Raw genomic sequence first — 144,179 nt, 5'->3', positions numbered from 1 at the left:
GGGAATCCTGAGGGACAGGATTTACATTTATTTGGAAAGGCAAGGACTGATTAGGGATAGTCAACATGGCTTTGTGCATGGGAAATCATGTCTCACAAACTTGATTGAGTTTTCTAAAAAAGGAACAAAGAGGATTGATGAGGGCAGAGCAGTAGATGTGATCTATATGGACTTCAGTAAGACATTCGACAAGGTTGCTCATGGGAGACTGGATAGCAAGGTTAGATCTCATGGAATACAGAGAGAACTCACCTTTGGATACAGAACTAACTCAAAGGTAGAAGTCAGAGTGTGGTGGTGGAGGGTTGTTTTTCAGGCTGGAGGCCTGTGACCAGTGGAGTGCCACAATGATCGGTGCTGGGTTCACTACTTTTCCTCATTTACATAAATGGTTTGGATGCGAGCCTAAGAGTTATAGTTAATAAGTTTGCAGATGACACCAAAATTGGAGGTATAATGGACCGTGAAGAAGGTTATCTCAGCGTACAATGGGATCTTCATCAGATGGACCAATAGGCTGAGGAGTGGCAGATGGAGTTTAATTCAGATAAATACGAGGTGCTGCATTTTGGGAAAGCAAATCTTAGCAGGACTTATACACTTAATGGTAAGGTCCTAGGGAGTGTTGCTGAACAAAGAGATGTTGAAGTGCAGGTGCATAATTTCTTGAAAGTGGAGTCACAGGTAGATACGATAGTGAAGAACTTGTTTGGTATGCTTTCCTTTATTGGTTTGAGTATTGAGTACAGGAATTGGGAGGTCATGTTGCAGCTGCAGAGCACATTGGATAGGCATTTTTGGAATATTGTGTGCAATTCTGGTCTCCTTCCTATAGGAAGGATGTTGTGAAACTTAAAAGGGTTCAGAAAAGATTGACAAGGATGTTGCCAGGGTTGGAGGATTTGGGCTACAGGGAGAGGTTGAATAGGCTGGGGCTGTTTTCCATGGAGAATCGGAGGCTGAGAGGTAACCTTACAGAGGTTTATAAAATCATAAGGAGCTTAGATAGGATAAATAGACAGAATCTATTTCCCTTGGATGTGAGAGTTCAGAACTGGAGGCTATTCACCGCACCAAGTCTGCTTTAGCTTAGATCAGAGCTGATATAAAAGAGACCTAAAGGCCAACTTTTTAACACAGAGGGTGTATGGAATGAGCTACCAGAGGAAGTGGTGGAGGGTAGTCAAATGCAACATTTAAATGGCATCTGGATGGATATATGAATAGGAAGGGTCTAGAGGGATATGGGCTGGGTGCTGGCAGTGGGGCTAGATTAGGTTGGCATATCTGATCAGCATGGACGAGTTGGAAGAAAGGGTCTGTTTCCTGTACATCTCTATGACTTCATGACACTCCCACAGACATCCAAGCCCTTTCTCTTACCCAAGTCACTGTTGAAATGCAATGCCACATAGTTTACTTGGCACTAGCAACATCCCCTCCATCTACAGTCCAGTAGGAGAACGTTACGTATAGAAAGACAATTCCAAAGATAAGTTTTTATTTACCTTCAGGAAAAGTAAATAAACATGAAATCAATAGAGTCAGAAGTTTGATACCCACAATACAAACAAAATGTTGGCAAGATAAGCAACATCCATTTTATAATCTATGGCTGCCAGCTGCAGTCTGCTCTCACCCAATGGGTTAGGGGTCAATCAGATTCTTTCTGGCTCAATGCAGCTGAGATCTGACATTCAGAAGGATAACTTCTTCCTCCATGATGTGTTTATTCTCCTTCTCGGAAGACAATTCCTCAGCATCTGTTCCTCAATTCCTCAGCATCTATCACATTGTTTTGTTGCCTGCAGATCACACCTCATTTTATTGATGCAGCACACTCTGTTTGGACAATATTGTGGTACCTCAAACCGCCCCAGACTTCTCCAAGCAGTGGAACACTGTCATCAGCAGCTTTATCATCTGCCTCACTGTGACTTTCAAGGCATATGCAGCATTAGACTTGTGCTTCGCTTCAGTCAGGGAATTACACAATGGTGTCATTACAGTGGATAGCCCTTGTCCCCCAATAACCAGCTTCACAAGCCACCTGGGCCTTTAAGCACATCAGAATGTTCCAGGATTTAGGAGTCATCGCAACTGCCAGGGTACAGGGCACACATTCTCAGGAAATGGTAATGGTGATCATAGATACATTAAGGAATTGGAACCTCTTCTTGTTGAATTCTGCAGTGTTCTGACAGAGCCCTCTCACTGGCACATGTGAGCAGTTGATAGATCATAAGATACAGGAGCAGAATTAGGCTGTTCACCCCATCAAGTCTGCACTGGCTTTGATCAGAGCTGATATGTTTCTCAGTTACATTCTGCTGCCTTCTCTCTGTAAACCTTGATCCCCTTGCCAATCAAGAATCTATCTGCTCTGTCTTAAAGATACTCAATGACTTCTCAATAGTCTTTTGTGGCAATGAGTTCCACAGATTCACCATTCTCTGGCTGAAGAAATTTATCCTCATCTCACTCTGAGGCTGTGCCCTCAGGTGCTAGTGGGAACACCTTCTCCACTTCCACTCTATCAAGGCATCTCAATATTCTGTAAGTTTCAACAAGATTCCACCCCCCCCCCCCCCCCCCCCCCCACCTTATCCTCCTCAACTCCATCAAATAATGACACAGAGTCCACCACCACTCCTCATATGGCAAGACCTTCATCCTTGAGATAATTCCTGTAAACCACCTCTGGACCCCCTCCAACACCAGCACAACCTTCCTTAGATGTAAAACCCAAAACTGTTCACAATATTCCAAATGTCATCTGACCAGAGCCTTATTCAGCCTCAGAATTCCATCTCTGCTCTTGTGTTCTAGCCCTTTCAAAATGTACACTAACATCGCATTTTCCTTCCTAACAGCCAACTGAATCTGTATGTTTACCCTAAGAAAATCCTAAACTAGGAAGTCCAAGTTCCTTTGTGCTACAGATTTTCAAAGCCTTTGCTGATTTAGAAAATAATCTATGCATCTTTTCTTCCTATCAAAGTGCATTACCTCACACTTTGCCATTTTTCATTCCATCTGCTACTTTTTTCACCACTCTCTTGATTTGTCCAAGTTCTTCTGCAATCTCACTAATTCATCAACACTATCTGCCCCCTTCACTTGTCTTTGTGTCATCTGCAAACTTAGTAACAATGCCTTCAGTTCCTTCATCCAGCTCATAATTGTATAGCATGAATAGTTGCTGCCTCAGCACTGACTCCTGCAAAAACCCCACTAGTCACTGGCTGTCATCCTGAAAAAGACCCCTCTAATCCCACTGCCAGTCAGCGAATTCTCTCTTCATGTCAGTACCTTGAACCTGACACCATGAGATCTTATCTTTTTTAGTCGCCTCCTGTGCAGCACCTGGTCAAGGCCTTCTGGAAATCCAAATAGATCACTTCCAGTGACTCTCCTTTCTTTAATTTGCTTGTTTCCCCCTCAAAACATTCTAGCAGATTTGTCAGGCACGACTTCCCCTTGATGAAGCCATGCTGACTCACCCCAATTTACCATGCACTTCCAAGAATTCTGTAATCTCATCCTCAATAATACTCTAAACATTTATCAACGATGGAGCTCAGTCTAACTGGCCTGGAATATCCTACCTTTTGCCTCTTCTCTTCTTAAACAGGGGTGTTACATTAGCTATTTTCCAGTCATCTGGGACCAGTGATTCCTGAAAGATCACCTCTACAGTTTCCTCAGCCATCTCCTTCAGAACTCTGTGGTGTGGTCCATCTGGACCAGGTTTTTTATCCACCTTCAGAATTTTCAACATTCCCAGCACCCCTGTCATTGTGATAGCCATTACATTCACCTCTGCCATCTGACTCTCTTAAAGTTATCATATCCTCCTCATATCTTCCGTGGAAGACTAATGCAAAGTACTTCTTCAGCCTCATTTTTCAGCAATTCAGTGTCCACTCTTGTCTCTCTCCTTTTTATATGTTTGGAAAACCTTTGCAATCTTAGAATCATTGAGTCATAAAGACGTACAGCATGGAAACAGACCTTTCAAGCCGACTCTAGATATCCTAAATCAATCTGGTCCCATTTGTCAGTAATTGGCTCATATCACTAAACCCTTCCTCTTCATATACCCATCCAGATGCATTTTAAATGCTGTTATTATACCAGACTCCATCACTTCCTCTGGCAGCTTATTCCTTACACTCACCATCCTCTGCATAAAAAAGTTACCCAATATGTATCTTTTCAAACCTTCCCCTCTTACTTTAAACCTATTCCCTCTAGTTTTGGACTCCCCAACTCTTGGGAAAGGATCTTGTCTATTTACCAAATCATGCCCCTTATGATTTCATAAACCTCAATAAAGTAACTCCTCAGCCTCTGACATTCCAGGGTAAACAGCCCTAGTCTATTCAGCCTCTCCCTATAGCTCAAACCCTCCAACCCTGGCAACATCCATGTAAATATTTTCTGAACCCTTTCAAGTTTCCTATTGTGGGAGAAACCAAAATTGCACACAGTATTTCAAAAGTGACCAAACCAATGTCCTGTACAGCTGCAACATAACCTCCCAACTTCTATACACAAAGTACTGACCAAAGTGTACCAAATGCCTCCTTCACTACCCTGTCTCCTTGTGATTATGCTTTCATGGAATTATGAACCTGCACTCCAAGGTCTCTTCTTTCAGCAACATTCATCGGGATCTTTCCATTAAATGTATAAATTATTTTATACTATTAACTAGCTTACTTTCTTATTTCATATTCTCTGCCCCTTTTGCATTTTTTTTAGTTATATACTGCTGCTGCCGAAAGACTTCCCAATTCTCTGGCTTTACACTAATCTTCACCACATTGTATGCTTTCTCTTTTGCTTTTCTGCTGTCCCCTGTCTTCCTTAGTCAGCCATAGTTGCTTCATCCTCCCTTTCATATATTTCTTCTTCCTTGGGATGAATTTCTGCTGTATCTCCTGAATTGTCTCCAGAAACTCCTGTTAATGCTGCTCCACTGTCTTCCCTGTTAGGCTCCACTTCCAATCAACTCTGGCCCAACTCCTCCTGAATAGTTACTTTTATGCTATTTTTATTCAGCTGTCATTGAGCAGGAAACAAAAATCAAGGCTTACACATTTACCTGGGAGCCCAGAGACAGAGAGAGCGAGATCAGCCAGTGGGAAAGGAGAATCAGGGATCAGAACCAATGAAATAAAAACAGATTGGCTTCTTGGGAAAGCTGTAAGCTGATTGCTTGCTTATTTTAATATCTATTATAAATTGCTTTCACATTAAAGGTAAATTGGAGAAATATTTCACAGGCTAAAACTAAAGACTAATAGGAAATGTAAAAGTGATTAATTAACTAACATGGGGATGTCAGATCAGACAATGTGTTATATCTGCATGATGTGGAAGCTGGTAGACCCCACTGTGGTTCATAGTAAACACATCTGTAGTAGGTGCTGATTGCTTTACCAACTCTGGCTCAGAGTTGATGAGCTGGAGTCTGAGCTTCAAACACCACAATATATCAGGGAGGGGAGAGTTATCTTGAAGCTGTCTTTCAGGAGGTGGTCACCCCTGTAGGATAAATACTTCAAATTTGGCTAGTGATCGGGGACAGGAAGGTATGACTACAAATGAGGCAGATAAAGGGATCCTGAATTCAGCTTTGAAGGAACCTCAGCTTTTGACATTGTCCAACAGATATGAAATATTTGTTTTCTTTGTGGATGAGGAACAGGACTGTAAAGAGGATTGGCATTCTGTACCACTGTGCAGTGATCAGTTTGCCTTTCCAGTATGCAAAAAGAACAGTGGTATCAGTAGAGGATTCTATAATTAGATATAATTTGGAGATGCTGGTGTTGGACTGGGGTGTACAAAGTTAAAAATCACACAATACCAGGTTATAGTCCAATAGGTTTAATTGGAAGCACGCTAGCTTTTGGAGCAACGCTCCTTCATCAGGTGATGAAGGAGCGTCGCTCCGAAAACTAGTGTGCTTCCAATTAAACCTGTTGGACTATAACCTGGTGCTGTGTGATTTTTAACTCTATAATTAGAGGTACAGATAATATCCTTCGAAGGAGGTTTGAGAGTCCCACATTGTGTGTTGCCTGCCTGGTGCTAAAGTAAGGGACATCACAAGCCAACTTGATAGGATATTGGAGGGGAATTAAATAAGAAAGCTAAATTGTATCTATTTTTAGGAACCTGACTGTTAAGGCAGATGAACTCAGGGCATTGATCAGCATGTGGGAATATGACAATGTTGCAGTTGTTGAGACATGGTTGGAGGAAGGGCAGGACAGTCAGCTTAACATCCCATGGCAGGTTGGGGGATATAAAACAGGTGAGGCATGGTATTATTGATAAACCATTACTGAAATGGTTAAAGATCACACAACATCAGGTGAGAGTCCAACATGTTTATTGGATTATAACCTGGTGTTGTGTGATTTTTAACTATGCCCACTCCAGTCCAACACTGTCTCCTCCACTTCATCACTGAAATAAATATATATGAGGGTCTTCGTGAGGTCATCTGTGCAGAGATCAAAATTTTAAAAAGTGATAATCTTGCTGGGATTATACTGCAGGCCTCCCAACAGTCAGTGGGAGCAAGTAAGAAGGCATATCACAGAAAGGTATAAGAGAAACAGCACTGTAGATGTAGGGGACTTCAACTTTCCTAACTGGGATTGCCTTTGTGGATTTTTTAATGAGCATCCAGGAGAGCTTTTTGTGCCAATATGTAGACAGTCCATGAGAGATTAGAAGTGTTAGACCTAATCATAACGAATGAAGCAAGCCAAGAGGTTGAAGTTTCAGTGGGCAGGCAGTTTGGGGATAGTGACCATAATTCTGTAAGTTTCAATGTCACTATGGAAAGGGATGCAGAAGTTGTGCCTGAGCTGGAGTAAGCCAATTTCAATGTCATTAGACTGAATCGGGCAAACATAAACTGGGATCAGCTACTTGTCTACATTTAGAAAGTGGATGTCTTTTAAAAGTAGCATAGTGAGAATTCAGGGCCAGTGTGTTACTCTAAGAGTGAAGGGTAAGGACAGCAGGTTCAGGGAACCCTGGATGTCAAAGGATACTGTGAGTTTAATAAAGAAAAAGAAGGAAGCATATGTCAGATACAGTGCATTAAAAACATGTCGGCCTTTCATAAGTACAGAGAATACAGGAGATTACTTAGAAAGGAAATCCGGAGGGCAAAATATCTTTGGCAGGTGGGACGAGTAAAAACCCCTAGGCCTTTTATAGGTAAAGCCTTTAATAACGACTTTGACAAGGTCCCTCATGACAGACTAGTATAAAAGATGAAGTCACATGGTATTGGAATGAGCTGGTAAGATGAATACAGATCTGGCTTAAACATAGGAGACAGAGGGTAGTGGTGGAAGGATGCTTTTCAGAATGGAGGGCTGTGACTTGTGGTGTTCCACATGAATAACTGCTGGGACCTCTACATAAATGATTTGGAGGGTAACATAGCTGGTCTAATTATTAAGTTTGCAGACAATATAAAGATTGGCGGAGTTGCAGATAGCGAGAAGGATTGTCAAAGGACACAGCAGCATGTAGACCAGTTGGATGCATGGGCATAAAATGGCAGATAGAGTTTAATCTGAACAAATGTGAGGTGATGCATTTTGGAAGGTTAAGTACAATTGGAAATTATACAGTGAATGGCAGAACCTTTAGAAGTATTGATATGCCGAGGGATGTGGGTGTGCAGGTCCACAGATCACTGAAGGTGACAGTGCCGGTAGATAAGGTAGTTTAAAAAAAGCCTATGGCATGCTTGCCTTCATTGGAAGGGGCATTGTGGAGAAGGATAGACAAGTTATGCTGCAGCTTTATTGAATTTTTGTTAGGCCAACTTGGAATATTGCATGCAGTTCTGGTCACCACATTACCAAAAGGATGTTTTGGGGAGGGTACGGAAAAGGTTTACCAGGATGTTGCCTGGTATGGGGGAGTTTAGCTATGAAGAAAGTTTGAATAGACTGGGTTTGGAATGCACAAGGTTGAGGGGTGAACTAATAGAGGTTCATAAGATTGGGAATGATTTGGATAGAGTGGAAAGTAGTGGGTTTTTTTCCCAAGGTGAAGGGTCAGTTATTAGGAGACACAGGTTCAAGGTTGGGAGTTGGGGGTTGAGATTTATAAAAGAAATGTACAAAGCAAGTTTTGCACACAAAGGGTAATGAGTGCCTGGAACATGCTGCCAGAGGAGATGGTGGAAACAGACACAATAGCAGCATTCAGGAAGGACCTGGATGAAAACATGAATAGCAAGGGAATAGAGGGATATAGATCCTGTAAGTGAAGACAGTTTTAGTATGGAAGGGCACAATGTGATGGCATAGGCTTGGAGGGCCGAACGACCTGTTCTTGTGCTGTTCTTTGTTCTTTGTATATTTATTCAAAGCTTGGGAAAAGATTTGTAGCTCGGGTGCTCGTTGTTGTGGTTCTGTTCGCCGAGCTGGGAATTTGTGTTGCAGACGTTTCGTCCCCTGTCTAGGTGATATCTGCAATGCTTGGGAGCCTCCTTTGAAGCGCTTCTGTGATCTTTCCTCTGGCATTTGTAGTGGTTTGAATCTGCCGCTTCCGGTTGTCAGTTCCAGCTGTCCACTGCAGTGGTCGGTATATTTGGTCCAGGTCGATATACTTATTGATTGAATCTGTGGATGAGTGCCATGCCTCTAAGAATTCCCTGGCTGATCTCTATTTGGCTTGTCCTATAACAGTCATGTTGTCCCAGTCGAATTCATGTTGCTTGTCATCTGCGTGTGTGGCTACTAAGGATAGCTGGTCATGTCGTTTGTGGCTAGTTGGTGTTCATGAATGCAGATCGTTAACTGTCTTCCTGTTTATCCTATGTAGTGTTTTGTGCAGTCCTTGCATGGGATTTTGTACACTAAGTTGGTTTTGCTAGCCAACTAGCCACGAAACGACATGACCAGCTATCCTCAGTAGCCACACATGCAGATGACAAGCAACATGAATTCGACTGGGACAACACGACTGTTATAGGACAAGCCAAACAGAGAACAGCCAGGGAATTCCTAGAGGCATGGCACTCATCCACAGATTCAATCAATAAGCACATCGACCTGGACCCAACATGCCGATCACTGCAACGGGCAGCTGGAACTGGCAACCGGAAGCAGCAGATTAAAACCACTACAAATGCCAGAGGAAAGATCACAGAAGCACTTCACAGGAGGCTCCCAAGCACTGAGGATGTCACCTAAATAGGGGACGAAACGTCTGCAACACAAATTTGTATATTTATATCAAGAGTAGGAGGGTTACCAGGTGAAGGGTGGGGCTTATTACAGACAAAAGGAGCAACCAGTGCATGGAGCCAAATGACGTGGATTTGAAATGTTTTAAATGAATGTTTCTCATCTGTATTCACAAAACAGAAATATATTGTAGTAGGAGATAATGAGGTTCTAGAACACATTAAGATTAATGAGGAGAAGATATTAGATGTTTAATAGCTTACAGGTGCACAAATCCCCAGGGCCTGATGAGGTGTATCCAAGGCTGCTATTGGAGGCAAGGGAGAAAATTGCTGGAGACCTGACAGAGATATTCAATACTTCGCTGACCAGAGGTAACCAGATGACTGGAGAATAGCTAATGTGGTTCCTCTGTTCAAGATGGACAGTAGGGATAGGCCAGGTAATTACAGACCAGTTAGTCTGATGTCAGTGGTAGGGAATTTATTGGAAATAATTCTGAAGGACAGGATTAATCAATGTTTGGAAAGGCAGGGATTGATCAGGGACAGCTTGGATTTGTTAAGGGTAGATCTTGTCTGAATAATTTAATTAAGCTTTTTGAAAAGGTGAAAAAATATATTGATGAAGGTAGTACAGTTGATGTGATTTACATGAATTTCAGTAAGGTTTTATCTGCTTGAGAGACATAGATGGAGTAGATCGTGAGAATTTATTCTCCGTAGCAGACATAGAGTCATGGAGTCAGGGAGATGTACAGCACAGAAACGGACCCTTCGGCCCAACTCATCCACGCTGACCAGATATCCCAACTCAATCTACTCCCACCTGCCAGCACTCAGCCCACATCCCTCCAAACCCTTCCTATGTCCAAGACCAGAGGATATAAGATGAGGAGTAAGTGATTTCAAGGGGATATAAGGAAAAAATATTCACCCAATATATGGAAAGTGCTGCCTGAGAGGGTGGTGAGGCAAATACTCTCGCAAAATTTAAGAAGCCAGGGCACGGTAGGCTACGGACCAAGTGCAGGTTAATGGGATTAGTGTAGTTTGGCATTTGTTGGTTGGCATAGATATGGTGGACTGAAGGGCCTGTTTCTATGCTGTATGACTCTATGCACACTCTATGCATTCAGTGCCAACAAAACAAGGGGCAAATGTCCCTTAAACTTTCATGGTTTGCCCCTTAGAAAACAGAGGTGTTTGTTGGGGGTGGAGGTAGTGGGTAGCTGTAGGACTTGGTAGAGGCAGAGTAAATGGATCCTGATACAATGGTCCAGCTAGGAGTGTTTTGGGAGGGTATTAATTGGACTGTATATAATGCTAAGTGGCAAATTAGATGTCAAGCCAGCATTAGCAGCCATTTAGCCTCACAGTTCATTCACGTTCCTTTCTTCTGCTGCAAATACAACATGCCTGTGCTCGCACCTTTACAGTCAGAATGTACAGACTGGGACATGCCAGATGAGTTTCAGATTTTTATCATACCAGCACAGTGTGAGGTAACCGCACTTCATGGCCCTTATCTATTGAATCTAAACACAGCCCACTCCAACTTGCTCAATATCTCTGCTGCCCAACAGTCACCTCAATAAAAGCTATGTGCATGAACACACAATCAAAATAAACTGCTTCTCAACTAACGTGCTTTAACTAGAGTATATCAAGTGAAAGGTTAAATAATAGATTAAACGATTTTTGTATTAGTGCCCAAATTTCTCTTTATTCTGTTTAATTACCATTTGTTAAGTTGTCCTTAGAAGTAGAACCTGTAACGATTGCATCCGTTTATTTTACTTTATTTTTGATCATGGACTGAACTTTGAAAAGGATTTTTTTTACAACAGAAGGACAAAGGAAAAAATTGCCTTACTTTTAAAAAGCCAGTAACTGAAACTCAGTGGGTAATGTTTACATCGTTGCTTTGCTAGTAGCTGGTGGAAAGTGCAAGAGGAAATGGCTGAGCATCAGGGTGTGTACATGAAGTGAGATTTGGGCAACAACAAGTAGTTAATTTGTTTGTGCAATTGTGACCAGTTGTAGATATCAAAAGTCATCAGCCTGCCAACAACTCTGATTGGTTTCCAGGTAGCCAAACAGTTTGTGGACATGAACAATAACAGGGAGAAGCTTCTGGAAGGAGAGCTCATGACACCTCTCTCCTACTCCTCCCACTACCTCCCACTACCTCCCCACCCCCCATCGCAGTCTGAAACAAAACGAGCTATTTTCTTCATTAGGTACTTTAATTTGTAGCCTTTAGCAGTAAGAGACTTTGCATAGTACTCCAATTGCTAGTACCTCCTGCGAAGAAGTGAAAAGAAACCAAACAGAAGAACAGGAAGTCCTGGCAAGCAAAAAGGATCATCTCAGTGTACGTTGTGGACTGATGTCATCCAACAGGTTCCAGCCTTTTTTACCCCTCCACTCATAAAATCAATGTTTTGTTTTCTTTGTCTGATGAGTGACTAGGAGGGTTTAGAAGACAGTTAGAGATTTAACCAGTAAAGCCATATATTGATAGTTCATGACTGTTTCCTTCTGATTGGAATTTATTCATTTGTGACATATAAATTGGGAACTTTGCATACTGTAATAACATGTTTAACCTCTGTGAAAAGTGGGGTTCAATTTCCAACATGAAATGTAGTGAGGCAATAACATTTCTTTGGGAGCTTTTATATTAAATTTCTCAAGACATTAGCAGAATATTTCAGTAGTTGCTATGTAAACTTGTATATTTACTGAGAAAAATATAAACTTGACAACAATTCAGACTTCCAAGTCCTCCTCAAGGAACTCAAAGGAAGAGGCACAGACCCCCGGGAATGGTGAATCAAATCCTCCAGAAAAGGTAGCCAATGTACAGTACAACCTGTACATTATTATCTGAACATTGATTATCCGAATTTCAGATTACCCAAACAAGATCTCAAGGCCCCGATGCTTGGGTAAACTGTATTATCCCAACACTTGATTATCCAAACATTCGATTGTTCAAACCATATACTCCCTGCCCGTGTTGTTTGGATAATTGAGGTTGCTCTGTAAACCCAATTGTTTGCAGGGTACGGAGGAGCCAGGGAAGTAGGAAGTGGCTGTGAAAGTGTTCATTCCCAGTTAAGGTGGAAAAACAAATTATGCCTTATCTGGAAACTATGAGCTCTCATCTAAGAAGGATAATTGAAGAACTAGTTAAACTATTTAACACAGTGATAAATAATTATTCAATGATACTTCAGAACTTGAAAACATAATTAGTTAAATAGCATACAATAAAGATGACAGGGCAGGCGATATCTCACAACTGCAGCATATGGCTGGTGTAGTCCGCAGTAACTACATCTGCAGTAAATAAATAGAGTTCAAAGAACTTCAGTGCAGAGCTGATAGCTTCAAGAATTAGAACATAGAACATAGAACATAGAACATAGAACAGTACAGCACAGAACAGACCCTTCAGCCCACGATGCTGTGCTGACCATTGATCCTCATGTATGCACCTTCAAATTTCTGTGACCATATGCATGTCCAGCAGTCTCTTAAATGTCCCCAATGATTTTGCTTCCACAACTGCTGCTGGCAACACATTCCATGCTCTCACAACTCTCTATGTAAAGAACCCGCCTCTGACATCCCCTCTATAATTTCCTCCAACCAGCTTAAAACCATGACCCCTCGTGTTAGTCATTTCTGCCCTGGGAAATAGTCTCTGGCTATCGACTCTATCTATGCCTCTCATTATCTTGTAAACCTCAATTAGGTCCCCTCTTCTCCTCCTTTTCTCCAATGAAAAAAGTCCAAGCTCAGTCAACTTCTCTTCATAAGATAAGCCCTCCAATCTAGACAACATCCTGGTAACCTTCTCTGGACCCTCTCCAAAGCATCCACATCATTCCTATAATAGAGCGACCAGAACTGGACGCAGTATTCCAAGTGCAGTCTAACCAAAGTTTTATAGAGCTGCAACAAAATTTCACGACTCTTAAACTCAATCCCTCTGTTAATGAAAGCCGAAACACCCAATGCTTTCCTAACAACCCTGTCCACTTGGGTGGCCATTTTAAGGGATCTGTGTACCTGTACACCAAGATCCCTCTGTTTCTCCACACTGCCAAGGATCCTATCCTTAATCTTGTACTCAGCTTTCAAATTCAACCTTTCAAAATGCATCACCTTGCATTTATCCAGGTTGAACTCCATCTGCCACCTCTCAGCCCATCTCTGCATCCTGTCAATGTCCCACTGCAGCCTGCAACAGCCCTCTATACTGTCAATGACACCTCCAACATTTGTGTCGTCTGCAAACTTGCTGACCCATCCTTCAATCCCCTCATCCAAGTCAGTAATAAAAATTACAAACAGTAGAGGCCCAAGGACACAGCCCTGTGGAACACCAGGCAGAATATTTTCCTTCTACCATTCGCTGTCTTCTGTTGGCCAGCCAATTCTGTATCCAGACAGCTAAGTTCCCCTGTATCCCATTCCTCCTGACCTTCTGAATGAACCTACCATGGGGACCCTTATCAAATGCCTTGCTAAAATCCATATACACCACATCCACAGCTCGATCCTCATCAACTTTTCTCGTTACATCCTCAAAGAACTCGATAAGGTTTGTGAGGCATGACCAGCCCCTCACAAAGCCGTGTTGACTGTATTTAATTAAGCCATGCTCTTCCAGATGGTCATAAATCCTATCCCTCAGAATCCTTTTTAAGACCTTGCAGACGACAAACATGAGACTTTGTTCCATGGACACTTTGTCCTGGGAGACATTCATAGTCCTGAGGTTAGGGAGGAACAAATTACTACAGATGCTGGAATCTACTCTGAAAACAACAAATACTGGAGATCACAGCTCTCTCCATCAATGGAGAGAGACAGCAAGCTAACATTTCAAATCTAGATGACTCTCCATCAGAGCTGAAGTGAAGCTTGGAAAGGATTTTGATAAGGTTCCACATGGTAGGCTCCTCTGGAAGGTTAGATCACATGGAATCCAGGGTGAGCTGGCAAATTGGATACAAAATTGGCTTGATGGTAGGAAGCAGAGAGCAATAGTGGAAGGATGCTTGTCGAACTGGAAGTCTGTGATTAGTGGAGTTCCTCAGGGGTCAGTGCTGGGCCCTTGACTGTTTGTTATCTATATTAATGATTTGGATGAGAATGTGCAAGGCTTAATTAGTAAGATGGCTGAAGACACTAAAATAGGCAGTATTGTGAACAGTGAGGAAGGTTAACAAAAATTGCAGCAGGACCTTGATCAGCTGGGGAAGTGGACCAAGAAATGACAAATAGAGTTTAATATACATTTGGAAAGCCAAATCAAGATAGGAGTTTCATGCCTTAAGGAGTGTAGTTCTCTGAAAGTGGAGTCACAGGTAGACAGGACAGAAAAGAAGGCTTTTGGCACACTGACCTTCACCAGTCAAGGCACTGAGTATAGAAACTGGGAAGCTATGTTGCAATGGTACAGGGCATTGGTGAGGTGGCTTTGTTCAGTATTGTGTTCAGTTATACCTTGTTATTGGAAGGATGTTATTAAACTGAAAAGAGTGCAGAAGAAACTTACAAGGATGTTGCCTGGACTCAATAGTCTGGATTATAGAATGAGGTTGGACAAGTTACAACTTTTTTTCTTTACAGCATAGGAGTTTGAGGGTGGAATTTATAAAGATGGATAAGATCATGCATAGGATTCTAGGTAATCCAAGATGGAGCACAGGAAAAAGATCAAAGCAATGGCACTTTGAAAAGGAGGAAGACAAACAAAGCCAGAGACCATATGGTCAGAGACAAAAACCAATGCTGCTGTCTGACACAGCAGCAAATCTACACAGTTACTGCCTTTGCTGTTTAAGTTCAAGTACCTCTGGACATTGAAGTGCATCGAGGAAAGATGAATAAACAACGAAAATCATAGTTGACCTTGGAGGAACCCATGTGCTAAATCTGTAATAGTGAGTAGAATGGGTCCTTTTTTGATTATATGTTTTATTGAGATCTGGTTCTTGGTTAAATTTTAAAAATATAAAACATAAGTACTAAGCCTGGAGCAGCGTTTTTTAGAGCAAAGTGACAGTGCTATTTTCTGGGTCTTGAGATTGTTAAGAAGCGAAGAAGGCCTTTAGTAGAGCAATGTGCTCTCCCTGTCGGATGTGGAAGATTAGAGAGAGTTTCCATGTTGTTGATGATTATGTCTGCAGGAAGTGTGTTTGGTTGCGAATCTTATCAGATCCAATGCATTGGTTGGAGCAAGAGTTAGAGGCAATGAAGAATTTACAAGAATGAGGGAGTGTGAAGGATGGCAGTTATAGGAAGGGAAAAAAGCCGCAGACACAATCAGATAGATGGGTTATCTCCAAGAAAGGTAGGAGGGGTAGGCGGGTAGTGCAGGAGTCTCCTGTGGCTATCTTCATCTCGAACAAGTATCCTGTTTTGGAAAATGGTGGGTGATGGACTCTCAGGGGAATGTAGCATTAACAGCCAAGTTTCTAGTACTAAGAATGGCTCTAATGTAATGAGGGGTACATCAGGTTCCAAGTGATCTATTGTAATAGGGGTCTCTCTAGAAAGAGGCACAGACAGACGTTTCTGAAGCTGGCAACTAGAAATCAATCCCTGATGACTGGACCCAGGATTTCTCGGACAGGCTACAAAATGTTCTCAAAGGGGAAATGGACCAGTATGAGGCTGTTCGACACATTGGAACTATCAACATAGGAAGAGAAGAGGCTGAGATTCTGAAGGAACAATGGAGAAAATTAGGCAGAAATTTAAAAAGGAGGCCCTTGAGGGGTGTAAAGGCTAGATTGCTCCTGATGCCACGAGCTAGTGAGTGTAGGAATAGGAGGATAGAGCAGATTAATGCATGGCTGAGAAGCTGGTGCAGGGGAGAAGGATTCATTGGAATCTCTTCTAGGATAGAAGTGACCTGTACAAGAAGTTTGGATTGTACCTGAATTGGAAGGGGACTAATATACTGGCATGGAGGTTTGCTAGAGCTGCTAAGGAGGATTTAAACTAGTAAAACCAGAGGGTTCGACCCAGGAATATATTGAGGAAAGAGATCAATCTGAGACTGGTACAGTTGGGAAAAGGAGTGAGTTAAGCAGTTAGGACAAGCAAGAACAAAGCAGAGAACAAGATAGGACTAATCAATTAAATTGCATTTATTGCAGTGCAAGAGGCCTAACTGGGAAGGCAGATTAATTCAGGACATGGTTAGGAACATGGACTGGGATATCATAGCAATTACAGAAACGTGGTTCAGGATGGACAGGACTGGCAGTTTAATGTTCCAGAATACAAAAGTTACAGGGAGGATAGAAAAGGGTGTGGAGGGCAGGGGGCAGTGGGATGGGGGTGCAAGAGAGGAGGGTGAGTGACATTTTTAATAAAGGATAGCATTATGACTATACTTAGGGAGGATATTCCTGACAATACATCCAGAGAAGTTATTTGGGTGGAACCGAGAAATACAAAAAGGGTGATCATCTTGTTTGGATTGTATTATAGACCCCCCAATAGTCAGCAGGAAATTGAGAAACAAATTTGTAAGGAGATCTCAACTATCTGTAAGAATAATAGGGTGGTTATGGCAGGGGATGTTACTTTCCAAACATAGACTGGGACTGCCATACTGTTAAGGGTTTAGATGGAGAAATATTTATTAAGTATGTACAAGAACACTTTCTGATTCAATATGTGGATGCACCCATGAGAGAAAGTATAAAACTTGACCTCCTCTTGGGGAAATAAGGCAGGACAAGTGACTGAGGTGTCAGTGGGGGAGCATTTTGGGACCAGAGACCATAATTCTATTAGATTTAAAATAGTGATGGAAAAGGATAGACCAGATCTAAAAATTGAAGTTCTAAGTTGGAGGAAGGTAAATTTTGTTGGTATTCGGCAAGAACATTCAAAAGTTGATTGGGAGTGGATGTTCACAGGCAGAGGGATGGCTGGAAAATGGGAAGCCTTCAAAAATTAGATAACAAGTGTCCAGAGACAGTTTATTCCTGTTAAGGTGAAAGAAAAGGCTGGTAGGTACAGGGAATGCTGGATGACTAGAGAAATTGAGGTTTTTGTTAAGAAAAAGAAGGAAGCATATTTAAGGTATAGACAGGATAGATCGAGTGAATCCTTAGAAGAGTATAAAGGAAGTAGGAGTATACTTAAGAGGGAAATCAGGAGGGCAAAAAGGGGACATGAGATAGCTTTGGCAAATAGGATTAAGAAGAATGCAAAGGCATTCTATAAGTACATTAAAGACAAAAGTGTAACTAAGGAGAGAAATGGGCCATTCAAAAATCAGGAAGGCAGTCTATGTGTGGAACTGCAGGAGAAGGGGAGATACTAAATGAGTATTTTGCATCAATGTTTACTGTAGAGAAGGAAATGGAAGATATAGAATATGGGAAGTAAATGGTGACATCTTGAAAAATATCAATATTACAGAGGAGGATGTGCTGGATGTCTTAAAATGCTTAAAAGTGGGACCTCAAGTATACACTTGAACTTTGTGGAAAGCTAGGGAAGTGATTGCTGGGTCCCTTGCTGAGATATTTGTATCAACGATAGTCACATGTGAGGTGCTGGAAAGACTGGAAGTTGGCTAAAATGGTACCACTATTTTAAAAAGGTGGTAAGGACAAACCAGGGAACTATAGACTGGTGAGCCTGACATTGGTGGTGGGCAAGTTGTTGGAGGGAATCCTAAGGGACAATATTTACATGTCTTTGGAAAGGCAAGGTCTGATTAGGGATAGTCAATGTGGCTTCGTGCTTCAGAAATCATGTCTCACAAACTTGGTTGAGTTTTTTGAAGAACTAACAAAGAGGACTGATGACGACAGAGCAGTGGACTTGATCCAAATGGACTTCAGTAAGATGTTCGACAAGGTTTTTCATGGTAGACTGGTTAGCAAGGTTAGATCTCATGGAATACAGAGAGAACTAGCCATTTGGATACAGAACTGGCTCAAATGTAGAAGACAGAGGGTGGTGGTGGTGGAGGGTTGTTACTCAGACTGGAGATCTGTGACCAGTGGTGTGCCACAAGGATCAGTGCTGGGTCCACTGATTTTCCTCATTTATATAAATGATTTGGATTTGAACATAGGAGGTATAGTTAATAAGTTTGCAGATGACACCAAAATTGGAGGTGTATTGGACAGTGAAGAAGGTTAACTCAGAGTGCATTGGGATCTTGATCAGATGGGCCAAAGATTGGTTGACCAAGTTTAATTCAGATAAATGTGAAGTGCTGCATTTTGGAAAGGCAAATCAGGGCCTATACACTTAATGGCAAGGTCCTGGAGAGTGGTGCTGTACAAAGAGACCTTGGAGTACAGGTTCATTGATCCTTGAAAGTGGAGTCACAGGTAGATAGGATACTGAAGAAGGCGTTTGATTGTTTTTTTTTGATGGTCAGTGCATTGAGTATAGGAGTTGGGAGGTCATGTTGCGGCTGTAGACCACGTTGGTTAGGCTACTTTTGGAATATTGTGTGCAATTGTGTCTCCCTCCTTTTAGAAGGATGTTGTGAAACTTGAAAGGGTTCAGAAAAGATTTACAAGTAAGTTGCTGGGTTGGAGGGTTTGAGCTATAAGGAGAGGCTGAATAGACTGGGGCTGTTTTCCCTGGAGCATCAGACACTGAGGGGTGAGCTTACAGAGGTTTATAAAATCATGAGGGGCATGGATAGGATAGCTCGACAAAGTCTTTTCCATGGGGTGGGTGAGTCCAAAACTAGAGATCATAGGTTTAGGGTGAGAGGGGAAAGATATAAAAGAGACCTAGGGAGCAATCTTTTCATGCGAAGTGTGATGTGTGAATGGAATGAGCTGCCAGTGGAAGTGGTAGAGGCTGGTACAAATTACAGCATTTAAAAGGCATCTGGATGGGTATTGGAATAGGAAGGGTTTACAGGGATATGAGCCAAGTGATAGCAAATGGGACTGGATTACATTAGGATATCTGGTTGGCATGGACGAGTGGATCAAAGAGTCTATTTCCATGCTGTACATTTCTATGACTCTATCAGAGTCATGGATAGGATGAATGCACTCAGATGTTTTCAAAGTGTTGGGGAATCGAAGACTGGAGGGAATCAGTTTTAAGATTGGAGTGGAAAGAATGAAAGGGAACCTGAGGGACAACTTTTATCACAGAGGATGGTATGCTGTCAGCGGAAATGTTTGAAGCAGGTACAGAAACAACTTTTAAAAGGCATTTGGACAAATACTTGGATAGGAAATGATTAGAAGGATATGTGCTAAGTGCAGGGAAATGGGATTCGTGCAGAAGGACATTTTGGTCAGCATGGACCAGTTTGGGCCAAAGGACCTGTTTCCGTGCTGTAGGGCTCTATGGCACTATGACAGGATTTATGATATAGTTTTGGGAAGGGGGTGGGGAGTGCGGGTTGTGGCTGTCGAGTGCTGGTGTAGAGAAAAATGTTGATAGTTAAGTGATTGAAATGTGAGAATGGCAGAACAATGGTGTATTTACCTGCTAGACTAGAAAGGATAGACAGTCTCACTGGCTGGGGGGAGGGGAGAGAGGACATAATAACAGAATGTAACAAGCTAATAGAAAGAGCAGAAATGGGAGTTGGTTCACAATTTGAAAGTGTTAGTTTCTTTAGATGACACCCATGGTTAGGAGCAGAGGTGGGTGTGTGATTATGTACAACGTTAAAATGTGTATCTTGAAGGTAGCAGTGGAAAAGCCCCTGCCTTTTCATTTGTCCAGCAGCTTCTCCTGTGGACAAGTGCAGGACAGTTGGGAAATGAGTAAAGTTACCACAGCATCATGGTACAGGAGACCATTCACAATGAGCACATTACAAGAAATGCAGTGATCATAAGGAACACTATAACAAGAGCAATAGATATGTTCTCTGGAGTTAAGAGCATGAGTCCTAGTGGTTGTGTTGCTTGTATCGTGGCAAAATTAAGAACGGAGGATGATCTTAAAGTGGAAGGGAAGGATGTAATTAGTATCACCCACGTGGTGACCATTGAAATGAATAGAATAAAAAAGAGATCTGCTAAGGAAAAAGGAGCAGCTAAGGGTCTAAGCTAAAATGTAAAACAAAGACAACAATCTCTGAATTACTAATCAACCCATAAGCAAATTGGCTTAGGGGAAATAAGATCAGAGCGAGGCTAAAATATTGGTGTGACAGAAATGAGAGTCAACTAATGGGACAGTCACTGAGGAATTGCAAGGAGTTTTAACAAGTATATTGTCTTGATGTAGAAGACATGAAAACCATTCCAAAATTATCAGAAAAGAAAGGGACAAAGTGAAGGAAGGAACTTAAAACAATCAATATCACCCAACAAAAACGCGAGAAAAAACTAATGGAACTAAAGGCTGACATGTCCCATGGACGTGACTGCCACACCCTCGGTTCTTAATAGAAGTAGTGACAGAGATAGTGAATACATTGTTGTAATCTTCCAAATTTCTTCACCTTCTGGATAGGCTCTGGTGGATTAGAAAGCTGCAAATGTAACACCAGTATTCAAGAAAAGGACACAAAAAGCAGGAAGCTATAAACCAGGCAGTTTAAAATATGTCACATAGGAAAGTTAGGGAATCCATTACTACAGCAATAGTAGCAAAACATTGAGAAAATCATAGTAAACCCAATCAGGGAGAGCCAGATAAATGATTGCAAGACAAATGTTATGGTACTCGGATGATATATTACCGTGGACAGAGAATCTAGACAAATGGGTCATTTTCAGGTTGGCAAACTGTATCTAAATGGGTGTCACAGGGAATCAATGATACAGCCTCAACTATTTACAAATTCAATTAAAGGAGTTGGATGAAGAAACTGAGCATATTGTAGCTAAACTTACTGATTATATAAAGATAAGTGGAAAAGTTAGTTTGAGGAGGACTGAGAGACTGCAAAGGGATATATAGACACATTACGTGAATCGGCAAAAAATTGGTAAATAAAGAATAATGTTAGGAATTGAGGTTGTTCATGAAGGAAGAATATAAAATCACAATATTTTTTAAATGGAGAGAGACTGTTGATTGCTGCCATACAGATGGATTAGGTGTCCTTTTAAACAATCGAAAAATGTTGGTAGGCATATACAGGTATAGCATGTAACTGGAAAGAAATGGAATATTGGCCTTTCTTGGAAGGTGGATGGAGTACAAAAGTAGGGAGATCTTTCAACAACTGTGTAAGGGGATGAGAAAGTACAAGTGTGGCAGTTTTAGTCTTGTTACAACACAGGGTGAAGCCCTCTGTGAATTTAAACCAGTCACACAGAAAACGTTCACCTCACATCATAATCTGTTAAAATTTGAGAGCCAAAGAACCATCCCAGAGGTCATTATTTAAAGTAAGAATTAACAATTTTATTCTTTAAGACCAACAGAGAATATTAAAACCAACAACTATTTACAACTACTTTCTCTTAAACCTATGTTTTACCGCCCACTCTACAATACTGGTCTGATATAAAAAAATCCTGATTAAGATTTACAAAAAACAGCTTTTAAAACCAGTCAGCTTTGTCGATTCTTCTTTGTAGATTTTCCCCTGTAGATTTTCTCTAGGTCAGTTTTGATGTTCTGATGCGCAAACTTCTTATAGACAGGTACCTTCTAGAGAGCTGTTCTGCTGGCAGTCTGTTCAAGGTGTCCAGTTTTATACCCCAAAACATTGGTTTGTTTCATTGGTTTTAATATTACCAAAATACTAAATTCAAATTTGATTGGATTTTGGTATCTTAGGGCATAATTAAACTGATTGGCCAAACTTGAATTTGTTTTTGTTTCATGGCAACTCATCTGCAGCTATTTGATTCCCAAGTGTTACATTCTTACTTTGTTCAGGACTCTCTGTGCTTTGTCAGTCCTTGCTAGTTTCTCAACTCTCTTAAAGGTACAGTACATCTCTACATCTTCACAACAGTCTCCTAATTTTAAGGGGGATATATTTGCACAGAAACCATTTCACTCAACACACTCTGACTTTGGCAGAAAGAATCAGCTAGTGGGACTATTGCTGTGTTTGAGATTAGAAGAATAACAGGGGAAATATACAAGATTCTGAGGGGGTTCTGACATGAATAATACAGAGATATTTCTCCTCATTTTAAGGAATGGAGATACATAATAAGAAATTAAAAGAATTGTTTGGAATTCTTCACTTTAGAGAGCAAAATATTTATGCATGAGTTAAATGGGCTTTATGTAAAAGGGAGCATATGGTTGTGGGTGGCAGGCCTCAAAGTGAGGTTGAAGCTACAATCAACTCAGCCATGATTTTAATAAATAGCAGCAGATCAGAATTAAAGGCACCAAAGGCCTATTCCATTTTTTAATTTCAAATGTTCCTATGTTGTTTTCCTATAAAGATTACAATTCTTTTTGAATTTAGGAAAAACTAGGAAAGATATAAGTATGGAATTTGCAGTCTTATAGAGAAGGGGCCAGGCTTTTGTTTGCAACTCAAAGCTCATAAGTAAATGGTGTGATGTTCACTTATGGTTCCACAGATCATCTAACTTCAAGGAGCTTGATTTGATACTTTTGTAAGGCTAGCTTGCACCAGGTGCTTTTAAATTAACAAGGTGCCTAGCAATGGCCTTGACTTTAGGTTATAAGGTCAATTTGTCAAAGACCTGAGAAGGGGCAGTTGACCTCAAACCTCCAGAAAGCCTGCAAGCAAAGACAGACCTCTCTGTATATCGTCCTCTGTGAGTAGAAAAAAAAGCAAGACTCTGAAAATAACGTCATCCAGCCTAACCAAAGAGTTAGCTCCAACTTACCAATTAAGAAATTAAAGGATCTTCTCTCGCTCTGCAGTGAGCAACATGATATCATTGCCAAAAACCAAAAAGTATTGTCACAAAGTTTCCTCACTCCACCTTTGGAGTTTGGACTCTGGAGCCACAGAATTTATACTTTATTGCTTACAGTTTCCACTCATGATATTCCTGCAGAGTTGTCTGTCTTGTCTGACCTATTGTGACTAAGTGTGTCCATATCTGAAAGCAAATGGGGCATGAATTTTAATTTTCAAAGTGGTCATTAATATTCCATTGTTTCACTTGTTAAAGGATACATTTGCTTATAATTTTAAAAAAATTGTTTGACGAAACTTGGTCTGAATTTCTAATATCCGAGACAGCAGTCCAAGTCAGGTAAATTAAACAGTTTGGTTGTTTATATATTTGGGACAGTTCATGGAGCAAATTTGGGCTTCATTACCAGTGTAATCCTCCCATCATGGTTACGAAAATGCTTATAGCAAAAGCTATAGGAATGCAAAGAGAATAGGAGTTGAGGGAACACAGTAATAAGAAGAGACATCATTAAGCAAAGAAAAATTGAATAAAGGTGAAGGAGAATAATATGCGTGGGAAGAACACAAACGATGGACATTCATGCTCCACATTAAAAATACATTCAGACTGCCAAGCAGGGGAAATCTCTCAGTGTTCAGCTAATTTGAAAATGTAACTAAACATTTTCTAGTATGGCTACCAGATTCTAGTGAAAATGCAATCGGCATCTGAATTGTGCAGCATCTCCTCCTAGGTACACCATTTTTAGTTGCAAATATTGAAGCACCCTGGCTATTTCTGTTTTCAAGGCATTTGATGTATAGTGGATGTAATTAACATAAACAACCGTAGAAAGATAAGACAAGAATAGAGTTAAAAGCTAATAGATGTAAAAAGTAGCAACTGTTGGGAGAAAAATGCAAATCATCAGAGAATAGAAGAAACAAGGGAGAGGAAAGAAAATGGCACAACATGTCTGTGAAAAGAGAAAACCACATATTTCATTGCTTGTAAGTCATGAAAGTAAACCTGCATCATTGCCTTTTTATTGAAGACAATTAAAGGAATACACAATAGAGTCCATTAAAATGCTAAGAAGCAGTATCAAAGCTATTAATGTCAAAGCTAGAAGTGGCAAATCGTCTCGGGCTGGAGGCACTGAACTAAATAAGTTTGAAGTGAAGCACTGGATTTGTACAAACATTTCCACCCCCACCCCCAAGATTGGTTTAAAACATAGAGCAGAGTTTTAGCAAAAGCTACTGAATCTGAGTAGATTGACCCTTTAAAATGAAACCTAGGTAAATGCTTTGTTGCAATCAGAGGATTTTGGAATAGGTTATACTGAAGTGGCTAATTGTTTCATGTAGCATGATGGCTCACTGCTACCGAGGATGGGAATACAAATATTCTCAGAGGATTAAGGCTGAATATTATAGTTCTGAGCATCAATTAATATTTTGGACAATTACTTAATCATCATTCAAGATCATGGGCTCTTTCTGATTTAGTCTGTAAGTGTTTGAAGAAATGTATAAGACCTAAAGATGGGACATAATCTGAAGCTGTCCATTACAGGCTTTTCCTCTTTCCAGCCTGCCATGTTCTTAAGCTAGAATGAAGAAGAAAATAACTTCATCAGCAAAGCAGAAAGTGACAGCAACTGAAGAGAATGTGCTGAAGAGTACTTTTGTTACAGATGCATTAATCAGCTAAGCAAGCCAGAGAGCAGGTTCTTTGTCACCACCCAAGAGAGATTCAGCTATTTCTATCTTTCCCTTCATTTGTCATTCAATCAAAAGATGTCATAAAAATTTACATCAATGTCACTAAGTAGATAAAATAAATATTGAAAGAACATGTTCCTGTGCTATAAGTTTTCATTGCTCATTGACATTGAGCAGCATTAAAATATTATTCTTATTGAGAATTAATTTCATTACTATATTTGGGATAATTTACTAATCACACCTGGAGTTATGACACTATAATTAAACTTGATTTTCAAAATATATTTCAATTTCATTGTTAAATAGTATTAGTAAACAATGATGGCTCTTAATGCAGAATATCAACTAGATGAAAGACACTTAAAAGAATTAGGAAGATCACGATGTAGTGATTCAGTAATTTTGGAACTTTGGGGGAAGAAAGATCAAAACAATGGCACTTTTAAAGGGAGGAAGGGAGACAAAGACAGTGACCACATGGGAAATGATTCAAACAGAGAAAGAGACCTAAACTGCTGTCTGACCCTGCAGTAACCTGCACAACTACTGCCTTTGCTGTTTAGTGTCAAGTATCTCTAGAATTCATTCAAAGAAAAACAAACGAGCCGCGATATTCCCAGCTGACCATGGAGAAACCTGTGTGATACAGCTCACAGCAGCAGATCAGTTCAGTGGCTAGTTTTAAAGTGTAACCTAACTTGCTTTTGTAAATTGACAGTACTGAGTAGAGTAGATCCTTTTTTGTTTCTGTTTTTATTGAGATCAGTCTCTTGATTAAACTTTAGAAGTATAAAAACATAGGTACTAAGCCAGCCTGGAGCAGTGTTTTTAGATACTATAGTAAGACGATACTATTTTCTATAGATTGTTAAGATGCAAAGATGGCCTTCAGTAGAGTGATGTGCTCTTCCTGTTGGATATGGGAAATTAGGGAGAATTTCCATGTCTGCAGGAAGTGTGTTTGGTTACTAATCCTATTGGATCATATGGATCGGTTGGACCATCAGTTAGAGGCAATGAGAAATTTACAGGAGCTATGGGGTGTGATGGATGGCAGTTTCAGGAAGGGAGATAAACCAAATGTACAGTACTCAGATGGTTGAGCCCCAGGAATGGAAAAGAGAGCATCAGAATGTGCAGGAGTCTCCTGTCGCTATCCCCATCTCAAACAAGTATACTGTCTTAGAAAATGTAGGGGATGGTGGACTCTCAAAGGAATGTAGCACGAACAGCCAAGTTTCTGTTACTGAGACTGGCTCTAATGCGATGAGGGGGTCACCAGGTCCAAAGCGATCAATTGTGATAAAGGACTCTCTAGTCAGAGGCACAGACAGACAATTCTGCAGCCAACAGCGATACGTCAGAATGGTGTGTTGCCTGCCTGGAGCCAGGATTAAGGATTTATCGGAGAGAATTTAGAAAATTCTCAAAGGGAAGAGGGACCAGCAGGAGGTCATTGGAACTAATGACATATTAAAAGAAAAAGACAAGATTCTGAGAAGAGAATATAGGAAGTTAAGCAGGAATATAAAAAGTGGTCCTCAAAGATAGTAATATCTGGATTACTCCCAGCGCTACAAGCTAGTGAGGGTAGGAAGAAGAGGATAGAATAGATTAATGTGTGTCTGAGGAGAAGGATTCACATTTTTGGATCACTGAAATCTCTATTGAAGTAGAAGTAACCTGTATGAGAAGGACGAATCAGATTGCACCTTAATTAGTAGGGGACTAATATATTGGCGGGGAGTTTTACTAGAGTTGTTTGAGAGGATTTCAACTGGTAAAGTGGTGGGGTACCCAGGAAGATAGTGAGAAAAGAGATAAGACTGAGACTGGTACAGTTGGAAAAAGTAGTAAGGCAAATAGACAGGGCCGGGAGGGACAAAGCAGAGAACAAGGTAGGACTGATAAATTAAACTGCATTTACTTCAATGCAAGAGGCTTAACAGCTAAGGCAGATGAACTCAGAGCATGATTGGAAACAAGAGTTTGGGATATCATAGCAATTATAGAGACATGGCTCAGGGATGGGCAGAGTATTCTTGGGAATAGGACCAGGGAAGTTATTTGGGTGGAACTGAGAAATAAGAAAGGGATGATAACCTTATTGGGATTGTACCATAGACCACCCCCACCCACCCCCCAATAGTCAGAGGGAAATTGAGAAACAAACTTGTAAGGAGATCTCAGTTATCTGTAAGAATAATAGGGTAGTTATGGTAGGGAATTTTAACTTTCCAAACATAGACTGGGACTGCCATAGTGTTAAAGGTTTAGATGGAGAGGAATTTCTTACGTGTGTACAAGACAATTTTCTGATTCAGTATGTGGATGTACCTACTAGAGAAGGTGCAAAACCCGACCTACTCTTGGGAAATAAGGCAGGGCAGGTGACTGAGGTGTCAGTGGGGGAGTACTTTAGGCCAGCGATCATAATTCTATTAGATTCAAAATAGTGTTGGAAAAGGATAGACCAGATCTAAAAATTGAAGTTCTAAATTGGAGGAAGGCCAATTTTGACGGTATTAGGCAAACACTTTCAAAAGTTGATTAGGGCGGATTTTCTCAGGTAAAGGGTCAGCTGGAAAATAGGAAGTCTTTTATACACCTTTTAGAAAAATGAGATACAGAGAATCCAGTGACAATATGTTTCTGTTAGGGTGAAGGGCAAGGGTAGATATAGGGAATTCTGGATGCCTCAAGAAATTGAGGTTTTGGTTAAGAAAGTGAAGGAATTATATGTCAGGTATAGACAGCAGAGATTGAGTGAATCCCCAGAGTACAAAAGCAGCATGAATGTACATAAGAGGGAAATCGGGGGGGGCAAAAAGGAGCCATAAAAAAGCTTTGCCAAATAGGGTTAAGGGGAATCCAAAGGTGTTTTACAAATACATTCAGGACAAAAGGGTAACTAAGGAGAGAATAAGACCCCTCAAAGATCAGCAACACCACCTATGTGTGCAACCACAGGAGATGGTAGAGATACTAAACAAGTTTCTTAATCAGTGTTTACTGTGGCAAAAGGTACAGAAGATAGAGAGCATGGGGAAATAAATAGTGACATCTTGAAAAATGCCCATACTACAGAGGAGCAGGTGCTGAATGCATCAAGGTGGATAATTCCCAACAATCTGATCAGGTGTACCCCAGAACTCCGTGGGAAGCTGGAGAAGTGATTTCTAGGCCTCTTGCTGAGATATTTGGATCATCAATAGTCACATGTAAGGTGCTAGAAAAGTGGAGGCTGGCCAACGTGGTACCACAGTTTAAAAAAGGTGGTAAGGAAAAGCCAGGGAACTATAGACCAGTGAGCCTGACATCAGTGGTGGGCACGTTGTCGGAGGGGCTCATGAGGGACAGGATTTACATGTATTTGGAAAGGCAATGATTGATTAAGGATAGTCAACATGGCTTTTTGTCTGGGAAATCATGTCTCATGAACTTGATTGAGTGTTTTTCTGGAGAAGTAACAAAGAGGATTGTTGAGGGCAGGGCAGTGTATGTGATCCATGTGGATTTCAGTAAGGTCTTCAACAATGTTGCTCATGGTTGACTGGTTTGCAAGTTTAGATCACACGGTATACAAGGAGAACCAAACATTTGGATACAGAATTGGCTCAAAGGTAGAAGAGAGAGGGTGGAGGTGAAGGATTGCTTTTCAGCCTGAGGCCAGTGACCAGCAGTGTGTCACAAGGATTGGTGCTGAGTCCACTGCTTTTCATCATTTATATAAAGGATTTGGATGTGAATATTGGAGGTATGGTTAGCAAATTTAAAGATGATACCAAAATTGAAGGTGTAGCGGGCAGCGAAGAAGGTTTTCTCAGAGCACAATGGGATCTTGATTAGATGGACCAATGGGCCATGTATGGGTAGATGGAGTTTAATTTAGATAAATATTCTGCAGTTTGGAAAAGCAAATTAGGGCAGGATGTATACACTTAATGTGTTGCTGGTTAAAGCACAGCAGGTCAGGCAGCATCCAAGGAACAGGAAATTCGATGTTTCGGGCCAGAGCCCTTCATCAGGAATGAAGGGCTCTGGCCCGAAACGTCGAATTTCCTGTTCCTTGGATGCTGCCTGACCTGCTGTGCTTTAACCAGCAACACATTTTCAGATCTGATCTCCAGCATCTGCAGACCTCACTTTTTACTTGTATACACTTAATGGTAAGCTCCTCAGGACTGTTGCTGAACAAATATACTTTTGAGTGCAGGTTCATAGTTCCTTGAAAGGGGAGTTCAGTTAGATAGCATTGTGAATAAGGTGTTTAGTATGCTTGGCATTATTGGTCAGTGTATTGAGTATAGGAGTTGGGAGGTCATGTTGCAGCTGTACAGGATATAGGTTAGGCTACTACTGGAGGAAGGATGTGAAATTTTAAAGGGTTCAGAAGATTTACAAGGATGTTGCCAGTGTTGGAGGGTTTGAGCTATTGGGAGAGGCTGAATAGACTGGAGCTATTTTCCCTGGAGTGTCAGTGTGTGGGGGGAGGGGCGGGGAGAGGGTGGTGACCTTATAGAGGCTATAAAATTATGACGGGCATGGATAGGGTAAATAATCAAGGCATTTTCCCAGCAGTAGGGAGTCCAAAACTAGAGGGCATAGGTTTAAGGTGAGATGGGGAAATTTTTAAATGGATCTAAGGGGCAACTTTTTCACACAGAGGGTGGTGCGTGGAATGAGCTGCCAGAGAAAGTGGTGGAGGCTGGTATAATTATAACATTTAAAAGGCATCTGAACATGTATATGAATTGGAATGGTTTAGAGGGATATGGGTCAAATGATGCCACTTGGGACTAGATTTTTTTGGTTATCTGGTCGGTATGGATAAATTGGACCAAAGGGTCTGTTTCCATGCTGTACACCTTTATGACTCTGAATAGAAGAAGCAGAAAAATTAAGGTGCGTTGAGTACAACCTTGAGATTCTGAGAAAGAACAAACTAGAGGAGGCATCATAATGAGCTTTGATTTTAACACAGTGAAGATAGGACCTTTTGGAGTGAAAAAGTTTTGAAGGAACCTAGTTTAGATTAAAGAAGCACTGACCACAATGTCAGGTAAAATAACAATCAAGAACAACATTGCAGATTGGAAGCAAGAGATAAATGTTCTATCGGGTCACAATCTTTTATTCATACATTATCCAGGAGTTTTCAAATTTTGTTAGATGAGTCAACAATGTTGGGGAAATCTTCAAATCTCAAAAAAGAATTGGGTCTATATTTCATTTTATAGAAGCTTCCCTAAGACAATTTTATGCGCATGATAGCGGTATGAATTTTATTTGAAGTTAAATGGAGGTAGTGAGAGTAATAATCATAACAGATTTTTAAAAATACTTTTAATGGAAATAGTCAACTCAGCAGTCAAAATGGATTAGATTTTTGGGGAGATGGGAGCATAGTGATAGTCTCACTTGATAGTAATCCAGAAACCCAGGTTGCCCTGAAGACACAGGTTTAAATCCCACATTGGTAATTGGTGGAATTTAAATACAATTCAAAATCTGGGATTGAAAACTAGCCTGAGTAGTGGACGCAGTGAAATTATCAATTGCTATAAAGCCAAATCTGGTTATTATTGCTCTTTAAGAAAATAAATCTAATTTCTTTACCTGGTCAGTCCTACATGTGACTTCAGAGCTATGCAATACCCAGAAAATCACTCAGGTCAAGGACAAATAAGGATTGGCCATGTTCTGTGAAGGATTGAAGAGATAGATTGCAGGCAAATAGAAATCAGTGCATGATATGGCAATTGGAAGTAACTCTCATACCATCTTCCTTTCCAAGGACATCTGGTCTAAAGTACAAAAGAAAGAATTGTGACAGGTGACAGCTCTTCAATCATCCAACTTTCAACTCAAGCAAGGTAAAAGTATTTCAAAACCATTCAGAATGTCTGAACAAGCAGGAAGAGGTACGTGTACCAGCTGTAAGCTCAAGATAAATTTCTGCTCATCTTTCTTCTCATTCTGTTGTATTTTATTAATTATAAATAAGACCCTCTTCTGTAATAAATGAATCCTGCTCATCTGAACATCACTGTAGCCTCAGTTCTTCTCTTCCACGTTCACACCACCTCAGTCTGTCACTCACTATCCCAAACTTTCCAAGCACCATAACAGAGATAATCTCCTCAGAGGAGTTGGAATGTGTGCCAGAAGGCTTTGGACTAGATGAAAATGATCACAAAAGATACTTCTAAATGACATATAATTTGGGAGCTACTTATGGAAGAAAAGGAAGTAATGTAAAATAAGTAATCACGTAATATCATCTAATATGTTTTAGAAGTATTGCAAAAAGTTCTATATGAATCAGTCTGAGGTGCAATGACATTTGTGTAAGGTAGCATGGTAGTCATTTTTGCCCCAAATAATTCCACAAACAGCAGGGAGATGAGAACCAATTTTTTCTTTGTGTGTGGTGCTCATGAAGGGAATTATTGGCGAAGATGCTTCCTGTGAGATTAGCTCTCCACTGGGAGCACATTACATATGCTGGGAGTTCACAATTAAAGTCAGCCCTTTTTGCACTGTTTCACTTTAAAAGTCACTATGTTTTTATGAGACAATGGCTATAGCAGTAATATCACTGAACTAGTCATCCAGAGGTCAATCAGATGCTCTGAGAGACATTGGTTCAAATCCCACCATGACATCTAGTGGACTTTAGATTCAACTGGTTTTTGGGAATAATCTGTTATAGTGCCATGAAACTAAAAATGATTATTCTAAAGACCTATCTGGTTTATTAGTGTCTTGTGGGGAAAGAAATCTGTCATGCTTACCTGATCTGACCGAGAACCACACAAATGTGGTAAATTTTCAAATGCCCTTGGAGACACCTATTCAGTTCCACGACAGTTATGGATGAAAAGCAAATTCTGGTCTTCCAGTGGTTAGCACTACTGCCTTGCAGTGCCAGAGGCCAGGGTTCAATTCCCGCCTCAGGCGACTGACTGTGTGGAGTTTGCACATTCTCCCCGTGTCTGCTTGGGTTTCCTCCGGGTGCTCCGGTTTCCTCCCACAGTCCAAAAGTGTGCAGATTAGGTGAATTGGCCATGCTAAATTGCCCGTAGTGTTAGGTGATGGGGTAAATGTAGGGGAATGGGTCTAGGTGGGTTACGCTTCAGCGGGTCGTGTGGACTTGTTGGGCCAAAGGGCCTGTTTCCAAACAGTAAGTAATCTAATCTAATCTAAAGTGATCCCATCCTCCATACAACAATAAAGAAAGGAAAAGGAACCAAACATCAATCAGGCAAATTGCAGATGGTGTCCTTTATCATAATCTACTCAAAGGTTTATAGGTTCCAGATCTTAAAGTTAGAAATAATCAGCTGTCAATTCAGCACATCAATACTTGTGATTTTGTGTAAAAGGCGACATCAGTATAATTTGTGGCATTCTCACATAGACAACTGGATAATAAACTTATATTCCAGAGTTTCATGGGAGATTAATACTGTTTCAAACACTACATTTAAAATACGTCTTTGTCATCTCTACATAAAACATGCTATTTTAATAAATTTGTTGCTGCTTTTGTTCCTTATAGATCTAAGCACTATCAATTTCAGCAGCTTCATCAGTATCCTCTGACCATCATTAGGTTTTAAGTGGGGATATTTGTTCATGATTGTGCCATGAAACAAGTGCTAGGCAATTACTATCTCCAACAAGAAAGCATTACCATTACTAAATTCCCCGTTATCAACATTCAGGGGGTTTACCATTTACCAGAAGCAGAACTGGACTACCTGTATAAATATTGTCACTTACCAGAGTAGGTCAGAGGCTAACCATTCTGTGCTAGGTAACTGACTTTCTGATTCCCCAAAACCTTTCCGCCATCTGCAAGGTACATCAGGGTGTGATGGAGTACACCCACTTGCCTGGATGAGTGCAGCTTCAATAATACTCAAGAAACATGACACCATCCGGAGAAAGCAGTCTGCTTGATTGGCACCACATCCACAAACATCCACTCTCTTTACCATCGATGTTCAGTAGCAGTAGTATGTACAAGACACATTGCAGAAATTCACCAAGGCTCCTTAGATAGCACCTTCAACACCCGCGATCACTAGAAGGACAAGAGCTGCACATGGGAATACCACCACCTGCATGTTCCTCCTCCAAATCACACACAGTCCTGACTTGGAAATATATCACTGTTCCTGATCAAAATTCCGGAACTGATTACCCAGTGTGACACCAAGTAATCTTGAAGGCAGCTCATCAGCATCTTCTCGAAGACAACTAGAGATGGGCAATAAGTACTTTCCTTGCCAGCAATCCCAATGTTCCATGAATGAATAAAAATTCTTAACAGTGTCCTTTATTATGTATGATGCACTGTTACAGGACAATAGATTACTTTCTTTCTAAATCAAGTTATTATGTAAACAAAAACAATGTTTACTCATACTCTCCCTGTCCAAGGGAAATCAAACTAAATGATAACCAATTCTTTGAATCAGGAATGACAGTGATTTTTAATAAACTGAACATTGTAAGGACTAATAATAGAAATGCGGGTTGACAGGCTTACCAGATTTTCTGATGAGACCACTATCTGATGAGATCATTAAACAAATTTTCCTTCTTAGTTCCTGTTACTATGTCAGCTTTCCTTGATTTTGGTAAGTACTGGGCACTACAAGGCCTAGCATTCGGAATTTCCCAGAGGAAGTGTGGAAAACTATCTGTGAACAAACTATTAAAGACTAGCTTTGAAGGTAGTGACTAAATTTAAAGCTGTTCAAGCCTCATAAATAAGAAGAAATGGTGACCATTAAAGAAGTGTCTTATATTCTTTATTAAATTCCAGCAATTCCTTCCCTACCTGCTTAGTGGGTCTATCTACAGTACATGGACAGCAGTATTTCAAGAAGGCCACTTGTTACCATCTTCTCAAGGGCAACTAGCAATGAATGCTGTTCCACCCACATCCCACTTGTAAATAAAAAAGCTTTTTAAAAGGCTGATTATGTAGCACAAATGGCTAGCCAAAACACATTTATTAATAGAAAGAATCTGAGTACAGGAAACTGAGTCTGAAACCAAGTATTTGAGCTAGTTAACACTCTATTTTCCATTCAATGAATGAAATAGGATGAAATGAATGAAGGATTACAACCTTGCTTAGTGTGGCAGAGCATCCTTCCTATATTAAATATTATATGGAGGTGTAGGCAAAGTACATGGGATTGAAACAACTGTAGTGTCAATACAGTTGTGCTCTGAAATAATCTAGGTATAGGTATCATTTAGCTTATTGAATATGTCTGAATAATACTGACTTGAAGCCTTGTGGTCTATTTTTAATGGTCTTTACTCGATGGATAAAATGTTACTTGTATACATAGATGTGAAGATTATTTCTGTTTCAGTCTTGTCTGTTCTGTTAGGACTCTATTCATTCTCCTTTCTATTAAATCAGGAAAATAAATGTAAAACAGTATTCCCAATTAGAAACCCAATCTCCCATCAGATGGAAGTGCCAGAGTACTAGCTCAAAGCCCCATGGCCATCTGAATGGTCAAAGCAACAAAAAAAAATCTTAAATGTTACTGCAAATCTTACTCCAGGACTCTTTCGATGTAGTTCTACTTAGAAGTAGTCACCAACAATCAGAACATGTATTGTTTATGACTGGCCAGACGCTTGAGTTTTATACTGCAAACATGAGGAAATTGTGCAGATATCTACATGCTGTTACTGAGTTTATTCCTCATACAACTTACTGCAAACTTGGGTGTTTCTAACATCAGTACAAATCCAGGCTGGAAAATCAAACTGGGCTCTACTGGTAATATAAGCCAAAATAAATCTTTGCCTATTTTCTACTCATTTGTGCACACCCTCACCTACTAATTGGATGTAAACATTTTGAAAATCAATTATCTTGGCTTTCTGGCTAAATTACTGTTTCAAAAAAACCCATGTCTTTTGAAACATTCCTAAGAGACAAGCATAAGGTTTTCTTTCTCACGATCAGTAAGGCAGTCTCTTTTTATATAGAGTTGTAGATTATCACTGCAATAGCTCAGCAGATTTTGATTAACAGACGCAACACAACAGAGACAGATTACTGGGCCGTTGAGCCCAATTTCCAAATGTGGCTTAAATAGCTCCAGAGGCAATGCACTGTTGTGAGGATTAGTTTAAAAAGTGTCAGCTGTGATGCACATGAGATAACTGACTGTTAGTGTGGTTTCCAATCCGCTTTATCAGACTGTAGAGCTGCAATCTGTATTTTAGATAGAATTAATTCACAGATAGACCTTTAAAAGACTTTGCAAAACATTACTGGCATACATAGTTCAACATATTGCATGGGCCAAAAATAACGATTAAGGGATTAGGACTATAAAACAACTACATTTGATCCACCTATATCCTACTTGCCACTGTGAGAATTTGATCACATCTTAATAGTTTCAAAGACTTGCAAAAAATTTTGTACATTTAAAATAAAAATCAACATACCCACTGAGTCCAGAAAGAGAGAGGTAGTGAGATTGAGAACATCAGGGAGCTCATAATATATGCTAAAAAGAGAATTTCCATTCTCATTTGAATTTATGAGAACAGTTCTTACACACAAAAAAAGTCCAAATGCACAATTCTCTTAACTTGATTCTACCATTCTATCTTTTGGATCAGGTCAATTGGATGCAGGCACAATGCTGCAATCAATCATTTAAACTATATATTTCAATGCATAGTGAACCATTGCGTTGGGATTCAAATGTGTTTCTTGTGGCCAATTTCCTCATGAGCAAACTGAAATAGAGACACTACATCACTTTGTACTCAGAACATTCCTACTAACTCACAAAGCCCTGAATTTTTAGACACATATGTCAGCACTTTGTAATAGAATCAGATGTAAGTGTTCATAACTAGTTTCCAAAAAGTCCTTTCAAAACCTTACACATTTTATTAAGTTTTATTGCAAAATATAAAATAGCAAAGCTGGCCTACATAAATTAAACCAGCTACAGCATAATGGGCATCCAGTGAAAGTCATTTTTCCAAATATAACTGTAAATTACTTTGCAGAATATCCAAGATTTTGTGGAACTAACCACCCATGATGTGCCAGTCAGTTCAAAAAGGATGTGTGGTAGTAAATATCCAACAGCCAGCAAGTGAAGTACAAAGTGAGACAACCTTAGCCTTACTTATAATAATAGGCTCCATCAGTGTTATAGCAGGCAAAGCCTGCTCAGCTATTTATATTTCATGGAGTAGAGTGGTGCTGGAAAAAGGCTTTTGACCGAAATGTCGATTTTACTGCTCCTCGGATGCTGCCTGAACTGCTGTGCTTTTCCAGCACCACTCTATCCAGAATCTGGTTTCCAGCATTTGCAGTCATTATTTTTTCCTATTTATATTTCATGCTGGTTAGTTTAGTAGAATTCAACTGGTCTTTAGTTCCTAAAAGCAGTATAGAAGTTAGTGCATTGATAATTTAATCCTGGTGATGCTGTTTGTGCAATCATTTTTCTTTTCAGCACTTGCAATAGGTTTGTATTTCTACAGCAGAACACAAAACCAGTGAGATATAAACCTCCACCTGCCTGATGAGCATTGGCCACAGTTGTTTTGCTTTGCCAGACTACTATCACTCAATTGTCTACGTGCTTCAGAGTGAAAGCCCCACCTCCAATACAACTTCATTAGTGGTGAGGCTCTTAAGATCTTAATAATTTGTGGGCGGCACGGTGGCACAGTGGTTAGCACTGCTGCCTCACAGCGCCTGTAGACCCGGGTTCAATACCCGACTCAGGCGACTGACTGTGTGGAGTTTGCACGTTCTCCCCGTGTCTGCGTGGGTTTCCTCCGGGTGCTCCGGTTTCCTCCCACAGTCCAAAGATGTGCGGGTCAGGTGAATTGGCCAAGCTAAATTGCCCGTAGTGTTAGGTAAGGGGTAAATGTAGGGGTATGGGTGGGTTGCGCTTCGGCGGGTCGGTGTGGACTTGTTGGGCCGAAGGGCCTGTTTCCACACTGTAAGTCTAATCTAATCTAATCTAAACTTGTGGGCGGCACGGTGGCACAGTGGTTAGCACCGCTGTCTCACAGCGCCTGAGACCCGGGTTCAATTCCCGACTCAGGCGACTGACTGTGTGGAGTTTGCACGTTCTCCCCGTGTCTGCGTGGATTTCCTCCGGTTTCCTCCCACAGTCACAAAGATGTGCAGGTCAGGTGAATTGGCCATGCTAAATTGCCTGTAGTGTTAGGTAAGGGGTAAATGTAGGGTATGGGTGGGTCGCGCTTCGGCAGGTCGGTGTGGACTTGTTGGGCCGAAGGGCCTGTTTCCACACTGTAAATAATCTAAAAAAAACTGTTGATTTTTATTCTACAACATCAGCACCATTTACACCCCAATCAGTGCATTAAGTAAATCATTAATATATTACTTTTCTTGCTCAAAGACAGGCACCATACATATTTTAGAAGAAAGTTTAGAAGAGGGATAACAACCTGGTGAACCATCAGACACAAGTACATAAAAATAATGCAGTGTGAGTCTTATGGTGCAGTGGCTTTGTGCGTAAATCTGAGTCATGAGACCCCAGGTTTAAATCCCATTTGCACTATATGTAACAATATCGCTTAACACGTTGATAAATTATATCTAGAAATAGGGCAGGAGAACCAGGATGTCACAACAATAAGATTGCCCAACAACAGGATAACAATTTAGCAAGAGAAGGGCAGGTGTTGAGTCTACTTTGTAATTCAATAAAATCATGGCAACCTTGCATTTTACTCACCCCTTCCCCATAACCCAATGTACCACTGTCATTGAGGATTCAGATGCTGACTCTAGGGGCCTAGATTATCAAACCAGGGTCATAGGAGCAAACCAAACATTTTAGGTGCACTGAGTATTCTCGCAGCAAACCTGTTCGCAATGGTTCAGAGCTGGTAAAGTCCAACCCAAACCTATGTTGGGGTTTTGCATCAAGCATGTAGACTATTATGTTCAATGTCATATTAGTGCTCAACTCCATTAACATGACAGTGGAGCCTATATTGCAGCCTATGCCAGTAGATATGACAACTGCCATTGCAGTTTACTATTGTAGAAACAAAATTAAATTTTTACTTATATTAGGAAAACTTTTTTTGTACAAAGAAATGTTCACACATTCAAGAATCTTCCAGTAGCTTCAGGTTACTAATTACTTTCAGTGCTTTGTAAGATACAAAATCTAATTTTATATTCAGCTCAGGGCTGCAGAAAGGTGAGGATTTTATGGGGGTGACAGTCAGAGTTGTATTTCAGAAAATATTGCTATTTAATAATTTATATTAACAGTAATTTCAGTTTTACCTCATTTGAAGTGTGCTAAAAGTGGATCTTCTAACAATTTTGGTTATTAACATGGTCTTATTAACGTGAAATTACACAATGTTTCACATTGTCAGTTTCTTCATTCCATAGTACCCTTGTTATGAGCATTATATTCACATTTGACTATTGGACACTCAACTTAGATTGAAAATCATTCTTTATATTTTGTCCATTGTCCACTATTTAAAACTATGAAGAAGCAGATAATATTTTTATTAGCTAACAGGTTTTTTTTAAACATAACTAAATTTGCTGTTTGGGGGTCTGGAGCTCAGTGTAGTGACATACCACAGGGATCCACAATACTGGGTCTCTTATTATTTGTGAGATTCATAAATACTGTAGATAAGAATGTAGGGGTGGTGATGAGTAAGTTTACAAAATTAAAAATCACACAACACCAGGTTATAGTCCAACAGATTTATTTGGAAGCAACAGCTTTCGGAGCACTGCTCCTTCATCAGGTGGTTGTGGAGTATAAGACCCTAAGACACAGAATTTCTAGCAAAAGTTTAGTTTGGTGTAACTGAAATTATTTATTGAAAAAGACCTGGATTGTTTGTTAAGTCTCTCATCTTTTAGAATGAACAGGTTGTTTTCAGTTCTTTCATATTTGAGTCGCAGAATATTTAAAAGTTACATTCTCAAGTGAACATATTGTTGAAGTTCACTTGAGAATGTAATTTTCAAATGTTCTGCAATTTACATATGAAAGAAGTGAAACCAACACGTTCATTCTAAAAGATGAGAGACTTAACAAACAATCCAATATATAATTACAATATATAATTTCAGTTACATCACATTAAACTTTTGCTATAAATTCTGTGTCTTATGATCTTATACTCCATAACCACCTGAAGGATCAGCGCTCTGAAAGCTAGTGTATCCAAATAAATCTGTTGGACTGTAACCTGGTGTTGTGTGAGTTTTAACATTGTACCCCAGGCCAACACCGATATCTCCAAAGTTTATGGATGATAAAAAGATCGGGCAGGTGGTGAACAGTGAGGAGGAAAGTGTCAGATCAGTGGCAGGTGGAATTTAACCTTGATAAATCAGAGGTAATGCAGTCTGAAAGAAGGAACAACAGAAGTCATTACTCAATAAATGGAAGGACAGTAGGAAACTAAGAGGAATAGAGGGATTTTGGGAGCATTTTTCTTTGGTATAGAGAAGGTTGAGGGAAGATCTGATATAGGTGAATAAGATTAAGAGGTCATGGACAGGATGAATAGAAAGCAGTTGTTCCCTTTACTGAAAGGTCAATTAACTAAGGGGCATAATTTTAAAATGAAAGACAGAAGATTTAGAGGAGATTTGTGGAAAAAAGGTTTTCATCCAGACGGTGATGGAGGTTTGGAATGCACTGCCAAGGAAGGTAGTTGAGGCGGGAGACCTCACAACATTGGACGAGTACTTGGATGAGCACTTGAAGTATCATAACATTTGAGTCTGTGATTCCACTATGGGAAAGTGGGACGACTGTAGTAGGAGATTTTTGCTGGTACAGATTCCATGAGCCAAAGGGCCTCTTCTGTTTGAATCTGTGCTGTATGATTCTATGAAACTTAAACTTTTCAAATCCGCATGTAGAGAGTCAACTGTAATGAGAAACTTGACTGAGTGGATGTCAAGAGGATGCTTCCTCTAATGGAAGAACTTGGAACTAGAGGTCATAGTTTAAAATGAAAGAGGCACCCATTTAGACAGACATGAGAAGTAATTTTTCTTTACAAGGGTTATGAGTCTCAAAAGGCACTGGTTACAAAATCTTTAAATATATTTGTAGGACAGAGGTAGATACATTCTTGATTATCAAAGGGATGAAAGATTATCCAGGAATCAGATAAATGTGATTTTATTGACTGGGGGGAACAGGTTCAAAGGGCTGTGTGGCCTGTTGTTGTTCCTTGTTTCTATATTCATATTTAAATGCAAATAATTTAAAAATCTGAAGCCATCAATATTCTGATCTGAGAATCACTTCATGAAATATCATTTCTTCAGATAAATCTGGTGTTTTATCAGGTTAAAAGTAGTCAATGATATTATCTTCAAAGTTGGCCCTGACAATGCCTTGCTTTCTGGCCTCCTGACATGTACCATATGGAAATGCCACCACTTCAAAAACCATTTCACCTGTAAGCACATCATCCTGCCATCAATGAAATAAAACAAATAACAGTGGGTGCTGAAGATATGAAACTGATATCCACGACAAACTCATCGATTCCTGCAGTTACCTGAACTGCACATCCTCACACCCTATTTCCTGGAAGGAATTCATTACATTCCTCCAGTTTCTTTGTCTCTGTTGCATCTGTTCTGATGATGCCACTTTCTGCAGGGGGCATCAAAAATGTCAGTTTTTACCTCAACTGAGGGTTCCCCATCACTGTGGTTGATAAGTCCCCCTTAGCTGTATCCTTCCTCTTTCCAGCACTTCTACCCTCAGCTCTTCTCTTCCCTCCTACATCAAGGATATGGTTCACTTGGTCCTCACTTTCCACCCCACTAGCCTCCACCTCCAAAGGAGCATAAAATGCCATTTACGTCACCTGTGGGGGAATGCCACCACAGGACACAAAATCCCCTTCCCTCCCTAATCAGCATTCCAAAGGGACCAACCCTCCAGGACACTTTGATTCACTTCTCCTCCACTCCCAACACCTCCACACACCCCGGTGACACCTTCCTATGAATCACAGAAGGTGCCACACTTGCCCATTTACTTCCTCCCTTCTCAATATTCAAAGACTCAGGCACATCTTCCAGGTGAAAAAGCGACTTATTTGCACTTCACTCAAACTAGTCTATTGCATTCACTGCTCACGTTGTGGTCTCCATAGTGGGGAGATGAAACACAGACTGGGTGACTGCTTTGTGGAGTACCGTGTTCTGTAAAATGATCCTGAGCTTCCAATTGCCTCCACTTCAGTTTCTACAAACATGTTCTCAGGCCTGCTGCATGTGCCCCAGCAAGGCTCAGCACAAGCTGGAAAAACAGCAACTCATTCTCCTCTTAGGGGCCCTGCAGCCTTCAGGACTCAATATTGTGTTCAATAATTTAGAGTCTGCACATCTCATTCCATCTCTATTACCCACCCACGCACACCAGATCCCATCATGAAATGGTTTGCTTTCAGCACTGCAATTCTTTTCAAATTACTCACAGTCCATTATCACATATGTAGCTTCTCTTCTCCCCTTACGTACTATCAACTGTTCTTTTGTCTGCCTATCTCTTCTCTCTCTGGGACCATCTCCATCTATCCATTCATTCTATCACCATCCCTCCCAACCATCAGCATAAAAAAACACCTTTTTCTAGTTGCTATGAGTTCTGAAGAAGGGTCACTGGTCTCAAAACATCAACTCTGTTTTCGCTGCATGGATGACCTTCACTGGCTGCACTTCTCTAGTGCAGCAAGTCCCAAACAAATTTTCATTTACAGATGCAAATATTGTCCCAGTCTAAATCTGCAACCTCTTCAAACTCTATTTCCTAGTCCATTTACCTGTCTTTTCTTTCAAACCGCCTTCAGTCTGTTCATTAGATTGTACTCTCTGGAACTTATTCTCTAATCCTGTTTGTTTGCTGTTTTTCTTACCACCTTTAAAGCTTGCAAAACCAATCTACTTCATCATGCATCAAGCCATATCTACATATTGTTTCTACTATTATTTCTACATGGTACTGTTTCTTCAGGTATTTATTATGTATCAATACTTTGGAAATTTGTTCTTACCAGATGACAGAAATAGGAAACTGAGGATAGCACCTTGTACATTTCTGGGTTAGAAACATTCAGCAATTAGTGTAAAATGTAACCACCTTAATATAGCACAGATCGGAGAATTGGGGCTGCAATGGTGTAGCTTCAACTCTAACTCTGTTAGAAGTGCAGGATTGTGAAATATCTCCATAGGGTAAATCTCCTTCTCTGACATCATCAGCAGTCCTACAAAGTCAGGAGAATGCTTGCCAAGGAGAAAGCTCCCTCTAAACTGAGTCTTAAAGCACTCTTTCTAGATGAAATGTTCATTTACTACCTATGTTATCAAACAATTATTTGCATGACTTCTCCAAAGGAAACAAAGGGCCTCAATACGATGTACCTCTATTCATTAATTCCCGAGAGATGAACTTGATAGCCTTTCTAGATAAATGCCTCATCTCTTTTGTTACTGAGGTTTGTAGGTGTGTTGAAATGTAAGCAATCCCAGCAGTTTAAACAGACAAGATTCAATAATGTTCACAGCCTGAAATGTTGTATTTATTTATTTCTCTTAATCAGAAAAATCAAAAAGAGTGCATAGCAACAAAAAACAGTGCTACACTCACTCAGCCAGGTGTGTTTCCATGGGGGTCAGTGTTGAACGGTTACCACTATATTGTCAGGTTTAATATTGGCATTTACCCAACAACGTGCTAAATTGTCATCACCATCCTATCATGTTATACTTAATCATCAGCAAATTCATGGAAGGTATCATCAACAGTACGATCAAGTGATACATACTTAGCAATAGCCTACTCACTGATGCCTATTTTGGGTTCTACCAGGACCACTCAGCTCCTGACATTATTACATTTTTGATCCTCACATGGGCAAAAGGCTGATTTCCAGAGGTGAGGTGAGAATGGTTGCCCTTGACATCAAGGAATCATTTGATGAGTATGGTATCAAGGAGCTACAGCAAAACTGGGGTCAATGAGAATCAGGAGAAAACTCTCCACTAGTTTGAATGATAGCTTGCAGAAAGGAAGTTGGTCTTGATTGATAGATGTCAATCTCCTCACTTCTAGAACATCATTGGAGGAATCCCTCAAAACAGATTTAACCAACTTCAGCTGCTTTGTCCGTGATTTTCCCTGCATCATTCGGTCTGAAGTGGCATTGCTCACTAATGAATGAATGATGTTTAGCACTATTTGCTCCTCCTCAGATCCTGAAGTAATTTGGAATCGTATGGATCAAGATCTGGACAATATTTGTACTTGGGTTGATCAGTGACAATAACATTTATACCACACAAGTGCCAAGCAATGTGCATCTCCAAAAAGGGAGAATCTAACCATCTCACATTTACATTCAACAGCATTACCATTGTTAAAATCACTCAATCAATATCCTGGGAGTTACCATTGATGCCATTCCAAAATTGAACATGGCCCATTAAGTAAGCATTATGGCTACAACAAAGGCTTGGAATTCTGCAGTGAGTAACTTACCTGTTGTGGTTCTGTTCGCCGAGCTGGAAGTTTTTGTTGCAAACGTTTCGACCCCTGGCTAGGCGACATCATCAGTGCTTTGGAGCCTTCTGCGAAGCGCTTCTTTGATGTTTCTTCCAGTATTTATAGTGGTCTGTCCTTGCCACTTCCGGGTGTCAGTTTCAGCTGTCTGCTGTAGTGGTTGGTATATTGGGTCCAGGTCGATGTGTTTGTTGATGGAGTTTGTGGATGAATGCCATGCCTCTAGGAATTCCCTGGCTGTTCTCTGTCTGGCTTGCCCTATGATAGTAGTGTTTTCCCAGTCGAATTCATGTTGCTTGTTGTCTGCGTGTGTGGCTACTAGGGATAGCTGGTCGTGTCGTTTCGTGGCTAGTTGATGTTCATGTATGCGGATTGTTAGCTGTCTTCCTGTTTGTCCTATATAGTGTTTTGTGCAGTCCTTGCATGGTATTTTGTAAACTACATTAGTTTTGCTCATGTTGGGTATCGGGTCCTTTGTTCTAGTGAGTTGTTGTCTGAGCGTGGCTGTTGGTTTGTGTGCCGTTGTGAGTCCTAATGGTCGCAGTAGTCTGGCTGTCAGTTCTGAAATGCTCCTGATGTATGGTAGTGTGGCTAGTCCTTTTGGTTGTGGCATGCCCTCATTCCGTGGTCTGTCTCTTAGGCATCTGTTGATAAAGTTGCGGGTATCCATTTTTGGTGAATACCTTGTATAGGTGTTCCTCTTCCTCTTTTTGCAGTTCTGGTGTACTGCAGTGTGTTGTGGCCATTTTGAATAGTGTCCTGATGCAGCTTCGTTTGTGTGTGTTGGGGTGGTTACTTTCATAGTTTAGGACTTGGTCTGTGTGTGTTGTTTTCCTGTGTACCCTTGTGGTGAATTCTCCTTTCGGTGTTCTCTGTACTATCACGTCTAGGAATGGGAGTTGGCTATCCTTTTCTTCTTCTCTCGTGAATCGGATTCCTGTGAGTGTGGCGTTGATGATCCGGTGTGTACTTTCTATTTCCGTGTTTTTGATGATTACATGAGAACTAGCCACACTACCATACATCAGGAGCGTTTCAGAACTGACAGCCAGACTACTGCGACCCTTAGGACTCACAACGGCACACAAACCAACAGCCACGCTCAGACAACAACTCACTAGAACAAAGGACCCGATACCCAACATGAGCAAAACTAATGTAGTTTACAAAATACCATGCAAGGACTGCACAAAACACTATATAGGACAAACAGGAAGACAGCTAACAATCCGCATACATGAACATCAACTAGCCACGAAACGACACGACCAGCTATCCCTAGTAGCCACACAAGCAGACAACAAGCAACATGAATTCGACTGGGAAAACACTACTATCATAGGGCAAGCCAGACAGAGAACAGCCAGGGAATTCCTAGAGGCATTCATCCACAAACTCCATCAACAAACATATCGACCTGGACCCAATATACCAACCACTACAGCGGACAGCTGAAACTGACACCCGGAAGCGGCAAGGACAGACCACTATAAATACCGGAAGAAACATCAAAGAAGCGCTTTGCAGGAGGCTCCAAAGCACTGATGATGTTGCCTAGCCAGGGGACGAAACGTTTGCAACAAAAACTTCCAGCTCGGCGAACAGAATCACAACAACGAGCACCCGAGCTACAAATCTTCGCACAAACCTTGAACAGTAATTTACCTCTTACCTATTGATTTGCCAAGTCCTGTTCATGATCTATGAGTCACAAGTAAGGGGTGTGATGTAATACTCTGGATGAGTGCAGCGTGAACAACATTCAAGAATCATGACAAGATTCAGAAGCCGATTTGATTGGCACTTCATCCCTTATATTAAACATTCACTCCTTTCGCTATTGATACACTGTGGCAATAGCGTGCAGCAACTCACCAAAGCTCTTTGACAGGTCCTTCCAAACCTGCAATCTCTACGGTTTAGAAGAACACAGATAGCAGGTAAATGGGAACACACCACCTGCAAATTCCTCTTGAAGCAATGCCCCATCCTGACTTATCATATAATCATAGAGATGTACAGCACAGAAATAGACCTTTCGGTCCAACTCATCCATGCAAACCAGATATCCTCACTTAATCTAGTTCCATTTGCCAGCATTTGGCCCCTATCCCTCTAAATCCGTCCTATTCACATTCCCATCCAGATGCCTTTTAAATGTTGTTATTGTACCAGCCTCCACCACTTTCTCTGGCAGCTCACTCCATACATGCAGCACCCTCTGCGTGAAAAGATTGCCCCTGGGGTCCATTTTATATCTTTGCCCTCTCACCCTAAACTTATGCCCTCTACTTCTGGATTCCCCCACTCCAGAGAAAATACCTTGTCTATTTTAACCATTCCTTCACTGTCACTGGGTCAAACTTCTGGATCTCCCTTCTTAACAGCACTGTAGGGATACCAAAGCACATGAACTTCAAACATGTAAGAAGGTGGTTCACCACCATCTTCTTAATAGCAATTAGCAATTGGAATTTAATGCTGGCCTAGTTGACATCACCCATATCTCATGTAAAGAAGAAATGAAAAATATTTTCTAGGCAGAATACAGAATGGCTTCTAACCTATGCTGCACCTGGGTTTTGTTGAATAAACAGAAAAACATATTTCAGTTACCAGATCTAACTTCTTTTTCTGTTGACTAGAGGCAAGTGCAGAAAGAAAATGTCATTTTAAAAGAAATATTTACAAATTTTAGTTGAATATAAATGAATGCTTCTTCCTTTCCTATTCAGAGGCGTCCTTTGGAATTCATTGCAAGGAAGGCAGCATCTGCGTGGTACCAGGCAGGAGGATTAATCTGTGAGAAACAGCTTGGAAATCTAATCCTTAACAAAATAATATTGTGTCTGCGCTACGTCAGGTTGGAACAGATCAATATATGAACAGTTAGAAACCTATTTGATTTTTTTGTGGCTGTTATCAGGGGTTTCTCTGGCAACAGAAAGGCTTGGGGCTGCAGCTGAAATCCGATTATCGTTATTGCATTCTCGGGGGAGACACAGGAAATGTTATTGTCTGACATGGAGGAGAACTGCTTGACATCACCTACTGTGATGAAGCTCATCAATTTTATTAGAGAAATGTTTAAGAATAACAAACATTATTTAATATATACATTTATTTTTGTTTGCTACATATAAACTACTGTCATTATGTGGAGCAGATCAGAAATTAAAAATCCATCCTTTTTAATACTGTAGAAGAAATTCACCCAGGTACAGACTATTTTTTACTTTTCTCATCCATTATGTACTCACTTTTGGACTTTGAAAATGAAAGATTTTTAAAAATATTTTCCTGATGTTTCAATTTAATTGCAATCAATTGGCATCTTTGTTTGACAAAGCATTTCAATCAGTTCCACCATTCACAAATATCCTATCAGAAATTCCTGTAATGTACATCTGGTCAATTCAAAAACTGCTTCCGCATATAAATCAACAAGGCACAAAGGCCTAGATGTGTGGAATTCAACATCCCTGGATATATAAGCCAGTTCAAGAAAACTTCTATTTAAGTCGAAAGTGAAAAAAACATTTCCAGATAGACATTCTTCATCATAATTACAATAGCAAATGCTGAACCATTGGGTCCTTACATAATGCTTCATAATGTAATGAACCTGTGAATGGAATTAAATGCTGCAGAATAAAAGGTGCAGTTGCACTGCTGAGAGTGTTCTTTAGGCTCCCAAATAGTCTGGCAGCAATACAGAAGCAGATATATAGTCAATTCATCGAGGTATGGAAAATAATGAGTATTAGGGATTTCAACTTTCTCAGCATGAATTGGGATAGTCATGTGTGGGGATGGGATAGTTTAGATGGAAGCAGATTTCTTGAAATGTATTCAAAAAAGCTTTTCATGTCAATATATAGAAGGTACAATAAAGAAAGGTGCCATGCTGGACTTGATTTTAGGGAACAATCCAGACAGGTGTTTGAGGTGGCAAGGGGAAAGCATTTTAATTATTGTGACCACAGCACCATATGATTTAGGTTTGATACGGAAAGGGAAAAGATGATAAAGAAGGTAAAAACACATGAGATCCAGGTTAATTTGGCAAGCTGGTAGCAAAATTAGCTTAGAGTAGGAGACAGAGGGTGATGGCAAAACTGCGCTACTGGAGTCTGGTGTCCAGCTGTGTACAACAGGTATCAGTGCTGGGCCCCTTATTATTCATGATACATGGAAAAATGGAAGACAATGTGCTGGGATGATAAGTGAGTTTGCTGTTGTCACAAAGACTGGTTAAGTTACTGACAGTGAAGAAGAAGGTCTTGAGTTACATAAGCATATAGATTGATTGATCAGTTGGCAGTTCAGTTGAAGATGGAATTTAATCTTTAAAAATGTTATGAAGTTGAAGGCATGTACTGTACTTTTAAGAGAGAGTGAATGCTGTTCAGCACGAAGAGCTTACAATAGCAGTCTCATGTGTACTAAAAAATGAAAATATGTAACATTTGGCTGTGAAATAGATACCTGAGTTGGTTGCCATTTTGACAACAATTCAAATTTAACCAATCAGTTTAAATTATCCCCCAGGATACTAAAACCCAATCGAGTTTGAATTTATTGTTTTGCCAACATTGAACATCTCCGATGTTGGGGATATAAAAAAAAGGCATTCATTTTACAAATCAAACAGAGCAACTACCATCGAGAAAGAGAGCCAAGACATTGAAACACTCTCTATCAAAGGTAGCTTTTCACATGAAACATCTTCACAGTAAAAAGAAAGAAGATGACCCAGGGAGATCTTCACCCAGAAGAACACACACCAAAGATGATACCGCTATATGGTTTTGAAATTAAGTTGATGTAATTTTAATAAGTGTCTTACTTGAACAACATTTTGTTAATAAATTGGAGGCAGGTAACAAGCAATTAAGAGAAAGGGGGGGGCTTAGAGTTGTGAATTGTTGTTATGTAAGAGTTTACTTTTAGAGTTAAACAATAAATTGATGTTATTTTCTTTAAAGAGTGGAATTTGGGGAGTTCTCTTTCACTCATACTTTAACAGATTATGAGGTGAGGTGAGCTTTTCTTGGTGTTTTGTTTATTTAACAGAAGGATTCACTGCTATGTCGTAACAGTTTGGGGGCTCATCAGGGAGGTGATGCATGTTGGAATAAGTAACAAGATAAGAGAATACTCAATAAATGCGAGGTTACTATGAAACTCAGAGGAACTGAAGTTTTTGGGGTGCGTATTCACAGATCCCTGAAAGCAGCAGGACAGGTTAATAGGGTAGTCAAGAAGGCATATGCGACACTTATTAATCTTTATCAGTCATGGTATAGATTATAACAGGTGGAGACCATGTTGGAGCTGTACAAAAATTTGGTTCGACCCCAACTGGATTACTGTACTATATGAAGGATGGACTGTTGGAAGGGGTGCAAAGGATATTCACCAGGATTTTGGCTAGGAGGGAGCAGTTTAGCTTTGAACAGAGGCTGGAAAAGTTCACACTGATTTCTTTAAGCAGAGAAGACTGAGATGGGACTTGATTGAAATGTATAAGATTATGAGAATCTTGGATAGGTGGATAGAAAGTAGCTGATTCCTTTAATTGAAGGGTCAATAATAAGGGAATATAATTTTAAGGTGAAAAGCAGTAAGTTTAAAATGGATTTGAGGAAAACTTTTTTTTACATCTAGAGGGTAGTGAGAATCTGGAATGCACGACTTGGAAGGATAGTTGAGGCAGCAAACCCCATCCTTATTGTGCCCCTTTCACCTGATTCTAATTCCACCTTTCCACTCATCATACCGGGAAAAACTCGCCTCTGTCAGAATATCTGAATTGACTAATATCCCCTGCACCGGTGCTGTTTTTAAAGGGATGTTGTGCACCCAGACAAGCTCTGTCAGTCTGCAATTGTCCTGCACTGTCCCTTTATATGGCAGAGAATCGAATATTGGCACCCTTCTTTGCAGGCAGGGACTTAGAGGTCCTATTGGGGAGGATGGTACAAATGCAGATGTTCTCTTCTTCCATCAACAGTGGAGGTCATGACACTAAACCATGCCAGCCCAGTCTGACATTGCCCCTCAGATCAGTGCAGTTTCAACTGTTTGAAGGGATATACAGCAATGTAGAAAGAAGGTCATTGATCTTCTCTACTCCACTAATATAAGTGCCCCATTATCTATCTGATAGCTTGGAATTATTCTATTTCTACTGTACCAATCTTGCACCAAGGTTCTTGCCCTATCACTCACTACTGTCTGCAACATTTACTTTGCTTGCTTTCACTCACCCCAATACATGACAGCATTAAACCTCACACATTTGAGGCAGTAAACTTGCACCAGCACTGTCAGTTTGCTACCCACTTAGTCACCCTTAATTCTTGTTCCTCTCTCATTCCAGGAGGAAAACAGTTCATAATAGGGCAGAAGGAGTCAAGACTGTGAATAGGATGCCTGATATTTGGCCCTTCACCCCTTACAAGGAGACAATCCTGATCCTGGCCTCCCGAGCAACTAACTGACGAGCCTTGTACTGATATCAGAAGCCAGCTTTCACTTACTGTGCTTGGATCTACTGAGCAACATCTATTTCATATATCTTGACTGAAGACTGCTGACAAACATGACAAGCCAGCTGGCTTTGTGTCTGCACTATGTGCCTGTCTTTGGTCTCCTTATTTAAGGAAGGAAGTAAATGCTTTTAGGACAGTTCAGAGGAGCTTCACTCAGTTGACACCTGGAATGAGTGGGTTTCTTATGAGGAAAGGTTGGACAGACTAGTCTTGTTTTCACTGGAATTTAGAAGAGATGGAGATGATTTGGCTAAAGTATATAAGATCCTGAGTGGTGTTGAAAAGGTGGATACGCAGAAGTACCTGGTAACTTTGGCTGGCAGGCAAAATGCAAAAAGGTAAGTCAATCAGGGATGCTGTGAGTGTCCAGGTAGGGTCAGAGTGAGTGAGCACTAAGAATGTAAAAATCCCGAGATGCAGCCTGCTCGAATCCAAGACGTCCCTGAGCTAATAGTATCTTTGCTGCAGCATTCCAATGGTAGTTGCTGTTTTATCCTGAGGTGCAGCATTAAAGTACAGAGCATACTGACAGTACATCAGACAGGCTGGCATATTGGACGCCAATGTTCATGGAAGTGGGATGCATGTGATTGGTGTCCAAGGATTTCACCCTGAGATGTTGGTACCTGGTATCCAACTTGGACGTCTTTTGGACCAAGTAGCAAGCTGAAGTTAGCAGGTACTACTTTGTTTTCTTCACTTGTTCCATAACTGCTGCCTTTGACCATATACCCCCAACTCTTTTGTCAATTAATTGCTCCTGTTTTCTGCCAAGTCACAGATGTTCTTCTTTGTCCACCACAAATTCAGCTGCTTAAAGTCTATTTCATTTCTAGCTTTTCCCAGTTCTGAAGTCTAAAAAAGTCCAGTATCATTGGTACAGAGGCAATGGGGTGAAGGAAAGGTTGTGCCAGATGATAGAGGGGCATAGGGTAGCATGGATGGAAATGAGATAGTATGATAGGGCATGTGAAGTGTCAGTGTGGAGGGGACATGAGAGGTGAGGACTGAAGGGATGTTGTTGGTTTCACTCTTTTTAAAAAATGCAACACATTTCTTGAATAGGCTTTGTGCCCTTCTGCATTCTTATCCAACAGTCCCCACTCACTTTCTAGGATCACCCAGCCCCAAAGATTACTAGAATAGAAATTGGACTTTCCAGGCACAGTTTTTTCTTGGTCAGGAGGTAGAGCTGCAAAATGCCCTGTCTCTGCACTCCCAACCTGTAAATAAAAATCAAGGCCTACGTCTCAAGGCTGATATTCCAATACCGTCGTGATGCTGTGCTCCCAAACACTTTTGGATGGGTGTTAATCAGTGATCTAGTCTGCCTTCTCAACTGCATATAAAGATCCACTGGCAGTATTTTGAAGAACAGAGAGTTATCCAACCACAGTGTCCTGACCATCATATATTCTCATTCACCATCATAGAAACAAGTTATCTAGTCACGACGACATTGCTGTTTATGGGAGATAGTGAAAATTGGTTTCCAGAAGTCTTACAACAGTGACACTTCAAGAAATATTTCGTTGACTGTAAGACAATTCAAAATATCCTGTAATCATGTAAAGTGGTATAAAAATGCATCTATAACACAAAAATGTAGAAAGTGGTAAAAATTTGTGGTAAACCAGAAGATTGGGAAAGTTTCATAAATCAAGAAAAGATGACAAAAAATGATAAAGAAGAAGATAATCTTTGAAGGTAAGCTTGTGAGTAACATCAAGACTGACAGCAAGAGCTTCTATAAATATATGAAAAGGAAAACAAATTCCAAACTGACATAACGAGGAAATAATAATGCTGAACCAGGAAAGGGCAAAGAGGTTATTCAATACGTTGCACTAGTCTTCACAGTAGTATGGATGTAATATATTTCTCAATTTTTGTTTGGCATGGACTGGTTGGACTGAAGGGTCTGTTTCCATGCTGTATGACTCTATGCTGCTATCCTTACCTTCCCTTGATTAATCATGGTTTGCTTATCCGCTTCCTAGAATCCCTCTTTCTCACTGGGATATATCTTTCCTGTGAATCATGAACTATTTTCTTAAATGTCTACCATTTTTCCTTAACTGTCTTTTCTGCAAAACTCTCTTCCTAGTCTACTCCAGCCTGTTCTGCCTTCAGTTCTTTGTAATTGTCCTTATTTGTGTTTAGCACTGTTGTTTCCGATCCGAGATTTTCCCTATCAAGTTGAATGCGGAATTCTATCATATTACGGGGTGGCTTTCCTGTATACCTTCGTTATGAATTCTCCGTTCGGTGTTCTTTGTACCATCATGTCTAGAAATGGGAGCTGGTTGTCCTTTTCTTCCTCTCTCGTGAATCGGATTCCTGTGAGTGCGGCGTTGATGATCCGGTGTGTGTTCTCTATTTCTGCACGCACTGCAGCGCACCTGAACTACAAAAAGAGGAAGAAGAGCACCTATACAAGGTATTCACCAAGAAACGACACGACCAGCTATCCCTAGTAGCCATACACTCAGATGACAAACAACACGAATTCGTTTGGGACAACACCACTATTATAGGGCAGGCCAAACAGAGAACAGCCAGGGAATTCCTAGAGGCATGGCACTCATCCACAAATTCTATCAACAGACACATCGACCTAGACCCTATATACCGGCCACTGCAGCGGACAGCAACTGACAACCGGAAACGGCAGATTCAAACCAGTATAAATGCTGGAGGAATCAGCACAGAAGCGCTTCACAGGAGACTCCCAAGCACTGAAGATGTCACCTAGAAAGGGGATGAAACGTTTGCAACAAAAACTCCCAGCTCGGCGAACAGAACCACAACAACCATGTATCTGTAATGACCATAACATCACATCAACTAATGTCTATTTCTGTCATTAATTCATTTATTTCATTCTGAATAGTACATACATTTAAATAAGGAGCAATAAATTTTACAATTTTCTTCCTCTTTGCTATTCTTTAATGTTTGTATACTCTATCCTTTCTTGGCTCACTCTGAATAGTTATAAGTCCATAAGACATAGGAGTGGAAGCAAGGCCATTCGGACCATCAAGTCCACTCCACCATTTAATCATGGCTGATGGGCGTTTCAATTCCACTTACACACATTCTCCCCATAGCCTTAATTATTTGTGAGATTCATAGACGTTTGTAGAAGGAAACAGGCCCTTTGTCCCAACTTGTCAGGGCCACCCTGTTTTCGTAATTATTGTCGTCCCTTCATACCTGTCCCACCCATGTTTAAGTCTTTCTTAAATAACAAAATTGTACTCACCTCCACCATTACCTTTGGCAGCCAATGCCAGACATTCACCACCCTCTGTGTGAAAACAAAACCCCTCTGGACCCTTCTGTATCTCTTTTTTCTCACCTCAAACATGTACTTTCTAGTTTTAAACTTGCCGGCCAAGGGGAAAAACTGTTGGCTATGTATCTTATCTGTGCTTCTCATGACTTTATAGATCTTTATTAGGTCATCCCTTAATCTATCAGGGGAAAAATGTCCCAGCCTCTCCTAATAACTCAGCTACCAGGTATGACTGCAAACAGTGGAGAGTTTTCCTTACAATTCCCATTCACTCTGGTTTTGTTAGAGCTTCTTGATGTCATGCTCTATCAGATGCTGCCTTGATACCAAGAGCAGTTACTTTCACCTCATTTGTGAAGGTCAACTGCTTCATGCATTGACCACAGCTCTAAGGAGATCAGGAGCCAAGTGACCCCGCACCCAATGAGTAGGTTGTTCCTTGTTTAATATCAATGTAAGCAATCTCTTCTTTCATTGCATGGTAGGCTGATAATTTGCTGACTGGATTTGTATAGCAGCTCAAAACTAGGCATGAGATATTATATAGTCCAGTCCCTTTGAAATAAAAGCCAACATTCCATTTGCATTCGCTATTACCTGCTGAACCTGAAGATCTGTACCCCGTGGGGTGGGGTGGGGTCTCTCGGTTCCACGATCAGTTAACAAGCACTCACAATTGGTCTGGCTGTTTAAGATGTTGTTCTTTATTTCTTCATACGGCTTGGTACAGAGCATCCGGAAACAGAGAAGAACAGTTGAGCACTTCAGAGGAACTGCACACAATGGCTTAATACAAAGGCATTTTTATACTTTCCTTAAAGCAGGGTAGAGGGTGTGATCACATAGTACATTGGAACAATTACCAATCAATACACGATATTGTTTCATTGACAGTTACTTGGTCCTATGATATTTCCTGAGAACCAACTTGTGTTCTAATGCTTAGGTCACTTTTATCTCACAAACCAAATCACTACACCTGAATCTGAAGGCCAGCCAGAATGGCTAGTAGTTTTTTATCTTGTCGAGTTACTTCTATACTTTACAGAACTGATTGTCCACTAATCTCTTTTTGCAGCAGTCTGTGGTTAGTCATTTATGCAACTCTAGCCGAATTAGCAATTAGCAGCCTAGAAGCCATTTTGTTGTAATACTTACATCGAGAAGCCATTTTGTTGCCACCTAAGTTACCAAGAGCATCCGTTAGGCAGTTGCCCCTGACTGCAACTAGTCACATTAGCTCAACCTGTATTCAAGTTTCAGATTCTCATCTCCCCCCTTTGGTCATTTCATAACCACACCATAGAGCGGGAGGCCATAAGTTAGATCAGTCCAATTGAATGGAAGCCAGAGCTTGCCATTCTTCCTCCTCCTCCAAGGAAGAGACAGGGGTGGGCAACTGCTTCTCCCCATCCTCATTGGGGGCACCATCAGGACGGAGAAGGTACATTTTCTGAGGGAAACCGATGTTGTCAACAGAACTCATGAGCTTAGCAATAATATATTTAATGATAGCAACGCCAGCAAAGAGACAAATTAAAATAATACCATTATACTTTGCCAGATGTATAACGGCACAGCCTCAACAGCCCTCTATGGCAAAGAATTCAGGACTTCACTGACCTTTGACAGAAAAGAAATCCTCTTCACCTCTGTCTTAAATGAATGGTCCCCATACTGACATTATGCCCTCTTGTTCTAAACTCTCTCACAAAAGGAATCAACTCTCCACAACCACTGTGTCAAAGCCAGTAAAAATATTTCATGTTTTTAAAAGGTCACCCTCTCATTCTTCTAAATTCCCATGAATACATTCCAAATTTCTCCATACCCAATCAGCATGGCAACCAGTTGTACCATGAGCCAAAACCCCAATCTCACCATCCATTACCTTCCATCAGTTTATTGACGAAGGCGTGGATTTTATCCATATACTTGGTAATATTCTCAATGAGGTCAGTAACACCCATCAAACACTTGCCCTTCCCTACGACGCAAACCCCACCCTCTTTGACGCATAGGTAGTGGAGGGCGTACCGGTTTTGCTGGGAAAACAGATGTAGTTCCGACAGCATGTCTTTAACTCTTGCCAAGGCAGAGGCTGTCTTGTGCCCAAGCAGGTGAGACTGCAAATAAGATCATTTCGGTTTTGATGGCTAATAATTCCTGCAGATCCACCTAAGGAAAAATCACTAAGAAATACGTAGCCCCAAAAATGGGCTTTACCGTTGCCCAAAGCCTTAGCATCCTTCCAATGCGCACAGAATTTGGTTGGGAAACACCAGCCCCTTTTCCAGGTTGATGGACAGGGAGAAGTAGTCAGAAAAAGTGTCCCTACAGCTACAGTACAGGGAGTACCTATTTTATCAAGAACAAAGAAGTTAGACACTTTTCCTTGGCTGAAAAAATAATAAGCAGAAAATGTGTTGCTGGAAAAGCGCAGCAGGTCAGGCAGCATCCAAGGAACAGGAGAATTGACGTTTCGGGCGTGAGCCCTTCTTCAGGAATGAGGAAAGTGTGCCAAGAAGGCTAAGATAAAAGGTAGGGAGGAGGGACTTGGGGGAGGGAGCATTGGAAATGCGATAGGTGGAAGGAGGTTAAGGTGAGGGTGATAGGCCGGAGTGGGGGGTGGGGGCGGAGAGATCAGGAAGAAGATTGCAGGTTAGGAAGGTGGTGCTGAGTTCGAGGGTTGGGACTGAGACAAGGTGTGGGGAGGGGAACCTTACCCTCACCTTAACCTCCTTCTACGTATTGCATTTCCAACGCTCCTCCCCCAAGTCCCTCCTCCCTACCTTTTATCTTAGCCTGCTTGGCACACTTTCTTCATTCCTGAAGAAGGGCTCATGCCCAAAATGTCGATTCTCCTGCTCCTTGGATGCTGCCTGACCTGCTGCGCTTTTCCAGCAACACATTTTCAGCTCTGATCTCCAGCATCTACAGTCCTCACTTTCTCTCTGAAAAAATAATAACCGGGTTTAGTAAAAAATGATGCAGGGGGCGTGCCAATATGAGGCAGGCATATCTTTGTGACCACCCTGGACGAACGGGTAATCCATAGTTGACTGTGACAATCAAAGGCAGCAAAATTGTATTCAACCAAAACCTGCAACCTCATGGCCTAGCATTTCTTTCACTCTACCATTAGCAAATTATCAAGACTGATCATGAACAAGCTTGATCCTTGAAGTACCTGGTCACAGCCTGCCACTTTGAGAATGACCTGTTTGTTCCTATTCTGCTTTCTTGAAAGCCTATATTCTCTGGAGTTTAGAGGAATAAAAGGAAATTGCAGAACAACTGACAAAAGTCTTAAAGTGATAGATGGAGTAAGTGCTGAAAGGATGCTTCTCCTAGTTGTGGAGTCTCAAACCAGGGTACCAAGTCTCAAAATAAAAGGCATGCCATTTAAATCTGAAATGAGGATGAGCTTCTTCACACAGAGGTGGAGAATATTTGGAATTCTCTACCCCAGAGAGCTGGGAAAGTTCAGTCATTAAGTTCAAGACAGAGCTTGGCAGATTTTCAATTACTTATCAACATCAAAGAATATGGATATAGCACCGGAAGTGGTTTTGGGGTAGATGATCAACCTTTATCTTGAATGGTGGGAGCAGGCTTTAGGGGCTGAATCATCTATTCCTGTCCTTATGTTCCTAAAACACACCTAACGTGGCTGTCAAGGTAATAAGGAGAAACATTACCAGTCTCAGATGGGCAATGGGCCATGACAAGACAAATAACAGAATTGGGCAAGATGTTCAGCGAGGCCCATTTCAACAGCAGCATCATCTTGCTGCATCTTTCTTCAAGCTGTGTGGCAAAATTCTCTCCAAGTTCCCAACTGTTGCAGATTATTGCTTGTTAACCAACTTGCTAACAGGCCAATTTGACACAATTTGTAATCTTATTAAACTCTCCATACAGACTAGGCATAGGGTAAACTTGAGGTGGAAAACAGAATACATTCTTAGTAGCTTCAACTTGCCACTTATTCCAAAATATTTGGACACAGACACCAACATCTCAGATACGCTGCATGAACATCAGCTGCATGCACACCACATTAACAGACAATGGTATCCAATATGTGCCAGCCTCTAAGACCCATCACAGCACATATCTGATCCACTTCTTTATGTCGATGATGCACCTTCAGCTGCATTCTCTGGCTCTATTCACTAGTCTCTTACCAGGTAAACATAAAGTCGCCATAATCCTAGTGGAAAATCGGCTGCTCTTTCTCTCATTAGAGAGAGAGAGACTACTGGTGATGGTTTAATCTGAGGGTCACCACACCTCAGGCGAGGGGCAAGGTTGAGAAGGTGGGACCTTCATGGTAACCTTAACAGGTATGAGAATTGAACCCATACTGTTGACATCACTCTACAATGCATACCAGCCATTTAGGCAAGTGTGTGGACCTTTCTGAAGGCCTTTTCTAAATCCAGATAAACTACATCAATTTCATTAACATTTCCTACTCTATGTTTGCTCCTCAAAAATTCAGTAAATTTGTTCAAGCAGGAATTTCTCTCTTAAAATCCATTTCTTCCTTTTCATCTTGTGATGGAAAATGGAAACTCTGAATACGCACTATGGATCAGTATTCACCAGGAATGACCCAAACGTGGTTCCAGAAATAGATACACTACCCACTCGCACCGATATTGCGAGAGCATTAGAATTTCTAAATGAACTAGATCAACACAAAATGTGTGGTCCTAATTAAATATCTGTGTACATATCAAAGGAATGTGAAAAACTAGTGTCAGCATTTACTGAAAGACACCATCTGTCAATAAAGTGAAGAGGGGTTCCTAGAAGATTGGTTAACTGCTAACATCTGCCACATCTTTTAAAAAAATTGTAAAGTAGCCAGAAGTTCTAATAAATCTGAGTGAGGATTGAGAAGTTTTTATAATACAGAAAAGGAGAACCAAGAAACTGTTAAGGAAATGAATAGAACACAAATGCAATCCAGCAAAAGCCATAAAAGTAAAACTGTAAAAACTTTCAGAAGAATGTTAAAAGGAAACATTTGGCTCAGATAAATATGGGCCCATAAAAACAGTCAATGCAATTTATAGTGGGGAATACAGGAATGGCAGAGAAGCTAAGTAATTTCTTTGTGTCTGTGTTCACTGAGAAAGATACAAGAATTATCCCAGAATTAAAGATCTCAGTGACTGGGGAGAATGATGAGTTGAAGGAAATTAACATTATAAGAAGGCTCAACTGGAGAAATTAATAGAGCTAAAAGATCCAGAACCTGATAGTCTACATCCTAGAATTTGAAGGAAGTGACAATAGAGATAATTGAGGCATTGGTAACCATCTATTAAAATCCCATACATTCTATCATGATTATTGCAGATTGGAAGCTTGCAAATGTCACCCCACTATTTATGTAAGAAGTAGGGGAAGAACAGAGAACAACAGACCTAACAGCCTTACGTATGTAGTACGGACAATGCTTGACTCTATCACAAAGGATGTAATAAATGGACACTTGAATAAAACTTAATGTGTTCCTGGGGCTTAGCAAAGCCCTTGTGTAAAATCAAACAATACAGAATAAAATATGAATCCCTCCACTAAATATAAACTTAGCTAACCAAGAAAATTAGATACGGTAAAAGCAAAGTAATTTGGATGGTGAAGATCTGAAATAAAACAGAATGTGCTGAAGAAACTCAGCACATCTAGCAGGATCTGAGAAGAGAGAACAAGGACCAAGTGCATGTAAATTGTATTAATGTAGTTTGGTGTTTGTTGGTCTGCATAGACATGATGGGCCATGTTTCTATACTACATAACTCTATGATTCTAATTTAAAACAAATTCTCAAAGATCCATCCCACCCTGGCAATATTTTTCCACAACCTCTACCATTGGGGAGAAGGTACAGAAGCCTGAACACACGCGAAACAGTTTCTACACTCCTGTTGTTAGAATACTGAATGGACTCAAACTCTTAACATTCGCCTGTACCTGTGGTTTTGTTTTTGCCGCTGTTTATCTATTATTTACTTACCTTAGAATTTTTTTTAGAATTAGAATCCCTACAGTGTGGATTCCTACAGCCTTTGGTCCAACATGTCCACACAGACCCTCCGAAGAGCAACCCACCCAGACCCATTCCCCTACACTATATTTACCCCTGACTAATGCGCCTAACTTACACATCCCTGAACACTATGGGCATTTGACCATGGCCAACTCACTGAACCTACACATTTTTGGATTGTGGGAGGAAACCCACGCAGAGACCGGAGAATGTGCAAACTCCACACAGACTGTTACCCGAAGCTGGAAGTGAACCTGGGTTCCTGGTGCTGTGAGGCAGCAGTGCTAACTACTGAGGCACATGCTATCTATGCTACTTAATTCTGATCTGCCTGTATTGCTCGCAAGACAAAACTTTTCACTGAGCTTCAGTACACGTGACAATAAATTCAGTTCAATTCCAATATTTTGAGCCTCAAAATGCATTTTATTCATTCCAAAATGGAGTAATGTCAAACACAAAATGTTCACTCTTCTCAGAACAGCCAAACATGCTGAGTTCTGAAGCACTTTCTGTTTTGGAGCACTGTAGCATTGAAAATAGGAAAACATTTCACTCAATACCAGTAACCTCGAATGTTCACTCATATTCTTAATATGCATAATTGACATAGGATCTAGGAGACTAGAAAATGCAGCAACAATCGAGAACCTCCACAAAGTGTATTTTATACATACATTGACAATGGCTCATACATGTGCAATATGGTTTGTCTTCAATAACTATGCAAGAACATGTACTATTATATCTGTGCTGCACTTGCTAGACTGGCCTACACTGCAAGAGCAAAGGCAGCTCAGTAAGTTCACTTGATTCTACAATGCAGTTCACCAACCACTCACTAACAACATCCCAAAAATAAGCAAACAGTCCATGCAAGAGAGAAAACAACAGTCAATCTCTGCATCTTCATTGTTCCAAACAGGTAAACTTTTTCTCTTACTCCCTTTCAGGGTACATGAGGATCACTGACGACAGTAACATCTGTTGTCTATTCTTAGATATTAAATAAAATAAAATCTAAAAAATAAATAAAATGGGCTTAATAAGGAATATGGAATCCATTTGTAAGATTTAGTTCAATTGCAGAACAGCTTCAATGATTTGAATGGCTCCATTTATTCCCAAATACACCAAAAAGCCTGCACAATGAATCAACAACACTACCGTGTGTTTGCGTGACATGTCGACCAGATGAGATAAGGAGGACAGATTGCTAGGTGAAGCAGATTCTTACAACTGATAGCACAGTTTCACAGGCATCAGTTTTATTTTCCAGATTTTATAAACGTTTCATAACTCCCACTAGCTGTTTTGGTGAAATTTGAATACCTGTTCCCAGGGAATTAATCTGGTCACAGCATGCCAGCATCGCCCCCAGACCTGATAGAGTCTGGGAAAGTAAATTCCTCCCAGAGGGAGTCCAGAACTAGAGGGTAGAGGTTTATGGTGAAAGGGGAAAGATACAAAAGAAACCTAAGGGATGCCTAGGTATGGAATGAGCTGCCAGAGGAAGGGGTGGAGGCTGGTACATTTGCAACATTTAAAAGCATCTGGATGGGTATATGAATAGGAAGGGTTTGGAGGGATATGGGCCGGGTGCTGGCAGGTGGGACTAGATTGGGTTGCATTATATCTGGTCGGTGTGGACAATTTGGACCAAAGGGTCTGTTTCCATGCTGTACATCTCTACGACTCTAAGTAACTAACCTAATCACTCTGGGTGAGGGGGGCGAATTAGTGTAATTCCGGGAAGGGGAAAACCGTGCAGATCCAGCAGCAGGAGGATTGCAAAACACTTGAAGGATGCTGCTGCACCAGGTGAGCAGCGCTCAGAAAGCTAGTGCTTCCAATTAAACCTGGTGATGAGTGATTTTTAACTTTGACCACCCCAGTCCAACACCAGCATCGCCAAATCATGAGCACCGAGATTTTCCACAATTCCAGGAAATTCTCTCATCCTTTCATCACTGTTCACTCCTTCTCTGACTCTCTGCACAAGTGTGACTTTAGAGACCGGAAGTTACTGCTGCGACGGCGCGGCTGGGCGGACCGGAAGTTTCGTCAACGTTGGTGTCACACTAATACCTTTCCCAGGGTGTGGGTCTCCTTTCCCGTTCCCCACAGGCAGTCGCTGACCGCGACCTGTTAAGCAGCCGCTAGCAGTGAAAGACAGCCAGACAGAGAGAGAGGAGAAGGAGGAGGAGGTGGAGAGGCCGCCTGCTGAATTAAAAGATGTCGGATGCCAACTACAACGTCATCTGGGCCATCAAGAACGGAGATGTCGAGGCTGTAAAGAACTTCGTGGAACAGGTGCGAGTTCAGGGCGTGAGGGCGGCGGCACCGACAGGCCTGCAAGGCGGGGGCGGAAAATAACGGCTCTGGGCCAAGGGGAGCTGAGGGCCGGCCTGCAGGAGGAGGCGGAAAATCACCAACTAATTCCTATGAAAGGTCCTCCGTAGCAGGCCGTAGATATAACTGTTAAGATAGGAACGCTTGTTAACGTTTAATTGCTAATTATGCTGACCAGGATCTCCGCTATAAACTTGTCAGTTGGGTTTACACAAGTTTAGCCTGATTTGTGAGATTGTGTAACGTACTTGGGAGTGAAAGTGGCTTCAATCTGCAACTTGACTGCTATGCTTGGTCACGTTTAAGTATTTTGCCAGTTATATAAAAATTGAGACGGTAGGATAATTTATAAACAGTATACAGATATAAGTATTGTATAGCAACGATGTATTCTTATTTTAGAAGTATGGAGAGAAATGGCACTATTAAAACAACTGATCACGTATGGTGGGATGACAATGTCCCCCGTCTTATGCATTACATTATAACTCTGACTTTTTTATTTTACAATTGAGTTTACATACACTATATACAGCTAAAATATATGTATATGTAACATGCTTTGCATATATATACCCACTTCTGCAAAAGATTAATGTAATCCCAATAGTGCAAGAACCTTAATGTACTGGGCTAGAATTTCTGCTTTTGTATAGACATGAACAGAATAAGCGGGTTCCACTTCCTCTCTTCCCCCCCCCATGAAGTTAATCATGCAGTTTCTAGGATCAGTAAAATTTCAATGAACATTGAGTTCATGATTATGTCTAACTGAAAAACTGATTAGTCAAGTTTTATGGAAACTTGAATGCGATTGTCATGGGCCTATAAGTTTGACAATTTAAGTTTCTTTCAGTTCTAGAAGAATGAAAGTTTTGGTTGAGAAATGATTAAATTGTTTCAGGCAGATGGGGCAATCATAAGTCCTCTTCATCTATCGCCACTCTGCTTGATTGTCAACATTACCTCCCAGTAAAGCAATGCCTTAATTTTAAAACACTCCTTATCCCACCAAATCACATGTTTTTAAAATCCTTGGCATATTTTTCTAATCAACGAGTCCAGAGATGTTATTACACACCTCTGAGGCAGAGGCACATGAACTCTTGATTCTGGGGAAGGGATGCAATCCCTGCACCACAAGAGGACCCCAGATCACCTTTTGAATTTCCACAATTGCTTTCAGCTGCATAGCCTTCAGATATCTAAGCTCATATTCCCAATTTTAATTACACCACCTCCGTGAAGGTGCCTTCAGCTCCCAATCCCTAAACTGTAAAATTCCCCCTCTTACACCCTGACCCTGCCAACCTCATTTCTGATTTGGAGATGCTGGTGTTGGACTGGGGCGTACAAAGCCAAAAATCTCTCAACACCAGGTTATAGCCCAACAGGTTTATTTGGAAGCACTAGCTTTCGGAGTGCTGCTTCTTCATCAGGTGATTGTAGAGAATATGATTGTAAGACACAGAATTTATAGCGAAGTAACTGTAAACTCCACAATCACCTGATGAAGGAGCAGCACTCCAAAAGCTAGTGCTTCCAAATAAACCTGTTGGGCTATAACATGGTGTTGAGATTTTTGGCTTTATAAATCCCATTCCTAGTTGCCTTTTTAATTTGTTTCCCTTCTTTTGAGACATTCTTTTAAAACCTGACCTGTCAACTGCCCTGAAAGTTTATAGTGCTATTTCTTGCTTGTCGTGCTTTGTGAAGTGCCTTGTGACCTTTGTTTTATTCAAAGTGCTATATAAGTGTATTTTTAGATTATCAAAGGATAATTTGTTTGCTTACTAGTAATTTTCAAATTTTAAATTGAGACAAAACACAATAACAGTGATTTAGAATTCACCAATCATGAGAATTAGTCAGGCCAGAGTGCCCATGGATAACCACTACCCTTCTCGTATTAGTTTGATTATCATTGCAGGGAGTGAAGAAGAAGTCAGCAGCATCTTTCAAGGTGTTCTGTGCTAACTCAGCAATGCTCAAAGATCTTGAATTTCTTTCTATCATTAACCCAGAGACCACTTGTTACTTTAATCCTCTCTTCAGTTAGCCTTTTTAAATTCATGGTCTTGCTTGCATCAACTTCCCTCCAATTGTAGTAATAATGGTTTGAGAAAGTAATGGATTTTGAGAATGTTTAGAAACTGTTGGGAATTAAAAACAAATAAGTTGGAAGAGATTAATTTTCTGTGGCCAATAAATGTGTAGTACCTTGGCAGGTCTGGCAGCATCTGTGGAGAGAAACAGCATTTTGGTTCTGATAAAACTGTTCTTAAAAACTGAAAGGAGTTGGAAAATGTACTGTTATGCTCTAGACAGAGGAGGAGCAAGGAAACAGATTTTATGAAGATCCAGTATAAACCAAAAGGGTTGTTGGTTGGGGTGAAGAAGGTTAGAGATGTAAAATGGGAAGAACACAACAATACTGATTAGTAAATTTAGTTGAAATAGCACTGGCATCCACTGAATACAAAAGGGTTTGAATATGGTTTGAGATCAAATTGCAAAGACCACCTTGTTTGGTCTGAGGGTTTGCTGTTACTTGAAGCATTCTAATGTAGACTTAGTTTTGTAATAGCATTTTGAGTCCTATCTCTTAATGAAACATTACCTTGTAAAGTTTTTGTACTTGGAGTTATTTTTATTACCCTACTTATTTTATTTTATAATAAAGTTATAAAGTGATACAGCATGGAAGCAGACCCATTAGTCCAAATTCTGTATGCCAAGAGCAGGAAGAAGTTTGTACAAAATCTTTCAAGGAGTAGGCATCTGTGGCTGGAATATTTAGAGTTAGGAAAGCTATGTTTATGTCGGAGGTGATCCTACAGTGAGAATGTTAGTAATCTAGAGATGGGTTTGAAAGCAATATCAGTGATGACCATCAATTATCAGAAAAACCCACCTGGTTCACTGATTTTCCTTAATACAAAGAAATTTGCCGTCTTTATCTGTCTTGGCCCTTACATGTGACTTCAGAATCTCAACAAAGTTTGCATATTAATTACCCTCTGAAATGACCTAGAAAGCCACTCAGTTTGAGGTAGTTAGGGATAAAGGGCAAATTTTGCTCATATCAGTGACACCCACATCCCATAAAAGGATAGACTGAAGAAAACTAACGTGGTTGCCATGAGTGTTTTGTCTTAAAGCATTATAAAATCAAACTGCTGAATACATATCCAAAAAGGCTTAATTTCAGATGGTTCCCAGAGCTGCTTGAGCCACATATTGAGGATCTTGTAACAGTGGTACCTACTTCTTGGCTAGAAAGTCTAGATGTAAGCCCCACCCATCTCAGACATGTCGCATAATATGTCCAAATATGTTGGGTTGTTTTTCATGTTTTCAAAACTGACAGATTTTTACTTGTATAGTTGAGGTGTTTAATTGCTGTAAGATGAGGCCCAGGCTCTCTGCATCATTAAAAGTATTCAGCATATTAATGTAATGGAAACAGGAGTCCTCCTGTATTTCACACCAGTCTAAAAACCTGTTGCTTATCTTTTATTGCGAACTTAACTAAGAGATGTCCCAATCTGAAAGCTATTTTCTCAGATGGCAAAGCTGCAAGTGGAAGAAAGAAAATCCATATCTGTTGCCATTCATTTTACTTCCTGCTTCAAACAGATTGTTCCCTACTTCCATTTGGTGCCTAAACATATTTCTCAACCAGTGGTGTAATGTGATTTTTTTTTTGAGTGCAAGGGATGTATTATTCTGATGGTATTTGCAATGTTGGATATTTGAATTTCTGCATGTCAAGATTATATTGTAGTTAACTTTCTTTATTTCTATGGGTTTTGGGTTTGGTTAATTTGCATGGCAGATTGTTGTAGGCAATTCTTGGGAGAAATTGTTTCCCTGGCCTGGGAATCTGGAACAAGGGTTGAAAATGTGTTGCTGGAAAAGCGCAGCAGGTCAGGCAGCATCCAAGGAGCAGGAGAATTGACGTTTTGGGCATGAGCCCTTCTTTAGGAATGAGGAAAGTGTGTCCAGCAGGCTAAGATAAAAGATAGGGAGGAGGGACTTGAGCGAGGGATGTTGGAAATGCGATAGCTGGAAGGAGGTTATGGTGAGGGTGATAGGCCGGAGTGGGGGTGGGGGCGGAGAGGTCAGAAGAAGATTGCAGGTTAGGAAGGCAGTGCTGAGTTTGAGGGATTTGACTGAGACAAGGTGGGGGGGGAGGGGAAATGAGGAAACTGGAGAAATCTGAGTTCATCTCTTGTGGTTGGAGGGTTCCTAGGCGGAAGATGAGGCGCTCCAATCTAAAACAAGGGGCTCACATCTCAGGACGAGAGGCTGAACATTTACAACTGAGATGATGAGAAATTTCTTTCCTCAAATCTTTAGATCTTCTGTTTCAGAATGTTGTGGATATGATATCATTGATTATACTTAGAGTTGAGATTTTTAATCTTTTGGAGAATTAGGAATATGGGAAATGAATGAGAAAGCTGAAACTCGAGATTTGCTCTTATTTCTTGTATCAGTGCTTGAATGGTGAAAGGGTTGGTTGACTGCAGCCGAATGTATCTGTTGACTGTGCGAAACGAGGATACTGATAGGTTAGTTGGTGTGTTGTCAAACCTTTACCTAATCCCTAATTAGACTATGGTTTGGAGATGCCGGTGTTGGACTGGAGTGTGCAAGGTTAAAAGTTTAAAAATGTCTTACAATTGTGTACTACAACCACCTGATGAAGGAGCAGCACTCCAAAAGTTAGTGCTTCCAAATAAACCTGTTGGACTATAACCTGGTGTGATTTTTAACTAACTACTTAGCAAACTGGTGCTGCATTTTTATAGTGCCATTTTGTCCAGTGTTGTTATATTGGTTTTTGATTTGATAGAGGCTTTGGTGCATCACATATGTGTTTTTCTATAGGGCATTTTTGAAATGCAAAAGCAACTTAAATGGAACAGAAAGTAAAAGATGTTTTTAAAATCTCAGTAATCCTGCTGGTCTTTTATGATTTTGTTCTAGAAACGAAGGTTGCTACTATTTTAGGTCCTTTAACTTTTTTTAAAAATTCAGTGTCTGGATAGAGATATGAATAAGAAGGGTTTAAAAGGAAATGGGATGAGATGAATTTAGGATATCTGGTCAGCATGGACGAGTTGGACCAAAGGGTCTGTTTCTATACTGTATATTTCTATGACTCTTCTGGAGCTGCTGTCTTTCCGTGTTTTTTTTTGTAGGCTCAATATTTGGCATATGTAACAAAGCAAAAAGTACAGAGTAGGTTCTGTATTGGTTAAGCTATGTACTCTTAGCTCCATTAAACGTTGGTATTTTTCTGGCGGCAGGTTTGCTTTTATCAAGCCACCTAACAAAGGAATCCTTCCAGTTCGAAGGTTTAATGTTCACTTCTTCTGATCTATCGTTTTTGGTGATAAAGTTGTTTCTGTTACATGGATGGTACTCCGATCGGGTGGAGTGCAGTTAAACAAATCTAGTCTCCTAGAGGCAACCAAGGTCTTGCAAAGAGAGCTTCATGTGCTAAATACTGGGATGAACGGTCAGAAAAGAAATTCAGTGTGGGCAAATGCAAACTACTGCATCTAAGTAAACAAGCCTTGTGTTGAGTGGAATAATTTACCAGGGGAATTTGTTAGTTTATTTGGTGTTTGCCTATGTCCAAACAGTTACTTCGGAGATAAAAACAATCAGAATATTATGCTACAGTGCCAAATTAGTTGAACTCAAATCTGTAGAGGTCACATTGTTTTGATCAGACTGTATAAAGAGTGCTGCATGCAGCTGGGACTGCTACAAAATAAGAGACTTGTGAAACCCTAATGGCGTTGCAGAGAAAATATATTTGATCTATATTAGAGAAAATTTGAGGAACAATTTGAGTAGAAGCTTAATTACACATAGAAAATACACAACAGTACACTTAGTTCACAGAGTAGTTTAGAAAGGCATGATTTCAGACTTGAGGGTAGAACAGATTTTCCAATCGGCTGTAATTGCTTGCTCAGAAGGATTGTTTCCAGCCAGGACTCTGGCTTCAATCTAATTAAGAACTAGATACAGTTTTGGTCAGCAATAGGAAAAGCTAAGGTTGCCATTGCTTACCAGACTTGAGGGCTTTGCTTTCATTAGAGAGAGACAACTCGAGTTTAACTTGAGGGCCACCATCCCTCAGGCAAGGGGAGAGGTTGAGAAGGAGAATCTTTGGTAATGTTAACCACTGTGGGAAATGAACACACTCTGGTATCACTCTGCATTGTAAACCAACCTCCAATAGTCAGTATTCTGATGAAAGTGAAATGTGTTGACACTGTTTTGAATGATGCTGGTTTGTTGTTTTGATGTTAGACGCTGAAGTGTACTACAGGGTTTTGCACGTAACTACAAAACCATTCCATGTTTACTGTCCAGAGTTTTTTTATATTGATAGTAATTAGCTGATTAAGTTTGGAACAATGATCTATAACCATATACTTGGTATGGCTTTGCTGGATCTTCTAGATCTCTTCATAAGACTTGTATAAGAGCAGTTGGTCCCTTTTTTAAAATGCTGTGTTTTCTAATTTGAAGTCTGTAAGCAGTTAAAACATTTCACTTTTGCACGTTTGTTGTGTTGCTTTTCTCAGTATGGCTTAACTTTTTACTCCGGTATGTTTTAACACAAGTATTGTGCTGGCTGCTGAGCGTTCAGGTAATAGTGATGCTTCTGCTGTGGTATTAAGTCTGATAAATTTATCAGCAGTTTTGTTCTATCATTATTTGTATTTCAACTTCTTTATCAGCATTGGTATTTTCTTCCATAGAATTAAAAACTGAGATTTGCAATAGTAATGGAATCCTTGTGTTGAATTCTCTATTGGAAATTTTTAAACTGTCATGGGGAATGGTGGGTAACTTTATCTATCCCTAGTACAGCTGTTTAAATGCTGTGTAGGGGTCTATTTACATATCTCGTCCTATCACAAGACAGTGTGTTGGTAATCCACTGGGAGCTAAATAGTTCTTTTTGCAGGATTTCAAAGCCTAGTGCTTGGTTTTTGTGGTTTATACATCCATAATCACATTGGCTATATAGAATTATAATCATATTGTAGGATGTACACATTCATAATCATGTAAAAAGAAATCCTGTCAAAGCTTTGTCTTTCATTCATCAGGACATTGAAAGAAGACCAAATTTTTGAAGGTGACAATGATTTATATTATGAGAAAAGGGCTTTTTGTTGCCTGCGAATAACTACTGTTCAATGTAACCCTCTTGAGGCTTTCTCTTCCTATTGAATGAGATGACCACTGCTGTTTTAGAATTTGTCTTACAATTCGCGTCATGTTGTATACGATTTTGAATGAATGCGATGCTTGTTTCTTATGCTCTAAACACATTACAGGTCTGTATATTTGTCATAGGTTTTTTTTGTATTGATAACAGTCCTCTGCATACAGATTGGAAAAGCATAATCTTATGAAGCTACATGACCCCCATCACATTTAATGGAGTAGATTCAGGTATTCTAATTAATTGAAATTGTCCCCCCACTTTTGGGTTTGTTGCATTAATGACAAGAACGGCTTTGATTTGGACTTGTTGATGTCAGACTGGGGCAGACAAAGTCAAACATTGCATGACGCCAGGGTCTAGTCCAACAGGTTTATTTGAAATCACAAACTTTCAGAGCAGCACTCCTTCGTATGGTAAAGTGTTTAGTTATTCCCAAAAGCCACTTTGGATATGTGTTCATCAAGCAGCACTGCCTCAGGCAGCAAACCTCTGCAAATATTCTTTTGTACCTCAGCCATGGAGTGATTTTTGTATTGGCCTCTTCAAAGGAGATTAATCAGAGTTTAAGTGCTGTTGATACCCATTTTTGCCTACTCCTCTGCCCTGCAAATGTAGGGTGAGGGAATCACAGCTGCTATTTTTTTCCCCCCCACAAGAGTTGACAGTCTGCTGCTGCAGAGAGCAGTTCAAAATCAACCACTTAAGTGTCAAACTGTAATCCCAAAGAAGACAAGGAGAGCATGCAACCCCAGGCTACTGTCATGGACCTAACAATGCAACAGCTTCATATTTACTTTTACCAACCATAACTTTCGTTTCCCACTTTTTAGTTTAATATCAGTTAAACTAAAATCAAATTTTCAAACTACCAGGGTGGGATTTGATGTATTCTGAATTATTTGTCCAGGCCCCTGGATTGACAGCCTGTTAAATAAGCAGCATACTACTGCACCTGGTGTGTAAATAAAATAATTCTACATATATGGATGGTCACCTGGGAGTTATCAACAATGGTTGTGATGAAATAATACAAGCATTTAGTGTTTCTGAAAGGTGGATAAGATTGCTTTTTCCTTTAACAACACTGAAGAGTAGATTTCATTTTAATCCATAAATGCCAATAAAGAAGGCACGTAAGTGAATGATAAGATAAGAACAAACAAAATTTGGAAAGCTACACAACATTTAAGTATCTCCTGAGGAAGATTCTATATTTCTTGTGAATAATTATTGACTAAGTTTAAAAATCACAACACCAGGTTATAGTCCAACAGGTTTATTTAGAAGTACTCACTTTAAGAGCATTGCTGTTTCATCAGATAACTGATGAAGGAGCACTGTTTACTTGATGAAGTGCTCTGAAAGCCATGCTTCCAAATAAATCTGGACTATAACCTGGTGTTGTGTGATTTTCAACTTTGTCCACCCCAGTCCAACACCATCTTTTTATAATTATAGACCAACAGTAAAGATTATTTAACTAGTCTGGTGAACTGGTGCCTATTGTACTTAAACAATTTGATTTTTTCCAACAGTTCCAGCAACTGGTTATTAGCAAAAGAGGCAGCATGCTCGTTCTATTAATATACAATAGAAGTATTGCCTTAGTGTCTCTGCTGACACCTAGAAATTCTGAATTACTTCCTTAGAAGCCTGTACTGTAGAGCATGCTGCTCCTGAAGAAATTATTTTGGCAGCATCATGACATTTGCAACAGTAGAATTAAGTCTCCAGAGGTTGTGCATTGCACAGGATCTAAAGTAATTTTGGAAACTTTTACTTTTTGTTTTCACTTCTGGGATGTGTTTAGTTCCTATTCTTAAGTGCCCTGATGAAAGTGGTGGTTAGCTACCGTCATGAATGATCTGCAGTCTTTTAAAGCTGTAGGCACGCCCAAAATACTGTCGGGAAAGGGCTCAGCAACGGTGAAAGAATGGTGATTTATATTTCCAAGTCAGGATGGTGTGTGGCTGGAAGGGAAATTTTCAGATTGTGGTTTTCTTATGTATGTGCTGCCTTTTTCTTCAGAGTGGTAAGTATGGTTTTCAAAGACACTGTTAAAAGAACTTTGAGTTGTTGCAGTACACCATGCATAGTGGTAGCAGAGCATACCATCTTCACCTGTGGTGAAGCAAGTGAATATTGAAGGTAGTGGAGCAAGGGGAGTCAGCCAAGCTGGTTGCTTTGATCCGCATTCTTGTGGTATTGGGGTTGGTCAGAATCAAAGTGTGGCGCTGGAAAAAGAACAGCTGGTCAGGTGGCATCTGAGGAGCAGGAGAGTTAACATTTCAGGCATAATCCCTTCTTCAGGCAGGGGACTGAGAGATAAATAGACGGGGTGGGGGCTGGTGAGTAGGTAGGTCAGACATTGATAGGTGGATGCAGGTGGGAGGTGATTGTGATAGATTGAAGAGGGTGGAGTGGTGAGGAGGGAAGAAAGATGGACAGGTCAAGAGGGTGGTGCCAAGTTGTAGGGTTGGATGTAGGATGGAGTAAGGAGATTTGGAAACTGGTGAAGTTGACGTGTCGTTGTAGGGTCCCGAGATGGAAGAGCAGGAATTCTTGCATTTGGCAGGTGGCTTTGATTTGGCAGTGGAGGAGGGTCAGGATTTGCATATCCTTGGGGAAGTTGAAGTGGTCGGCCACAGGGCGGTAGGGTTGTTTAGTGTGTGCAGACCAGAGATGTTCTCTGAACTGCTCCATGAGTTGGCGCTCAATCGCCCTGATGTAGAGGAGACCACATTGAGAGCAGCTGATGCAGTAAATGAGGTATGAGGATGTGTAGGCAAGTCTATCGGATTTGAAACGATCCTTTAGGGCCTTGGACAGAGGTGAGGTGTAGGTATTGGTGCAGGTTTTGGACCTTATGACAGCAGGGGAAGGTGCCAGCTGTAGAGGGTGGGTTGGTGGTTAGTGATAACCTAACAAAGGAGGCGAGATGGGAATGGTCTCTGTGGAACACATGGGATGGGAAGGGAAATATATTTGTGGTAGAGCCTGACCTAAGTGGTGAAAATGCTGGAGGATAATGCACTGTATCTAGAGGTTCGTGGGGTGGAATGTGAGGACTGGGGGGTTCTATCCTTGTTGCGGTTTTGGGTGTGGGGTTTGAGGGTGAAGGTGCAGGAAGTGGAAGAGGTGCGATGGAGAGCATTGCTGATCACATGGGAGGGGAAATTGCAGTCCTTGAAATAGGAAGCCATCTGGGATGTACTGAAGTGGAATTGCTCCTCCTCGGAGCAGATACAGGGGACGAATTGGAGTACGGGATTGTTTTTACAGGGTTGGGGAGAATTGTGAGGAGTTGTAACTGTGGGAGTTGGTGGGTCGGAATAGATATGTGTTGAGTCAGTTGCATGAGACAGATGGAGAGATATAGGAGAAGGAGGAAGGGAGGTGTCAGAAGCGTTTCGTATAAACTCTATGGTGAACGGACAGTGGGGAGGGAGAAGGTAAATTATTTGGCACAGGATCTTAGCCTCTGGCCTGCTCTTGTTGCCACAGTATGTATTTATATGGCCCTTCCAGTTCAGTTCTCGTCAATACTAACCCCCAGGGATGTTGTTAGTGGTAGATTCAGCAATAAATATTGAATGTCAAGAAGCAATTATTAGATTCCCTCTGATTTGAAGATGGTTATTGCCTCGTGCTTGTGTGACAGTGGTGTTGCTTGCCACTTAATCCAAGCCTGACTGTTGTCAAGGTCTTGCTGCATCTGAACATGAACTGCTTCAGTATCTGTGGAATCTTGAATGGTGCAATCGTTGGTAAAGTTGCCACTGCTTATGTTATGCTGGAGTGAAGCATCTCAATGAAAACATTTGAGCCTCAGACAGTACTCTGAGAAACCTCTGCAGTGATGTCTTTGAGCTGAGATGATTGACTGACTGCCAACAACTGGAAGCATCTTCCTTTTGTATTCAGTATAATACCAACCAGCAGAGAATATTCTCCCTGATTCCCATTGGCTCCAGTTTGTTAGGCTCCTTGACGCTCGACTTATTTAACTGCTGCATTGATGCCGGAAATCTCTCTCCTTGCCTCTGGGTTCACCTTTTTTTTTATTATGTCTTGTGTTTGGATCAATGCTGTAAGAAGTTCAGGAGCTGAGTGGCCCTGGTGTCACCCAAACTGAGCATGAGTGAGTAGGCTATTACTTTGCTAGGTAAAAACAATGACTGCAGATGCTGGAAACCAGATTCTGGATTAGTGGCACTGGAAGAGCACAGCAGTTCAGGCAGCATCCAACGAGCAGCGAAATCGACGTTTTGGGCAAAAGCCTTCATCAGGAATAAAGGCAGAGAGACTGAAGCGTGGAGCGATAAGCTAGAGGAGGGTGAGGGTAGGGAGAAAGTAGCATAGAGTACAGTGGGGGAGGGGATGAAGGTGACAGGTCAGGGAGGAGAGGGTGGAGTGGATAGGTGGAAAATGAGCTAGGCAGGTAGGACAAGTCCGGACAAGACAAGGGGACAATGCTGAGCTGGAAGTTTGGAACTCGGGTAAGGTGGGGGAAGGGGAAATGAGGAAACTGTTGAAGTCCACATTAATGCCCTGGGGTTGAAGTGTTCCAAGGCGGAAGATGAGGCGTTCTTCCTCCAGGCATCTGGTGGTGAGGGAGCGGCGGTGAAGGAGGTCCCGGACCTCCATGTCCTCAACAGAGTGGGAGGGGGAGTTGAAATGTTGGGCCACGGGGCAGTGTGGTTGATTGGTGCGGGTGTCCCGGAGATGTTCCCTAAAGCGCTCTGATAGGAGGCGCCCAGTCTCCCCAATATAGAGGAGACGGCATCGGGAGCAACGGATACAATAAATGATATTAGTGGATGTGCAGGTAAAACTTTGGATGTGGAAGGCTCCTTTAGGGCCTTGGATGGAGGTGAGGGAGGAGGTGTGGGCACAGGTTTTACGGTTCCTGCGGTGGCAGGGGAAAGTGCCAGGGTAGGAGGGTGGGTTGTGGGAGGGGGCGTGGACCTGACCAGGTAGTCACGGAGGGAACGATCTTTGCGGAAGGCAGAAAGGGGTGGGGAGGGAAATATATCCCTGGTGGTGGGGTCTCTTTGGAGGTGGCGGAAATGTCAGTGGATGATTTGGTTTATGCGAAGGTTTGTAGGGTGGAAGTTGGGCACCAGGGGCGTTCTGTCCTTGTTACGGTTGGAGGGGTGGGGTCTGAGGGCGGAGGTGCGGGATGTGGACGAGATGCGTTGGAGGGCATCTTTAACCACATGGGAAGGGAAATTGTGGTCTCTAAAGGAGGCCATCTGGTGTGTTCTGTGGTGGAACTGGTCCTCCTGGGAGCAGATACGGCGGAGGAATTGGGAATACGGGATGGCATTTTTGCAAGAGGTAGGGTGGGAAGAGGTGTAATCTAGGTAGTTGTGGTTTGTACCTTTTTGATAGCACTATTGATGATCTCTTCTATTGCTTTGATGATTGAGTAGGCTGAAAGGGTGGCAATTGTCTCGGTTGGATTTGTCCTGCATAGTGTGGACAGGGTCCACATGAACAGTTTTCCATTTTACTGAGTAAATGCCAGCTGTACTGCAACAACTTTTCTCGAGACATGAATTGTTCAGGAGCACAGGACTTCAGTATCATGAACTGAATTTTGTCAGATCCCAAACTTTTTACAGTATCCAGTATATTCAGCCCTTGATGTCATGTGGAGTGAATTAAATTGTTTAAAGGTTGTAGCCTGCAATGCTAGAGTTTACAACAGGATGTGGATTATCCACTTCTGCTGTACCTGGATTCAAATGATTGAACTTTTGTATTTGGAGTTAAAGTTTCTGAGTTTCCCATTGAGTTTGCGTGTTGTAGGGCCTCCTCTTCATATTTAATTGTTCATAGCTGTTTATGACCAATTGTGATAGAACTGTGACAGAATTTAGATTGTCCCCATTTCCAAACATTATGTTGTGGTGATCTTGCACTTTTGCCAATGTACTGTTTTGTCATATAAGTGTATGGTATTCAATAGCATTGCTGCTATTGTAGTAGACTAATAGTCTGTTTTAGATGATATAGCAATTTACACTTGGAGCCTTTCTAGAATGAAGAGCTTTGTTTTTGACAAGCAGGCAGCTGTTTTTTCTAATGCTCTTTATTGGCTGTGCTGTAATCTTTTTGCACTGTTGTAAGGATCAAACCTTTCCCTTCTCTCTTTCCAATGTAAAGTTATCTCCATTTTATGTTGTATAAGGTCACGGTTATGTTTGTCAGGTACAGGAGATGGAGCATTTTGCGAGCTATACGAATACTGTTTGTAAGGGTCCTATTGAAGGGCTTATGCCCGAAACGTCGAATCTCCTGTTCCTTGGATGCTGCCTGACCTGCTGCGCTTTTCCAGCAACACATTTTCAGCTCTGATCTCCAGCATCTGCAGTCCTCCCCTTTCTCCTATTGAACGGATACTATTAACTAAAGAGTGCAGAAGAGATTTACCAGGAGATACCTGGACTGAAGGATTTGTATTATAAGGAGAGGTTGGATACTCTGGGACATTTTTCCTTGGAGTGTAGGAGACTAAAGGGTGACTTTATAGAGGCTTATAAAATCATGAGAGACCTAGATATGGTTGATAGTAGCTTTTTCCCATGGCAGTGGAGTCTAAAACTAGAGGGCATAGGTTTGACGGAAGAGGGAAGATATACAAAGGGTCCAGAGGGGCAATTTTTTTCACACAAGGTGCTGTGTCTGGAACGTGCTGGAACAGCCAATTTGAAAAACTTTTGTTCAGTTGAGCTGAACCTTATTTCTGGGATGAACTGAGATTAGTTTATACAGAAAAAAAGTTACCAAGGCCAAAGTGTTCTCCTGATTTTTGATTTCCTGGAAAGGTCAAAAGAATGTTCTTGGTTTATTTCCTCCCTAAATTGGTCTGGACAAATCTTATTTTCTCTTGCTTCTCCTAGGAGGAAATGTTGGCATAGTTGTCATGTTAACATTACTAGAACTGTAATTTAGAGACCTGTTTGACACAAGAGATTGTCAAACCCACCAAGGCCAATTGGGGAATTTTCAGTGGTGTCACGAGTCAATTTGAAATTAAAGTAGTAACTAGCATTGGTAAAAGAGATTGGAACAATTGACTTGTCATCATCATTTGATTCACTGATATCCTTTTTTTTGGGAAAGATTTGCAGTTCTTGCCTGTCTGTCATGTATGTGACTCCATAACTACTACAGTTTGGTTGCCTGTTAACTGACCTCTGGGTTGCTGGCCTATTACATTCAATGTGTCAGAATATTGAATTGTTGGATTGTTGGATATCTAATTTTTTAACTTGCATAAACTTGGTATTAAACGAAAAGCCACAGTTAAACAGTTACAGTAGTTGTCAGGGGCTTTTCAAAGGTTCCAATGAAGGACAGTAATTACGAGCCAATTGGATCCTCATGATGGCCTTTCATGTCCGCATACTTAAGTAGCTAACTTTATGCAACTTAATATTTTGAGTATGATTTTAGAATAGTTGCTGGAATTATCAGGTCTCTTGTGACACAATAATACCTCCTGGACCAGGAAGCAAAATGTCTTGTGTCTGAATCAGAAAGGAAGGGAAGAGGTGTGTTGCTTTTGCCTAAACCTCTTCAGCCTCTAGGAATTTATTCCAGTCCTCTTTCAGAAGAGTAAAAAGTGAGGTCTGCAGATGCTGGAGATCACAGCTGAAAATGTGTTGCTGGTTAAAGCACAGCAGGTTAGGCAGCATCCAAGGAACAGGAAATTCGACGTTTCGGGCCAGAGCCCTTCATCAGGAATCCTGATGAAGGGCTCTGGCCCGAAACGTCGAATTTCCTGTTCCTTGGATGCTGCCTAACCTGCTGTGCTTTAACCAGCAACACATTTTCAGCTCTTTCAGAAGAAGCTAGCTAATTAGTGGACATTTGGTAAGTAATTAAGGTTTATTTTAAGCAAATGGTGAGTGGGAGAGATTGTAGTTAGACCAGTGGCAGAATGATATCTTGAACTACTGTGACACAAGTGCAGCTAAAGCACTCGATTGGGGAGTATTTCAAGTTTTGAAAGGAAAAGTAATGTCTTTTGATTATGCTTTGATCTCTTTTTTTTCTTAGTACTTGAGTACAAGAGTTTTACTGGTGTAAAATAAAATGAACTATGATAAGTGTAAAAAGCTGGTGGGGTGGGGCGCTCTTCAAGTGTAAAGAGCAGGAATACCTGATATTAATTAATGAGTCAAGGTACAATAGTGTTGTATTCCTGCAGCATTACAACTGTTGGACACCAAGGTAATCCCCAGCAAGCACATCGATATGAAGTGCTTACAGCTCAAGAAACTTTTTGGAACCAAGTTGAGAGTCTGGGCTGCAGACATTGCATTACATCAGAGAGGGCAAGCATGTCAGTGCATGCGCCACAGCGGGTGGGAGAATCAAATTGTAGAAGTAATTGGGATGAATAATTCATAGTGTATTCAGGACATTTTCCGAGAGTATTTGTTGTGGATGCGATCAGGAATCTGGCTGTTTTGGATTTGGTATGTGTAATGAGGCAGATTTATTAAATTAGCTCAGTAAAACAAAATAGTGTTCCATGTGAGAGTGAAAAACTTGGGTTAGAAACAACTGGTGCTAAACTTAAATCAGGGTAATAACAAAGGATTGAGGGAGAGTTGGCTGTAGAAGACTGGGAATGCAGTTCAGCAGAAACAGTCAAGGAGCGCAAACAGATATTTCAAAAAGTAGTTCATGACTCTCAAAGACATACTCCGGTGAATAAAGGATTTTGGGAAGTTGATAAGCCACTTATGCTTCATCAAGAAAGTTTGAAATATTATTAGTTTGAAAATTTAAGTGCACAATGTTGGGGAAACGTTGTAAACCAGACGATTAGAATATATTTTTATAAAGAAATATAAACAAAATTGAAAAGGAACTTTAAGCTATCCGGTAATATAAAATGGACAGTAAGAGCTTTATTAAATATAAATAAGAGACCAAAGTGACAATGGCGCTTTATAGACTGAGGCTGATAAAATAAGGAAAATCAGGAAATGGATGGAGAATTGAAAAAATACTTTGCGTCAGTCTACATGGTAAAGGGCATTAATTGTTTCCAAAACTGGCGGCATAGTAGTTAGTACTGCTGCCTCACAGCGCCAGAGACCCGGGTTCAATTCCCGCATCAGGCGACTGTGCAAACTCCATACAGTCATTCTCCCTGTATCTGTGTGGGTTTCCTCCTGATGGTCCGGTTTCCTCCCACAATCCAAAAATGTGCGGGTTAGGTGAATTCTCCATGCTAAATTGCCCGTACTGTTAGGTGAAGGGGTAAATGTAGGGGAATGGGTTTGGGTGAGTTGCGCTTTGGCGGGTCGGTGTGGACTTGTTGGGCCGAAGAGCCTGTTTCCACACTAAGTAATCTAATCTAAACAAAACAATCCAGGGGCAATGGGGAATGGAATCAAATCGCCATCGCTGGAGCAAAAGTACTCGAGGGTAGGTGGGGGAGCTAATGGAGCCAAAGAATGGCCCTGATGCATTGTGAAAGAAATAGCTACAGAGATAGTTGCAATCTTTTAAGAATCCTTGGATTCTGGAAAAGTTCAAGAATTGTAAAAAATGGCAGTATAATACTTCCTCTCCTGTTTTGAATAAAGATAACTTCTTTTAGGCCATTTAGTTAATCATCTGTCATTGAGAAATGTTAGGATTTATCATTAAAGGATGTTATTTAAGAACGTGCAGAAAAACAGCATATAATCGAATAAGGTTGGCACATGATTCCATGAAGGTGAAGTTGTGTACGATGAATCTCAGAATTTTTGGAGCAGTAACGAGCAGGATAAATAAAGGAGTACCAGTCATCCCTTTTATTCGTAGTTATGTACTCCCAAGTCAGAATGGTGAGTCACTGAGAGGGGAATTCTAAGGTGGTGGCATTTCCATATAATTGTTGCCTGTGTCCACCTTGATGGTAATGGGTTTAGAAGATGCTGGTGAAATTCTACTGTGTATCTTGTGGATGAATACACTTATCTGCTGTGTTGATTATGAAGGGAGAGAATGTTGAAGGTGATGTATGGAGTGCCAATTATTGTGTCCTGGAAGGCTTTTGTTGGAACTGTCCTTGTCTAGATAGTTGCAGTGTATTCCATCACAGACTTGACGTACACAGGAACAAAACCTTGGGGAAAAAAAAATGCAACTTTAATTTTGAGCTAAAGGCAAACGTTAATTTCTTGAAATCAGATCTGGAAATGGGGGCCGGGTTGGAGGAAGAGAGTTGAACTAGGTTAGGAGTGATGTAGACTGTTGTTTTGGAGTTGAATGTGCACACCTCACTTAAAAAGGATGCTGCAGTTCCAACCAGTCCAGCAAGAAATAGTGACTTGCAAGAGTACAGAAATATTGATAGAGTTTAGAATTTGTGCTTCTGCATCCTAGTAAATTGTGATGTATCTGAACTGTGATACCAGGTGAAGAGTTTAGCGGTATAACTATACATCACGAGCATACATACAAGAGCCAACCTCCTACAATCCAATGATAGCAAATTAATTCAGAAAGGCAAGGGTGTCAGAGGCTTGTCCTTTAATTAGTAATCCAGTTGTTGTTGTCAGCTTGAGACAATTATTAGAAATTCTCTTAATTCCAATTTGGTAGTTGAGTGGAACCAATTCAGAGGCTTCTTTAAACTATACAGTAAAGTGTTGGAGGAGAATTATCTGTGTAAAAACTGTGCACAAGTTAAAGCAGAATGGCTCACTGACTAAAAATGTTGTTTGTGACTTTGGACAGGGCTATTTTGGAAGATTTTAGCAAATTGAAAGAAAGGCTGATATGAATTTGGGTCTTTTTGAGGAATACAGTTTAGATAGGGGGAAACTGGAGTGTTATACCATTTTACTACCTTTTACTATGTTTATTTAGCAGAGTGATCATTCTTCCTTGCCCATACCAGTGGACGCATGCTGCAATGATGAAGTGAGATTAAACAGTTTTAAGTGTTTAAATTCCAAAACCCACTGTCTAACATTTGGAAGGAAGGAGAGCTGACCAGAACAGTTGAGAAAGGTTGTGGGGAGCTGGGACATTTGAACTCTATCTAGTCTTGGGGGTGGGGGGGGTGGGTTTGCTGAGAGATAAATGGTAGGTAGGGGGGTTGGAGTGTGGGAAGGTAGCTGAGAATGTGATGGGTAAATGCAGTTGTAGAAATGATTGGGTGGGAAGCAAAGAAAATGGACAGGTAGGACTAGTCAAGGGGACGGTGCTGAGTTGGAGAGTTGGGACTGGGATAAGGTGGGGGGAGGAGAAAAAAGGAAAATGGTGAAATCCACATTGCCATGTGATTGTGGGGTCCCAAAGTGGAAGATGAGGTGTCCTTCCTCCAGATGTTGGATAGTAAGGGTTGGGCATTAGAGGAGGCCCAGGACATGCATGTGCTTGAAGTGGGAGGAGAGAGTTAAAATGTTCAGGCGTAGAGCAGTAGGGGTTGTTTGGTGCAGGAGCCCCAAAAATGTTCTCTGAAACAGTCTGCAAGTTGGTGTCCTGTCTCCCTGATGTAGAAGAGACCACATAAGGTGCAATGAATACAGTAGGCAACGTGCATGGAAGTACAGGTAAATATCAGGCAGAAGTGGAAGGGCCCTTTGAGCTGATGGGGGCATGAACCTGATGAAGGAGTCACTGAGGGAATGGTCTCTCCAGAATGCAGATGATGGTGGCGAGGGAGATATATCCCTAGTGGTGGGGTCTGTTTGCAGGTGGCGGAGGTTAATGTGACATATGTGGAGGTTGGTGGGGTGGAAGGTGAGGGCTGGAGGGTTCTGCCCCTGTTGCAGTTGGAGGGTTGGGGTTCAAGGCAGGGATGAGATATGCTGGAGGACATCGTTGACCGTTTGGGAGGGGGAAATTGCGATTTTTGAAAAAGAGGCCATCTAGGATGTTCTATGGTGAAATTGGTCCCCCTGGAAGCAGACGAGCTAGAGGAATTGGGAACAAGGGATGGCAGTTTCCACAGGAGGTAGGGTGGGTGGACGTGTGGTCCAGGTAGCTGCGGCAGTCGAGTTTGTAGTAATTGTCTGTTCGTCTTCTGTAGCTACACGGCACCATTTCCCTGTTACATCGATGACTGACTGACTGTATCCATGCTACCTCATGCTCCCACAAGGAGGTTGAACAGTTCATCAACTTCACAAACACCTTCCATCCTGACCTCAAATTCACCTGGACCATCTGGAACACCTCTCTCCCCTTCCTGGACCTCTCCATCTCTGGTGGCCAACTAGACATGGACATTTGCTACAAACCCACAGACTCCCACAGCTACCTGGTCTACACCACCTCCCATCCTACCTCCTGTTAAAAACTGCCATCCCTTATTCTGAATTCCTCCACCTCCATCACTTCTGCTCCCCAGGAGGACCAATTCCGCTGTAGAACATCCCAGGCGGTTTCAAAGACTGCAATTTCCCCTTCCATCGTATCTCCTCCACTTCCCATTCCTCTGCCCTTAAACCCCCACCCCTCCAAATGCAACAGGGACAGAAACTCCCCGCTCTACACCTTCCAATCCACCAACCTCCACGTTCGTTGCATCACCCTCCACCACCTTCCAACAGATCCCACCACTAGGAATTTATCTCCCCACCCCCCCCCCATATCTGCATTCCAGAGAGACCATTCCCTCCACAGCTCCTTCTTCGTCAGATCCATGCCCCATCCCTGGTACCTTCCCCTGCCACCGCAGGAAGTGCAAAACCTGCGCCCATACCTCCCCTCACCTCTGTCCAACACCCCAAAGAATCTTTTCACATCTGACAGAAGTTTCAGTACTTTCACGCACATTATCCACTGTATCCGTTGTACCCATGTGGTTCCCTCTACATTGGGGAGACGAGATGGCAATTTGCAGATTCTCTGAGACACCCACACCAACCAATCCCACTGCCCATGGCTGAACATTTTAACACCACCTCCTAATCCACTAAGGACATGCAGGTCCTGGACCACCTCCATTGCCCAACCCTTACCACCTAATGCCTGGAGGAAGAGTGCCTCATCTGCTGCCTTGGGACCCTGCAATCACATGGGATCAATTTGGATTTCACCAGTTTCCTCATTCCTTCCCCTACCCTCCCCCCAGACATTCTTCCCCCAATCTCAAGTCTCCAACTCAGCTCTCTCTTCCTGCGCCGCCCCCTGTACACTTTATCTATCACATTACCAACTACCTGTCCCACTCCCTCCCATTTATCTCTCAGCCCCACACCCCCAAGCCTCATTCCTGATGGGCTTATGCCCAAATCATCAAATCTTCCCCCACCCCCCCGCTACCTGACCTGCTGTACTTTTCCAGCACCACACTCGACTCTGATCTCTAGCATCTGCAGTGTTCACTTTCTCAATTGTTTCTGGGCTTCTTTGTTTTAGTGAATGAAGAGGAGATGGTGGCAAAGTGGTAACATCACTGCACTAGCAATCCAGAACAGGCAAATGTTCTGAGAAACATGGGCTCAAGTCCCACTTTAGTTGGTGAAATTTGAATTCCATGAAATTTGGAATGAAGAAATAGCTTTTAATGATGGCATATGTCCTTTAGGGATGAAAGTCTGCTTTTCTACTGGTCTCTCTTATAGATGACTTTAAACCACAATGATGTGTTTGACTCCTAACTGCCCTCTGGACAATAAATTCTTACCTAGCTGGTGACACCCACATTGCATAAATCAATCAAAACAAAGAAGGCAAGTCTGTTGTCTTCCTTTAAATCCAAAAATGCCAACTTACTTCATTATCCTTTCAGCTTTTGAGATTGTGACCCTGTAATTCATATGGCTAATCTAGTTCATTTGCTGGAAAAAGTGGCAGACTGCCATTCAACCCCTCTTTGTTGAATGTCACATGGGGAATTCAACAAAAACATTGTTAAATGTCACATGGGGAAATGGTTAATTTTTGTTTAGTTTGAGATCATCATTGACATAAACATGAATGTCAGTTAAGCCAGTTTTCTTCATTAATTGAAGATTTATAAATGGAGTGGACAGTATAATGGTAAACCCCCTGTTTGCAATCTTTGGAAGAAAGATTATTAAAGAAGCTGAAAATAGTTAGACTGAGCAGAGTTTGTTGCAAAACTTGCTGAGATGGTTGACCTTCAAAATCGCAACCAACTTTCTTTGAATTATATCTAGAACAATGTAGAATTCATTTCTGTTCAATTTGTTGAGACTTCTTTGATGCAGCACTTTGTTATAAGGCCTCTTTTAATTCTAGAATTCAGCTGTTAGACCAATGCTGTGATGAGATCTGGAACTGAATAGCTCTGACTGATAAATTAATATTCAACTTTAATTCTCAAGGTGATTTAAGTTTACTTGATAGCTCTGTCAATGACCACTTCCATAACTTTGTTCCAAGTGGGCAAATTAGTAATAGAAAAGCACAGCAGGTCAGGCAGCATCCAAGGAGCAGGAGAATCGATGTCTAGGAAGGGGAGGGAGGAGTCTGAGACGGTCCAGGTAAATTTGAGGTCGGGGTAGAAGGTGTTAGTAAAGTGGATGAACTGTTCAACCTCCTCGTGGGAGCACGAGGCAGTGCCGATACAGTCCTCAATGTAGCGGAGGAAAAGGTGGGGGGTTGTGCCAGTGTAGCTGCGGAAGATGGACTGTTCCACATATCCTATGAAGAGGCAGGCATCGCCCTTGAGCCCCGCCCCTCCAAACACCACCAGGACAGAACCCCACTGGTCCTCACCTACCACCCCACCAACCTCCATATACATCGTATCATCCGTCGTCATTTCCGCCACCTCCAAACAGACCCCACCACCAAGGAGATATTTCCCTCCCCTCCCCTATCAGTGTTCCCGAAAGACCACTCCCTCCGTGACTCCCTCGTCAGGTCCACACCCCCACCAACCCAACCTCCACTCCAGGCACCTTCCCCTGCAACTGCAAGAAATGCAAAACTTGTGTCCACACCTCCCCCCTTACTTCCCTCCAAGGCCGAAAGGGATCCTTCCATATCTGCCACAAATTCACCTGCACCTCCATACACATCGTTTACTGCATCCGCTGCACCCAATGTCCTCCTTCCACCTATCACATTTCCAACGCCCCTCCCCCAAGACCCCCTTCTACCTTTTATCTTAGCCTGCTTGGCACACTTTCCTCATTCCTGAAGAAGGGCTCATGCCCGAAACATCAATTCTCCTGCTCCTTCGATGCTGCCTGACCTGCTGCAGCAACACCTTTTCCAGCAATACATTTTCAGTTCTGATCTCCAGCATCTGCAGTCCTCCCTTTTATAGTTGCTTAAAATCACAAGGGGTAAAGATAAGTTGAACATGTGGTGTTTTTTCCCCACGGTGGTGGATTTCAAGACTTGGGGCACATCTTTAAGGTGAAACAAGAAATATTTAAAAACAAAAGGATGGAGTGAACTTCCAGAAGTGGTGGATGTGGGTATAGCTACAATGTTTAAAAGACATTTTGGATAATTGTTAATAAGAAATTTTTGGAGGGATAAGGGTAAAGTGGAGGCAGGTAGGACAAGTTTGGGATTATGGTCGTCATGGACTGGTTAGACTGAAGGGTCTATTTCTGTGCTGTATGACTCCGATTTGCCGGTCATGAAACCATGCTGACACTAGTGAATTGAGCTTTTTTTTTCAAATGTTATCTCCTTTATGGTTGACTCCAGCAACTTCCCAGCTGGAGGTCAAACTAGTCGATCATTTCCCACCTTTGGTCTATCTTCTCTTTTGGATGTCAATCCAATCCCCCACTTCCCTTCCAGAATCCAGGGAATTTTGGAATATCGTAACTGACACACTACCTCTGCCACTCCCTTTAGTACCCTCTGGTACAGACCCCAGGGATTCATCTGCCTTTCATCCCATCAGTTTCTTTATTCCCTTCTCCATAGTTATAGTAATTTCACTGAATTTATCTGAAAATGATCTGCTGGCTGTTTGACTGCAGGTAGCCTAACCTAACCTCTATTCATCTTAAAATGCTGAGTCTGTCGGAAAACTTCCGTTTCAGAAACAAAACTGTGAATACTGGACATCTAAAATACAAACAGAAACCCAATAGGTGTGGTAACATTGATAGAGAAATACAACTAAAGTTTTGAGTCCAGTGACCTTTCTTCACAACTGACAATAGTTGAGAAAGAGTGGTATTTTTGCTGATTCTGTGTGGGATGTAATAAAGCACATGCAGCTGGGGTAGAGAGAGAGCAGAAGGGTTAGGTTAACAAAGATTGCTGATCAGCTGAGTGAGAGAAACACGCTAGGTGGTGTGCTAATGAGAAGTGTAAATAGCTGAAAACAAGCTGGCTGTGATGGAACGGTACCAATACATTTTAGGAAGAAGTGTAACAAACATAGAGTAGGGCGTTTGTGTTCTGAAATACAATAGTTAAGTTCAGTGAGTCATAGAGATGTACAGCATGGAAAGAGACCCTTCAGTCTAAGCCATCCATGCCTACCGAATATCCCAACCCAATCAAGTCCCACCTGCCAGCACCTGGCCCATATCCCTCCTATTCATCTACCCATCCAAATGCCTCTTAAATGTTGCAATTGTACCAGCCTCCACCACTACTTCCAGCAGCTCATTCCATACACGTACCACCCTCTGAGAAAAGGTTGCCCCTTAGGTCTCTTTTATATCTTTCCCTCTCACCCTAAACCTATGCCCTCCAGTTCTGGACTACGCGATTCCAGAGAAAAGACTTTGCCTATTTATCCTATCCATGCCCCTCATAATTTTGTAAACCTCTACAAGGTCACCTCTCAGCCTCCAACACTCCAGGGAAAACAGCCCTAGCCTGTTCAGCCTCTCCCTGTAGCTCAAATCCTCCAATCCTGGCAACATCCTTGTAAATCTTTTCTGAACCCTTTCAAATTTCACAACATCTTTCTGATAGGAAGGAGACCAGAATTGCATGCAATATTCCAACAGTGGCCTAACCAATGTCCTGTACAGCCGCAACATGACCTCCCAACTCCTGTACTCCATACTCTGACCTATAAAAAAGCATACCAAACGCTGCCTTCAGTATCCTATCTACCCGTGACTCCACTTTCAAGGACTATAAACCTGCACACCAAGGCCTCTTTGTTCAGCAACACTCCCTAGGACCTTACCATTCAGTGTATAAGTCCTGCTAAGATTTGCTTTCCCACAATGTAGCACCTCGCATTTATTTGAATTAAACTCCATCTGCCACTTCTCAACCCATTGGCCCATCCGGTCAAGTTCCTGTTGTAATCTGAGGTAACCCTCTTCACTGTCCATTACACCTCCAATTTTGGTGTCATCTGCAAACTTACTAATTGTACCTCTTATGCTCGCATCCAAATCATTTATGTAAATGACAAAAAGTAGAGGACCCAGCACCGATCCTTGTGGCATTCCACTGGTCACAGGCCTCCAGTCAGAAAAACAACCCTCCACCAGCACCCTCTGTCTTCTACCTTTGAGTCAGTTATGTATCCAAATGGCTAGTTCTCCCTGTATTCCATGAGATCTAACCTTGCTAATCAGTCTCCTATGGGGAATCTTGTCGAACGCTTTACTGAAGTCCATACAGATCATATCTACTGCTCTGCCCTCATTAATCCTCTTTGTTACTACTTCAAAAACTCAATCAAGTTTGTGAGAGATTATTTCCCACGCACACAATCATATTGACTATCCCTAATCAGTCCTTGCCTTTCCAGATACACGTACATCCTGTCCCTCAGGATTCCCTCCAACAACTTGCCCACCACGGAGGTCAGGCTCACTGGTCTGTAGTTCCCTGGCTTGTCCTTACCACCTTTCTTAAATAGTGGCACCACATTTGCCAACCTCCAGTCTTCCAGCACCTCACCTGTGACTATCGATGATACAAATATCTCAGCAAGAGGCCCAGCAATCATTTTTTCTCCAGTTTCCCACAGTTTTCGGGTACACCTGATCAGGTCCTAGGGATTTATCCACCTTTACCTGTTTCAAGACATCCAGCACTTTCTCTTCTGTAATCTGGACATTTTGCAAGATGTCACCATCTATTTTCCTACAGTCTACATCTTCCACATCCTTTTCCACAGTAAATACTGATGCAAAATACTCATTTAGCATCTCCCTCATTTTCTGCGGCTCCACGCAAAGGCTACCTTGTTGACCTTTTGAGGGGTCCTATTCTCTCCCTAGTTTCCCTTTTGTCCTTAATGTATTTGTAAAAACCCTTTGGATTCTCCTTAATTCTATTTGCCAAAGCTATCTCATGTCCCCTTTTTGCCCTCCTGATTTCCCTTTTAAGTATACTCCTACTTCCTTTATATTCTTCTAAGGATTCACTCGATCTATCCTGTCTATACCTGACATATTCTTCCTCCTTTTTCTTAACCAAACCCTCAATTTCTTTAGTCATCCAGCATTCCCTATACCTACCAGCCTTCCCTTTCACCCTGACAGGAATATACTTTCTCTGGATTCTTGTTATCTCATTTCTGAAGGCTTCCCATTTTCCAGCCTTCCCTTCACCTGTGAACATCTGCCTCCAATCCGCTTTTTGAAAGATCTTGCCTAATACCGTCAAAATTGGCCTTTCTCCAGTTTAGAACTTCAACTTTTAGATCTGGTCTATCCTTTTCCATCACTATTTTAAATCTAATAGAATTATGGTCGCTGGCCTCAGTGCTCCCCCACTGACACCTCAGTCCCCAAGAGTAAGTCAAGTTTTGCACCTTCTATGGTAGATACACCCACATACTGAATCAGAAAATTGTCTTGTACACACTTAACAAGTTCTTCTTCATCTAAACCCTTAACACTATGGCAGTCCCAGTCTGTGTTTGGAAAGATAAATTCCCCTACCATAACCACCCTATTATTCTTATAGATAGCTGAGATCTCCTTCCAAGCTTGTTTCTCAATTTCTCGGACTACTAGGGGGTCTATAATACAATCCCAGTAAGGTTATCATCCCTTTCTTATTTCTCAGTTCCACCCAAACAACTTCCCTGCATGTATTTCTGGGAATATCCTCCCTCAGCACAGCTCTAATGCTATCCCTTATCAAAAATGCCACTCCCCTTCCTCTCACCTCCCTTTCTATCTTCCCTGTAACATTTGTATCCTGGAGCATTTAAGCTGTCAGTCCTGTCCATCCCTGAGCCATGTTTCTGTAATTGCTATGATATCCCAGTCCCATGTTCCTAATCATGCCCTGAGTTCATCTGCCTTCCCTGTTAGGCCCCTTGCATTGAAATAAATGCAATTTAATTTATTAGTCCTACCTTGTCTCTGCCTGCCCTGACTCACTTCTGTTTTCAACTGTACTAGTCTCAGATTAATCTCTTTCCTCACTATCTCCCTGGCTCCCACGCCCCCACCTTACTAGTTTAAATCCTCCCGAACAGCTCTCGCAAATTTCTCTGCCAGTATATTAGCCCACTTCCAATTTAGGTGCAATCCGTCCTTCTTGTACAGGTCACTTCTACCCCAGAAGAGATTCCGATGATCCAAAAATGTGAATCCTTTTCCCCTTCACCAACTCCTCAGCCATGCATTCGTCTGCTCTATCCTCCTATTCCTGCATTCAGCTGGTAGCACCGGGAGTAATCCAGATATTACTACTCTCGAGGACCTCCCTTTTTTTTTCAAAATTCTGCCTGACTCCCTCATCTATCTTCAGAATCTCAACCTTTTCCCTTCTTTTGTTGTTGGTTCCAATGTGGACAATGACCTCTTGCTGGCCCCTCTCCCCCGTGAGAACATTCTGCATCCTCTCCGAGACATCCTTGATCCTGGCACCAGGGAAGCAACGCATCTTTTTCGTTGCTGGCCACAGAAACATCTGTCTGTACCTCTGACTAGAGAATCCCCTAACACAATTGATCTCTTGGAATCTTGTTACATTAGAGCCAGTCTCAATACCAGAAACTTGGCTGTTTGTGCTACATTCCCTTGAGAATCCATCACCCCCTACATTTTCCAAAACAGCGTACTTGTTTAAAATGGGTATATCCACAAAAGACTCCTGTACTAGGTGCCTACCTCTATTACCTTTCCTGGAGTTAGCCCATCTATGTGACTGTGTATCTGAGACTTTCTCCTTCCCCCCCCCCCCTTCCTATAACTGCCATCCATCATATACTGTTGCTGTTGCAAATTCCTCATTGCTTCTAACTGTGTCTCCAACCGATCCATTCGACTTGATAAGCTTCATATCCAACAGCATTTATGGCAGATATAATCTGCAGTAACCTTTAAACTCTCTTTTTAAACTCCCACATCTGACAAGAAATACATATCACTGTACTAAAGGCCATTTTTGCTCTTTCACAATCTACAGATCCAGAAAATAACTGTCTTATTCCTCTACAAAACACTGCCCCAGGTTAAATTAATAGTCATGGCTTATATTTTAAGTTTAGTCAAGGGACATATCTCCAAAAACACACAATCAAGAAAGATCCAACTCCATTCACTACTGCTGTCTTTCTGTTGGACACACTTAAAACAACGATCCTGAAGGCTAGAAGTTACCTAGGTGGAAGATGAGGTTTTGATCTTCTAGCTTGTGTGAGCCTTGCTGGAGCATTGCAGCAGGCTTGAGACAGAAATGTTTGCATGGAGCATGGTCATGGGTTGAAGTGGCTGGCAACTTTTATTTGCATGGACTGAGCATGGATGTTCAGCAAAGCAGTCGCCCAGTCCGCTTTTTGAATGTGTGAAAAATGTCAGACCAGACTGTGGGAAATCTGAGGTCATAATATGAAGGCTGTTCGAAGTACTTTTTAATTTTGAACTATCATTACCTATACAATTTCTTATTGGAGGCATGTATATGACTGACGTTGACATAATATGGATATGTGAGAGAATAATTACATTTACTTAAGTCTGCAGCAGGCTTTTAATTAACTAAATTGAATAAACACAAACTAGTAAGAAAAATAAGCAATATTTCCATTTATACAATGAAAAATGTCTGAATGTAACATTGTAAAAATAATCTTGGGTAGATGTTAAAGTTAAGTTTTGTACAAATGACTCGGCCTTGGAGTTCAAGTATTCATCAGTATATCAGAGTGTTAGTAGATTTCAATCTTTTGCCATATACAGTGCATCTAGGTATTTGCTGATCACAGTGAATTAATTTGCCCAAAGCCTGGGACCAGGAGCAGCTAAGATGGTTCATTTATTTACTACCTGCTGAAGATGGTTACAAGCACTTTAGTCATTATGCTGATTTTCTGAGCTCTAACATCAATGTAAAAACTTGGTGCTCTCCTGTTTTTTTTCGCACTCTTCATTGAGCCAGAATTTTTATCTAGCTTGATGCCAATGGCAGGGTGGTGGTCATCTGGCAATTCAGATTGTGGTTGAAAGCAGTTTGACTGATGATCCACAGTGCATTGTGGATGTAGGTTTTGAGCTGCTGGATGGGTTCCCATTTAGCAGAGTGGTATTGTCACACATGCTGATGGGTGCCCTCATTGTCTACCTCTCATTAGGGTAACGCCTGGAAATCAAGTTCTGTTATTTGCAGAGTTGTCACAAGTTAAGGATATTATGCAAGTACTCAAATTCCCCAATTTATTTGCCTTTCAAGATCTCATTGGATGATGTGTACCAGGTTTTTTGTACTCCACAAGAATCTCTATTTATTAAAGTAAATGGTTGCCAGCTGCAGGTAAATAATTATGAACCATCAGCTTATAGCACTTGGCAAAAACTCTAATCCCTTAATGAACTCTACCTCACTTACGCGTGTATGCATGCACACATGTTTAAGAGGTCTGACTTTTTTATAGCTCTCAGCAACTGGTGAAGGAAACATTATCAGGTTTTCTTCAGCCTTTGTTCTCTGCAATAAAAGCCAATTGAGAGCATTGGAGCTGTTGGAGATCTGAAGTCACTTCTATCCTATTCTCAGCTGAAACTTACCTGAGAACTGATCTGTTGTTGGGCAGGCAGAAGGTCTCTTGACATTGATAACCAGTCACCAGTCTAGTGATAAATACTGAAAATGTGTTGCTAGAAAAGCGCAGCAGGTCAGGCAGCATCCACGGAGCAGGAGAATCGACGTTTTGGGCATGAGCCCTTCAGGAATGTTTTGAAGAAGGGCTTATGCCCGAAATGTCAATTCTCCTGCTCCTTGGATGTTGCCTGACCTCCTGCGTTTTTCCAGCAACGCGTTTTCAGTTCTGATCTCCAGCATCTGCAGTCCTCACTTTCTCCTAGTGATAAATACTACCTGAATCTCCATTTGTGCACACCCCTCTCTTCCAATGGCTCTGCAAACAACAATTCAATACTGCTCAAACAAGCAGCTGTGTAAGCAGTACTTAAAATGAGCATCCGATTACTTGCTTTCAAAATAGATAGTAATCGTTTAGTATTCCTCAACTTTAAACCGTTCTCTGTGCCATTTTAGGTCCCAAATTTTAGAACAAATGCATTGTGAAGATTGGACTGTCTCTACTAAGATTTATGTTTGGCTCCTTCAACTGATTGTCATGCACAGGTGGGTCAGCTAAAGGTAGATCAGCCATGATGTGGACCAGTAGGTCTTCCAATTTTGATTCTTTCATAAACTGCTGTAGTTCTAATCAGGCAGAAATGTTATTCAGCACTTGTCCAGAATGGTTTGCAGTTGCAATAGTAGGCCATTCTTGGTAACGGGACATTGAGATCCAATTCCAGTACTACTACCAAGTCATTTTCAATGTGGCACCTTTTTTATTGACGTGCCGTAAATTGTAATACACCGGATGTTTCTGTTTTTGGGTTTGATTTGAAGTATTGAGTATTAGTTGCATTTGGAATCTGTGTTGAGGGCTCGTGGGGCTACTCCCTCCCTGCTAAATACACTGTTCCCATCACGAAATCTGAAGTCTGGTTTACTGTTGGGGTGGTGACAGAAGATTGAGACTCTAGACTACTTTATGGGATAGCTGTCCCAGTTCTGGTGCGCAAGCCCAGTTGTTTATAAGAATGGTTTCTGTTATGAAAATAAATTGGAAAGGAAGACTATCAGGAGATTTGCAAGAGATTTTCAACATCCTGAGTGAGCTGGATGGAGCAAATGGTGAGAAGCAGTTCTAGCTCATCTTAAACAAAAAAAAGTGGATTTGAAGTGGTATGTAAAATATGATGAGACAAACTTTTTCATGCAGCAACTAGAGTATGGAATGCACTGCCTGGGAGTATGATGGTGGATTCATTTGAGGTGTTCAAGGGATAATTATTTGAATTGAAATGTGTGCAGGAGTATGGGACAAAGGCAGGAGATTGGCTCCATTATCAAATACCAAAGTAGGCATAGTGGTCTGAATTACCTCCATCCATGCCATAACAATTCTGATTTTTGTGCCGAATAGTTTGCAAGAATTTGCCTTTGTTGTATATAATGTCTCTATGAATGCAAGGGGTCAATCTGGCTTTATTCCTATTAAATCTTTTTCATACAATTTGAGTGGCTAGGCCATTTCAGAGGGCATTTAAGAATCCGTCACATTTGCTGTGGGGCTAGTGTCATGTAGGTCTGGATGAGTAATATATTTATTTCTCCAGAATAGTGATGAACAGTTGGGATTTTCAACGATTCAACAATTTCATGGTCACCTTTACTGAAGCATTTTATTCCAGATTTATTTCATTCATATAATTTCATGCCCAGATGCCGTGATGGACTTTGAGCTCCCACCCAGCGCATCTGGCCCATCCTATCACAGGTTCATGAACATGATCGCATTCACGTTTAATTTTTCCTACAGAGGAAAACACAGCTGGTGCAAGCAATGAATGTTTTCTGAATTTGAGGCAAAGTAAGACTTTATTCACTTCAAAGTTTGATTTTTTTGGTTTTGTTTCAAAAAGGAAATTTTAGGTAATGCTTTTTTTCTGTCAAACCTACAAAATCATTATGCTTTCGCTCCCTTTCCCACCCTCCTCCCAGCGCACCCCCAAAATTGGGTAGCATTTTCCCATTTCTGTATTAGGGCATCACAACTCATTTATGCCACTGCTGTTCTGGCTGGTCTTAAGCTTTCAGAAAGTGAAAAATTGTTTTTTCTCAAAACACTGCTAGGAGTATCTTGCAGCAAATCTAGTTTTCCAATCGGCTTGTGCTTAAAGTCCTGTTTTATCCCTGGTCCAACAATCAAATTAAATATCTGTTCTGAGTTAAAGTATGTTCCTATGGCTGCACCCCTTTTAATATGTACTTCAAGCCTACTGACTTGGACTATTTTCCTTCACTTCTGGTTTCTTGTGCTTTCCTAATTTCTTTCATCTTGCAGTTAGCATTGTGCCCTGAGTTCTGGAATTTCCTTTCTGGCTTTCAACCTTTTTCCCTTCTGTTAGTTTTTGGGTATAACTTTGGTAAAAGGTCTCTTTGACTAAGTATTTATTTCCTCCTGTTCCATAAGATATTGGGTATCTCTCTTTGGGATATTTATTGTGTTTAAAGGTATTTCCTTCTGTTTGTTCACTGGAGGTGTGCAACTTAGGCTAAGCAGTCATTGCCCATTTCTGTTTACATTTAGGTAGGTGGAAATGCGATCGATGCCTTTTGAACCGCTGTAGCCCATGTGGTACAGTAACTCTTGTTAGGAAAGTAGTTGCATGTTTTGTATCCCAGCAAGAGCATTAAATATCCAATCAACATTGTGTGAATTGGAGGGGTGCTTGCTGGTGGCTGGCCCCATTTTTCTTTGAAGTACTAGAGGTTGTGATTTTGTTCACAGACTTGATGAGTTGCTGCCGGGCATGTTGCACATGGCGTACATGTGCTGCTGATTACTAAGAGAGCACATTACTAAGAGAACACCTTGAACGTGGAGGATGGAATGCCATTCAAGTGGCTTGCTTTATTTTGACTGATTTTTAGCTTGCTGGCTGTATGTTGGAGGTGCACTCTTCCGGCATATTAGATTAATTACCTACAGTGTGGAAACAGGCCCTTCAGCCCAATAAAACCACACCAACTCTCCAAAGAGAAACCCCACCCCCATATTTACCCCTGACTAATGCACCTAACATTGTGGGCAATTTAGTATGGCCAATTCACCTAACCTGCACATCTTTGGACTGGGGGAGGAAACCCACGCAAACACAAGGAGAATGTGCAAACTCCACACAGTCGCCTAAGGCGGGTCCCTGGTGCTGTGAGGCAGCAGTACAAACCCCTGAGCCACTGTTTTTGGATAGCCAGCCAGCAGAATGTGCCCACTGACCAGCCTGAGGTGAGTGCCTTAGGACGAAATTAGGCAGCCAGTTTATGGAGAGTATTGTCCCTCTGAGGTCTTACTCCTTTCGGATGGCAGGCAGGCTTTGAGAGTCAGTGAATTTTTGTCACAGATTTCCTATTCTGACCTGCTATTGTAGCGGTTGTATAAGTGGTCCCATTTAGGTTTTGGTCAAAGGTAATCCATGGGAAATTAATGTTGGGATATTTTAGTACAGGTAATGTCATTAAATACTTGGGAGGCAATAATTAGACCATCTTATTGAGATGGTCATTGCTGGACACTTGTGCAGCATGAATATTACTAACCTCTAGATAGCCTTAATCTGGATGTTAGTCAGGTCTTGCTGACTTTGGGCATGGACTGTTTCAGCAGTTGATCTGAGCACTCCATACCTCCACTTGTGACATTGTATTGAAGGGAAAATCATTGAAAATGGTTGGCCCTTAGACATCAATCAAAGGGGAATTCCTAGCGATGTTCTGGGACTGAAATGATTGGCCTGTAACAGCAAGAAACATTCTCTTTTGAACTAGGATTGTCATGAACCAGTAGAACATTCCCAATAATCCATTTAGTCTGTTTCTGGTAACATTGTTCTGTATTAAATCTTGGGTGCCATTCATATAATGTGCAAGAAGAATAAATGTCTGTTCATAAACCAAAACAATTGACCTGATGTGCCCAAAAGAACATTTCTTAATGGGGAAGCGCTTTCTGATGAATTGGTTGGATTTTGATCACTTGAATATCTAAATGTTTTGCTAATAGAAAAAATGAAGTGACCATATGCAGAAATCCTCATCTAGTAACCATTTTTGGTCGGCAAGTTCAAATCCAATTTCGGGTGTATCTTTGTTCTGACTGAATAATATCATGGAAGGTATAAAATAAATAATAAAAAATAGGAATGTTGGCAGCTCCATGAGAAGAAATTTTCCCTCATTTCATTGTTTAGATAATCAGGATAGTGAAGGCGGCTTTTGGTATGCTTTCATTTACCAAAGTAATGAGTACAGGAGTTGGGAGGTCGTGTTACGGCTGTACAATACATTGGTTAGCCACTATTGGAATATTGTGTGCAATTCTGGTCTCCTTCCTCTCGGAAAGATGTTGTGAAACTTGAAAGGGTTCAGAAAAGATTTACAAGGATGTTGCCAGGGTTGAAGGATTTGAGCTACAGAGAGAGGCTGAGGCTGAGGGGTGACCTTATAGAGATTTACAAAATTGAGGGGCATGGGTCTTTTCCCTGGGGTCAGGGAGTCCAGAACTAGAGGGTATAGGTTTAGGGTGAGAGGGAAAAGATGAAAGAGACCTAAGGGGCAACTTTTTCCTGCAGAGGGTGGTACGTGTATGGAATGAGCTGCCAGAGAAAAGGGTGAAGGCTGGTACAATTGCAACATTTAAGAGGCATTTGGATGGGTATATGAATAGGAAGGGTTTGGAGGGATTGGGCTGGTGCTGGCAGGGGGACTAGATTGGGTTGGGATATCTGGTCAGCATGGACGGGTTGGACTGAAGGGTCTGTTTTCATGCTGTACATCTCTATGACTCTGACTCTGTGTTAGTATAAAACAGAATTTTTTTTGTTTCTGAACATGGTGTGGATTGGCGTCGGTCACTAAAGAGTTTGCAGAGAGCATGACTGTGGTTAGTTTGTACAGGAAGTTGAGCTATTTAAAGTAAAATGGAGAGCCAACTTCCCTTTTATTCTTAGCAACAGTTCTACTTTTAATGCAGTAACAAGATTAGAGCTGCAAATGTCTTGGTTTTGTTCATAACTGACATATGTAAACTTGTGCTGACAATGCTCACAGCTTAGACACTAATTGCACATTATGGATATGAAGTATTCACTAATGCTAACTGTCATGCATGTTTCATGCATTTTCTTTTTGGCCAGATGAATAAATTACCTGTTGCCATAAATCCAATGAAATTACGCATTCTACTGTCATCAGCTAGCAGTTCAAGACAAATACATTAGGAGAAAGTGACGACTGGAGATTTGTGTCAAAGAGAGTGATGCTGGAAAAGCGCAGCAGGTCAGGCAGCATCCATGGAGCAGGAGAATCGATGTTTCGGGCGTAATCCCTTCATCAGACAAATACGTTAGCCATTTTTTTCATGTGTCTAATTTGAAAATCCAGATGGCAATAATGGCATTCCCCATTTAGTGACTACAAAATGATCAATACTACTTGTAACTTCTCCACACATTTGTTCGATAAAGTCAGAAAAGTGAAGTGCAAGTGCTTTTTGATCATTGTATAATCCTTGTCCATGGTTGCTAAATAGTTCTCGATGTTAATGACTATATTGCCCGCTTTTATGCAAGAGTATGTAGACTTTTTTTGACCAACATATACAGTGGAATCTCGGTTATCAGAGTATCAATTATCCGAAGGAGATCTCGAGGTCCCGATGGAAACATTACATCAAAGATGCGTCTTTTGTTTACAGTGATTAAACAGGGACCATCTCCAAATGACTGACTTCCCGCCCTCCCTCTCTCTCCCCACGCTTTTCCTGGGGTTCTACAGAGAGATGTACCCTAAACCCCCCCCCCCCCCCCCCCCCCCTCCCCTTCCCCAGATTATCTCTCCAACATTGTCCTGTACCGGGTGAAGGTGGAACTTGTCAAAACATTGCAGCAAAAGGTTGTCTGTGGCTGTGTGCGCACAATTTGGAGACTCATCCTACAAAGGCGGCAACAGCAGCAGTTGTCTTGTTGGTGTCCAGTCCAGTTGCCCCGGTGGGGGTGTGGGGCGGGGGCTCGCACGTGGTGTGCTGCTGCTTCATCTCCTGAACAGGAAGCAGACTTAAACTCAGAGCTACAGAGGAAAGACATTTAATCGATTAGCTGAATAACAAATTATCTGAATGAAATAGTGCCCCCATCTCGTTCAGATAATCGAGGTTCCTCTGTAAATCTTAAGTACAAAGCTGTAGTCATCCTTATGGCTGGTCAGCAATTTCTTTTGGATGACATTTGGCCTTGTGCCCTAATGAGAAGCTCTGAAAAGCATTAAAAAGGAGTGTTTTCCAGTTGTTAACAGAATTAAACAAAGGCTGTAATCCACAAAGGTCCGAAGAGAACTACTTCAATTGATCTCTTAATATGTTTAAATAAAACTGCCTTCTATTACGCTTCAGTACACCTCTTCATAACAATGAGGCCTGTTTTAGTGTGGGCTAATCTGTTACCAGAATAATGCGTAAGTTCTGTCCTTTTGGAACCAGGCATCTAACTAGTTATAAACAACAAAATCCAAAGATACCTTGTCTTAAAGCATTTTGCTGAAGTTCAGGAAATTGCAAATTCATGGAGTCGTAGAGATATATAGCACCGAAACAAACCCTTTGGTCCAACTTATCCATGCAGACCAGATATCCTAAAGAAATCTAGTCCCATTTGCCTGCATTTGGCCCATATCCCCCTCAACCCTTCCCATTCATCCAGATGCCTTTTAAATTTTGTAATTGCCCCAGCTGTTTCCACTTCCTGTAGCGGTTCATTCCATGTACACCACCTTCTGCATTGAAAAAAAAATGCCCTTTAAATCCCTTCTATGTCTTTTCCCTCCCCTTAAACCTATGCTCTGCAATGTTGAACCCCCTCCTCGTCCCCAGGGAAAAGACCTTGTCTATTTATCCTATCCATGCCTGTCATGACTTTATAAACCTCTATAAGGTCAGCCCTCTATCTCAGCTCCAAGGAAAGCAGCCCTAACCTATTCAGTTTCTCCCTGTAGCTTGACTCCACCAACCCTGGCAACATCCTTTCCTGAACCCTTTCAAGTTTCACAACATCCTTCTGGCAGGAAGACCAGAATTGCATGCAGTATTCCAAAAGTGACCTAACCAATGTCCTGTACAGCCACAACATGACATCTCAACTCTTATGCTCAATTCTGTGCAATAAAGGAAAGCATACCAAATGCCATCTTCATTATTCTATCTACCTGTTACTCCACTTTCAAGGAACTATGCACCTGTGCTCTTTATTCAGCAACACTCCCCAGGATCTTAGTATTAAGTGTACAAGTCCTGCTAAGATTAGCCTTTCCAAACTACAGAGGCTCACAATTATCTAAATTAAACTCCATCTGCTGCCACTCAGCCCATTGGCCCATCGGATCCCATTGTTCTGAGGTAACCATCTTCACTATCCACAACACCTCCAATTTTTGTATCATCAGCAAACTTACTGACTATACCTGTTATGTTCACATCCAAATCATTTATATAAATAAAAAGTAGTGGACTCAGCATTGATCCTTGTGGCACACCACTAGTCAAAGGCCTCCAGTCTGAAAAGCAATCCTGCACCAACACCCTCTGACATTTGAGCCAGGTCTGTATCCAAATGGCTAGTTCTCCTACTGGTCTATTAGGGATAACCTTGCGAATCAGTCTTTTATGAGGAACCTTGTTCAACGCCTTACTGAAGTCCATAAAGAACACTTCCACTGCTCTGCCCTCTTCAGTCCTCTTTGTTACTATTCAAAAAAATTCAGTCAAATTTGAGACATGATTTCCCATGCACAAAGCCATATTGATGCTCTCTAATCAGTCTTGCCTTTCCGAATGCATGTAAATCTTGTCCCTTAGGACTCCCTCCAACAATTTTCCCATCACCAGTGCCAGGCTCACTGGTCTATAGTTCCCTAGCTTGACCTTACTACCTTTCTGAAATAGTGACACCACATTAGCCAACGTCCAGTCTTCTGGCACCTCACCTGTGACTATGGATAATACAAGTATCTCAGCAACGGGCCCAGCAATTGCAGCTTCCCACCGAGTTCTAGGGTATACCTGATCAGGTCCTGGGGATTTATTCACTTTTATGCGTTTCAAGACATCCAGCGCACCATCTCTAATATGGATACCTTTCAAAGTATAACCATCTATTTCCCATATTCTATGTCTTCAGAGCCCTTCTCCATAGCAAATACTGATGCAACATACTCATTTGATATATCTCCTATCTCCTGTAGTTCCACACATAGGCTGCCAAAGCTTTCTCGTGTCCCCTTTTTGCCCTCCTGATTTCCCCCTCAAGTATACTGCTACTGCCTTTATACTCTTCTAAGGATTCGCTTCATCTCTCCTGTCTCTACTGGACATATGCTTTCTTTTTCTTAACCAAAGCCTCAATTTCTCTAGTCATCCAGCATTCCCTATATCTACCAAGAATATACTGTCTGTGAATTCTCGTTATCTCATTTTGGAAAGTTTCCCACTTTCCAACTGTCCTTTTACCTGCAATTCCACCTACCCCCAACTACATCAGCTTTTGCATAATAGTCAAAATTGTTCTTCCTCCAATTTAGAACTTCAACTCTTAGATCTGGCCTATCCTGTTCCATCACTATTTTAAAACTAACAGAATTATGGTCGCTGGCTCCAAAGTTCTCCCCCACTGACACCTTAGTCACCTGTCCTGTCGTATTTCCCTTGAGTAGGTCAAGGTTTGTAGCTTCTGTAGTAGGTACATCCACATAATGAATCAGAAAATTGTCATGTACTCACTTAAGAAATTCCTCTCCATCTAAGCCTTTAACACTATGGCAGTCACAGTCTATGTTTGGAAAGTTAAAATGCCCTACCTTAACCACGCTATTATTCTTACAGATAACAGAGATCTCCTTACAAATTTGTTTCTCAATTTCTTGCAGACTGTTGGAGGATCTATAATGCAATCCCAATAAGGTGATCATCCCTTTCTTATATCTCAGTTCCAAATAACTTCCCTGGATGTATTCCCAGGAATAACCTCCCTAAGTACAGCAGTAATGCTATCCCTTAACAAAAGCACTACTCCTCTCGCCTCTTGCCCCCCTTTTCTATCCTTTTTATAGCATTTGTATCTTGGAACATTAAGCCGCCAGACCAGTGGATCCCTGAGCCATGTTTCTGTAATCGCTATGATATCCCAGTCTCAGGCCCTGAGTTCATCTGCCTTCCCTGTGAGACCTCTTGCATTGAAATAAATGCAGTTTAATTAATAAGTCCCACTTTGTTCTGTGCTTTGTTCCTGCCTGCCCGGACTATTTTGACTGACTTCTTTTCCCAACTGTATCAGTATCAGATTGATTTTTTCCTCATTTTTTCTGGGTCCCACTCCTCCCCACACCTTACTAGTTTAAATCCTCGAGCAGCTCTAGCAAATCCCCCTGCCAGTTTATTCGTCCCTTTCCAATTCCGGTGCAATCCATCCTTCTTATACAGGTCACTTCCAGTCCAGAAGAGATTTCAATGATCCAAAAATGTGAATCCTTCTCCCCTGCACCAGTTTTTCAGCCACGCAGTCAACTGCTCTATCCTTCTATTCCTACCCTCACTCGCTCGTAGCACAGGGAATAATCCAGATATTACTACCCCCAATGACCTCTTTTTTTTAAATTCCTACCTAACTTTCTATATTTTCCCTTCAGAATCTCATCCTTTCCCCTTCCTTCATATGTGGTTAGTTTCGATGTGTTCAGTGACCACCTGGTCCATCTCCCCTTTTGAGAACATTCTGCATTTTTTGAGATATTCTTGATCCTGGCACCAGGGAGTTTTCACTGCCAGCCGCAGCAATGTCTGTCTGTTCCTCTGTCTAGAAAGTCTGCTATCACAATCGATTCATTTAGAATGGCTCCTAACATTAGAGCCCTTCTGTGTACTAGAAACCTGGTTGTTCATATTATGCTCCCCTGATAGTCCATCACCCCCTGCATTTTCCAAAACCACATACTTGTTTGAGATGGGCATAGCCTCAGGAGACTCCTGCACTACCTGCTGCCCCTCCTTTCTCTCCTGGAGTTAACCCATTTACATGACTGTATCTGCAGCTTTTCTTTCTCCCTGTAAATGCCTCCCTTACACCCTCTAGCTCATGTAAATTCCTTATTGCTGCTAACCTGCTGTTCCAGTTGATCCACGCGATCTAATAGGATTTCCAGCTATAGACACAATCAGTAACATGGAAACTCTCTCTAAACTCCCACATCTGACAGGAACAGCACACCACTCTATTAAAGGCCATCTTAACAATCTACAGATCCAGAAAATAGTCCTTTTGCTATGGAAAAACACTGCTCCAGACTAATTTAGACTTATGCCTTATTTTTAAAATTTTAATCGAGACATCTCAATAAAACACACAATCAAAAAAGAACCCACTCTACTCTCTGTTGTAGATTTACAGCAAGGCTACGTGCAAAAACTATGCACTAATCTGTTCCTGTGCTGTGAGTTCTCCCACACTGGTTTCTCCAAGGTCAGCTGTGCATTTTGCTATCTGTTACTTTTTCCTGGATGCCCTTTGTTGTCCAGAGATATGCTTTGCTGTTTGAGTTCAAGTAACTGTGCAGAATCACTGCTGTCAGATAGCAGTATAGGTTTTGTTCTCTGACCATGTGGTTGCAGCCCTGTATATCTTCCTCTTCAAGTTTTATTTTAAAACTTTCTTTAGTAAAAGAACTAAGGCAGGTATTTAGCTTGTTGAGTTTCAAAGGAATAGGGCAAGGCTAGATGGCACTTAACATGGACTATTGTTGGTAAAATAGATGAGTTAAAAGGTGTGATATTACTATCACAAAGATGTGGTTAAGAGAGGGGCAGGGCTGACCACTCAATATTCTAGGGTGTAAGATCTTCAGACAGAACAGGAGAGGATGTAAGAGGAGTATATCTTAAAATGTGGGTGTCATTGATTGATTAGGCCAGTATTTATTGCCAATATCTTAACCTCTCTCTGGACAATTAACAGTCAACAACATCGCTGTGGGTCCAGAGTCACATGTGGACTCCCTTGGGTAAAGATGGTAGTTTTTCCTCCCGAAAAGACATTAGTGAATCAGATGGGTTTTTCCTACAGTGGTTAACAATCACTTATTAAACCTAATTCCAGATTTTTATTGTATTCAAAGCTGTGGGACTAGTGTAAATTGAGTGAGTAATTTTGTGATGCATGCTCGATGGACCAAAGGGACGTCCTTTAGTACTGTATGATTCTGAGGTTCATTCTCCCTACCTCCTTTTCAATTTGGAAATGAGTAAGGAGTTTCTTCTGGAAGTGTTTTTTTGATCAGCCTAATCATAGTTAGTGGTCGTCTGTTCCTTGAGCTATAATCTCATGGGCCGGGGTAGATAGTGTTTGATATTACATCAGTGTTCCTTTTGTAAGTGACTTTCGTGTAAAATGCCCATACTCACCAGTCAAAAGCAAGTTGCTTAAGATTTTGAGAAGCATAAGCATGTCTAGACCTACTGGCAGTATGCCTCTGACACTAACTATGCACGTAAGACAGATGAAAATGAGACTACCTTGAAATCGGGCGCACTTTCCTCAGCAAGAGGGAAGAAACCTGTTATGCTTTCTGCAAAAACTTACTCTACAGCAAAAAGAATCCATATTAGACTGGCCATTTTAGTTGAGCAGAGTAGTTTTTTTATTTGTCATTCCTACCATATGCAGCTGATACGGTAAAAACAAGCCAGCGTTCCTCCAGGACCAAGGTGCTATATGGACAGCACAAACTATATGATCATTAAAAGGTGGTATAAAGTGCATAAGAAGTGCAAAACTTGCAAATTACTGTGTCACATAAGAATGATAATTAGTCGACATTGTTCTAGCAGCAATTCAAAGTTGTGCAAAGAATTTGAAATGGAAAAGAGTCTGATCATAGTATTAAGGAGCCTGATGGCATGGGGGAAGAAACTGTTTCACAGTCTGGCTGTGAAAGATTGAAAGCTCTAGTATCTTCTGCCAGGTAGCAGCAGAGAGAAGCGTTTGAGTGAGGGGTGTGGAGTCTTCCAAAATGCTGTTAACCTTTTGGATGTTGTGTGTTGTGTAAATGTCTATAATGGAGGGAAGAGAGACCCTGATGATCATCTTAGCTGTCCTCACTATGTTTTATGGTCTTGCAATCCAAGATGGTACAATTCCCGACGTAAGCAATGGTACTGCCGCATCAATGAACTCTCGATAAACCCTCTGTAGAATGCAGTGTGGATGGGGTTTGTGAGGTGTGCTTTCCTCCGTTTACATAGAAAGTAGAGATGCTGTGGGTTTTCTTGGCTATGGTGATTATTGCTTCCAAGTGGGTGGTACAGCAGTTAAAGGGCGCTTCAATCCTTGCCGCCTCAAACATAGGAATTAAATGAGCAAATCTTGAATGTGAGTCATTGTTGACTTCATGGGACATAATAAGATTTCTCCTACTCAACTCTAACTGTTTTAGATCAAATTCCTTTGCCCAGATCCTTCTGTGAAATACTTTTTTTCTCTCTCTCTCATTGCTCTTCCCCTCTATCTTTCCCAGTATTTCCTTTTCTTTCCTGAAAACTTAAATTCCATTCCTCCAATTTTAATTTCATTACCGATACAACATCCATTTCCTTGACATACACAAAAATGTGTAGCACAGAAACAGATACTTTGATTCATCTGTGCCAACCAGATATCTTAAATAGATCCTGGCCATATCCCTCCTAAACCTTTCCTGTTCCTAACAACCATCCAGGTGCCTTTTAAATGTTGTAATTGTCCCTGGCAGCTCATTCCATACATGCACCACCCTCTGCGTGGATAAGTTGCCCCTTCGGTGACACAGACACACACAATCCTAAACCTGTGCCCTCTAGCTCTGTAATCCTCTATCCTGAGGAAAAGACCTTGTCTATTTACCCTATCCATCCCCCTCATGATTTCATAAAACCTCTGAGGCACCCCCCCCCCCCCCCCCCCCAGTCTCAAATTCTCCAGAGAAAACAGCCCCAGCCTATTCAGCCTCTTCCCATCCCTATCCAACCCAAGCACCAACCTTTATAAATCTTTTCTGAACCCTTTCAAGTTTCACCAAATCCTTCCTATTTGAGGGAGACCAGAATTGCACACAGTATTCCAAAAGTGGCCGAACAAATGTCCTGTGCAGCTGCAACATGACTTTCCAACTCCTATCCTTAGTTTCCATTCGCCACTTTTTTAAATTTCAGGTTTTCTGACTTGTAGGCAAAATGCTAATTGCTCCAAGTGCCTCGCTAAGTCTAACTGTACTACCCTTCAAACAGTTAAGTCCTCAAATAACTCCTCCCCCACCCCAAAGTTTCACTAATTAGAATACATTGGCATCATATGCAAACATTTCTATACCTTAACAAATGCTGTCTTTTGTCTTTACAAAATCTGTTTCAAAATGGCAATTAACACAAGTGCAAATTAAGGCCAGAACTCAGGTGAGAAATCCTAATTCATTATGGCTCCAGGCAAATGGTTAAGTTCCCAGGGAAGGTCAAACAACTTCCCTCCTATATTCACACTCCCATCTGTTGGTTTGCAGTGAGGTTAATTTGAAAAGGATCCTTGTCTTTATGTATTCTTCAAAGGGAAAAACTGTCTGTTTGCAGTTTGGTACATAATCTGTAGTGTGGCTGAGTTGTTGTTGAACAGGTGATCATAAACCCTTTATCATTGTTGTCACGAGACCATAATCCTGCCTGGATATTTGTACTTGATGAATTTTCAGGCGTTTGAGTCTTTGTTTGATTTCACTAATCAACTAAAATGTAACAGTTTGGTGTTTCAGCGCTTGCAGATGTATTGAACAGCAATCATAAATTGTGTAACTTTGTTTCTATTTATATTAATATTTCTTTTCATTTATCTTCAGGGTATTGATGTGACCAAGTTAGAAGTAGCTGGTCGGAGGGCCATTCACTTTGCAGCCGATTGTGGTCAGCTTGAGGTTCTGGAGTTTCTCATTCGCCTGGGCGCTGAGATTAATGTGAGTAAGATAAGTATGTCAGAATTTTGGAAGATATAGTACCAATGTTGGTACTTGAGCAATATTACTGTTATTGCTATTCTTCGGGTATCTTTTATGGGTTATGTTTCTAAATGTTTGGTTTTTCTAATTGTCTTTGGATTTCTCCTCATTAAAGTTTATTTTCTAATTTACGTCTGATACTCATATATAAAGCATCTATCTTAATATTTATGTAAGGTTTTACATAGTTGGACTCGACAAGCTTGACCACCTTTTTATAATCAGTGGATATAGAAAAATAAAGCTCCCGTGTATTAGTAAGCAACATGAGCCAAAATATTCTGCTTTTGTGAAGACTTGACTGGAGCTGCACTAATCCAGAGCTGCTAACACCAAGACCCCGAGGCAGAATCTATGTCCGCCCAACCACAATAATTACATGGAAAACTTAAATTTCCATTTGCTGCTTTACCTAGATTGCTTTGTGATTTCTACAGCATCTTTTTTTTATGCTGGTAGGTGTCACGAGATGGGCAATCATTGTTGCCCCTCCCCAGTTGCACTTCAAGCAACTTGCTAGGCCATGTCACAGGACAGTTAAGCATACTGCTGCAAGTCGGGAACCATGTATAGGGAACATCAAGCAAGGGTAGCAGATTTCTTCCTGTCAAGGACATTAGTGAAGAGACAGGTATTTGTGAAAATCCACAATTGTTACATGGTCAGCATTAGTCAATAACCAGCTTTTTAATTGAATCTGTATTTCGTGTCTGCAGTAGACATTAAACTAGTGTCTTCAGGATATTAGTCTGGATTATGGGTTGCTACTCCACTGACATTACCAGATTAGAGTTGATCACTTACAGTAGTGGAAAAAGGCCCTTCGGCCCAACAAGTCCACACTGACCCTCTGAAGAGCAACCCACCCAAACCCATTCCCCTGCATTTACCCCTTCATCTAACACGGGCAATTTAGCATGGCCAATTCACCTAACCTGCACATTTTTGGACTCTGGGAGGAAACCCACACAGACACAGGGAGAATGTGCAAACACACAGTTGCCTGAGGTGGGAATTGAACCCAGGTCTCTGGCGCTGTGAGGCAGCAGTGCTAACCACTGTGCCACCCATAAGTACATTACCACTATACCACAGTCTCCCCAAAGTTGTGATCAGATTGCCAGCAGCACATGGACTTGTTGTTGAAATGTGCATTGACTGATGTGTACTCACATTTTTGAGTTTGTCATAACTATAAAATAAATTAGTTGGAATGCAAAGCATTTCAGCACTAGCAACAGTTAGTAGTGCTCCTACTCATCAGTGCTCAACCCCTCCTGCACAACAGACATTGCTTACATGATTCATTGCAGATTCATGTTCTGGAATCCTTGACTTACGCCCAACTGTTGTAAAAGTAATTATTGGAAGAGTTATTGGCATTTCCTTTGGATGAGAGGGTTTCTGTGTGAGGAGAACCCTTGGGATAAAGATGTGGGCTAAGAGCAGCATTGCTGTGATGTGAGGGGGAGGGAGGAAAATGGACTTAGCATTTGGGATGGACAAGTGAAGGAGTGGAGGTGAGCGTGGTTTGGAGGTTGAGGGAGGCAGTTGAGTGGAGAGAACATTCGGTGAAGGGATAAGGGAGGTCACAGTTTTGCAGAGGTTGAGGAATAAGAGGTGAGTTGGTCTTGTCCATTGTTGATATGATCTATATGTTATCTATAAATTAGGTGTGCCCTGTCTACAATTATCCAGATTCTTTTCGATGGTTATACAGTTATGGTGCAACACACTTCAACTTCCAAGCAGAATGCCAACTAATACAATAGACAAGAATATTTCCCTTTCTGTGCTACAGGAGTTGAAGGTGTCATAAGTTAATTTCCCTTCTTTTTAACAAAAAAAAATACCACGAATTTGCACAAATGTTAAAGGATTTGGGTAAGTTACTGTGGTGCCAATAGTAAACTTTGAAGAGTGCTTGTTCATGAATTGGATTATAGTGAGAAATGGTTCCACACAGGTCAAGATGAAAGAGAGTCTACCTTGGCCCAGTGGCAAGCTGAATATCGATGGCTGGATATTATTTTGCATGGCTTGGGTGACCAGGCTATCTTTATTGTCTTATCAAGCTAAGATGTGTGCCATGATTGTGTTGAATAGCCTGTAATACCTATGAATCTTGAATTGATCTGTCCACCAGAAAGAGTCCCTAAGTTGCCAAAGTTAGGGAACCATTGGCAGCTGCCCTCAGCTAGTTTGGTCTACTCATCGAACCGTAGTGTAACCATGTACCATGCTAACAATAATTTTGAACAACAGCTGAGGGCTGGGTTAAGCATTTTTAAGACTCTCTGATATTCATCTGTCAATATTCTAACTCCTTCATTTCACCTTTCAGTTGCCTTTCCTTCAAGATAGCTGTTGATCAGGTTTGTCAAATATATTCAGCTACTGATTCCTAAAAGATGCATATCTGACCATTGCTCAATGAGAAAACCTAAATGATCTGTGGAGGATCTATTAACTTGAATATCACCAATAAAGCGATTTACTTTTCAATTTATAAGTATATGCATTAGGTGTGTATGATATGAAGTTGATTTCCTGGCGTTGTGGAATTTCCTTCAGAAAGTAGAAGATCTTCAAAATAGAAGTTTGGAGAAATTAAGTTCCCTCAAGAACACATTCTACAAACATTGATGTAATGGAAAACAGAATTGTCTAATCCCTTTTGGTAGGAACTCCATATATGGACTCCTACTTACTTCATTGGGAAATTGGATTAAAAGATGTCAAGTTAGGAAGGAGGTAGTTACTTTAGAAGCAAGTGCAACAAAGGCTAACTGAACTGATTCCTTGGATGGAAGGATTTTCCCCATGAGGGGAGAGTGATTAGAATCGGCTAATTATCTGAATTCTGAAGAGATGGTCTTATTAAAATATTTTAAATTCTTAGCATTTAGACTAATTAGAAACAGGAGTAAACCATTTGGCACTCCCTACCCCCAAGCCCACATTGCTGTCCAAAGAATCGTGACTGATCCGACATTTCTCAAATCTATTTTCCTTTATTTTCCTTGCAACCCTTGATTACCCAGACTGATCAAGAATTCATCTATCTCGGCCTTAAATATACAAAAGACTATCCCTACAGTGCTCAAGCAGGGAATGCCAAAGACTCCCAACTGTCTGGAAAGAAATCCCTCCATCTATTTTAAATTCTTACCCCTTTATTCTGAGGCTATGCCCTCTGGTCCTAGACATGAAGGGAAGCATCTTAGCATCTACCCTGTCAAGCCCCTGAAGAATCTTACATTTTTCGATGAGATCACCTCTCAAAAGGCCCAACCTGTTGAGCCATTGCTTGTAAATTAATCCCTCCATACCAGCGATCATTTTAGTGAACCTTCTCTGAGCTACCTCAAATGAAATATTTTTTTTTATATAAGGGGGCGAAAACTGCACAATATTCTACCCTTTTCAAGCTCTGTGACAGCTGCATTTCTCAGGATAGAAAGACCAAATTTGAAATCGCAGTCTCCACTTTAAAGGGCTGGTAGCTTAGTATTAAGTGACATGAAGTTTTTAATGATATTCTTCTTAGAACTTGATTTCTAAGTTGGTGAAAACGTTATTTCAGTTTTCAGTTGTGATCTTAGAGAGTTTAAAAATATTTTGTTGGAAAAACACAGCAAGTCAGGCAGCATCCAAGGAGCAGGAGAATCGACTTTTCGGGCATAAGCCCTTCTTCAGGAATGAGAAAGGTGTGCCAAGCAGGCTAAGATAAAAGGTAGGGAGGAGGGATTTGGGGGAGGGGCATTGGGGATGCAGTAGGTGGAAAGAGGTTAAGGGGAGGGTGATAGGCCGGAGAGGGGGTGGGGGCGGACAGGTCAGGAAGAAGATTACAGGTCAAGAAGGCGGTGCTGAGTCCGAGGGTTGGGACTGAGATAAGGTGGGGGGAGGGGAAATGAGGAAGCTAGAGAAATCTGCATTCATCCCTTGTGGTTGGAGGGTTCCTAGGCAGAAGATGAGGCGCTCTTCCTCCAGGCATCGTGTCGCCATGGTCTGGCGATGGAGGCAGCCAAGAACCTTCATGTTCTTGGCGGAGTGGAAGGGGAAGTTAAAGTGTTGAGCCACGGGGCGGTTGGGTTGGTTAGTGCAGGTATCCTAGAGGTGTTCTCTGTAACATTTCCCAATTCATTCGCCTCCGTCGCACCTGCTCCCAGGAGGACCAATTCCAATACCGAACAACCCAGATGGCCGCCTTCTTCAAAAGAGGCAATTTCCCCTCAGATGTGGTTGACGATGCTCTCCACCGCATCACCTCCTCTTCCCGCTATTCTGCCTTTCAACCCCGCCCCTCCAATCGCCACCAGGACAGAACCCCACTGGTCCTCACCTACCACCCCACCAACCTCCAGATACATCGTATCATCCTTCAACATTTCCATCACCTCCAAACAGACCCCACTACCAAGGATATATTTCCCTCCCCTCCCCTATCACTTCCTCGTCGGGTCCACACCCCCCACCAACCCAACCTCCACTCCCGGCACCTTCCCCTGCAACCGCAAGAAATGCAAAACTTGCGCCCACACCTTCTCTCTCTTTCCCACCTCCCCAACACACACTTCCCTCCTAAGGGATCCTTCCATATCCATCATAAATTCACCTGCATCTCCACACACACCATTTACTGTATCCGCTGCACCCGACGTGGCCTCCTCTGCATTGGGAGACGGGCTGCCTACCTCTGGGACACCCGCACCAACCAACCCAACTGCCCCGTGGCTGAACACTAACCCCTCCCTCCCACTACACCCAAGGACATGCAGGTCCTTGACCACTTCCATCGCCAGACCATGGCAACACGACGCCTGGAGGGAAAGTGCCGCCTCTTCCGCCCAGGAACCCTCCAACCACAAGGGATGAATGCAGATTTCTCCAGCTTCCTCATTCCCCCCCCCCCCACCACTTTATCTCAGTCCCAATCCTCGGACTCAGCACTGCCTTCTTGACCTGCAATCATCTTCCCGACCTCTCCGGCCTATCATCCTCACCTTAACCTCCTTCCACCTATCGCATTCCCAACGCCCCTCCCGCAAGTCCCTCCTCCCTACCTTTATCTTAGCCTGCTTGGCATACCTTCCTCATTCCTGAAGAAGGGCTTATGCCTAAAACGTCGATTCTCCTGCTCCGCTTTTCCAGCAACACATTTTTCAGCTCTGATCTCCAGTATCTGCAGTCCTCACTTTCTCCATCTTAGAGAGTTTGTCAAATTTGAAGCAGTATTAGTGAAATCATGTGATGTTAACTAATTTATGAGCCAGCCACTTGGCTGACAATTTAATGATCTCGCCATGATTTTTATATCCTCCTAAGGACAGCAAACAGGCCACAAGCAGGTTTACCCAGTGAGAAAAGATAATAACAGTAGACATGCTGTTACTGGTCTCCAACTAGTCAGGGCTGAGAGTTCTGAGTTTCTTGAAGTCAGGAGAAAGCTTTTGGAATCTGACGCATTTACAAGCTTCAATGAGGAAATGATCCAAAAGGCTGTAGGAGATTAAACAGCCTATGTTAAGGAGTAAGTGAGCTGAATTAACAATTTGTATATAAAGGGTCCTCCAGAAGAAATATCAACTGAAAGAAACAGCAGTTTGTGTATGTTTGAAATTTGCTGAAAGGAAACCAATCACAACCGTGCCAGCTGGCAAAAAGCTCTCCTGTGGAAATAGGAGTAACTCCTCACTGAGATTTATTTGCCTATAACTGTAATTTTGGAATAAAAATGATGACTTTTCTAGTAGTTCATGTATGCTGTGTTTACAATTTTTATTTTGTGTAATGTACTACTTCATTTGCAACATTTTTTAATATGCTCAGTGACTGACTTCAGTAAATGAAAAACGAAACTTGTAGTCATCGGCTCAGATTTCACTGAGATATTTGACTTGTCCTTTGTCATATGGATGATTCCATGCTCTGGGAACATCACTGAGGGAAGAGTTTCTTTTGAGGTCCATCTATCTTCAGAATTTTTAAGTCTTTGTTAAATATGTTCGACTACAATCAACTGATATTTGGGCACAAAGGTAGTTGAAGGGTAGGAAAAATGGATAAGTAATTTGTTTTCTCTTTTTTATATAACTGTTACTCACTTGAATGCCAATTTAAATATTTCAGAAATTTAGTTTTGCTTGTATCATATTTATCTAATTTTATTACTCTTCAAATTTTAAATCTTCAAATCTCAAGTGACAATATTTGACTCTCTAATTTCAAATAGAAAGTTACCTTGCTATTCGTCGTAAGAACTGAGGCAACTCTTTCTATTCCTTTTCTCTGCTCCCCCCTCAAAAAACACCACCAAAAAGACAAACTAAATCATAAATGTTCCATGTCTTTTGTTGGAGAGTTCTACAGATCCCTGGTGACCCTCAATTTGAGAACATTCTTTCAAGAACCATAAGAAAGAGACTTCAGATTTATGCAGTTTTTGCTTACATTGGTGGCACAAAGGAGGTCATTTTTTGTCAATAATGTTTTATCCCTCTATTTCTCTGATCTGCAGGTTCCGGATATACATGGTTACACAGCACTTCTGTCAGCAATCTATGAGGGACATTTAGACTGTGTGAAATTCCTGTTATCCAAGGTAGGTTCAGAGTACCAGAGAAATGGGGTTGCTTCCCAAATCTTCTAAATAAGAGGTCAGCAGCTGTGGTCTGTGTATAGGAACTGATCTGGTGGTGGTATAGGCTTTTCTATCCTAGAGGTTTGCTCACGTACTTTGGAGGTTACTTTAGCTGACTAGCATATCATTCAAAATATATTTCCATGTAAAGTTGATGAATAAGACTTTCCCAGAATTATTCACTGTGCTAACTCGATAAAAGGTATCTAATGCATGTGTCTTATCCATTTATAAATGAAGAAAAGAAAGTTGGTATCACTCCATTCCTAAGTTATTTCGTGAATAACTGAAATTGCATCACTTGTGCTTGGTGTTTCCTCCTGTTGAAGTCATAGGAGAAAATAAAATATCACTAGATTGTTTTTAAATAACACTTTTTGTTTTAAAATTTTCCAGTGGTACCTAAAATCCAAAACTGTTGCTGTCACAATGAAAGATTTGCTTGCAGAGATTGCCCACATAACCAATATTAGTACCTGTCATGACAGTTTATTTATTCAGAGTGTAGTAGGTCTACCTATTCAAGGTGCATTCCACAAGGGAATGAGAACTTTAAATCTTGAATTCACTACGCAAACCTTCTCTCTCTAACTGTAAAGCAACAAGTCATCTGGTCATTTTCTTACACATGGTATACAGAATGAAAGTAGGTGATTGACTGACTGATAAAGCACACAAGTTGTGGTCTAATGGTAAACTCCTGGAATTTTCTCCGTGTCAGCACTGAATGCATGCGACATGTCCTTTGTGCTAGAAATGCTAAGCACGCTGACAATGTTTGTCTAAATGTGAAGTATGATTTAAGATCTGAGCATTTTATCCCAGACCATTGAGAATTTTCAGCATTTTTAACATTACAATTTTTCAGTCTCTTAAGATGCTATATTTCCATTACTCCACCTTTTATCCAGATGAAAATAATTGCAGCACGTTTGTTTTTTTTTGTGTATTTAAATATAAATTATTTTAGAATTTGGGTTTTGAACTAGTGGTATGGGTGTTTTGGTCTATATGAAGAATTTCAATGCTGAACTTGTAAGTATATCTATAGTCATGGTGATTTTTTTTAAATGTATGAGAATTTCTTAAGCAGTTAATGGAAATTTGTTTACATTGGGAAAACTCTTACCCAGCACAGGGTAAAGTGTAATACACTAGAATTCAGAGTCTGGATTTTCTTTTTTGCTTGGGGAAATAGCTATAACTTGAGCTTTTGGATTTTAGTTTGGCAGATTTGAAAATGTCTTAGCTGAAGCTAGATTTATAAAACAGTTGCTCCTGATGAAAGATGGATTACTTTGCTGTAAGTGGTTAATTTGAAAGTTCGAAATCAGAAGTGTTTCGTTAAAACCGTGAAGCCTTTATTTGAAATTAAGAAAGCCTAAGCTCCACTGTTAATGTTCAAGGAAGTGGTGATCAGATTCTCAAGACTGGATAATTTAATGCCATAATTAAGTCAAACCTCGCAATAGAAAATGTGAGGCAAATATTTGACAGTTGCTGAGACCAATGCTTTTGACCTATGAACAAGTTTTTCTCTATCAAAATCCACAAAATTTACCAATTTAGGGGCAAAGTCTAACATGAGGTGGCATGCAACATAAAATATTCAAAAATCTGCATAGTTAAGTAGCAGATTTATAACTTCACCTTGGGTAAATGTGGTGCACCAGAAGGAAACACTTGGGTCAAAATCTTGGAATTCCCTTCTTCCTAAGATCATTATTCTGGATGTAAGTTTGCTCGCTGAGCTGGGAGGTTCATTTCTAGGCGTTTCGCCACCCTAATAGCTAACATCTTCAGTGGGCCTCAGGCAAAGCAGTGTACATGATTCCTGCTTTATATTTAGATCTTTGGGTTGGTGATGTTATTTCCTGTTCCTTTTCTCAGGGGTGGTAGATGGTGTCTAACTCCAATGTGTTTGTTGATAGATTTCCAGTTGGAATGATATGCTTCTAGGAATTCTCATGAATTCTCTGGCTTGTCTAAGATGGATGTGTTGTCCCAGTCAAAGTGGTGTCCTTATCTTTATGTAAGGATACTAGTGAGAGACTGTATGTTGTTTTGTGGATAGTTAGTGTTCATGTATCCCGATGGCTTGTTTTCTGCCTGTTTGTCCAATGTGTAGTGTTTGTTACTAGCATTAAGAGCATTGTTAGCCAACCTACAGCATGTGGGTTGCAGCAGTTCCAAAAGGCATATCGTCATCACGTAGGGATGGGCAATAAATGCTGGCCCAGCTAGTGACACCACATTCCATGAGAGGTTTTATTAAAATTTAATGTGGAGTTAAGGCTACAAACAAATCAGTTATGGTCTTAATGAATAGCAGAGCAAGTCTACTCCTATTCCTTATGAAAATATTGGCACCTTGCGTTGAGTTTTCATTCAGAACAGGTAAGATACCATACTGAGAAGTGTTAGAATTTTAAATCCCAAGCTGCCAATTCACTTCATATTCCCCATTATGTACCCCTCTCAAGTTCTGATTATTGGACCATGTCTTAAAGAAAAAAGTATAATCTCTTGTTTATGCAGGACTTTAAGGATTGCTTTGTAGTTAAATTGCAATTTTACTTTAATAGCTTTGCTCTAATGATACTGTTGGGAGTATGTACACCCTGAAGCAAATTGGGTGACTCAGAACTGTAAGCAGCCAGCATTGCAACAGTGAGCTTGAGGTTTTCTTCAGTCCATAATCCTTTCAGCACTGCAGTACTATTTATCTAGAATATTTGTACATTGTTAGCAGTTCTAACAATGAAAGAAGAAACTGATTATCATTTTAGGCTGTTTGCAGACCTTTTGCATTGCTGTTCTTTGATAAGTTGCCCTTGCTTCTGATTGTTTTTGGGATTATTACTTTTATAAAATGTAGCCAAAATCTACCATCTAATGCATTTCACTTACCTTGCTTTTGCACTGACATTTTGCAATTAATATTTTTACATTGTGTATATTTGTACAGGAAGTCTTATTATTAGAAGAGACTCCCACAACTCCAAACTCTTGGACTGTAATGTTTACTTGCCTTGCCATAAATTGGGTCTCCTCCCACCATACACATTCACCTACCTCTTCTAAACCACATTGGACTTAATAGAGTCGGCCATAGTGTCAAACAGCACAGCAACAGACCCTTTAGTCCAACCATGCTGACCATAATCCCAAACTAAACTAGTTCTACCTACCTGCGCTTGGCCCATTACTATTAACAATGAAAGTGGTACCTAAGTTTTTATTTTTATATGGTGACTGATGTTAGTTTGAATTTACAATACAGGTCATATTGCAATCTTTGGACAATGGGATGTGAAATGGAATAGCCTGAATAAGGAGGAAAGAAAGATTAATGATATGCTGTGTCCTGTTGAGGATAAGCTATTCATAAGAGTTGCTTTTACTTGTTAATGGGCCATGCATTTATTACCCATCCTTACCTTCCTGAAGGTGATGAGCTTCCTTTCACTGCTACAGTCCATGATTGATAGATAACTCATTGCGATGTTAAGAAGGGAGCTCCAGGATTTGAACATAGCAACGGTGAATGAATATGGGTTTGGAAGGAGTGGTATTGATTTACAGAATTGCATCTTGCAGCTAGTACACTCTTCTCCCACTCTGCATTGGTTGTGGACAGTAAATCTTTAAGGTAGTGTTTGATATGCCAGTCAAGTGGACTGCTTTGTCCTGGATCTTGTCCTGGATCCTTAGTCATCCTGACAAAAAGAGTATGCCGTGATACTGACTTGTCTTTTAAGTATTGGACAGCTTTTGAGGAATCGGGGAGAGTTACTTGCTGCAGAAGCCCTAGCTTCTGACTGGCTCTGGTACCTCAGTGTTTATATAATTGGTCTAGATCAATTGTGGGCGGCACGGTGGCACAGTGGTTAGCACTGCTGCCTCACAGCGCCTGTAGACCCGGGTTCAATTCCCGACTCAGGCGACTGACTGTGTGGAGTTTGCACGTTCTCCCCGTGTCTGCGTGGGTTTCCTCCGGGTGCTCCGGTTTCCTCCCACAGTCACAAAGATGTGCGGGTCAGGTGAATTGGCCAAGCTAAATTGCCCGTAGTGTTAGGTAAGGGGTAAATGTAGGGGTATGGGTGGGTTGCGCTTCGGCGGGTCGGTGTGGACTTGTTGGGCCGAAGGGCCTGTTTCCACACTGTAAGTCTAATCTAATCTAATCTAATCACTTTCCAGTCAATGATAACCCCCAGGATAAACAGGGATTCAGTGGTAATGGCATTGAATATCACGAAGTGGTTAGATTGTCTTGAGTTTTTTTTTGTTTGTATAGACTTCCATGTCCCATAACTTACAACCTAGACTACATTTAAATGTTTTAAGATTGTCCTAAAGTTCAATAGGGATGCAAGTTTTTTTTTTAACATACATGTGCAAGAAACTATTTTGGTGTTGTGATCAATATTCTGAATGTGCTTAAAGCCATGACAGCTAGATGGAAGCACTCAATCTATTGGCAAAGTTGTTTTGTGATAACTATTATTCCCACTCCAGACAGCAACTTCAAGCCTCATATATCAGTGTCTGTCTGATAAAGTGGAGTATGTTGACCATCTGGCAGCTGTCACCATAGCATTACGTGCCAATCTTGAGGACATTAGGGCAGCAGGTTATTGATCTGCTTATTTTTAGTTATGCATATATTGCTGGAACTAAACTGATTTGTGGCTGTTCAGGTGCATTAGGCTTTTATAAAGCTTGCTGCATTATTGATATTTGTGACAAATTCATTCAAAACATTAAATCAGTTACCTTTTGAGCATTCTGTATTTTAATTGGGCTCAGTGTTAAAGACCAGATTTGTAGTTGGCAAATCTTATTTCTTATAAAGGACTGAAAGGTATACATTCTGGAGTACTATACTTATTCCTAATTTTTACAACTCTTGTAAAATAAATGTTGGATATGTATATAATAGGGAGAAGATATTCTGTATGAGTCTCCGCTGATTTCAACTGTCATCTCAGATTTGTGTTCCATTTTGATAATTACGCTTTTCCATCAAGATCCATTTTATATTGGCTATCTTTTTCAAATTGTGTTTTAGTGCAGTCCATTTACATCCTAAAGGCAAACACTGTAGCTGATTTATTTTTCTTACAGCTTTGGTTGACATGTATGAGGATTCACTGTCGCAATGCCACCTTTGTTTTTGAGTTTACCTACTTGTATTTTCTTGTTTCTACTTCCTTTTTCAACCCTTACTTTTGAGGTCTAAGATTGACTATCTAATAATTGATAGCTACACCTAGAGTCAGTTGCCTGCTTTCTGTATATTACATTCTTATGAGTTGTTGAATAGTTGTACAGAAATTGATCCACAAGTCAACTTGTTTTTTGGCAGAGCACCACCAAGTGGTCTCTAGCCCATAATAAAGCACTAATGAAAACAGTGAGATTTTTAGTTTAAATTTTTAATGTCAAAGTTTAATTTGAATATTACAGATGCTAGATATCTGAAATTACAGCAGAAATGGAAAAAAGGTAAATCTGCAAAGAAAGTTAACTTTTCAGATTAATTTCAGGCTTGCTAAATATTTCCAGCACTATTTTCATTTCTATTAAAACTTCCATAGAAACAAGTACAGGATTAGGCCATGTGGCCCTTCAAGTCTATTTCCCCCATTCTACACAATTTTAAACAATTAATTGGCTTTAACTGCTTTCTGTGGCAGAGAATCTCATAGGCTCAACACTCTCTCTAGGTGAAGATAGTTTTCCTCTTCTCAGAACTAAATGGCTCACCCCTTATCTTTAAACTGTGACTCATGGTTCTACACTTGCCAGTTATCCGGAATGTCCTTCCTGTGTTTACCCTCCCCAGCCCTATTGCAATTTTGTAGGCTTCTGAGATTCCCTGAATTCATTCTTCTGAACTCTAGTGAATACGGTCCTACCCGATCCAGTTTCTCTCTTCACATGTCAGTCCTGCCATTCTAGGAATCTGTTTGGTAAATCTTGGTACTCTTCAGTAGCCAGAGCATACACTTAAGGAGACCAAAGCTGTACACAATACACCAGGCATGGCCTCCCCCAGGCCCGGTGCAATTGCAGCAAAATATCCCTGCTCTGGAATTTGAACACTCCATAAAGACTATCATCCCATTTTCTACCTTTACTACCTGCTGCACATGCATGTTTACTTTCAGAGGCTGATGTACAAGGGCACTCTTATCTCATTGCACCCTTACCAATCCATGCTGGCTGTCTGATCCTGTCACTGTTTTCCAAAGATTCTAATACTGAATCTATAGAGTGAATTCTAGTTTTTTCCACCCTATGTCAAATTAAGAGGTCTGTAATGTCCTGTTTTTTATATATAAATAGGTTACATTTGCTACCCTCCAATCCATAGGATCTGTTCAAATGTATACAATGTTGAAAGATGGCCACCAATGCATCCACTATTTCTAGGGCCACTTCCTTAAACAGTCTAAGATGTAGATTATTGGGTGGGATTTATCAGCCTTTGTTCCCTTCAATTTTTTTCTCAAACCCATTTTCTTCATGCTGATTTTTCATCGATCCCTCTCCCTCAGATCTGTTCCCAACCACTTTAGAACATTTGTGTCTTCCATAGTAGATGGAACCAAGATATGTCTTTTATTGATCTGCTATCTGTTTCCTGTTACAGTTTAACTTTTTAGACAAGTTTCTTGGGCGTTCTCGCTCAATACAGAACCAACTAGTGCAAGGGGACGGATAAATTATAGATCAGTCATTCCATTCATTGTGCATCGAGCCATACATCTAAGTTTATTTTCTTGAGTCATTTGTGTAATAATTGATCAATTCTGATTGGATTTGAGGAATGTAATTAACTTCTCATTCTAAAAATCCAAATTATACAAAGTTGAGATGCCGTTTGCATGAGGTAATTATGGCCGATAAGGGATGGGATTGAACTGGCTGTGCCTGATGGGTTAAAGGTCCACCATTGCAGAGCAGTAGGTAGAATAAACCAAGATCATTTACAAAGAGAAATTAAGTATTAAAACGTTTGAATTAAAGTGAAATGTTGCAGATGCTGGAAATATGAAACGGCCACAGAACACTTGGGGAAAAAGTCAGCAGGCCCAGCAGCATCTGTGGACAGATAAAAACAGTTAATGTTTTGAGGCTAGTTTGACCTCTGACCCCTTGAAGAAAAATTATACGAAATTTAAAACTTTATTTTTCCTGTGCCCATAAATGCAACCAGAACCACCCTAGTTTCTTCAGCATTTTTTGCATTTAAAAAAAGTCCCTTCATTTATATGGTGCCTTTCGCAACCATCCGATATCTCAAAGCACTTTCTAGACAATGAAGTACTTTTGTATTGTGACTCAGGTACAAGTGCTATCAACTGAGCCATAGCTGACTGTAACATATTATCATATGGATTAATTAGGCAAAAGTCATAATTACTGAGGAGGCATTAGGAAGAGTTTGATGTAAGTGCATCATCACTTCGTAAAAGCAACATTTGTCTAGTTATGCAACAAAGGCATGATATTCGGAACAGCAATTAACCAATTAGCTCTTCAAGACTTTTTGTCTTTCAGTCATATCATGTTTGATAAGTTCATCAGATAAATGAGCAGAATTAGGCCATTCGTCCCATCAAGTTTGCTCCACCATTCAATCATGATTGATCTGCTACTCTCTCAATGACCCTTCAACCCATTATCAATTAAAAATCTGTCTAACTCCTCCTTGAATTTACTCACTGTATCTGCGTTCGCACACTTTAGGGTAGCAAATTCCACAGATTCATAGCCCTTTGGATGGGGTAGTTTCTCCTCAACTGTTTTTAAATTTGCTACCCCTTGTCTCAGAATACCCCACAAGAGGAAGCATCCACTCCATGTCCTATTATCCATATCTGATCTGTGATTAAGTTCCATATAGTTGTCTTTGACAAAACCCTAAGGGGTATGGGGCAATCAAATGCATTAATAGTATCTTAAAAATAACAATTGATTGAACATCAAATTTCTGCTCTTTGTGTACCATATAGAGATTACCCATTTTTACTCCCAATGCTTCTATTGTTTGGTGCTGTTTTGTAGAAAATGTTTTGTAAACTTAAATTGGATTCTGATGGTACGTGGATGTGGAACCTGTGTACTAAGAGTAACTCAACAGCAAGTTGGCTCAGTCCTAAAAAACCCATGGCCACTAGATTGGGTGTGCAGCAGGTAGTTTGGGAATCATAGAGGGAAGTATTTACTCAACCTCATCTTTGTTTTCAAATCATAGATAAGGTAGTGGATGACACTTAAATAACTAAAAGAGCAGAACGCTCTATAAAATGCTGCCTTCCTCATTGATGGGAGAGCTCAGTGCTTCAGGGCTGAAGAATTTGAATTCGTCTTCAGCCAAAAGTCTTGAGTGGATGATTTGCCTCTCCTTTCTCCTGAGGTTCTCTGCCTTCTACCAATCCATCAAGTCTCTATCTATATGGTATCTTGCCTTTAATTCCATGGGCTGATATGTTATTTAGCAGTCTCCTATGCTCAAATCAAATAACAAGTTAAATCAAGTACTCCACAATCTCAATCTATCACAGATGTGGTTGGGAACTAAATATCTAGGGATACATATCCCATCGAAAGGTCAGGCAGAGGCGAGGGGGAAAAGGTTGCCGCCTTAGTAAGAAATGATACAGGACCAGAAGGTATGGATTGTGGGTAGAATTGTGGAACTGCAAAGGAAAGAGAAGGTGATGGCCTAGTAGTATTATCACTAGATTATTAATCCAGCAACCCAGTTAATGATATAGGGACTCAGGTTCAAATCCTGCCACAGCAGATCATGGAATTTGAATTCAATAGAATCTGGGATTAAGGTTTTAATGATTGTGAAACCATTGACAATTGTAAGAAAAACCCACCTGGTACACGAATGCCCTTCAGAGAAGGAAATCTGCCATCCTTTTCCAGTCTGGCCTGCATGTGACACCAGACCCAACTTTCAGTTGCCCTCTGAAGCCATTCAGTTGTACCAGTCTCAAAGAAATGAACGTGAAAGGATCATCTAGCATTGACCTAGGCACCAGAAAAGACGCAAAGACGCAAACCCTGCAAAATCCCCCTCACTAACGTTTGGTTGGAGGGAGGTGGGGGCGAGGGGGAGGTGGGGGTGGTGGTGGTGGAGGAGAGCTGTGTCTCAGATGAGTCGAGCAACAGCCTGATGTAGGCGTACCAACAGAATTATACCTTGCAGATGTCCCAGAGACCACCACCACATCACTACTCTTGGATACATCCTACTCCACTGGCAGGACAGCCCCAGCAAGGTGGCAGCACAGTGGTATGCAGTCGGGAGGGAGTTGCTCTGGGAGTCCTCAACATTGATTCTGGACTCCATGATGTCTCGTGGCTTCAGGTTAAACATGGGCAAGGAAAATTCCTGCTGTTTGCCATCCTCCCTCAGCTGATGACTCTGTACTCCCATGTTGAACAACACCTAAAAAGTACTATGGATGGCAAGAGCACAAAATATACTCTGAGGGATTTCAGTGTTCACCACCAAAAGTGGCTCGGCAGCAGTACAAATGATTGCGCTGGTTGGGTCCTAAAGAAGACAGCTGCTAGGTTGGTTCCTTCACCACTTATTGCATACCTCACAAGGGGAAAAAATGTACTTGATTTCATCTTTACCAATCTGCCAGCTGTTGATGCATCTGTCTTGACAGTATTGGTAGAATTGACCACCTGTTAGTCCTTGCAGATATAAAGTCCTGCCTTCATATTGAGAAATACATTTGTGTTGTCTGCACTATTGCTGTGCTAAATGGGACAGACTTCAAACAGATCTAGAAACTCAACTGGGCATTCATGAGGCACTGTGGATCATCAGCAGCATCAGAATTGAACTCCAGCACAATCAGTAACCTCATGGCCCAGCATATCCCCCATACCACCATTACCATCAAACCACACAATCAACCCTGGCTCAATGGAGAGTTCCGGAGGGCATGCCTGAAAATGAGGTGTCATCCTGGTGAAGCCAGCAAACACTACTTGCATGCCAAACAGCATAAGCAGCAAGCAATTGACAGAGCTAAGCAATCCCACAACCAGTAGATCAGATCTAATCTCTGCAGTCCTGCTACATCCAGTCACGTATGGTGTTGGATGCTTAAACAAATCACTAGAGGAGGATACTCTTCAAATATCCCTATCCTCAATGAAGAAAGAGCCTAGCACATCAGTGCAAAAGATAATGCTGAAGCTTTCACAGCAATCTTCACGCCAGAAGTGCCAAGTGGATAATCCATCTGTCTTCTCCAGCGATCCCCAGTATTACAGATACCAGTGTTGAGCCAATTCGATTTACTCCACAGATCAAGAAACAGTTAGGGGCACTGTTAGAAATATTGCAAAGGCTATGGGCCCTGACAACATTCCGGCAATAGTACTGAAAACTTGTGCTCAAACTTGCTGCTTCCCTAGCCAAGCTGTTGCAACACTGGCATCTGCCCAATGTAGGTGTGGAAAATTGTCCAAATGTGTCCTGTACGTTTTTTTTTTAAAAAGGACAAATCCAACCTGGCCAATTACTGCCCCAACAGCTTATTCTCTATCATCTGTAAAGTGATGGAAGATGTCATGAACAGTGCTACCAAGCAGCACCTGCTCAGTGACACCCAGTTTAGGTTCCACCAGGGCCACTCTGTTCCTGACCACCTTACGGACTTGGTTCAAACATGGGCAAAAGAGCTAAATTCCAAAGGCGAGGTGAAAGTGATGGCCCTTGATTTCAAGGCTACATTCGACAGTGTGGTATCAAGGAGCCCTAGCAAATAGAAATCAATAGGTATCTGGGCCAAACTGTCCAGTGCTTGCACTCCTATCTGATACGTAAGATGATGGTTGTTGGAGGTTGGTCATCTCAGCTCCAGGACATCTCTGCAAGAGTTCCTAGAGTAATGTCTTAAGTTCAACCATTTTCAGCTAATTTATCAATGACCTTCCCTCCATCATAAGGTTAAGTGGGGATATTTGCCAACATTCAGCACCATTTGCGATGATTCAGACCCTGAAGCAATCAGTCTCCAAATGCAACCAGATATGGACAATATCCAGTCTTGGGCTGACAAGTGGCAAGTAACATTTGTGCCAACATTCTTGCCAGCAAGAACTAATCTAACTGTTGCCCCTTGACATTCAATGATATTGTCATTACTGAAGCCCCCAATACCAACATCCTGGGAGTGATCATTGATCAGAAAATCAACTGATCGTATTAATACAATGGCTATGAGAGTTGCTCAGAGGCTATGAATACTATAACAAGTAATTCACCTTCTATCTCCCCTAATCCTGTCCACCATCTACAAGGTACAAGTCAGGAGAGTGGTGAAATATACTTTCCTGGATGAGTGCAGCCCCACCATCATTAAAGCTTTTACACTCTCCATGAGAAAACTGCCTGCTTGATTGGCACTGCATCCACTCCTTCCACCCCCAGTCGCTCAGTTGAAGCAGTATGTACTATCTAAAGGATGTCCTGCAGAAATTCACCGAAGATTTTTGGACAAACCTTCCCAACCCATGACCACTTCAATTTGGATGGAAAAGGACAGCAGATATACGGGTAGACCACCACCTTCTTGTTCTCCTCTGAGCCATTTGCCATCCTGACTTGGAAATGTATTGCTATTCCTTCACTGGCACTGGCTTAAAATCCTGAAACTTCCTCTCTCGGGCCATTGAAAGTCAACCCACAGCAAGTGGATTGCAGCAGTTCAAGAAGGTAGCTCACCACCACCTTCTCAAGGCTAACTAGGAATGCGCAATAAGTGCTGGTCTCTTAGCAGTAGTTAGGATGTAGAGAGAAAATAGTGTCAGACACTATTACAATCATCATGGGGGACTTCAATATGCAGATAGACTGGGAAAATCAGGCTAGTAGCAGATACCATTGAAAGGAATTTGTGGAATGTATGCAAGATGATCTACCAGAAGAAACTGACATTACTAAAAACAAATGCTGGAGATCACAGCAGGTTAGGTAGCGTTCCATAGGAAGAGAGCAAGCTAACATTTCGAGTCTAGATGATTCTTCAGAGCTCTGAGCTTGCTCTCTCTCTCTCTGAATGCTGCCTGACCTGCTGTGATCTCCAGCATTTGCTGTTTTCAGTGCAGATGGTGGATTCTGTAGTAATTTGTTCCGACACTGGCATGGCTAGCTGGAAATTCAGCATTTGTGTAATGCTAGTGTTCAGTCCTCAGAATCGAGAGGAGCATAGTCTGAAGAAAGGAGATGAACACTAGAATATGAGCAATAGTTGAAGCAGCCCATGACTGAGAGACTTTGCAAGGGGTTTCAAGGCCAGATCATCAAAAGCAAACAGTTAGAATCCTTTGTTCTGATGACACTGGGTCACAAAACCTCTAAGATCTCAAGGGTTTCTAGATAACTGCATTTGCTATTTGATGTGCTATGGGCTGTTCACTGGCAGTTACCTGTATTAATCTTGGGTTAATTCTGGATGTTAGAATCTAAAATTGAAATAAGGTTTGTCCTACTGTTCTAATTTTCTTTTGTTTAAAACATTGACATCATGTGGCTTTATTCTCCTCAGTATGTACGTACAATCAAGCATTTTATGTACATTCATTTAAAAATGTTGTTGGACCAAGCCAGATTTTAACTTGTTAGACATATGGTGCAGGATTTCCAAAAGCAGACACTTGTTTGTATAATTCCTGTTTTTGTACAACGTCCATGTGGAACCCTCTGTGCTGGTCTCTTAGGGAATTACCCAAGGTTAACCCACACTGCCCCAAGCCCCCTCTCTTTCCCCCCACCCAGTTATCACCATCCTAAAAACACTCTCGCTCATTCTCTCACAGCACGGCTGCATTACTCTAGTTAAGCTACTATCACCTCCAACATACTATAGGAAAGTTTGCCTAAAAACCATTCCACGTTAATTTTGTACCAAAATTACATTGGTCAGTATGGATATGCTTGGAAATGATCCAACTGTTAAATGATCTACTTTAAAATTGTTTTATTAAGGTTTTATTGGTTGAACCTCAAACTGATCAGTGATTATTCCTTGAACCAACTTTCCTTACTCGAGGCAACCACACAATGGCAAGGATGGGTTTAATAATCTGCAAGCTTGCTGTTGCTAGATCAGACCCATTTTAAAGTCTGTTACTACTTTGTTTATCATGGGTATCATTTTCAGATGATGGTTCTATTCACTTTTTTTAATTTGGACAGGAGCCAATATTTAGGTCTTATATGAATCTCCTCTATCTCCAGTTGGTTTCTAATTGTCTTTTTCCAACCCACAGGGTGCAAATAAAACGGGGAAGTGCCCTGATGGAATGAGCTATTTGGAAGTTGCTGAAAGCCCTGAAATGAAAGAACTTCTCAAGTGACGATTGTCGTGCTTTACCGTGGCCTTGTGCTGCACCATCTCGTTTCTTTTTCTTAATTCTTTCTGCTTCCGAGTGCATCTTTTAATTCTGACTAAACAGACAAGTTTGTAGCATGTTTTTGTACAGTTACAGACATCTTGGTTAACGTAAATATCCGAGCTCTTGCACAGCGTACAATGGACTGACTCTACATCTCTCTAGGGATAGTTCAACACAATAATAAATTGCTGCAATTCTTGAAGCAGATCATATTACAGTTATACTACACATGTCCATCTTACTGAGTCACCTTTTTCTCGAACTTGTTTTCATACGTTGTGGACAGTGTGACGCAGATGTTCTTTTAAATGATTGTACCGAAAAGTTTTTCAGCAAAAGGTTATTCTTGTGTTACCCTCAAACAGTACTCTAAACCTAACACATCAGTTCTGAAATTTGAAGATTTTGGCAGTTGCAGTGCCTCACTGATTTGAAGACACCTTCCAAAGTTTTGTTTCCCTTTTTGACTTTTGGGTATTGATTATCATGTAAACCACAATGATTTGTGAAAGTTTTATTAAAAATTACAATTCTAAGGATGATCATGATAACAATTGGATTGAGTGAACTATCACTATTCCTGTTGCATAATCAGTGACTTGAGAAATCTGTTTTAATAAAATAAAGATGTGTGTAATCTGCTTTGTTTCCATTGTTTTTTGAGCTTTCTATTAACGTATGAGTTTTAAACTTGCCTCAGTGATGCAATGTATCCAATCAAGTCGATGGTGCCAACAGCAATCAAAAATTGTGCATACACATTTTCAAATTGTCAAGTAATCTCAGCAGTGTGGCTTTTAAATACATGCAGTTAATTTTTTTAGGGTTATTTCCTCAATTAAACAAAATTGCCTGAGCGCACAAGGGGAAATGTGAAATTTAGCTGAGTAAACTGTCTTATGCCTTTCACAACTTTGCAAATTGCCAACGCACATCATAGCCAGTGAGGTAGTTTAATGTATATTTTCAGTCAGTTTCTGCGAAGTCTGTCTCAGCAGAGAGAACCTAACAGATGTGTTTTGATGGTAGACATCAAATGATATATGTTGACCAAGAGAAGAACTTTTTTTGCTTGCTCTTGCATAATACCATGAAATCTTTCACCTGCTTCTGAAACAGCAGATGAGATTTGGGTCTAATGTCTCACAAAAGACTGCATTCCTGACTCTGCATCACCTTTTGGGTTATAATACTGTGTTTATTTACCATTAATAACAAGATGTAGGAGCAGAAGGAGGCTATTCATGCCTGTACTCATTCAATAAGATCGTGGCTGATCTAATAATCCTCCAATTTCCTATAACCATTGATTACCTGACTTATCTGTTTATCTTGGCCTTGAATATACTTAGTGACACAGCATCAATAGCTCTCTGTGATGGTGAATTCCACAGATTCACAAGTGTCAGAAGAAATTCCACCTTACCTGTTTTAAATGTTTAACTCTTTCTTTTTATTCTATGATTATGCCCTTTACCTCCAGACTCTCTCAAGAGGAAACTACCTTTTTTACACCTACCTGTCAAGCCCATAAAATTTTGTATGTTTCAATAAGTTAGTCTCCTATTTTTCTACATTTCAACACGTACAGGTCCAGTGTACTCAACCCCTTCGATAAGGAGCTCAAAACTGTCCAGTATTCCAACTGGTCTAAAGCTTACTTTATATAGCTTTCGCAAAATCCCTCCTACATCCTCCGTTCCTTTTGAAATGAAAGCCACTTTTTTGTTTGCCTTTTAACTGCTGAACTTGAATGTCGGCTTTTTGTGATTCATGGACAAGCAGTCCCAAATGCTGTCTCCATAGCTTTTTGTAGTCATCTTCCACTTTAAGTAATGTTCTGCTCCCTTCTCCTTGCCAAAGTGCACAACCTCACATTTTCCCCACGTTATATTCAATCTAAGTTTTTGCCCACTCAACTATTTTAATCTAAAGATGTGCAGGTTAGGTGAATTGGCAATACTAATTTGTCTATGGTGTTCAGTGATGTGTAGGTTAAGTGCGTTAGTCAGAGGGAAATGGGTCTGGCTGGGTCACTCCAGAAGGCTGGTTGGGTCAAAAGGCCTGTTTCCATTCTATGGTCTGCATCTTTATATAGGCCTTTTTGTGCCATACTCACCATTTGCTTTCCTACTTATTTTGTCAAAAATTTGCATATACTCCATTTCCTCATCTAAGTCATTATGTATATAATTGTGGCCCATGTGCTGATCCCCTGGCACATCACTATCCATCCTGGTACATCCACATGGTACCATCCTGAAAGTTCCCCCCCTTTTTTTCTAACTTTGTCTTCTGCTAGTTCGCCAATCTTCTATGTACTATTTCAAACAATGGGCTATTAAGTAACCTTGTCTGGTACCTTGATCAAGTTCTTTCTGAAAATCCAAATATATTACATTCACTGCTTCTCTGTCTTCATATTGTTACTTCCTCCGATTCTATCTTCACCGTCTCAAATTGCAGAGTAAATTCAATCACATTATGATCACTGCTTCCAAAGGATTCCTTCACCTGAAGCTTTTGAAGGCCTCCCCTGTTTTTAATGTACTGTGCCTAACATAAGCTTCTTTCTTAGTCTTGATATCCCTTGACATCCAGTGTTCCCTGAACTTACTGTCCTTGCCCGTCACTCTTCGAGGAACACACTAGCCCTGAACTCTGACTATATTTCTTTTAAAAAGACATCCACTTTCAAAATCTAGACTTTTAGACTTGGAGCAGTCACTTGTTGATATTTAGACAATAGGTGCAGGAGTAGGCCATTCATCCCTTCGAGCCTGCACCACCATTAAATATGATCATGGCTGATAAGGATGATCAGTATCCTGTTCCTGCCTTATCTCCATAACCCTCGATTCCACTATCCTTGAGAGCTCTATCCAACTCTTTCTTAAATGAATGCAGAGACTGGGCCTCCACTGCCCTTTGGGGCAGAGCATTCCACACAGCCACCACTCTCTGGGTGAAGAGGTTTCTCCTCCTCTCTGTCCTAAATGGTCTACCCCATATTTTTGAGCTGTGTCCTCTGGTTCAGCACTCACCCATCAGCGGAAATATGTTTCCTGCCTCCACAGTGTCCAATCCTTTAATGATCTTGTATGTCTCAATCAGATCCCCTCTCCGTCTTCTAAACTCAAGGGTGTACAAGCCCAGTCGCTCCAGTCTTTCAGTGTAAGGTAATCCTGCCATTCCAGGAATGGACCTCGTGAACCTACGCTGCACTCCCTCAATAGCCAGAATGTCTTTCCTCAAATTTGGAGACCAGAACTGCACACAGTACTCCAGGTGTGGTCTCACCAGGGCCCTGTACAGCTGCAGAAGAACCTCTTTGCTTCTATTTTTTTTTCTTCTTGGCCAATATCCCATCACCAAGTCACCCTTTATTTCCATGTGCACAGTGTAATGGCTGTGACAAGCCAGCTTAGAATCAGTCCCTTAACTGAGAAGATTCTGAATCTCCTGTTTAACCTCTTTGCTTCTATACTCAATCCCTCTTGTTATGAAGGCCAGTATGCTATTAGCCACCTTCACTACCTGCTGTACCTGCATGCTTACTTTCATTGACTGGTGTACAAGAACACCCAGATCTCTCTATACTACCCCTTTACCTAAATTGATTGCATTTAGTTAATAATCTGCCTTCCTGTTCTTGCCACCGAAGTGGATAACCATACATTTATCCACATTAAACTGCATCTGCTATACATCTGACCACTCACCTAACTTGTCCAAGTCACCCTGTAATCTTCTAACATCCTTCTCACATTTCACCCCCGCCACCCAGCTTAGTATCATCAGCAAATTTGCTAATGTTATTACTAATACCATCATCTATATCACTAACATATTGTAAAAAGCTGCAGACCCAGAACTGATCCTGCAGTACCCCACTGGTCACTGCCTACCATTCTGAAATGGAGTCGTTTATCACTGCTCTTTGTTTCCTATCAGCCAACCAACTTTCAATCCAAGTTAGTAGTTTGCCCCCAATACCATGCACCCTAATTTTGCTCACTAACCACCTACGTTGTACTTTATCAAAAGCTTCCTGAAAGTCCAGGTACACTACATCTACTGGATCTCCCTCGTCCATCTTCAGAGTTACATCCTCAAAAAATTCCAGAACATTAGTCAAGCATGATTTCCCCTTCATAAATCCATGCTGACTCTGACCTATCCTGTTACTACTATCCAGATGAGTTGTAATTTCATCCTTTATAATAGACTCCAGCATCTTTCCCACCACTGAGGTCAGACTAACTGATCTATCATTTCCTGCTTTCTCTCTCTCTCCCACCTTTCTTTAAAAAGTGGTATAACATTAGCCACCCTCCAATCTGCAGGAATTGATCCCGAATCTATTGAACTCTGGAAAATAATCACCACCGCATCCATGATTTCTCGAGTCACCTCCTTCAGTTCCCTGGGATATAGACCATCAGGCCCCGGGACTTATCAACCTTCAGACCTAACAGTCTCTCCAACACCAATTCCTGGCAAATATAAATTCCCTTCAGTTCAGTTCGATTCCCTTTAGACAAGATTTGGCAATGATAATGAAATCAGCCTCCCCCCCCAATGTAGACAATTAACTTCTGCACTGTCTTTATCTCTTTCCATAATGACTTTAAAACTTTTACAGCATTATGGTCACTATCTGAAAAATGCTCACCCACTTAATCTTCAACCCCATGGCTTGCTTCACTCCGTGATTAAGTCTAGCACTGCCCCATTTCTTGTGGGGCTATCTGTGTACTGGCACAAAAAACTCCTAGATGCACTTTAAAAAAATCCACCCCATCTAATTCTTTCACACTAAGGCAATGCCTGTTAATGTAAGCAACGTTTAAATCCTCTCCAATTATAAGTCTATCTCTCACGCCTTTCTGTGATTTGCCTACATACTTGCCCCTCTACTTCTAATTGTTGGGAGGTCTGTATAATTCTAAGGTAATTTCCACTTTTTATTTCTAAGCTCTACCCAAATGGCCTCATTTGAAAACCCTTCCAGGAGTCCTCCCTCAATATTGCAGTAGTTATTTCCATTATCAATAAAGCAATGACCCCCACATGTACTTCCTTTACTATCATGTCTGAAACTTTTACACCCTGGAAAGTTGAGCTCATCCCATCCCTCCTTCATTCCTCTGTGACTGCAATAATATATTTCAAGTGCTGATCAACACTAAGTTCATCTGCCTTATCAACCAGGCTCCTTGCACTAAAATAGATACAATTTAGCTTTCTGGACCGCCCACGTGCCTTATCCTGCTGCCATGCCTTCTCCACCAAATGAGCTGTTTTAGCAATCCTTCTCTATCTGATTGGATCTTGCTCCTGACTTTACATCTATTCTATGTCCCATACTCCTACCAAGTTAGTTTAAAACCTCTCAGCAAGAATGCTGGACCTATTTCATCTCCGGTGCAAATTTGTTCAGGTCCCAGCTACACCAGAAGCTGTCCCAAGAATCTAAAGCTGATCTCTTTTGCCATGCATTTGTCTAATCTACCTTCCTGTTCCTATATTCTGTTATCATGTGGCACTAGAAGTAATCCAGAGATTGCAACTGTAGATTACCAGCTAAGTATATGCAAGGCTCAGGTATATTCTTGACCAGTAAGGGAGTAAAGAGTTATAGGGAAAAGGCAGGAAAGTAGGGTTGAGGATTATCAGATCAGCCATGAGCTAATTGAATCTCTGAGCATACTCAATAGGAGCAGTAGGCCATTCAAACCATGTTTTATGGTCTTGTGAATCTTGCAATCCTCATTTTCTCCCCTCGCTTGAGATTTAAAGTTCTTCTTCCAACAATGTGACAGCCATACAGTGATTAGCACTTCCTGTTTGTTTCTACATTTGTTTGGAAAATGGATTCAATGAACAACGTGATGTCTTAGCAGCATAATATAATATCTCAAGTTGTAAGTGCCTCAAAATACTTATTGAATAGAATTTCATGTGCACACAGAAATCCCAACATCGCTGGCAGATGCCTGATGATCCACTTTATTTGGTGCTAGATTCAAATGAATAGGCAAAAAGTGAATGTGAAATCATTTGATATTTCATTCTTTCTATGAGGTCAGTGGCAATGCCTTTGCTTTGTTGCTGACTAAAGACAGGGCAGATTGGAGGAAGTTTTTGAATTGTGGGGCTTAAAAGAATTTTAGAATGTGTTGAGGACTGCTCCTGATGAGAATGTTCCTCATAAATCAGTGATTGTAGGTTAAAGAAGCATCTGAGAAAGTATAGACAAGAGAAGGTGAAAGGTTTTCAAGTTCATCCATTAAGGGAGAGAGTCAGTGAAGACTGTTGAGGATTTAAAGTTCAGGGTAGAAAACGATACATAGTTGGGTTCAGTTTGAGTGACCAATTGGCATTAATATTGCAGAAATCAGTCCCTGTTGTGGAAATAAAAATGTTTGGACTTTGAATTGGTATTGTCAATAATTTATTGACCATATCATCATTTGTAGTTCTTACCCAGACTTATTACTGTCTTCGCCCCTAGATCCTTATATTTATCCTAATTTCATGCACTGATTCTTTCTTTTATCTTCTATTTCCATTAAGAATTTTTCCTGCATTTCTAATTCTGACCCAGTATTTTTCATACACTTTACTACTTACACTGTCTCGCAACTTCCATTACATGCATATGACAGATAAACAGCAGACTGAGCTCAGTTATATTGCTCTGTGATTGAATAACTTACAGACACTTGCTACTTAAGCATATACATGAATAATAACCTCTTCAGTGAGACACCAAAGCTGAAAATTGAACGTTTATCCCATTGTATTGTCAAAACCTTGCACAAAATACTTCTGAAATAACAAATAATATTTACTCAAATTAACACATGTAGGGAATTGAAAAGTAAATCAGAAACAATCCTTTTATAATGAAAGGAACATACCAGTGAACGTTACTGTTCCACTTTGTCTATTCCAACTGCAGCATTCCCTGCGAAACCAATTTTCTCTGCATCATCAAATACATGATTAGTAATAGAATGACTATTCCTATGCTGCTGATATCCTAAGTCAATACACTCACCAGCAGCAGAATGCAACTCTGCATTTATTACCCTACACTCCCTGTGTATTATTAAATCAGATCGCCAACAATAAGATTATTGAAATGAATCTGGGGACAATGTTGAAGTCTATTTTGTCTGAGAATATATGCTATCTAAAGTTGGACCCTGTGGGTATGTTGCTGACAAAATATAAATCGGTCTGTGCCTAATGAGAAAGCACTGGTTTACTCCTATTCACCATTGTTTTCATCCATCATTGTCATTTCATTCAATTATGAAAAAAATAGATTTTATATGATGGAAATATCAATAATTTATTTGATATAAATATTAATAATATAGTTTATTACATGCAGTTCACTGTGATAGTTTGTTGTTCCATCATTTTCCTGGGATGCTTCACCTTTTAAGTTATTTCCAGGATTTAATGAAGCATCTCACTGATGTTTCCAGTAAAGTACTTCACCCATCATTTCAAGCATGAAAGAATCAGTAATTAATGTGAAATCTCTTATCTAGGATGTTATTCTGGCCATGTTTTACTGGGTTTATTAGATTTGTCAATAATTATGATTGCTTTTGTGTCATGAATTTCATCCTGAAGCTGGTGACACATAGAGAATGCTCCCAAGTTTCAAATAGCTGGTTGATGGCAGAATTATGTATTGCCCTTGCCTCAAATTAATTTTCACTGTTAAATAAGCTTCAATTTCATCATAACATGTTAGCATTGTGGCACAAAGTGCTGGAGAATATATGAATGGAAAATATACTATTAAACTATTATTATAAAGGCAGATCACAATGGTGGTTACAGAAATATATTAAATTTGTGATACAGCCTTCTAAATTTTACTTCCCGAGAAACATCTTTCTAATAGTTCTTATGCTATAGGCATCAACAATAAGTCAATTTTGACAAGTGGTTAGCACTGCTGCCTCACAGCACCAGGGACCCAGGTTTGATTCCCACCTCAGATGACTGTGTGGAGTTTGCACACTCTTCCCATGTCTGCATGGGTTTTCTCCCATGATCCAAAGGTGAATTGGTCATGCTAAAATGGCCATAGTGTTGGGTGAATTAATCAGGGGCAAATATTAGGGTAGGGGAATGGGTCTGGTTGGGTTACTCTTCGGAGGGTCAGTGTGAATTTGTTGGGCCAAAGGGCCTGTTTTCCATACTGTAGGGAATCTAATTTATCATTAAGAATCACAGCAAGCCCATGAATCATGCTAAGTAGAATGTTAGCAACTGAATCCAGATCTATTATCACTGTGAGAGATGCAGGGCTGAGTTATTCAAATAGCATCTTCCAATCAGCTGTATACATTACTTTGAAAAAAAAGCCATTGCATTGCAAATACACCATCAATATAACAATGAAAAGAATGCACTGAAACCAGATAGTGCTGAAAATACACAGCCAGTCAAGTACTACCTATGAAGACAGAAACTGTTAACATTTTTCAAGTCAATAATCTTTCACAAGGAGTGGAAGCAATTAGAGATGCAGCAATTTTTAAGAGAGTACAAAGAACTCCCACAATCCGAAAGATGTGCCGGTCAGGTGAATTGGGCATGCTAAATTGCCTACAGTGTAGGTACATTAGTAAGGGGTAAATATAGGGTAAAGGAATGGGTTGGGTCAGGTGAGTTGGCCATGCTAAATTGCCCACAGTGTAAAGTACATTAGTCAGGGGTAAATATAGGGTAGGACAATGGATCCGAGTCAGGTGAATTGGCCATGCTAATTTGCCCACAATGATAGGTATATTAGTAAGGGGTAAATATAGGGTAGGGGAATGGTCTGGGTGGGTTACTCTTCGGAGGTTCAGTGTACAGAATCTAATTGAAAATCTAAATCTAAACAGGAAAATAAGGCCGTGAAGGAAAAGAAAAGGGAAGGTCGATAATATTGTGAAAGAAAGAGCTGCTGAATTACAAAAACGGTGATGATGTAAAGGCAAAAGGGATGTTTGAAATATAACAAACAATAAGTCTAGAGGAGCTGTAACTGGCTTCAGCAGACCTGTCCCTACTTGTTACATTCCCCCATTTCTACCGTTTTTTTCAACTTTACTTGTTACATTCTCTGTCAGCATGTCCTCTGTCCCCTCCCCCACAAGTCTGGCAGTTCGACACACCATTGTTCAGGGTTAAAGTAGTCCTGGAAAAGCAGAGCAGGTCAGGCAGCATCTGAGGAGCAGGAAAATCAATGTTTTGGGCAAAAGCCCTACAATATTGTTCTACATCTTGAACTGATGTTCCTCACTGGCAGGGTCGGGAAAATGGTGCAGTAACACCAATATTATAGCCTTTCAATCTTCTATATTATTATTTTCAGATCATTATCACTGCTTCAATTTTTCTGGATAGCAGGAGAAAATTACTGCAGATGCGGGAATCCATACCGAACACGACAAAATGCTGGAGATCACAGTAGGTCAGACAGTATGCGTGGAGAGAGCACAAACTAACATCTCAAGTCTAGATGATTCTTTATCAGAGCTGAAGCAAAGTGTGGAGGGGGGCAGCATTAATGCTATAGTTTGGTGGGATGTGGGGGGGGGGCGCGGTGGTGAACGTAGGTAGTAAATATAGAGTTCTGGTGGAGAAAAGATGTTGATAGTTCACACTAAGCAATTGGAATGTGAGAATGGATGAACAATTGTGGAGGCAAATGTGTACTGCAGATGCTGGAGATTAATGTAGTGCTGGAAAAGCACGGTAGGTCAGGCAGCATCTGAGGAGCAGGACAGTCGATATTTCGGGCTTAAGCCCTTCATCAGGTATGCCTGAAACATTGAATGTCTTGTTCCTCGGATCCTAGCTGACCTGCTGTGTTTTTCCAGCTCCACACTTTTTGAGTCCGATTTCCAGTATCTGCATTCCTCATGAGATTAGTGAGCAAAATTAGGCCACATGGTATTGGGGACAAAATACTGACGTGGATTGAAAATTGGTTGACTAACAGTAAGCAAATCATAGTGATAAACATGTCCCTTTCGGAATGGCAGGTGGTGACCAATGGGTACCACAAGGTTCGGTGCTGGGACCGCAACTGTTTACAATATACATTAATGATATAGATTAGATTAGATTCTCTACAGTGTGGAAACAAGCCCTTCGGCCCATCCAGTTTACATTGACACTCCGAAGAGTAACTCACCCAGACCCATTTCCCTCTGACTAATGTGCCTAACACTATGGACAATTTAGCCTGGCCAATTCACTTGACCTGCACATCTTTGGACAGTGGGAGGAAACCAGAGCAGCCAGAGAAAACCCACTCAGACACGGGGAGAACGTGCAAACTCCACACAGACCGTTGCCCAAGGCTGGAATCGAACCTGCGACCCTAGTGCTAACCACTGAGTCATGAAGGTATTAAATATAATATTAGCAAATTTGCTGATGACACAAAGCTAGGTGGCAGGGTGAAATGTGAGGAAGATGTTGTGAGAATGCAGGGTGACTTGGACAGGTTAGGTGAGTGGACTGATGCATGGCAGATGCAGTTTAATGTGGATGAATGTGTGGTTATCCGCTTTAGTGGCAAAAACAGGAAGGCAGATTGCTATCTAAATGGAGTCAAGTTAGCTAAGGGAGAAGTACAGCGAGATCTAGGTGTTCTTGTACATCAGTTAATGAAAGCAAGCATTGAGGTACAGCAGGCAGTGAAGAAAGCAAATGGCATGCTGGCCTTTATAACAAGAGGAATTGAATATGGGAGCAAAGTGGTGCTACTGCAGCTGTACAGGGCCCTGGTGAGACCGCACTTGGAGTATTGTGTGCAGTTTTGAGGAAGGACATTCCGGCTATTGAGGGAGTGCAGTATAGGTTCACAACGTCAATTTCCAGAATGGCAGGACTATCATATGTTGAAAGATTGGAATGACTGGGCTTATATATATTTGATTTTAGAGGATGAGAGGGGATCTGATTGAGACGTATAAGATTATTAAAGGATTGGACATTCTGGAGGCAGGGAGCATGTTTCCGTTGATGGGTGAGTCCACAGGACACAGTTTAAAAATAAGGGGTAGACCATTTAGAACAGAGTTGAGGAGAAACTTCTTCACCCAGAGAGTGGTGGATATATAGAATGCTCTGACCCAGAAGGCTGTGGAGGCCAAGTCTCTGGATACTTTCAAGAAAGAGATGGATAGAGCTCTTAAAGATAATGGAATCAAGGGTTATGGGGATAAGGCAGGAACAGGATACTGATTGTGGATGATCAGCCTTGATCATAATGACTGGTGGTGCAGGCTCGAAGGGCTGATTGGCCTACTCCTGCACCTATTGTCTATTGATAGAGATCAATCTGAGACTGGTACAGTTGGGAAAGGGAGTGAGTCAAACAGTCAGGGCAGGCAGGAACAAAGCAGTGGACAAGTTAGGACTGATTAATTAAACTGCATTTACTTCGATGCAAGAGGCCTAACAGGGAAGGAAGATGAACTCAGAGCATGGTTAGGAATATGGGACTGGATATCATAGCAATAACAGAAATGCGGCTCAGGATGGACAAGACTATCAGCTAAATGTTCCAGTATTCAGATGCTACAGGAAGGATAGAAACGGGGGCAAGAGAGGAGGGGGAGTGGTGTTTTTGATGAGGAATAGCATTATTGCTGTAGTTAGGGGAGATATTCCTGGGAATAAATCCAGGGTGGTTTTATGGGTGGAACTGAGAGACAAGAAAGGGATGATCACCTTATTGGGATTGTATTATAGACCCTCTAATAGCCAACGGGAAATTGAGAAAAAATTTGTAAGGATATTTCAGTTATCTGTAAGAATGATAGGGTAGGGGATTTTAATTTTCCAAACATAGATTGGGGCTGCCATAGTGGTAAGTGTTTAGATGGCGAGGAATTTGTTAAGTGTGTAAGAGAAAAGTTTCTGATTCAGTATGTGGGGGCACCTACTAGAGAAGGTGCAAAACTTGACATACTCTTGGGAAATAAGGCTGGGCAGGTGACTGAGGTGTCAGTGGGAGAGCACTTTGGGGCTAGCAACTATAATTCTAATAATTTTAAAATAGTAGTGGAAAAGGATAGATCAGATCTAAAAGTTGAAGTTCAAAGTTGGAGGAAGGCTAATTTTGATGGTATTGGGTAAGCACTTTCAAAAGTTGATTAGGGCGGATTTTCTCAGGTAAAGGGTCAGCTGGCTGTGTCAGAGGCTGAAGGATGACCTTATAGAGGTTTATAAAATCATGAGGGGCATGGCTGGGGTGAATAGACAAAGTTCTTTTCCCTGGGGTGGGCAAGTCGAGAACTAGAGGGTATAGGTTTTGGGGTGAGAGGGGCAGGATGTAAAGGAGATCTAAGGGCTAATGTTTTCACACAGTGGGTGGTGTGTGTATGGAATGAGCTGCCAGAGGAAGTGGTGAAGGCTGGTACAATTGCAACATTTAAAAGCATCTGGATGGGTATATGAATAGGAAGGGTTTGGAGGGATATGGGCTGGCAGGTGGGACCAGATTAAGGTGAGATATCTGGTCAGTATGGAGAAGTTGGACCGAAGGGTCTGTTTCCGTGCTGTACATCTCTATGACTCAACATAGACATCTTCTACAAACCCACTGACTCCCACAGCTACCTGGATTACATCTCCTCCCTTCCGCCTCTTGTAAAAACACTACCCCTTATTCCCAATTCCTCCGCCTCCATCGCATCTGCTCCCAGGATCACCTATTCTACCACAGAACACACCAGATGGCCTCCTCCTTCAAAGATGGCAATTTCCCATTCCACGTGTTTGCTGATGCCCTCCAGCAGATCTCATCTACTTTCTGCACCTCTGCCCTCAAACCCCACCACTCCAATTGCAACAAGGGACAGAACACCCCTTGTCCTCATCTTGTACCCAACCAACCTCGGAATACATTGCATCATCCTCCGCCATTTCTGCCACCTACAAACAGACCCCACCACCCGAGATATGTTTGCCTACCCTCTCACATCCGCTTTCTGTATAGACGATTCCCTCCGTGATTCTCTTGTCAGGTCCATGCTCTCCCCTCCCCCACCAACTCACCCTCCCGTCCCAACACCTTCCTCTACCACCGCAGGAATTGCAAAAGCTGAGCCCACACCTGCCCCCCTCACCTCTTTCCAAGGCTCCTAAAGAGCCTTCCACATCCATCAGAGTTTTACCTGCACTTCCACACATGTCATTTACTGTATCCATTGCTCCCAATACGGTCTCCTCTACAGTGGGAAGACAGGGCACCTACTTGCAAAGCGCTTCAGAGGACACCTGCACCAACCAACTCCATTGCTCCCTTGACTGAACACTTCAACTTCCCCTCCCACTGTGCCAAGGACATGCAGATCCTGGGCCTCCTCCATCGCCAAAACCTAACCACCTGACACCTGGAGGAAGAACACCTTATCTTCTGTCTTGGGACCCCCCAATCACATAGCATCAATGCTGATTTCCTCATTTCCCCTCCCCCATCTTTTCCCAGTTCCAACTTTCCAACTCGGCACCATCCTCATGACCTGTCCTCCCTCCTTCCCACCTCTCCGCTCCACCCTCCTCCTGACCTATCATCATTACCCCCACCTTTCTCTACCTCGCACTCTCAGCTGTCTTTCTCCCAGACCCACCTGCCGCATATCATTTATCTCTCCACCCCCTCGGCTCCCAGCCTCATTCCAGATGTGGGGCTCTTGCCGGAAACATTGATTCTCCTGCTCCTCGGATGCTGCCTGACCTGCTGTGCTTTTCAAGCAGCCCAGTCTTGACTCTAAGTATATTCCACTGAGAAAGCAAATCTCTTTGAGAAAGATACACATTCCATGGGTAAATAAGACCACTAAGGATATTCTTAAAATAAAAATTGCAGATATATGCAGCGATTAGTAGTTGCTCAGTGGATTGGATAGATTTTAAGAATCAAGAAATAATGATTAAAAAGTTAATGATGTAGAAAGCATTATCTGAGAGAAAGTTAACTAATAATATAAAAACAAACATTAAGAATTTCTACAAATGTGTGAATAGGAAAACAGTAACTAAAACTAGTGTTGGAATAACATTCTATACTGTTCAGTGAAACTGAGAAATTGATAATGGAAGCAAATAATTGGTAGAGACTTTGAATCGGTATTTTTGTATGACTTCTTAGAAGTTGACTTTGAAAGATCCTCAAATTTAGTTGAAAATCTAGATGTGATTGGAGAATGAACTTAAACCAATCCTCACCAGCAGGGAAAAGGTGCTAGGAAAATAATTGGACCTAGAAACTGTCATGTCCCAGGACTGGATGATCTCCAGAAGTGGAAGTCAATGCTGCAATCAATTGGCTAACATCATATGTTGTGCATGGAACTTTGCTATGCATAAGCAGCCACACAGCTCAGAGGGGATGTTGGCAGGATTCCTATTTTCTGACCTGCTTTTGTTGCTACAGTATACATAAGACTAGTCTAGCTCTGTGTTTAGTAACCTTCAGAAAAGCGAAACTGAGACCACAATCTAATTAGCCATCATCTTATTGAATGGTGAAGCAGGCTTGAACAGCCAAATGGCCTAATTTTGCTTCTAGATCCTATGTTCCTTCGAGTAACTATGGAGGGATTGTTTCCTGAGGCGAGGAGGGATCTTTTACTGAGATCAAGATAGGATATTTTACTGAGGACAGAATGTGATCTTTTACTGACGTCAATATAGAATCTTGTTCCAAGGCCAGGCTGGGGTCTTTTCCTGAAGCTAGGCTGGATGCCATTTGCAGAGATCAAGCAGATGCCTATTGCTCAGGGTTAGAGGGAGAGGTGGGGAAATGGAGGCTACAAGAGGTGCTTGAATGGGAGTGAAGGCTGCTCTAAAGGAAGGTGGGGAGTGCAGGCTGCAAGAGGGGTGCAAGTTGAGAAGGAGGCTCCAAGAGGGCTCAGAAGTGCAGAAGGAAGCTGGAAAGGAAAAAGAACAGTTTTAGATCTGTCATCAAAGGAATACTCAACTAATGAGATTCAAAAAAAACTTGAAATCACCAATGAATTGCATTCCATGAACATGGGTATGGATTCTCTTGCTTAAAGCTGAATAAATTTAGAAGCAACTCTTTTGGAAAAATTGAATGGGTGCTGTTGTAATGGACATATTTCTTATTGTCATTTGCATTTCACACCTAGAGAATGGCAAGTGATAGCAGGGACCAACAACTTGCGGTGGAGGTTATCAGCACCAGGCCCTTCCTGTTCACTAGGTTCTCCCTTCCAAGGCCTCCATGTCATCTTTTACCTCAAACTATCCTGACAACCTATTTCCACCTAACACCACAATGTGGAGATGTATCATTGACCTTTGCTTTCTCCCAAATCCCTACATGCTCATTCTGCTCCTCTGCACTCCCACTGTTGAGATGTTGGTCACTGCCAATAATTGCCCTCCTTTCCATGTCCTATCCCATTCCAATCATCTTAAGTTTGGTGGCATGGTGGCTCAGTGTTCAGCAGTGCTGCCTCACAGTGCCAGGGTCCCAGGTTTGATTCTAGCCTCTGACTGTCTGCGTGGGTTTACTTTGGGTTCTCCGGTTTCCCCCCGCAGTCCAAAAACATGCAGGTCAGGTGAATTGGCCATGCTAAGTTGCCCATAAGGATAGGTGCATTAGTCAGAGGGAAGTGGGTCTACGTGGGTTACTCTTTGGAGGGCTGGTTGGGCCAAAGGGCTGTAGGGACTCTAATCTTTAAAAAAAGGCAAGTTTTACAAGTGGCACGGTGGCTCAGTGGTTAGCACTGCTGCTTCACAGCGCCAGAGACCTGGGTTCAATTCCCACCTCAGGTAACTGTCTGTATGGAGTTTGCACATTCTCCCTGTGTCTGTGTGGGTTTTTTCCGGGTGCTCCGGTTTCCTCCCCCAGTCCAATAATGTGCAGGTTAGGTGAATTGGCCATGCTAAATTACCGTAGTGTTAAGTGTAGGGGAATGGGAGGGTTGGTGTGGACTTGTTGGGTAAAAGGGCCTGTTTCCACACTGTAAGTAATCTAAAAGGTTTACCCCCATCACCATTCTTGTATCCAACTGCACAAGTGTTTCTACTTACTCCCTCCTCAATTTTGACTCCCCATCCTTTTAAGTAGTGACCTTTCACTTCCCCCACAGGTTCCTGTTGCACATTCCTCACCAATTGACAGACAAACCCCAGGACTGCATTGACCTCAGAACACTATACAATTTCAATCTGAAGCTCCTAGATATGACTGACCAGTGTCTTTGCAGCTCCCTAACTGATGATACATGATTCCCCAAATGCTTGTGATGACCCTATGGGACTGACTGCTGCCCACTTTGTAAACTATGGTTGGACTTCTCCTGACTATGACCAAGCCCCTGGACTGTGTGTGGACTTTGCCCCTGACTAATGGTCCTGGAACACCCTCATGATAGCTGTGCCCCCTTGACTAGATTAAGGATTTATCCCTAACCACTTTCCAACGTAGCCATCTGCTTGTAAAAAACACGCAGAGTATTTGCCACACAGGCAGCTGGTACATGCTGGAGTGTTCAGTTGATGTCTCAGTGTGCCGTAGAGCGCAAGATATCACTCCCCAATCCAGAACAGGTCCCTACTTAACATCAGCCTGTCTGTGTGCCTGCCCAACAGAGCTCATCAATGTGGAAGCACTGATATCCTTTAGCTCTGGCTAAAGCATCAATGCTGTAACTGACATGACATGGCAAGGCTAGGCATAGACATTGCAAGCATGTAATAAGGCACAAACTGAGCAAATGCTAAGACAGCAAGTGAACAGCTCTAAGATGTATGGAAAATAAACAGCGTGAAAGAGTTAAAGCATGAAGACCACTGGCAATCTGTTGCAAGGGGTCTGTGGAAGGCAGGATGGGATAAGAATAGTGGAATGCTCGTACACCAATTAGCAGAGTAAGGTTGAGGCTGAAAGGTCACTATGGCGAGATGAGATAACAGTAAAATTAGTCTCCTTGTTAAGTATCATTATGATGGGATTGGGACCATAAATATTTGGGACATGACATTAGGAAAATATTAAGTAGGGTCTGGAATGAAAGACCATTGTTGCAAAAGCTGATACTAAATATCTAACCATGCCATTGAAATAACATTAATAGAATGTACAACTAAAGAGTTGATGGGAACTAACATCACTGGGTTATTGTGTAGCTAGAGTGAGGTACTTTGATTAATATAGTTGGACATGCTGATAGGCTAACAGAAACATGATAAATAAAGATTAAAAAACACGGACCCTGAGGTTCGTGGGCATTTGAGAGTCTGATTTCTCAGTATCACGGCTTTTTGTTTGCAAATAAAAGACCTACTTCTTGGAGAACTCTCTGCGTCTCCTGGTGATTCTCTACATTTTCTCCACGCCAAATTCTGCCTGGTTCAATACATGAGCTTGGTGCCTGCCCTACACACAAACTGTCCTTGCAGCAACCTTTCAATGCTAACTGCCAATGTGTCTTACAAGGCAAGTTTTCCTTTTTATGTGACCTGCAAATGGATCATAGAGGTACCATGACGGTCATGAGGGGTTAGCAAGTGTAGAATGTCAATATACACATGGTCAAGAGGTACATGTAGCTGTTGTCCATGAGTTATGCCACAGAAATTGGTTGGCTTTTAGCACCACGGAGGCTCCTCACAGCCACCAAGCACCGGCTCTGACTTCCATTATGACAATTCTCAACATCTAATTGGTTTGGTATATTTGCTATATTAGGAAGCTGCATATTAATAAGGCATTTATTAAGCCATAATCCCCCTTAATTAGCAAATCACTTGCCTATGAGAAACTCACCATGCCACTGGGCAAAAGCGTAACTGAACTTATTGTCTGATTCTACCACAAATCTCACCAAAGCCCATATCAGTCAAACCCTATAAGATTCCATCCTAATGTAGTCATAGGTTTTAATGAATGCTTCAGCACAATTAATTAATATTAAATACAAAATTAATTCATTTCCTTCAGCAGCCCTCTGGGTTTGGTCCTACTCATAATGATGCAATTTTAATTTTGCTGCAATGGTGTTCACTTTGGCCAGGACCTGTTATCTACTCTCAGATGTGTTTCATTTCAGAATCCCAGTGTAATGCACACTGGTTCTCAGAGGAATCCACTTGATAGATCTTGAATAACTGCTATAAATATTAAAACTGAAACCACATTTAGCAGTAATATAGGCATTATTACCTGGGGCAATTTTATATTTCTATTAAATCACTTGAATATGCAGATAACTTAACAATCTAGACAAGGTCTATAGCATCTATTGAAGATCCCACATCCCTAGTTCTGTCTGTGGTATTGTGGATGAGAGTTTGCAATTTACACAGATGTTGTTCCCTGATTCTTCATGTAAATCAAGATTCATACTTGTTTCCTTTTCGTCTTTTTAATCCAACACTGTGGTTTCATATTTGTTACTTTGTTGGATTCTTTTTAGCCTGCTAACCCTGTGATATTTTTCCTTTTATATCTTAGATAGCTGTCAAGAGTGATTCCCAATTCCCCATACCATCACCAGTGTCTACTGTAGCCTCGCAATGCAAATAGGATTTTATTATCAGGAAATGAACAATATACCCTCTGTGGTTCTACTTTTCGTGCTGGATTTATGCCTTCATTAAATCTAATTCCAGACATGGAAACTAATAAAGTAACATATCAAATCTTCTCAGTGAAGCTAGAGGTGAGTAATTAAATACAACTTTACTAGTACCATCCCATGTTATGAGAACAATTTTTGTTGAGAAAAGCTCTCTGAACATCAAAGTATTTCTATCTGATAAATTTAAGATCTGCCTGACCTCTGAATTCTGATCAAAGGAACATGGCTTTACAAATTTAACCACTATTCAATTTTTCTAAATATTATTGTGAGCTTTAAAAGCATGTAATGCAAAATACTTGAAATGTTAATCATTTAAATGCATTGTCACAAACAAACGCCATAATGTAAAATTTCAATTATGAAAATCCTACCATTTTGTGTTACCTTTCAACTAATTAAAC

At 41.2% G+C, this 144,179-nt stretch overlaps 1 protein-coding gene across 1 annotated transcript; it reads left to right on the top strand.

The window, feature by feature from the left end:
* Positions 1 to 61,450: 61,450 nt before the first annotated feature.
* mtpn (myotrophin) lies at positions 61,451 to 125,760 on the top strand. The gene is made up of 4 exons (XM_060839380.1): positions 61,451 to 61,682; positions 104,872 to 104,985; positions 111,548 to 111,631; positions 124,994 to 125,760. Exons 1-4 carry the CDS (start codon positions 61,605 to 61,607, stop codon positions 125,078 to 125,080), a joined length of 363 nt encoding a protein of 120 aa, XP_060695363.1. The 5' UTR covers positions 61,451 to 61,604; the 3' UTR covers positions 125,081 to 125,760.
* Positions 125,761 to 144,179: the final 18,419 nt, after the last annotated feature.

The sequence above is a fragment of the Hemiscyllium ocellatum genome, chromosome 19 (genome assembly GCF_020745735.1).
Source record: "Hemiscyllium ocellatum isolate sHemOce1 chromosome 19, sHemOce1.pat.X.cur, whole genome shotgun sequence".
Classification (NCBI taxonomy): Eukaryota; Metazoa; Chordata; class Chondrichthyes; order Orectolobiformes; family Hemiscylliidae; genus Hemiscyllium; species Hemiscyllium ocellatum.
The sequence above is the reverse complement of the archived record's forward strand: the minus strand, read 5'-3'. Positions and strand labels throughout refer to the sequence as shown.

Bases quoted from the DNA above. Each gene is read 5' to 3' on its own strand.
- mtpn (XM_060839380.1), top strand. From the start codon at position 61,605: ATGTCGGATGCCAACTACAACGTCATCTGGGCCATCAAGAACGGAGAT. The intron at 61,683-104,871 runs GTGCGAGTTCAG...ATTTATCTTCAG, and splicing joins TAAAGAACTTCGTGGAACAG to GGTATTGATGTGACCAAGTT. The intron at 111,632-124,993 runs GTAGGTTCAGAG...TCCAACCCACAG, and splicing joins TGAAATTCCTGTTATCCAAG to GGTGCAAATAAAACGGGGAA.